Here is a 144,179-nt window from a genome sequence, read left to right as displayed (position 1 = left end):
AAATCTTCTTCTCAAGAACCACAGGGCCAGTAAAGCTGAAACTTATATGGAAGCATCCTGGGGAAGTGTAGATTCTAAATTGTTCAAATCATGACCCCCGGGGGTAGGGCGGGGCCACAATGTGGAATCAATGTTTTACATAGAAATATATAGGAAAAATCTTTAAAAATCTTCTTCTTAAGAACCACTGGGCCAGAAAAGCTGAAACTTATGTGGAAGCATCCTGGGGTAGTGTAGATTTTAAATTGTTCAAATCATGGCCCCCGGGGGTAGGGCGGGGCCACAATAGGGAATCAAAGTTTTACATTGAAATATATAGGCAAAATCTTTGAAAATCTTCTTCTTAAGAACCACTGGGCTAGAAAAGCTGAAACTTATGTGGAAGCATCCTTGGGTAGTGAAGATTCTAAATTGTTCAAATCATAGCCCCTGGGGGTAGGGCGGGGCCACAATAGGGAATCAAAGTTTTACATTGAAATATATAGGCAAAATCTTTGAAAATCTTCTTCTTAAGAACCACTGGGCCAGAAAAGCTGAAACTTATGTGGAAGCTTTGTTGGGTAGTGAAGATTCTAAATTGTTCAAATCATAGCCCCTGGGGGTAGGGTGGGGCCACAATTGGGAATCAAAGTTCTACATTGAAATATATAGGCAAAATCTTTGAAAATCTTCTTCTTAAGAACCACTGGGCCAGAAAAGCTGAAACTTATGTGGAAGCATCCTTGGGTAGTGTGTTCAAATCATGGCCCCTGGGGGCCACAATAGGGAATCAAAGTTTTACATTGAAATATATAGGCAAAATCTTTGAAAATCTTCTTCTTAAGAACCACTGGGCCAGAAAAGCTGAAACTTATGTGGAAGCATCCTTGGGTAGTGAAGATTCTAAATTGTTCAAATCATAGCCCCTGGGGGTAGGGCGGGGCCACAATAGGGAATCAAAGTTTTACATTGAAATATATAGGCAAAATCTTTGAAAATCTTCTTCTTAAGAACCACTGGGCCAGAAAAGCTGAAACTTATGTGGAAGCTTCGTTGGGTAGTGAAGATTCTAAATTGTTCAAATCATAGCCCCTGGGGGTAGGGTGGGGCCACAATAGGGAATCAAAGTTCTACATTGAAATATATAGGCAAAATCTTTGAAAATCTTCTTCTTAAGAACCACTGGGCCAGAAAAGCTGAAACTTATGTGGAAGCATCCTTGGGTAGTGTGTTCAAATCATGGCCCCTGGGGGCCACAATAGGGAATCAAAGTTTTACATTGAAATATATAGGCAAAATCTTTGAAAATCTTCTTTTTAAGAACCACTGGGCCAGAAAAGCTGAAACTTATGTGGAAGCATCCTTGGGTAGTGAAGATTCTAAATTGTTCAAATCATAGCCTTTGGGGGTAGGGCGGGGCCACAATAGGGAATCAAAGTTTTACATTGAAATATATAGGCAAAATCTTTGAAAATCTTCTTCTTAAGAACCACTGGGCCAGAAAAGCTGAAACTTATGTGGAAGCATCCTTGGGTATTGTTGATTCTAAATTGTTCAAATCATAGCCCCCAGGGGTAGGGCGGGGCCGCAATAAATATTACAAAGGGGAGGTCTTGTGAAGAACAGCAGGGCAAAAGTAACTCAGGTGAGCGTTGTGGCCCATGGGCCTCTTGTTTTTCTTCAAAATGTGACAGTAAACACATTTTTTGCCTATTCGCACAAGTCTTCATTAACAAGAATTGAAATCTTCTTACAAATTTTAATGTTCTCTGCATCTGAAAAATTCAACATACATTCGAAGTGTAACCCCCCCCCCCCCCCCCCCAAATCATAACTTAATAATCATGGTTATAAACGTCCATGTATCTTATGCCAATGCATAAAATAATGCAGTGTAGGGAAAAAAGGAATAAGCCATTGAAAAATATACAATTAAATAAATATACAGATATATAATTTTTTGGTCTATAGGAAATTTCTCAGATCTATAGAATTTCAAATTATTGTAGACCAATTGTCTATAGCTTAAAAAGTTAGTTTCGCACACTGCTGACTAGTGATGCAAGGGTCTAGGGCCTGATTCATGGTCCAGCCATAAATGTTCTCCTTTCCTGTAACATTTTGTGCTGTGACCACCCTTGGTCTTGCAACAGAGCTGCCAGCCCTTATGACTCAAGGTTGGAGTGTCTAAAATACACCATATGATTTCTCTATTCTTTTCTCAGTGGAAAGTTGGCCTGTCCACCTTCAGTTTTTCACTATTATAATAAAAAAAGTCATAGTCCTTACAGCATTTGTTTTTATTGACATTGTCTGTTTCAATGCTAACTGGATCTGAATCATTTTAAAGTAAACAAAATGGGAAAAAAAATCCAGCAGCTGAGGGCATAGGTAGCCCCTGGACCTGTCCATACAATTTTGGATTTCATGATGTTGGCAGTCTGCTTACAAGTGAGATCCTGCCAAGGGCAAAAGAATATGGGTTGTGTGTCTTTGAGGGTGAAAACAATGTAAGGAGGATCATGGGATATAGTGGTTTGGGCTCTAATGGAATGTGGATAGCAGCCTGGATAGTTCAGTGGTTAGAGCACCTGACTAGGTAGTTATTATACAGGGGTCTCGGATTCCATTCCTAGTCAGTCCAGTCATAAATTTTCTCCTTTTCTATAAAACACGCTTATAAGGAAGTGCCAGGGACGGATCGTTTTAAACATAATTTGTTATATCCATGAAGTTTTCAATATGTTTTAAAGCCATGGGGAATGAAAACCACTTAGCTGTAAGGGTCAATTCATTATAAGAGTGTCTGCTATAAGCATGTTTTACTGTAATCTCTGATTACTCTTTTTCTTTCAATTTTGATCAGTTTTACTGTTTGTACATGTATAATGATAGTACTTGACTAGAAAAAGGTCCTTATCATGTCAGAGACTTAGTTATATTTTATAGGTGTGTTTGAGTCCTACTGATGGTACAATAATATGTTGACGGTGCAACCGTTAGGGCGAGCACAGATACCTTTCAGTTTTAATTTAGATTGGGCTCAACAAACAGCACGTGACATTTGCTACGTCTAGACTCTGACGTCATATGACGTCGTATGTATGTTGCATTACCAAAATGAAGTCTGAACAGTGCTAATTTTAATCAAGAACGTTTGATCTACTATTTATCTGCTTTATATCCATTATATCAAGGTGATTTTAATTTTTGTCGAGTTTTTGTTGCTACTGCGAGAACGTTGTTTGCTGCGAGATGCAATTCGCTAAGCATTATGGGACCACAGGTAACTGCGGAAAAAAATTCATTTGGATCAATGTGTTAAGTCCAAATTTTCTCTTCGCCCAGGTGTTGCTTTAAGAGCTCGCAGTGATGAGTGGCACTTAGCGAGTGCTCGCTATTACATTAATTAAAATTCATTATAATAGACAAAGGGAGACAAACACTGTAAAGTGTCAGATGGAATAAGAGAGAAATTCTTTATGGGTTCTTGAATACAATCACTGTACTGGTGTTGCATATGACTACATTAATTTTATTTTTAAATATTTTTAAATATATTTTCATTTTCAGATGTCTTTGACAGAGATAAAACTAGCAATAAGGAAATACATTTATGTATTCATAAAGCCATTTGCCCATCACGTGACAGAACTCACTTCTCACTGTGTGTGACTATATACACTGGGTGGGACTTGATGACTTAGATTTCTAATTATTGATAAAAAATAAATATTAAGTTTTATTTTATTGAATCAAGGATCAGGTAAAAATTTAAATATAAGAAATAACTTTTGTTTTTATGATGCTGTTTAAACAGTTTCTCATGTGATAATTTCATGAATAAACACCTCCAGCTTTTCTACTACCGGTAGTTTCTTGCTATGACTGTTAAATCAAACGATAGAATGATGTATTTTAAGTATCTACAAAAAGTAATGTTCACACAATGAGTTTACTGGCAAATTTTGCAGCAGGGAGCAAAGTCTCAATGCAGAGTTATTGCTCTTTGAATGCAAGATTTTATTGCTTAGGAAGTAGTTATCTCTCTTTGTCCTTTATGTCTTCACAAGTGAGAAAAATAATTTTTTTTTCTATTTTCAGGTAAGAAAAATACAACTACATTGATTGATGCTCAATCAGAGTAAGAGAGGTGACTGGAATGAAGCAGTCAGAACTAAAACATCTTACTGAACAATTTGATGTAGGAAATCGGCTTACTGGGTATTCTGGTTTGCATTATATTTATAGCTTTGCATTATGATCGAAATGCAGTACTGGATGGTAGTATGGGTAGAAAGGAAATGAATCAAACCTTAATCTGTGTGCTTGTATATCTCTTGCTTTATTAGCATCAGCTAGGAGAAGGGAATGTCTTCCCTGGCTTTACCATGTGAAAATGATATTAAGTCTGGATATAGGGACCATATTGAATCCTCACTGATATAATTGAACTCTATAATATAAATTTATATTTTAACACTAAAATAAATAATTCAACATTTCTCTGACTGCCCAGTCCTTTCCATCAAGACATACTGATTCAGTTCTTTAAATTTTGGACAAGGTTATTAGCCCTTCGGGCTCAATGAATATTGTACTCCTCAGGTGTCTAAATCATTGTATTGACCTCAAAAACCAGCAATAATTGAATATTATTATATGATTGAATAATTCCCATCTCTCTGGCTGGGATCCAACAATGTTAGAAAAATACTACGTTATATTGACCTGCACATGGCCTTCCACTACCAGGTCAATATAAGGAATTATTTATTCTACATTGAACCAAAAGTAGATAAACATATAATAAAACAGTTATTGCTGTTTTTTGAGGTCAATACAATGATTTACACACCTTCGAAGTACAATATTTTTAACACTAAAATGAATTATTGCTAATAACCTTGTCCAAATTTTGAAGAACTGAATCAGTATGTCTTGATGGAAAGGACTGGGCAGTCAGAGAATAATTTAATGTCATGCAGATTTTACGTAAGAATAATTTTCAATTTCCAGAGACAATTTCACTAAAGAACCATTAAGGACAAATAATACCCTATAACTTTATGTCGTACTCTCTGTTCAAATCTGATAAAAGAAAGTTTTAATGATTTTGAGTTGTGCAAATCAACTAATTGACAGTTTTTACGAGTGTAATTATTGAAGTTGCTTTTTTTGCACTGAGATGGATCATGGAGACATAGAGATACATGAAATAAATGAGACAGTAGTAGAATAAGTGGTACATACAGACTTGAAAGTAAAGTTTGAATGAGAATTTTTCAACTTGTTTCATTAAACACTTAAGGATTTTGTCACTTTTTTATTTTCTTGGGATGTAATAAAACTTCATATATATCTAATACAATACAGTTTAATGTGCATTAATTTTTGTTATCTTATTTTCTTTTCTGTGCTGTTTATAATCAGACATTCTCATCTGCATGAATTAAAAAAAAAAGATGAGAAAATGTACTACATATATATTAAGCTAAAGAGGAATTTATTGGCAAAAGGAGATAACTTGTAGAAATTTGTTCCAATCACAAACACTTTATGGATGGCTTAATATATATCTAATAGCAGAAAGACTCTGACTAAATCTGTAGTCTGAGCTCTAACTTTCTTATATAGCAGTACAAGTATTTTTTTTTAAGTAACTTTGCATTGTAAAAGAAAAGATTTCTTGTCCTTGAATGTCGTCTCTGAGTTTGGTGTAACTTGATGGAAAATGAGACTCGGGGGACCTGATATATCTATCTTCTCTAATTATCAGGAATTCCATACAGTACTTAGCATTATATTCTTCCATTAATTTCTGATTATTCATTTGAAGTATGCTTAATGTATCACAAAGATTCCAAAAATGTGTCATGGACAAATTAATTATTTATTTGTTTTTTTTTTTAAAGAAATATTGATTTTAAGGTTTAGAACTCAAAGGCCATTGAATTCTTTAAGTGTATGCTGTATTTTATCAATAATTTATCTTTTTAGAGGAATATAATGTGGACCAACTAATTAGATAAATTAATTGCAAAGAGAGCACTTTTATAAAAGGGAATCTACAGATTTTTACCCCATAAGCTTAAGAAATTTAGATAATATATTTTTAAAAATAATTGTTATATTGATCAAGTTGAGCTGGTCCAAAGAGTGATGTCTACCATAGGAGATGTTTGATAATTTTTGTTTTGGCATTTTCTATTGTAGACGCGGATACATTGTTACATAATAACCTTGATGTAAAGTGTTTTTTTTTATGTATGCTGTAAAAGTCAAGGAGAACATAATTAATAGTTATTTTTCCAAAAATATACATATTTCCCCTTTCCTGGGTATATATAGAGAATGATATATTACCAGAACACCCCTCTCTGACATGATCATGAAGTAATACTTTAAAAGAAACTCAAATGTCTGGGATTATTCATCCCTAAAATGGCGACATCTGGTTGATTGATGTTGAGTATACATCTGAGATTTCAGTTTTATTCCCCTTGATCTTTTCTGAAATATTTTATAAACTATAAATAGAGTAACATTATATAAAACAGCTTGAAATATTTCAGTCCAGAAAATTTTCAACTTACATTTAATGTTTGTCATTCAGAAACTATTAACTGTTGGGGTTATATATATGTATATAAATATATATTTCTGCCTCAAAGTTGTAGCTTTTGCAAAAATTTGATACCTTTGAACCCTGTCATGGCTGTGACCCTGACCTTGTCCAATTTGTAATTTTTGGGGAGCAAATAAGTTGTTTTAGTTAGGTAGCTAAGATTTAAAATGAATGCATTAAAACTTAATAGGTATAAAAAATTTCATTGGACCACTGAATTTATTCTGATAGATGCATACTTTGCCACATCTGTAAAGGAAATTTATTATACTTTATAACAAGTTGGTTTAAGCTGAATGTATGACAGAAATCTCTCAACTCGTAAAAGGAGATTCAAGCAATGAAGATTAGATGAAGCAGTGCAAAAATGAGAATCATTTCATTGAATGTTCTTCCTTTCTCCTCAATTTATTTCAATAAATGACATTTTCTGGCACAGTCTTAAAGAAAGGAAAAGTTTAATCATAATGCAATCATCACATTTATAATGACAAATTGCCATTTTCTTTCAGTTGTTTTTCAAGTAATTTTACATTTTCTCATCATTTGGTTGAGTAATCTGCGATGTGGTACCTTAATAGCTATAAGTAAATTACAATGCTGCGAACTTTACTGGCAGCAGTTTTCACACAACAATAATGACACCTTACTACACATGCCAAGGAAATAAACCGATGTTTAAATATCAAATTTAATTAAAAACAAAAAAAATTGTACTACACATGTATAGTTGTTTCTGTATACATTTCACACGTGAAGTCGTATCCATTTTTCAATGATCTGGAATTCATAGTCTCAGACTGAAGATTATCAGTCTGTGCATTTTTATGGCCCCCTTCGAAGAAGGGAGGGCATATTGCTTTGTTGCTGTCTGTTGGGTGGTAGGTAGGTAGGTTGGTCGGTCCACCAACAGTTTCCATTCATTTTCTTCGCAGAGGTAGCACATACTGAAATGAAATTTGGTGTACAGAATATCTAGCTCAAGTTTTGTTTTGGGTATGATAAAGCAATTTTTGACAGAGTTATGCCCCTTGGACTTAGAAAAATTCCAATTATTTGCAGTTTGCATTCATTTTCTTTGCAGAGGTTGCACATACTGAAATGAAATTTAGTAGACAGATTTATCATAAGAATATCTAGTTCAAAACATCCTTGGGTAAAGCAGAATTTAAATTGTTAAATTGAAGGGCTAAGCCCCCCTCCAAGGGGAGATAATCAAGAAAAGACAAAAATAGGGTGGGGTCATTAAAAATCATCTTCTTAAGAACCACAGGGCCAGAAAAGCTGAAACTTAGGTATGTGGAATTTTCCTGAGGTAGTGTAGATTTTAAATTGTACAAATCATGGCCCCCGGAGGTAAGTTTGAGCCACAATAGAGAATCAAATGTTTACATTGAAATATATAGGAAATATCTTTTAAAATCTTTTTCTCAAGAACCGCTGACTCAGAAAAGATGAAACATAGGTGAAAATTTCCTAAGGTAGTGTAAATTGCAAATTTATTCATACTTTTTGGTCGTTGAGGGTAGGGTGGGGCCACAATAGGGAATCAAAGTTTGATATAGATTGTATATGAAAAAAATATTTAAAATCATCTCAAGCACAACAAAGCCATGATTAGTCATATTAATATAGAAGCAAGTTAGGTAGTGTAGATTTAAGTTTGTTCAAATCATGACCCCCCCCCCCCCCCCCCTTCCCAGGAATAAGGTGAGGCCACAAAAGCCAATCAAAGTTTAAATAGAATTTTATAATGAAAAAAGTCTTTAAAACTTCTCTTCCAAAGAAAAGTGAAGAAATGTCATGAATCATATATTTAATGTGGAAGCATTTTTAGGTAGTGTATAACAAGTTTGTTGAAATCTTGAACCCCCAGGGACCACAATAAAAGGCCATACTTACTGCTTAGTCCTCTACGTGCTGGTCAGCACATAAGGCCGTCACCAGCGACTTCCATGTTGGTCTATCTTGTGTCCATCTCTGGACCTGCCCCCATGTTCAGTTGTTTTCTTTTATTATGTTCCCCAAACGAAGTTTGGGAACATATTGTTTTTACTCTGTTTCTTATTATTATTATTATTAAGGTCTTCCGTCTTCACGGAAGACCTTATAGTGATTCTACTGTTTCTTATTATTATTATTATTCTTCTTTTTTAGACAAATTTTGTGCACGCAATATCTCGAGAACTATTCAGTGGTTTTTCATCAAACTTTCAGGGATAATGCGCTTTCAAATGCCATTGTTACATTTGAAAGAGTTTTGGAGAAATTCGCTTCCGGTTCCAAGTTATGGACATTTTTCTGATTTTGAAATGAAATTTTATCCCCGCGAGATCTAAAGAACGGTTATAGATATGAACTGGAGACTTGTTGGAGAGCATAGAACATGACTTTTAAATATGCGGGTTTGCCTTTTCGTGCGTCGTGAGTACTTCCGGTCGCTACCGGAAGCGAATTTAAAAAGTCAATTTTTTCAACTTTTTGGTTTTTCAATATTTTTCTTTGATTTTTATAGGGGTAATAGAAACTCTTATTGTCATGCGTAATTTTTAATTTGTTTTTAAAACTGTCCACCAGAAGACATTTTAAAAATAGATTTTTTAGACAAATTTTGTGCACGCAATATCTCGAGAACTATTCAGTGGTATTTCATCAAACTTTCAGGGATAATGCGCTATAAAATGCCATTGTTACATTTGAAAGAATTTCAGAGAAATTCGCTTCCGGTTCCAAGTTATGGACATTTTTCTGATTTTGAAATGAAATTTTATCCCCGCGAGATCTAAAGAACGGCTAAAGTTATGAACTGGAGACTTGTTGGAGAGCATAGAACATGACTTGTAGATATGCGGGTTTGCCTTTTCGTGCGTCGTGAGTACTTCCGGTCGCTACCGGAAGCGAATTTAAAAAGTCAATTTTTTCAACTTTTTGGTTTTTCAATATTTTTCTTTGATTTTAGTAGGGTTATATTCCTTTATAGATGCAAGTTACCAAACATAATAGGTATCAGATTCCTTAAGCGTCATATGGCGAGACGTGTTTTGTTGCAAAACATTCCAGTCTTTTCATTAATGTTTCACTAATTGGAATAATCCACTTTGGGGGTAAAGAGGAATATGAAATGTGTAAGAAAACTTAGCGCTGCCTTTATGTTACTTGCCCGTATACGATATGTTATATGTACAGTGTGATAAATAAACATTCTTAGGCTCGAAAATCAGGCTATAGCAACATATATTTTTTTAATTTCATTGAAGCTATCACGTACACTTATTCAATTAAAGACACATTTCAAAGAAAAGGCGCGAAGATTTACTCGTGAAGTTTGGCGCGAAATAATGTATCGTGACCCGCCTTTCACAAATGGTCTGATGCAGTAGTGTAGAAGTACAGAAAAAGATTACACGGACATGTCTGTATTTGGAATTGCATAGAATAGAAAGTTGAATGCATAAAGAAAAAAGGAAGTAAACACAATAGTTTTTTTTTTTTTTTAGTTTTTATTAGTAACAGATTATTTTCTCTGCTATCAGTTATTGTTAAAACTCAAGTAACAAATCCAATGTAAATCTATTAGCACTTGCACAAAATTTAGCTGGCTAATTTTCATCCTATAATTCCACACTATAAGAAAAAAAATTAACCTGTCTGACACTCGTTACTTCAGGGAAAGAGTGCAAGGTAAACATCGATGATGGCTGGTACATTGCGCTAGTGTAGTGGTTTCAATATTAAAGAACAAGGTTCACTTAGGGCCTTTTTTGGCCCTGTGAACTCAGAAAAACTGAAACTGCTTGGTTTTAGTTGACAATGTATTAAATTTCATTTAGACCTTTGATGACTGCGTATCTATAAAAAATGACGTAATTTTCTGGCTTGCATATGCATTAAGACATCATGAAATGCGTCATTTTCCTCATATCCTGAAAATTTCTACAAAACAGCCAATTTTTAAAGCTATTTTTCGATATTTAATATAGGGCGTAACCTCTGATCTTAAATATGCAACTATTAAATGATAGTACTATTTCTGAGGATTACAAAACCTGTTTTATTTTTCAGATCAGAGGGTGCGCACATATTATTTCTCTTCTGTGAAAGTACTTAAATATACTTGTTTTCCTTAAAATTCAAGAACATTGCAATTCCATGAAGCCTGTTTTCCAAGACCTTGGCTTTAAGGAGAAAACTTTTAATAGGAAACGAAAGCACTAAGTCTCTACTTCATCTTCATGTTTAAAATGGAGCATAAAGTGTTAGTCAATAAATTGGTATATCTACAGGGCTATTTTATGCATAAAGTGAACCTAGCTGTTTTTGGGCAGCCGATCTTGGTTTAATCCCGACTAAATTTGAATTTTTTGCTTAAATTTACGTTTTCATCTTTATCAATGATGTTGAACTTTTTTTTTCTCTTTGTGAACTCTGTGCTCTTTTTTTTCATAAATAAAAAATCTTTTTAAAGACCCATATTAAATTTTATTAGATCTCTTTTGTAGTTTCGAAATATGTTGGTCCCAAGAAACAACGTCAACGTCAACTTCCGGTTATAAGAGAAAAACTACAAAATTTGAGTGTTTTTCTTTCCCATTAATGTCTTTTGTAGATAAAGTATTTGAAATGATTTCTAAATATGTTATTCAGACTGCAAATGTCTAGAGTAATGTCAAATATCTTTGTAAAATTCACTTCCGGTCGTGTGTTTTTCTGTCCTCAAGATAAGAAGTTTTCTGAGCAAGATCTCGAAAACGGTAAGAGATTAAGACACCAAACTTATATGAGCAACAGACCTTAAGATGTACGCAAAACCATTGGGGTTCAGAGCATCAGCCGTCACTTCCGGTCGTTACAGGAAGTGATCAAAAAATTCGAAAATTTCAACTTTTCTTTTTTTTAATTAAAAATTACATCACTTTATTGCATCTTTTTCGCAGATTCGAAAGATGTTGGTCCCACCGGAAACAAAAACGACAACTTCCGGTTATAAGACAAAAACTAAATAATTTGAGTATTTTACTTTCCCATAAATATTATTTATAGATAAAGTATTTGAAATAAATTTTAAATATGTTATTCAGACTGCAAATGTCTAGAGTAACCTTAATTATCTTTCAATGATTTACTTCCGGTCGCGTGTTTTCCTGACTTCAAAATGAGAAATATGAGCGAGATTTCAAAAACAGGTAAAAGATTAAAACACCAATCTTTTATGAATAATAGACTTTGAGGAGAAGACGAAACCATTTGGGTTAAACGCGTTAGTCATCACTTCCGCTTGCTACAGGAAGTGATCAAAGAAATCAAAAATTTCAACTTTTCTTTTTTAAATTAAAACTTGCATCACTTTATTGCATCTCTTTTCTGTTTTGAAATATGTTAAATTCCATCGGAAACAAAAACGTCAATTTCAGGTTTTAGGAGATAAAATGCAATATTTTTATATTATATAAAAATATATAAAAATATACTTTCTCATTAATATTGCTTATCGATAAAGTGCTTGAAATAATTTTATGTATGTTGTAGTTACTGCAAATGTCTAGAGAAAAGTCAGAAATTTTTATAAAATTCACTTCTGATCGCGTGTTTATCTTCCCCAGAATTAGAATTTGTTCTCACAATATTGCTCGGCAACAGTAAACAACTGAAGCCTAAAACTTTCAGGACTGATAGTCAGTCATCAGTTTATTTGAATCGTGAGAAAATCTTGTATCGCCGTTACTTCCGGTCGTGATAGGAAGTGATGCAAAAAAGTGAATGGTTAATGCTTAACACATTGGATTTTCACGCCGACGACCAGTGTTAAATCTCAGAGTGTCTGAATTTCGTTTATCACTTTTTCAGCTTCAATTTTCGTTTTTATTTTCAGAATCGGACGGAAGACCTCTCATTGCTCGCAATGAGTTTCTAGTTAAGGTCTTCCGACTTCAGCGGAAGACCTTACTGTTATTCTTAGGTTTCTTTTCCACTATTTTTATTATTGTTTTTTTTTCCTACCGATTTTGTGCACGCGAGTTCTCTAAAACGGCTCGCTCGATTTTCATGAAACTTTCAGGTCTGATAGAGAATTAAAAAATCTAGATATATATTTTTTTATTTTGATGACGTCACTTCCGGTCAGGAGATTTTCGAGATTTGGTGATTTTCGATGGTTAGTTTGTCCGGGCATTTTCAAGAAAAGCACTTAACACAGGAACGTGAGATTTTCAGTGATGATAGAGCAACATATATAGATTTGTACTTGGATGTTCATTTTTACCCGAAATACCAAACATCAACGTCCGCTACAGCCCAAATTTTTATCTTATTTTCCCTACTTGTTAATTTTGATGCCTCCTATCTCGCTTATTTCTCAACAGATTTTAATCAAAATTTCAGAGTTTATAGACGTTACAAAACTCTAACAGAATAATATAACATTTTTCCAAAATCTACTTCCGCTTTCGAGTTATTTCCCTTTAAGTGAAAATTTAGGTCTTTAATTTCCAGACAAATATTCCGAGACTACAGAAGTTGGAACATAAATACTACTGAATATAAGAAACAGAAGCAATGAAGTTGTGAACATTGGTTTTTGTTTTTTGATTTCTGCGTTCAAACTGCCGCTAGATAGGGAGTAAAAATTAGGACGCATGAAAGAGCAAAAATTGACACATGTTTTCCTTTGTATCTTTTAAATAAGAAATATTTTATTAAGACATGTAGAATAAAAGTTGTGTACAATTTAATTACCTTTTATTTGACACCACTAAAAAGGAGCTGGCCCCTTAAATTAGGGATCTAGGGCCCTTGAAAGTTTTTGCTTTATAACTCAAAAACGAGAAAATATTTCGATATGGCTGTCGATAAAAAGTTGTTCCTTTATACCTTCTTTGTCTCATGAAAATATTATTTTGTTCGAGTCTTGTGTATGGTACGGAAAAAAGCTAGAGCCGTAAACAAGGACCCGTTTTCATTTGGCTAGTGAAGAAGAACTCTTTATGCGTACAACTGAAATAAACTTGCCATAAATAATATATATCTTTCAACGCTGTATCCTAATTTTTTTTTAAATTAGGTTTTAAACGTGCTCTTTGGTTCCTATTCAGAATATTCGGCGACAACTTTCTCTTTTTATTTGGTTTAAATATAAAGAACCTTCCAAGAGAAAAAGAGAGAAAAATTGTACAAAAAAGAACAAGTATCTTTTCTTTGTTTAAATATGAAAGCAAACAATATAAACGCGAAAAAACTTTTAATAGTCAAATAATTCACAATCATTAACTGCGTGATTCTTACATTCACCTGAACCCCAGATTCTATTCTGTTTACCGTTACGTAACCCATCCCTCGATCACGCGCGGCCGAGAAGATCTAAAGCAATCCACCGCGTGTGAACCATTGACCCACAGTCGTAAACAAAATAAAATCGGCGTATTAAGTCTATTTTGTAAACACGACAATTAATGGACAATTATTAATATTGAATATTTGAGATTATGTTGGTTTATCTTTGTTTTAAATTTGATCATGATACATGTAGCCTTAATCCAAAACGTCTAGCCAGGTTTTGTGTTTGTTTACAATTACGCAACCATTCCTTCGATCGCTTGTGGTCAAAGTAGTCCATCGTGTGCATGTAAACCAGTACGCAGTGATCAAACATCGTTGTTCTAAATCTTATTTACAAACACAACGACTTACGGGAAAATATTATTTTCTTTAAGTAAATCAAATCTTTTAAATAAATTATCTTAATATCTTAAATTTGATTTAAGTACAAAACGCTAACTTAAGCATTTAATCAGTCTTAAATTTTAAATGTTCGTTATCTCCATATTTCAATTGTTTTAACGTTTCCAACAATTTATTTCCCAACCGTGTGTAATTTTACTTTTAATTTGGTGATTCATTGCGTACGGACTAGCGATCTGCGGTTACTTTAATTTAACTATTAAATGCACAAGCTTTGCGCTTTCTCTACGTTTTGAAACAGTAAATTAATCCGTTTTCAACACAAATATTTCCAGCCATATTTTTTTCATCACAGGTTTTTATCATGATTATACCAACTTTAAACTTTTAAAGAGAATCTTCCGAATCATAAGGGTGACCAGTCTTACTTCAAAAATGATTGCTATTTTATTGAAAAGTAAACAATGAAATGGATTCACATTGATAGGTAACTCCGTCGCGTGGCCAAGGTCTGAACTTCATAAGCGACTTCTGTGTTGCACTATGCCTATTTATATTACAGGGTTGATAGTAAAGTTTTAATAAAATACATCAGGATTTTAAAGCAATGAATTTTGTTTTTATAATTAATTCAAAACCCGTGAATGATATTTTTTAAGTATAGTATGCTAACATCATAATTTTGTTGTTGGATTAAATATCGGTAGCGGGTTATACATGTAGATAACAATAAACCTATATCGTATGTCCAGAACTGTAAATTTCAGAATGCATATAACATATCTTTTTTAAATATCAGTTGGAACAGAAAAGGTACACACTGGGAAAATTTTAGAATCATTTGAATATCTAACTGCAGAACTGTACATGTAGCTTTCCGAGAAAAAAAAATAATTTATTGACGGACCGGAGTCTCTGGTCATCCATCCCATTTTTTTTCAGATCAGTGAACTTCAGTGCAGCTACTGAATATCACAAATTTATCATTCTTAATCAATACACTTTGACAACTTTATTTCAATTATTAAAATCATAATCGGCAGCCTTTGTATCATAAACTATTAAACTATTTGTATCGTTTAACGTATAGAATTGAGTATTTTCTTTCAAATAATTGACTTGTAACTTACGTACATTACTTTTCTGGGTTAGTTTTAAAAAATACGATCTAGAGAGAGAGAGAGAGAGAGAGAGAGAGAGAGAGAGATTTGCTCATGCACATATATATCAGATAGTTCCTGTATCAAATATTGTTCAATTTTCTTAATTTTATTTACAATATCAATCATAATCTCTCTATTCTGTAAATCTATTTGTTGATTATTTTCAACTTCAATCACAATATGTAGTACTAAAATGAAGTCTATGCACGGGTGCTTTTGTACACCTGGAAATATTTTTTATTTAATCCTTCGTCCATGCTTTCCTCCTTCACGGAAAAAAGATTAATTAATAAATTAACCGAACGAGGTTGAAAAAATGCCAGACTATTTTTTTTCTCAAATTAACTGGATTGAATATACTTTTTTCATTTCACTGTACACTTGTCCTGAATAAAACTGCGTGATTTGGGTTTGTCAAAGTGTTTTTAGACCAAGATAAGTCAGTCGCAACTTCTCGGGCCTTTCCAACCAACGGAAAAAAACTTTGAATGTATTATGTAGACTCCCCCCCCCCCCCCCTTCCCAAACTTTGAAATAAATGACTATTGAGTTTAACTTTATTGAATGTAAAGATATTACCTAAAATATACTAATTAGCTAGAAGGGACTTTCAACTCCGTCTATCCTTTATAAATAGGAAGCGACTCCATCTTGTAAAATTTCAACATCGGGGTTGTTTTTCCGACCTCTGACGGAAACGCCCGAGACGATGCGATTGCGGAATTAGGATTTTTAAACATCTTCATTGGCCAGTTTCGCTTATTTTGCACTCCGGGGTTTTTGAAAAAAATGTGTTGATCGACATCCGAATAAAATGGTAATTAAATAGAGTGCCAAATATATCATGAGCGAAAATTTGCTTTATAAAAAGTGGTTCTTACAAATAGATCTATACATGTAGATAACCCTAAATAGCTACAAATTTATTTGTTTTGTCTATAACAGATGTTAATTTAGTTCTTAGCTGACATTAACTTACGTGTATAAATAAATATAAAAGCCATGTAATTGTAACCAAATATTCTGAAGCAATAATTCATATTTATAGGACTGATAGTTGATTAAATTTCCTCTCATCAGTAAACATGTACGTATCCCCCCCCAAATAGATAAAATGCTTCCCTTCAGAGGCGAAGTTTTCAATCAGTTGTTTTTTTTGGGGGGGGGGGGGTGGGGTCAAAACGTCGATCTTAAAAAAAAATATATTGAATATATAAAAATAATTTCAATTTTTAATCAGTACCCCATCTCTCATGCCAAAGTCTAAGTTAGATTTTCTGCTCTTCATTTGTTTGTTCTCCGACTTCGATGTTGGCTTTCTCGGTGTGAGCATAATCGACGTTGTCGCTGTAAACCTGGTACTTGTAATTTTTTTCTCATTCTTATCTTTTCAAGAATCACTGGGTCATTACCAACCAAACGTTGTTGATCAAATGAATGACCACATTCTCTTCCAACATAAGATAATTAAGAAATACAAGTATTAAAAATTGGAAAGGGTCATTTTAAAAAAATTATACTCTAGAAAACTGTGGGCCAGATTGAGAAAACATACTTATAATACCTCCCTGAAATGTAAAGATTTTTTTTTTTCAAATCAGAATGGGTGTTCAAAATTTAACATAGGAATTAATATCCCCTGCAAACGAAGAGTCCAGGCTGGGGGGAGGGGGGATTAGGAATCATATTGTCCGTCGGTCTATCCGTTTGTCTAGCTGCCCGTTTGTCCCTCCAAGTTTGCCCAGGCTATGATTTTTTTGATTAAATGGAAGCTCATACTTGTTACAAAGATTGCCAATGATCCTAGGGTGTGTCGTGGTCTTGATCCAAGGTCATTCCGGCAAATTCGAGGTCACTGGAGAAAGAATAAATGTTTTGTCCGAGCCATTTATTTGTAATTGAGAATCACTGGAAGCTCATTCTTGATACAGAGATTGCTTGTGACAAAAAGGTTTGCTTCGACTTTGACAAAGAAAATTGTATGATTACGATCTAGGCTGTAATTTTTTAAGTTCGTACTTGGTACAAAGATTGCTTATGGTCCGCTGCCTTTAGGTGACTTAAAATAAGGTTATTTCAGCAAATTCAGGGTCACTGGCAAAAAAAGTTGTAAAATGCCTGTCTGGGATATGAATTTCTAAGGGGGAATCACTAGAACCGCTTTCTTAAAACAGAGATTGTTTGAGATTGATTGTATGTATTGACACCGATCCAAGTTATTCCGTCAAGTTCAAGGATACTGACAGAAAAAAACAATTTCTATTTCATGCTATGATTTAGTAATAGAAAATCACTGGAAGCTCTTACTTGAAACAGAGATAGCTTATGAACGGAGGCTGTGTCATGACCTTGATCAAAGGTCTTTCTGGCAAGTTCAAGGTCACTTGCAGAGAAATAAAAAAAAACATGTCCAGGCATAATTTTATTATTGTTTTTTTTCCCTACCGATTTTGTGCACGCGAGTTCTCGGAAACGGGTTGTTTGATTTTCAGGAAACTTTCAGGTCTGGTAGAAAATAAAAAAAAATCTAGATATAAATGTTTTTATTTTGATGACGTCACTTCCGGTCCGGAGATTTCTGCGATTAAGTGATTTTTAGAGGGTCACTTTGTTCGCTCTAAAAAAGCACTTAAAATAGGAACTTGATATTTTCAGCAATGATAGAGCAATGTTCATAAATATGTACTAGGTAGTTCAATTTTTCCAGAAGTACCGCACTTTGACGCTCGCTATGCTCCAAAAATATTCTTATTGGGAATTTTTAGCATTTTTTCAAGAGTATCTCTTTACTTGTAAATAGTTTGTTAAAACATATAGAACAAAAGTTGTGCAGAATGGCAAGCCCTTTCATTCGATATCAACAATTAGGGACTGACCCCTAAAATAAGGGATCTACAGGGGCTGAAAGTGTTTTCTCAAAATCTCAAAAACTATTGAGAATTTGTGATACATCAAAAAAGCAAATTTGTTCAAAATGACAAGTAGAAGTGAATAAGATTGTCGAAAGTAGTCAAATGATGTCACTTCTGACCAAAACGGAAGTAGTCAGAAAATGCATATTTTTGCAGTTTTGACATGTTATTGGTTAATTTATGTAACCAAAAGCGTCCAACCAAATTTATCATCCCTCAACATCACTTCCGGTCAAACCGGAAGTAGCCAGAAATAGCTTATTTTGCTGGTTTTGATGCAAAATTGTAATTTTAAAGTCACTGGAGACGTCGAAACTCCTTCCCTTCTCTTGTTGACGTCACTTCCGGTCAAAACAGGACGGAAGACCTACTCGTTGCTTTGCAACGAGCTTTGCTCTAGTTAAGGTCTTCCGTATCCACGGAAGACCTTATAGTGATTCTATTGTTTCTTATTATTATTATTATTATTCTTTTTTTTTTAGACAAAATTTTGTGCACGCGATTTCTCGAAAACTATTCAATGAATTTCCTTGAAATTTTCAGGGATAAAAGGTCTTTATATGAATTTTATATAAAATTCCGTTTTTTGGTAAATTCGGTTCCAGTGCCAAGTTATGGACAATTTTCTGATTTTAAAATGCAATTTTGTCCTTGAGTGTTCTCAAGAATGGCTTAAGATATTAACTGGAGACTTGTTAGAGATGATAGAACATGATTTCTAGATTGGAGAGGGCACCTTTTCGTTCGTCGTCGGCACTTCCGGTCGCTTACGGAAGTGATCAAAGAAATCGTTAAATTTCAACTTTCTTTTTTTAAATCAATTCTTACATCACAATATTGCACCTCTTTTGTAGTTTTGAAATATATTGGTCCCACCGGAAACAAAAACGTCAACTTCCGGCTATAAGAGAAAAACTACATAATTTGAGTATTTTTCTTTCCCATTAATATCTTTTGTAGATAAAGTATCTGGAATGAATTTTAAATATGTTATTCAGACAGCAAATGTCTAGAGTAACCTCAAATATCTTTCAAAAATTCACTTCCGGTCGCGTGTTTTTCTGTCCTAAAAATGAGAAGTTGTCTAAGCAAGATTTCGGAAATGATAAGAGATTAAGACACCAGACTTATATGAGCAACAGACCTTAAGATGTAGCCAAAACCACGGGTTCAGAGCGTCAGTCGTCACTTCCGGTCGTCACAGGAAGTGATCAAAGAAATTGAAAATTTCAACTTTTCTTTTTTTCATTAAAATATGCATCACTTTATTGCATCTTTTTCGCAGATTCGAAAGATGTTGGTCCCACCGGAAACGAAAACGACAACTTCCGGTTATAAGAGAAAAACTACAAAATTTGAGTATTTTACTTTGCTATAAATATTCTTCATAGATAATGTATTTAAAATGAATTTTAAATATGTTATTCAGACTGCAAAGGTCTAGAGTAACTTCAAATATCTTTCAAAAATTCACTTCCGGTCACGTGTTTTTCTGTCCTCAAAATGAAAAATTGTCTGAGCGAGATCTCCAAAACAGGTAAAAGATTAAAACACCAAATTTTTATGAGTAGCAGACCTTGAGGAGTACGCAAAACCATTTTGGTGAAATGCGTCCGTCGTAACTTCCGGTCGTCACAGGAAGTGATCAAAGAAACCAAAAAATTTAACTTTTCTTTTTTAAATTAAAGAGTGCATCACTTTATTGCATCTCTTTCGCTGTTTTGAAATATGTTAGATTCCACCGGAAACAAAAACGGCAACTTCCGGTTTTAGGTGATAAACTACGTTTTTTCGATATTTAACTTTCTCATAAATTTTGCTTATCGATAAAGTACTTGAAATGTTTTTATGCATTTTGTAGATACTGCAAATGTATAGAGAAACGTCAGAGATTTTTTTTTTTTTTTTTATAAAATTCACTTCCAGTCACGTGTTTACCTGTCCTCAGAATTAGAATTTGTTCTCACAATATTGCTCTGCAACAGTAAATGACTGAAGTCTAAAACTTTCAGAATTGATGGTCAGACATCAGTTTATTTGAATCGCGAAGAAATCTTGTATCGCCGTTACTTCCGGTCGTGACAGGAAGTGATGCAAAAAAGTGAATGGTTAATGGTTAGCACGTTGGATTTTCACGCTGACAACCAGGGTTAAATTTCCAGAGTGTCTGAATTTCTTTTATCACCTTTTCAGCTTGAATTTACGTTTTTATTTTCAAAATTGGACGGAAGACCTCTCATTGCTCGCAATGAGTTTCTAGTTATTATTATTATTCTTTTTTTCTACTTTCTTCTCCGGTACTTTTTTGTCCGGGAGTGTTCTCATAGAACCACTCATCCGATTGACATGAAACCTTTTTAGGGTTAATAGGCATGTTGTGTAGGTGTTCGGAACGAAGGTCATTTTGCGCGCACATGCATGCACGTGCGCGCGCATGCAATGAGTGAAATGACTAATATACTTATTGAAGCCGTAACTTTTATATTTCTTGATGAATTGCTTTGAAACTCAAAATATAAAGATATATTAGTAGTCTAGACAAGATAACATGGTCAAATTAGCGTGAACTCACGCGCATGCACATGTGCTCTTCTCTGATTGGTTGATACAAAAATCTCAATAATTTCCTTGTTTTTTTTGACGAAATTCTTTGAAATTTAGAATATAAGTATATATTATAAGGTGCTACAGCATGTTATACAGGAAATTTCTTGAAAACATGCGCATGCAGGTGTGCTGCAATCTGATTGGTTAAAACTTTAAATGTCTATAACTCCCTTGGTTTTCAACAAAACAGGATGAAATTTACGACATGGATAGGCACATGGAGCTCCTACATTATGATACTTTCAAAATTGAATGCAAGGCCATGCATGCGCGTACGCTGAATTCTGATTGGCTAATACTTAAAGGGTTACATCTCTCTTATTTTTCAATGAGATTTTTTAATATTTAACACAAATGTATGTATTGTGAGACACTATAAGAAAATTAATGTGAAAAATGTAGAAAAAATGTGCAAGCACATGCACTGAAATTTGATTGGCTAATATCCATATGGCTATATCGGAGTAGTTTTCCAATGAAATTCCCTTAAAAATAAAGTGTCCATCTATATTACAAAATTATTGTCTAATTTATTGAAGTTTGTAGGGAATTAATGGGGCATCATAAGGGATTGGGGATCCGTTTGGGGAACATCTGTAACGGTTCCCGTTACAATTAGCACTAGTTTCTTTCTCCACTGATCTTCTCCAGGTCTCTTTTGGTCTTCCTCTCTTTCTCTTACCGGTTGGTGTCCATCTCAATGCAACCCTTGGGATGGAAGTTGGGTGCATTCGACATATGTGTCCTATCCACAACCATTTTCTTTTCTTTATAATTTGGGATAGAGGAGTGGTGTTAATCCTTTTATACAGCTCTTCATTTGAGATGGTTTTTGGCCAGAAAATGCGTAATATTCTGCAAAGGCAACGGGTCTGAAAGGCATCTAGCGTGTTTGAAATGGCTTTTGTAACTTTCCATGATTCAGCACCATACAGGAGGACCCCAAGCACATTACTCTTGAAAATCCTAATTTTGGTATTAATGCTGATCTTTGCTGACCTCCAGATGTTTCGCAGTGCAACATACACTCCTGTGGCTTTTGAAATCAGAGCTAGTACATCTACTTCTGAGTTCCCATCTGTGGTGATCTTGCTTCCTAGACAGACAAAGTCTGTGACCTCTTCTATTTCTATATTATTTAAGGTGATGGGTTCTTCTAATTTAGTGTTGACCTTCATGATCTTAGTCTTGGTGTTGTTAATTTTCAGACCAATCTTTCCTGCTGTTTTTGCTAGCTGGTTTGTTTTTTCTTGCATATCACGATGTCAGTGAGCTAGCAATGCTATATCATCTGCAAAATCTAGGTCTTCAAGCATTTCTGACATAGCCCAACTGATTCCCGTCTGCTTATTCATAGTTTAATGTATTAGGAATTTATAGGAAAAGATTTTAAAAACCTTCTCTGAAGAACAGCAAAGCTATAAGTCTTATTTATATTGAAGCATCCTCTGCTAATGTAGATTCAATTTTATTCATATCATGGCCCGTCTAATCAATATAGGATGAAAGGGTGAAACAAAATTTTACCTAAGAAAACACTTGTATATATAGGGGACAAATCTGATGCAGAACAACAGGGCCAATGACTAGGTGAGCATTGTGGCCCATGGGCCTCTTGTTAAGTTAACATATAATTTGATATAGTCTTCCATTTCTAGTCAATTTATTTCATTTTGAATTTTTTGGTAAAGATAGTTCAATATTTTTTGTTAAAGGTCAATTTGTTTTTGGTATAAAAATATTGTTTAATACTTCTTTATAGTCTTGGGAAGTGTTAATTTGTCTGGCTTAAATAAACGTAATCTACATTGATGACTTTTCCTGGAATAATAAAACGTCTTTGGGTAGACATGATTGGCAATTGTTGTTGATTCTCTTGTCTTGGTCGAACAGAGAGTAAGAAGGGTGAAGAAAAAAAAGATCAATGACAATTAAATTACTGACAAGACTGATGAATGAAAAAACAGCACGAGCTTGACAGTTCTTAGATAAGTTGTACCTGTAATTCATTTAAAGCTTTGTCTTAAAGGTGTGACATCTCCCATTAGGTGCAGAACTTTGGTATTTAGAAGGGGAAAAAAAAGATTATCATGCATGCATTCACTCTTACAGACTAAAAAAAACCAATGTACCAGAAATGGACACTTTTTTATTAAGTACAAATCCTGCAAGGGTGTTCACCATAAAGAATATTGTATATACCACAAAATAATAATATCTATATATATTGTGCATAATTATCTTGAAAAAAAGTTAAAAAAAAAAATTCTTTGAAGAAAATGCTATTGCAATAAAAATATTGATTAAAAAAAAATTTTGCAGCTTTCATTTTCACTTGTACTGGTCTAGTGGTAGAGCACTTGCTTCATGATCGGAAGCTACCGGGTTCAATTCTCATTCCCAGCACTGTGTCAAACCTAAGACATAATTAAACATAAGTTATGGTAATGACTGTTCCTTCGCCATTAGCGCCCAGCACTACAAGTGAAAATAGAGATCTTTCAGATGAGACCTTAAAATTTGTGGTCCCTTGTCACAATAGGTGTTGGCACGATAAAGAACCCTGACTATATGATCCTGAGTGCTGAGTAAAGGTCTAAATTTGAAGCCTTTCACCAATATATTGTTCGTTGTTTAATACAAGACAATTTCAAACACTGTAGTCATCTTGATTTTCCAACAGGTAAAAAAAACAAAGCAAATAGTTTTATTAGTCCCCTACCGGTGAAACCGGAGGGGACTATAGGTTTCCTCTGAGTCTGTCCGTCCGTCTGTCCGTCCGTCTGTCTGTCTGTCTGTCTGTCCCTCTGTCTGTCTGTCAGTCTGTCCCACTTGGTTTTCCACACTTTTTTCCTAAACGCTTGCAGATATTGAGCTGATTTTTGGTATGTGAGTGTATTTTGATGAGTTACAGATCAAGTTTGAATTTCGTTCCGCTTCATTGATTTTTGATGGAATTACGGCCTTTTCAATTTTTACGGGTTTTCCGCAATTTTCTTCTAAACGCTTGTAGATATTGAGCTGATTTTTGGTATTTGGCTTTACCTTGATTAGTTATAGATCAAGTTCGCATTTCGTCCCGCTTCATTAATTTTTGACAGAATTATGGCATTTTCAATTCTTAACGGGAACCAGATTACATGCACTTGCCGGTAGGGGACTAGTATTGCTAATGCAATACTCTCAGAATGCTTGTTGTAATTTGTTTCAAACTTCTACAATTCTGTAAGAATGGTTATGGAATTGAGGTCAGATTACACGTTATTCAGTTATATAAAATTTTTTCCCAAGATTCTGTCAACTTAAACAAGTTTCCTTACAAAAAATAAAGAAATCTACCAGGCATTTGTGCAAGATACTAGAGAAATATGCTATTTACTATATAATCCTATTGGAAATCACTAACATTGGAAATATCAAATAATAATTTGTTTGGTGTCTTTATCTACTTAGACATTTTGAAAACAGTTTAAAAATACAAGACAATGATAATTATGATTAATATGTTGTAAATTATGAAGAGATTTGAGCAACGTGTCATCAGACCTAAGTTTAAATGGGTAAATGTGATTGCAGAACCTGGCACCGTATAAGCAGAATTTTTAGTGAGGATTCAATTTTGGCATCATTAGCGATAGTTCTCAGATCGCTAAAATTGAATATCGCCAACAATTTATTCCATATTGGTTGTTATAGTTACCTCTCTTGACATTATAAAATTGCTAAGATTACATGTACTTCTTGCTAAAAATATATACCAATCTTGGGGGATAAATTGCTAAATTTGCATCTCGATTGCTAATATTTCCACTTATAGAGTATTAGTGCAAAATGTGATAGAAATAGTCAATCTATTTATACTGTCATCAACTTGTATAGTTTAAATGTAATTTTATATAATTTAGAAGTGAAAATTTGTTAAAAGCATCAATTCTCATCATTTCTAGCCGTGTTTCAAGTTTCTAAGTTACATGTTTCTATTGCTGATCTGTCCATCAGGTGTATAATTACAGAACTGGATACCTCCATAGTCAAAAAGTTCAGAATGTAGGAAAATGCAGATAAAGGATTACATGCTGTATTGAGTTGTTGGTCTATTTTAGGATCAGTAATGCTTTTCCCGCTTGCTGTAGCATGTTTTTCCAGAAGTCATTCACTTCTCTGCCATAATAGAGTAGTTTTTCAAATCTGATAAACTTTGAAATGATCAGGGGGGACTTTAGGTTCATTGTATGTTTGATTTAGATAGAGGCAGAGGAGTTTATAGCAATAAAAGTTATTTCAATACACTTATCAAATATAAAGAGGAAAATAGACTCACATGGGACTCTAATCGCTGTCCAATATTCTAGTGTTTACAGATATTGTACTTTCAGACAGAAACGACCCCCCCAAGTAATGTGATTTCCAAAAACTGTGTGGGAAACAGAATTTGGTCATCGGATAATAGAGAGAGCATGCTCACCACAGTTTTAGTCTGTGTTACACCAGAGCGTTGAACTTGTGATAAATATAACAATTTAATTTTTTTTTTATGTCTGTTGCTGATAAATAGATTATTTGAAGGGAAATATAATGTAATAATGATCGAAGTTATGTCAATTATGTACCATTAGAGATTGGTTTTGTCCCTTGGCTAGGTCTGTGGTATTATTTGGACTATAATACGGTGTCAGTTCAGAATATTTTGGTTCAATCCAAGACAAAAAAAGAAAACTGCGTAGTTGTGGTAGTTTCTTTTTATAAATTTTCCCCAGTTGAACTTTCTTATTGATCCTTTTCATTGGATTAAGATGAGTTTTTAGATAGATATCTATAATAGTGATAGATAAATGCAAAGAAGCAATTATAGACCACAAAAGCCTCAAGTTTAAATTTACGTCCTAATCACAGGACAAAAATTAAGATGTATTCTGTTTTGACATTATAAGAAACTAATTGGCAATATATTTTTTAACCAAGGTCAATATGATCTGATGATGTTTGAATATCATTATATCAGTAAATGTTGCAAAAATAAAAATATGCTTTATTTTAAACATTTAAGCATATTTTTAGCATTTAATAGTTTCTAAAATATATTTCAGAGATACATGATTATATCTTGATTAAATGGTGGGACAAATAATGGGTGATTGTTTGGATAAGCTACTTTAACATATCTAAGACTAAACAATGATGGCTGCATGTAGAGATTTACTGCTCTTGCATTAGCAAGCAAGGTTTTTCAGTTTGAAAGGATCACAGTTTTATATTTTCCTTGCCGTACTGATCTGTTGACTTGCACATCTTTGATGCTAGGCTTCACAACTTACTGTAAACTAATTTTATTATTCAATAAAACTTGATAAAAAGAATTTTTCCATGCAGCTATGCCAAGTTGCATTGAAATGAAAAGCAAAGTTATTGAACTAGCTAATTCTAAGAAGAAAATTGTAAACAGAACTTTTAATAGAATTGCATGGGTTACAGTTTTTTGTGTGTGTGTGTGTGTTTTTTTAAATATTTACTATTTTTTTATAATCAATACCTCTGATTTGAGGCCCATCATTGGCTATGGATTGTTGCCACATTTGAAGTCAAAACTTTTCTGAATGTACATATATAGTAAAATATGCTTATAATGAAGTGCCAGGGACAGATGATTTTGCTTCATTATAAATGTAATTCTTTATATCCATATTATGTTTTAAAGGCACAAGGAGTGAAAATCACTTTGCTGTATGTGTCAGTTCATTATAAGCATGTTTAACTGTATATATATAGGTAAATTATCAGGAATAATGACACAACTGACAGTCAAAGCTTAGCCATGAAATCCAGTTTATTGTTGATCCAGTGTAAGATTCATAATTTCAGTTGAGCATTGCGGCCAATAGGCTTGTATGTACAGTTGAGCTTAGTTAATCTGGAGTAAGCTTCTGTTCCCAAGAAAACCGTCTAGATTAATGAAACAGCAGATTACCGAGACATACTTTTTATTGTTTGTACATTACATTGAAATTTGTGAGGAACAGAATTTACTTTAATTTATATGTAACATATAAAAGTAAATTTTGTTCCTCACAAATTTTGTCCGAAAGCTAGGTGAAGCATCTGAAATATTGGAATCTTGATTAATATATATTATATGATTAAAATATATAAATGGTGTCTTCTTTCAGCCAGGAGTCCATTAAATTTTGTACATAACTGGTTAACCAGAAGTCAGGCATATCAAAGTTCTGAAAGAGAAATAAATTCCATTCCCAATACATGTACAAAGATACTGAAATTCCCAGAGCACAGGATTAATGCAATAATTTTAGTAATTGATCCCTATGCTATCATTTCAATTCATTATTTTAAATTAGGAGGAAAAAACCTGTTGTTTGTCACACTTTGTTTCTCAAATGACTGGTTGTCTAAATTTTTCCTCTAATGTTTTGTTGTTAAATTAACACATAATTGATTGCCTGTTTTGTCAAAAATTCATTTTAGGATTTTTCAACTTTATCATGTGACACAATTTGCCAAATAGCAAGGCATAATATATTGTTTAGGGAATTATTGTTGTATAAAAACCTGTGAGAAAAGGCGGGATGCTTTGACAGCTCATGGATCATTAAGAGCAAGCATCATCTGGTGTAATAATGTTTGGGGGAATTGTATCAAATCTCAAGCTACAAGTCTTTTTCCGTGATTCAGCCATTAATCAGAGCTCTAATGTAGCCTTGTCATGCTCACAGCTGAAACTCTCTGTTTTGTATTGTCACTCCTTCTACCACAACTCTCCTTCTACAGAAAGTGTCATCCATATATGGTTTCCCACCTGCATGACCCTAAAATTAGTCACTGAAGTTAATGAAAAGAGATAATGCAGTGCCTTATGGGACACATGGAGCAATTTCAATTTAATCAAGCATTAAATGAGCTCACTGTTCCTAGTTCATGGATGAATCTATAAAAAAAAAAAAGAAATGCAATCATGAAGATGAAGAGTATCAGGTTTTAATAACATAGGAACAATGAACTTTTTGATTAGCTTGTGATTTTATATAAATTTAAGACCTGGAAGACTGGAATGCTTAGATGCAAGTCTTCTAGTAAATTTCTTTCTCTCAAGATATATGCAAGATACAAACACATCATGTTTATAAAGGGTCTTCAAAAAAGACTGAGGTATTGTTCTTTTGCGAGTCAGTCTTAATGCTTAAGAGATCATAATAAATCTTTACTATTAAGCATTCTTTGTAGAAGAATTGGTGCTGGCCGATGTTTCAAGTAAGGCTAACTAAAGGTCAGATTTTAAGTTATTCCCCTTGGATTGTATTTATGTTGGCTTTACCTCCCTTCAGAGAATTGGAAGCCACCAATGGCTTTTGAAATGCTGGAAATTTAGACCTTTACACAGCAATTATGCCAATGAGCAGTGAAGGATCTTTCTCATGCCAGCACCTACTGTGACAAGGGACCTCAGTTTATAAGGTCTCATACTAAAAACTGATCTCCACGTACCAGTTTATAAGGTCTCTGTATGCCATTACTAAAATATAAATGAATAAATGCATTCCATACAGAAATTTCATAGTGCTGCACTACTGTATAATGGGTTATTTTTGTGATTATCTAATTTTCGCTTTCTTTGTCAGCATATTTAGATCACAAAAAAATAAATTTGCACCAAATTGTCAACAATTAAGCAGATTGCATGGATAACTCCAATAGTTTAACTACTTATAGAATTGCAAAATATTAGGACTATGCATAGTAAAAATATTAATGTTTTGGTATATAATAAATTTCACAAAGTTTGTGACACACAGAAAAAAAAACAACAATATATGGTATTTGCATATGAATGACAGATTACATTGGCTTCAAACCTGGGATGTAAAGATCAACTCCTTACTCCAGAACTAAAACCACTGCATCACATGGATGACTATTTGACCTCATTGGAAGTGTGTTTTTTGTCCCCCGCTTTCACTGAAAGTGGGGGATATTAATTTGGGTCTGTCTGTCCGTTCGTCTGTCCGTCCGTCCGTCCGTTTGTATTTCTGTCTGTCTGTAACACTTTCCTTTCCAGGCGATATCTCGAGAACCCTCTGAGCTTTCGCAATGAAATTTTGCATAGCAACTCCCTATGGCCTAAAGAAGAACACTATTGATTTAGAGGCCAAAAGTCAAGGTCATAAATTCATAAATTCTGTCTGTTTTCACACTTTCGTTTCCATGCGATATCTCGAGAATCCTTTGAGCTTTTGCAATGACATTTTACATAACAACTCCCTGTGGCCTAAGGAAGACCCCTTTTAATCTTGAGGTCAAAAGGTCAAAGTTCAAGGTCATAAATTCATACATTTCGTCTGTGTGTAATACTTTCATTTCCAGGCAATATCTCAAGAAGCTTTTGAGCTTTTGCAATGAAATTTTATACCATAACACCCTAGGGCCTCTCTCACCCCTCTCAGAGTGTCCCGCCCCGTTTTTTTTTTATTATTTATTGTATTAAAAGTCGCTTGGCACTATTTTTAGCACAGGGGCATGTGGAAAGTTATTACGTATAATACAGGTTGTCGGCGGACTTTATATTCTTATTATATCTATTAGAACTGTTTAGTAAAGGCTAAATTATACACCATGTATTGTGTAAAATTTTGACAATATCGAACGTGAATATAAACATTATATGTGACCTACTGTTTGCATTTAATTTCCTTCATAATCAAGTGCCTCCGTGGTCTAGGGGTATGACTCTCGCTTAGCATGTGAGAGGTGCCAGGATCGAATCCCGGGCGATCTTCTTCTTTTCTTTTTTTTTTAAATTTTTTTTTTTTTTTTGATTTACTAAATGATAGTATTCAGCTTGTGAAATGAAAAAGTTATGATGTCTGGCTTGTACAAACTTATAAAATCATTATTACAGTGTGATAAATATTCTATATTAAAAAATCTTCTATACACATATTAAAGAATAAGCAATCAAATCTTTATATCCATATTGGCATTTTTTATTTGCTTCAATATACATGTATATATACATGTATACATTTAATAATTCTACAAATCCAGAGGGGCAGTGTGGACCCCCCCCCCCCCCCCCCCCCCCCCGAACTGCGCATGCTCTTCTTTTTTCCCCTAAGTGGGGGACACAAATTGCATTGAATTTCATTGTGGATTTGGAAATATAGTTTTTGGGGAAATGCAAGAATAAGGATGACTTTGAAGAAAAGCTCTGTGACAAGAGTTTAGCAATAATAAAGCCTGTACAAACTCAGCATTTTAGAAAAAAAATTCTGCAACTTTTCGTTTTAATTGAGTATCTTACAACCTAAAATGATCTATAATGAAAGGAGGTGCCCCCTTTTTTTTTTTTTTTTACATAAAGTGAATCCTGCTCTTTTCTGGACTATTAAGTGTGATTACAGAAAGTTGGATCCCCTGTTAACAATAGTAACTATAATACTGGTGATGTTAGACTTTAATTAGAGTGATTACAGAAAGTTGGATCCACTGCTAACAAGAGGGGCTTTATTATAATTAATGATCTTGAAGGTTGAATAAGTTTTTAAGAAAGTAAAAAGAAAATGGCAGAAAATCAAAATAGGAATCATGGTATTTTAGTGACTAAGGGTATTTATCATTGTTTCTCATCTTCTCATTTAAGTTATCATTCAAAGTTTCAAAATAACCATTAGAATGTGCTAAGCAATCATGGTAGCTCAGTCGGTAGAGTGCTCGCTCTGTGATCAGAAAGTCCTGTGTTCAAATCACAGCCATGACTGACCTAAGTCGATAAATAAAAGGTAGCAACTGTTCCTACGACAAGCGTCGGCACTTTGAAATGAAAGTTGTAGGTCCTTGAGATGAGACCTTAAAACCGAGGCCCCATGTCAAGGTAGGGGTTGGCATGATAAAGAACCCTCACTGCTCAATGGCCCTGAGTGCCGAGTAAAGGTCTCAGCACTCAGGGCCATTAAGCAGTGAGGCCCTTCACCAGTATATGGTGACGTCTCTAATTATGAGTGAAAAATTCTCGAACGGGACATAAAACAACATACAATCAATCAATTATTAGAATGTGCTAATTAAATCAGATTGACAGGTTGAAGTCACTGTCTGTGTTACAGTAGTGAGTAGTAGTATACAAATAATTGATATTTAAAGTTTGTTTTTAGTAGGGATGGGTATCGGCAAAAATTTCGTATCGTGATATATCACGATTTTTTCCCAAAAATATCTTTTAAAAACAATTTTTACTACAATTTCAAATGAATTTCCATAATATTTCTTAAAAACATGCCATAAAAACATAACTTTACTTTTTAAATTTTTATTTATTTATTATAAAGCATGTTTGGATGCCATTGTTTACTGTTTTCAACATTTTTTACACTTCCTGTAATTGTCATTCAATAGTTTGAACAAAATAAATGAATAATTTCCGGAGTTTATAGTTATGTACCAAATACCGGTATTTTAGTCTCCGTATCACGATACATATCACACAATAAAAAATCGCGGTATACCGGTATACTGATAAAATTGTGCATCCCTAGTTTTTAGTGCTTTTGAAATCAGTTTGGGAAATTCATATTCTCGAATTCAGGTTTAAGCATAATTGTTTCAATAAATTACTTACTGTGCTTAACAGTTCATTGTGCTGTGAAGATCGAATGTTGCATTGTGGAGGGACCCATTGTTCTGCACTTTCTATTCCTAAAAACAATGGAGCCCTTGGATGTTAGACATCAATAGTAGATTTCAATACATGTACTACTGATAACTTTTGTTTGTAACGCTGTAATTTGCTCCCTTGATATTACTGGTATATTCATTAGAATAAGGGCTTTGTTCATATTTATGTGCAAACTTGAAATTGACTATGAATCCAGTGTTTAATACTTAATAAAGCAGTGTCTGGCACATCCATTTTACAATGTGACAGGTTGGAATATTTGTCTTCTAGTAGATATAACAGATAGTTGTATCAGACTTTTTTTGAAAGCTTAAGATTGAAGTGTCTGATGAAGTCCATGTAGAAATGTCCTCCTGTGGGAGACTAAGTGTTGAGCTATATGTTACCGTGATGGAATAGGGACATCTTTGGATAAAGGCCATAATGGAATCTAATGAAGTCACCAGCAAGAATGTGTCAATGGCAACATTTTTCTGATCAATGTTCATTGGCTGTCTATCACCAGAATTCACTGAGGGTCCATGGTCATGACTAACTACTCGTCAGCATCGTTTTATAACATGGCACCCATTACCAATGTAAATTTTACAGAATAATATATAGTCAAGTCTTAAATTTGCAATCTTGAAACAGTACCTTTCAAACTGTTTCAATATAATGTGATATCTCATTTTGAATCCCCAAAAATTTGTCAAAGACAAGAGATTTAACTGCATGTACATTTAATTTAGGTTTTTTAAATATAACATTGAGACAGCCACATAGTATATTGGGGGGGGGGGGGCAAACATTACTTTTTAAATGTTCATTGAAAGTCAGGCAGTGGTTGCCTCCCCCTCCCCAACTTTTGTGGCAATGTATTATTGAATTTTGGTCGTTGAAAAAAGTTGGTATTCCCCCCCCCCCCCAATAGGATTTTGGAATCTAGACAAATTCCCCCCCCTTTTTTTTCTCAGGTATGTTGTGATTTTTTTCTCGCTGCTCCCCCCCCCCCCCTCCCCCCTTCAAAAAATGATATTACTGTGCTTATGAGATAAAGTATTAATTAAATTCTGTCAAATTTCTTATGTGTGAGTTTACCTTTACTGCAGTAAGTTTGATGGCAATATATATGCACAAACATTGACAGTCATTAAATGTATAAATATATTATTAAATAAACAATGGTTAATTGTGTTTAGCAGATAAAAGGAACATTTTTAGATAAATTGTGGTTATCTAAGGCTTTCAAAATAAGAACAGGATACAAAAGCATAAATGTATATTTATAACCAAGTAAATATTATGTTTAAAAGTTATATTGAAAATAAATATTATATGAAGAGGATATACACTCATTGATTTTTAATGGTTGTCCTAGCACTTGCAGACACTCTCAAAGCATCATGACGCACTTTGGGTTCTGGAAAATAAGGCAACGTATAAAAGTTTGATAGCAGTATGTTTTTTTTTATGTTTATTTTTGTATTATCCAAGGATGACATCACATGACTTCCTGTTTATCTAATGCTTTGCTACGATATGCTGTTTGATGGTAAATTTAGTCTCCTGTTGTTGTCGTAAATTCTTTTTACCTATTATCCAATTAAACTATTTGTCACCACTTGTGATATATTTTAAATTTTTTTTTTATTAATTGTCAATAATTATGTCACCGTCTCCGATACTGAACATCCTGTAACGTTTTAATGACCAGAATGAATATGTTCATAAAAGTATTCAATATGGTCTCATGAATTTATAATTCTTAATTTTGGAATTTTAGATAAACTTAATCAAAAGTTCGTTCGAGTGCGGCAGCAATGCTCAGATGACTAATTAGTAATGTTGACCTTGTTTAAGCCGAGTTCAGACTCACTCTCCTTTATTCAATAGTAATAAAATTATTGATATTAAATTTTATTGATTAGGTTCAATAAGTACATTTAATAAATAGTGCTGGAACAATAATTTCAGTCAGGATAAAATGTTTTCTGAGTGCATTCAAAATTTTTCTGAAGAATTTTTGAGAATGTATAAATATTACTCTCAAGCTCATATGGGTATTGTAAATAGCTCAGTGACCAATACATTTCCAAAGGTAACAATGTGTAATGTTTTCATACATTATACTCCTCCACCCCCCCACCCCCCCCACCCACCCCCCCCCCCCTCCAGATTTTTGTTGAACACTGATCTTCCCCTGAAATGAATTAAAGCTTGTCAACTTCCCTATGGTTAAAATCTTAAGGTGACATATGTAAAATCTGAGATGGCATGTCAGATTTATTTTCTGGCAAAATACACATTTGTAATAGAGTATATATGCATCAAACAATTACATTCAATTCCTTTCAATTGTGAAGATCTCTCAGAAGTAAGATTGGTTTCCAATTAAAAACAGAATTTTCCACTATTATATTATAAATCAATTACTCTAAGTTCTGCAAGTGACTCTCTCTATGATACTGTATATGTACTTATTAAAGCAGAGTTAATATTTTAGCAGCTTTGGAGTGGACAATGATGCGCTAATTCATGAATCCTGCCAAAAAATTCATTAATAAATACATGGCGCAGACGTATGTAGCGCTAATTCATGGTTACGCAAACAACTCCTTACGAACCAATTGCGCTTATTTTAAATATGCCAGTTTATGTACACGTACAGTATACTGCTGCAAGCTCAGGAACTACTGTAAATGACTGTATTTATATGACACTTTAATTATTTTTGCGAGATTATAGCGGTCAGGTATTTACAAGTGAGACAAAATTGTATATAATCCTTAACAATACAGATATACCTGAGAATGAAATTTTTGCCAGCAAACAGTCTTGTGAAATTATGCAATAATAAAGTTCTCTGTGAATAAAAAAAGAGATATATGGTATTTAATTTTAGTGGAATACTCTTTTCCCATATTGATTCTATAAATAGATTAGAAGGTACCCCAAATAAGACATTGTTTATTTCTCAAAGAATCCTATCCACAAAATAGAAAGAAAAAGGAGAAGTTATATGTAAAAATTAAAGGTACAGAAACACTTAAGAATATATCTTATCAATTCAGTGTTCTGTATATGTTAAAACCTATTTATATTTTACGTTTACATGTACATTTTAGATTATTTGAGGAAAGCAGATTTTTCCAACAGTACTCCTGCAACTTATTTACGGAATTAAGTGAAAGAAAGCAATTTTCAATTTATTGAAAACATTTAACTGCCCCACCAATCCTGGGGAAAGTCACTTAACCAATTCAACTAGGAAAATGAAAAAAAAAAAAATTTAAGGAATTAATAGAAATTATATAATGCATTAATGATCCTTTTTCAGGAACTGAAAAATGAACCTGAAACATTTTAAATTACTTTTGCTTTCAGCATGTTCAGTAGGGGCCAGTGTGTTGGAGCCACCATCATCTCACATAAGGAATGTCCCCTTATAGAAATTAAAAACTTTGTATGCTTGGAAAAAAAATGATTTATTTTCATTTATATTCTGAAACAACTAAATACATTGTTTAAATCAAGTTTATTTACTATCTGTACATTTGACTCTTTGGATCAACGTGGCGACATGGATTGCTTAGGAAGAACATTAAAAATCCGTCTTCAAAATTTAAATTACAGTTGAACTTTGGTATCTTGTACCTGGATATCTCGAATACTATGGATATGTCAAAGTAATATGGAAGTCCTAACCATGGATTCCTTAAATATTTTACCCTTGATATCTGGAACCCTCGGATATCTCAAAGTTTTTTTTCGGTCTCATTGAGTTCGAGATAACAAGGTTTGACTGTAGATATTGATTGAGTATATGCAGAAAACAGATACTGAAACTAATATATCAACTGAAAACTGATGTTTTATAATATTTCAAAACTTATAACACATCTTGAGATATAAATGAGAACTATACATCATAGTTTTAATGAGTAATTTGAAGACAGCTTTCTTTTTCTTAATGCTAAGGATAGCAAAAAGAAATTTTGCGCCCAGTGACTCCAAATCCTGTAATCTACTTTAGCTTTCTTTAATTAGACTTTAATTCTGGGTCTCAATTGCATGTTTTTGGGATGAAATTTCTTTTTGTGTGTGTTTGTGTACAATTGCAACAGAGAGAAATCCGTAAATAAAAAGATTGCTGCATGTAAAAACACTCGGTATGATGGGAAACCTCTCAAATACAATTGTAACAAAAACGTAGCTCCAAGTAACACGGAAATATAATGAGAAAATATAATTGCTGAGCTGTAGGAGGAAAGAGAATCAATGTTTTGGTTCTTTGTCGGAGCATGTTGTACCATTAGATTGTTAATGTGGGCGGTGGGAGATCTGAATGACACACAGGCCCATTTTGAAATAAACCAAATGAATCATAAATCTGGAAAGTTTAGGAACATCCTCACAAAGTCAGGGGTCCTGAGTCCACTCATGTTCATGGGACCCCTGACAAACTTCATTTGATTTTAACAGGCCAGCTTCTGTTATTGAGAAGCACTAAAGAAATTCAAGCTCTCGTAAGTTGACATAAAAAGTGTAAACAAAAAGTTAGGAGTTGAAACCTCAATGCTCTTGTTACAGGTTGTTTGTTACAGAAACCCGATTTCATTGCTGCAGTCATCCCATAAAAAATTGAATGAAGTTTGTCAGGGGTCCCCAACCATGAGAAAACAGAACCTCTGATCTTGTGAAGATGAGGAAGACAATGAATTCCAAAAAGGACATCCATGTCCTGTGAAAACTCACTGCCTCCCCTATTTAGGAATTTCTGATTATAAAGTTTGTGTTTTTAAAGAGCAGTGAGATTGTTCCTTTGCCAGTTTGGGAGAGGGGTGGTAGGGGGTGGGGGTATGTAATGAGACCTGGAGTGGACCTGAAGACCTGAAAGTCTGAACCTAATTATAAACACCAACTGTCACAATATCATATAATGATTGCTTTGGTTCAGACTGGAGTCTGTCCTTTATAAGGTAGGAACTGTGGTCATGGATGGGATTGCATCAAGCTCCTCAACCAAAAGAATTATGATTTAACCAAATTTTGTACCAGACATTTATTATCTTTTGCTGAGTGGACTGCATGAAAAAAAATAGTTGTTGATGGTGAAAACTGTTCATTAGTAATTTCCTCAAGTTCAAGTTCAAATACATCATTCATTAGGACTTGTAAACACTTTACAATTTTGATTTGAAATCTGGTTACAGGTGATCTTTCACGAGCTGCACAGAATTTTTTAATCAGAAAAGTAAAATGGACAATTGACAAAAAGATTTATTCAGAGTACTAAAAAAACTATAATGAAAAAAAAGGTGTTGTGAAAAAAATATATTAAAAAATCTTTGTAAGAATAATTAGATATTAGTTATGTGAAGAAGGCTGATATTACCAGAAATTAAGTTTGAGAAATGTCACAGTATGAATAGAAATATTCTGTCATTACTTGTAACTTACGCAGATTAGTCAGAAATAGTTACTGTACAATGAGATAGCAAATAATGGTTAAATGTCTTAGTGCAAGGTTTTGGACTGCCATTTCTTATATATACTTGCACTTTTTTATGTTGTAAGATTGTAGTTTGTTGAACACTACAATATAAAGAGAGAGAGACAGAGAGAGCTGAAAGAGTACTGAAATATGTCACATTTATCACTGACATAAAAGAAATAAATAGGAAGAAAGTGATAAAATGTTACATTTTGAATGTGATTCAATATAGAGACTCTTCATTATGTGTTTAGTGATGTAAGAACCAAGTATAAAACTCATCACACTAGAGGCACTTCTGAATACTAATACCACCCAGTCATAGAAGCTTACTAATAGCATTTAATAAGTATAACCTTCTCATGATGTTAAAAAAAATTCATTCTGTAGGTAGATATTTTCTTTACAAGTAGGTTTCATGCTTCCTAATGATATATTAATTTATCATTTGATAAGTAATTCGATCTTGCTTTGTGTTGTGCATTGTTTTGACATTAGGGTTTCCTAAATATTTTTGAAATTTTCAAAAGCTCTAGAAAAATATTGTATAAAGTGATGCTATAAATTGAAAGCTACAACATCTTAGACCATAGCACCAGATGAGTTAGCACTCCAAACTTCACAAAATAGCATTGCCAGTAAATAACTAAACTATAAGGAGCAGGCTGCACCTTGGAGCAATATAATTCACAGGAAAAGTGAAAAGTTAATTTGACTGCCAAATGTATAGGAACCAGCAAACCCAAACATTTTGTGTGATCTGTGGTTACCTGCAAACTCTCTGTTACTAATGAAGTGTTTAATGAGAGTGCTTATGGATGCTAAAGAAATGTATCAAAGATGTCTGTACTCTGGTTTGGCCATCACCGCTGGAGCGTGGTTGCTCATCTTTCTCTGCTTATCTGTCTGTGATCAAGAAGAGACTTTATGCTCAAACTGCTGAAAGCCTTCATTTATCTGGATTGGTTGATAAATGTGATTATCCCAGGTATATAATGAGATTTGAGGCCTGTTTCCTGAATGACCCTTTACCCATACCATATGACTTGGATTAGTGGTCTAGTAATTAGTAACAGCAGACTAGCCAGTTAACTTTATCATCAAAAAAAAAAAGAATTTTCTTTTTAATTTATAATCATCAGTGAAGGTTCAGATGAATCATGGGTAGAGGTCAGAGCTAAGGTCAACCAAAGATTGGTGTGAACTTTTATAGTATAAAACATCAGTTTTTAGTCAACTTTCCTAAATCTACAATATGTACTTCAATCAGTATTTAATTTCTGTATTTAATATTATACCAATATATATATATATATATATATATATATATATATATATATATATATATATATATATATATATATATATATATCTGTGTGATGTTTCACTTTACTGCATGAGATGGGGGTTGTTAAATTATGCTTTAAGAGAGAGATACAATATGCTGATGGAACTGTACAACACTTAATAAGTACATTCTGCTATTTCTAAAGTGCATTCATCTGCTAATTTCAAGCCTGTAGAGGTCCATCATATATGAATGATCAATAAGGTCATATTATGTGATATTCTTCTTTGCACTTTATATGACAGTAAACAGTATGGAAATTCTATTCAGTTGTTAACTGGAAAACAGAATTATCACATCAGGTTTACTGACCAAATGTTGTTCATGTAATAAGAATATTATACCTGTAGTGATACTTGTGATTTGAGATTGCATTAAACATGAGACAGGGGTTAGATGGAACAATTGATGATGTGGACTGAAATGAAATTCTGGTCATGATTTTCTTGCATTTTAAACTGTACTTGATTTGGATGGCAGTATTTGAATCACTGTTGGACCGTTTTTATAATTCTTGTTATCAGTGTACATCCTACAGTTGTGAACAGTTTGAGGGTTGTCATACCTTCATTAAAGATTAAAAAACTCTAATTAAGACAAATTCAACACTCAATTTTCAGCTGGCCTCAGGTGTTGTAGAATCCCAAGTTCTTCTAATTGTGCAGACAAGTAGATAAGTGTAATGTTATTGCTTCTGTCATTTTTAATGACCAATCAAAATATCCTAGCTGCTGCTTGGATGAGCCTCTGTAAAATACTTATTTTTCCTGCATTTCAGCATGAAATGCCTATATAGTTGTAAAACTGTGTGTATAGTATAGATTTCTTGGAGTACAAACATTCATTCATTAAATGTCAAACAGATTGATTTTTTTTTCTCATCGGCTGCCAGATGCTGTGATTGGCTGTTAGACTCTTTGATCCGTCTGAATTTCCCTCCTCCAGCAAACATTGTATATATTACAATGTGGCTATATAGTTTTCTCTAGAACTTCAATGTGGAAGATGTTTGGGAACTTTCAGTGTTTTATATTTATTTATTTTTAACTTTGAAAAAATTCTTGGCAGTGGACTTTAATGACTTAGCCTTGGAGAAAATGTGACTTTTTATTTAGAGATTTCTAGAGGAGAAAACAGTTTGTTGTTTGTTATTTTTCTGATAATTTTTTTTTTTTAAAAAGATATGTGATGTTACTGTTTAGTTCATCTTTTTTCACTAGTGGAAGGGATTTGGAACTTTTCATGTACATAGACATTTTTCTTCCTAGGATGTGAAAGCTGGAGCATTTTAGTTAAACACACCAGGTGTATGGTACTAATTAATGTAATAGTGCATGAAGGTAAATATTGATTTGTAGAGTTATTGCTTTTAATCACCAGGAAATTCTATTGTCTCTCCAAGTAAGCGGCAGAGGAGCAGGAGATATTCTAGTGTAGGAAAAAATTGTCAATATTCAATCTTGAGAATTGGTCCTCTTCTTGATCTACATTTCATTGCTTAGAAGGTGCCATATTGGTGAAACCCACAAAGAAATGCTTGACATTGTCACAGAACAATAGCTTGTGCAGGTACCCTGCAGACTGTAGGATTGATTTCATTGTTTGTCAGCAAAGCTGTAAATCTGAAGATTTCTTGTTCGTGCTGGTGACATAATTCTTGAGTGCATTCTTGTTATGTGCACTTCATTCATCTTTATGGCAGCATGATAAGGGTTCTATAATTCAGAAAGCAATTAGAAGGCGACGTTTCAAAACCTGTAAAAAAAACAATGCATCTGTTTCGAAAATCTAGAAGTAGATCTCCGACATTTGAAATTCCAAAACTTTGCTTATCAAAGCAGAAAAATGTGTCCATTGAGGAGCCTAGCTCGACCTCCAATGGCCTTGAGGTGCCTTTGGAGCAGAGAGGAAGGTCCACCAGTTTTGACTCTAGTTCCTTGAGCTCAGAGAAGAATGAATTTCTGCAGGTTCCAATCATGACAGGAAGAAGATGTCATTCTTTTGATTCCTGTACCATAGGGTCACGAAGTTGGAGTGCAGAATCCTCGGATGACAATACATCCGAAAGAGAATCCACAAAGAGTTGGAATCATTTACGGATTCCCAGAGGAAAACGACGGACTTCCATGGAAATCCCCAAGCTGTGCATACATTGTGTTCACATGGAGAGATTTGCAGAAAAAGAACAGGGAGAAGTAAATGGGAGACATTTTTACTTGGGAAGTGAGGAACACCTAGCCTCAGGTTCTAGCACCAGCTATACAACTTCATCGGATGAAGGCTCCTTAACATCAGATATAGACTTCTACCTGTCAGATGAATCTTCACAAGGAGATCACTATGACAGAGAAAGTGAGGCTGAGCCGTATTTGAGTGACACAGGTAGAAATAAGAGCTGTTCTCCTGATTGCGGCTATCCAAAGAGTTCAAATTCACATTCCCCTTCTCCAGACAATCGCAAGTCCCCAGATGACCGTCCATACACAAATGCTGTTACCTTGGAAGTTCCTGTTATTCGTCAACACAGATCCACCTCTCTAGATGGAGCTTTATTACAATCTAATTCCAACTCAGATGTAGCAGTTAAACCAGTTAGTCCAAATCGTGGAATGGTACAGAGACAGGACTCTTTTGATGAGGGATTAGTACTAGATGATGGCTCAAAATCTCAAGTACGATCCACATCCGTGGATGTAAATTTACCAACAGAGGAGGAAAAACATTACAAAGCCATTACTGGATCACCGTAAGTTATATATCCCACCCCACCCCCACCCCCATTCCTCACACCGATAAAGGGAAACAAAAGGGAAAAACTTTCAAACTCATGAACAATTTTGTACTAAACTTGAATGTTCATGTAATTTTGTAATTTCCAGTGCTTAAAGCCTTTTTATCTTAAAATTTCCTTCCTCTGTTAAACATAATTTCTTTGGAACTCTTACAAGAGGAGAAAAAAAGTGCAGATGCACTATATCAATTAGTATTGCAAGGTTATCTTCATGCTTTGTTATGTAGAAAGATGTGCATTCCATGCATAATGGAATTAAAGAACCTGCAAGTTTTCTGGTGCAGTGTATGAAGCAACTTGTCAGATCCAGTAAAATTATAAGTTTGAATACTGTAAATTCCATTTTTATGTGTACTGAATATCAGGAAATGACTTAAGTAGACATCAGATTACAAGAACATGAATTCGCAAATGGTCTGTTTATGAAGAGGTTTTACATGTGTTTTAGGATTAAAAAATTAAAAGTGGGTAATTTTATTTTTGGAGTGGTGCTTCTCACAAAATTACGTGTTAATAAATTCCTTGCACATATTAAGGGAATCTACAGTAGTTATTATGGCATTATCCAATCATTTTAGACCGTTATTAAAGACATGTGTGAAGTTTTTTGATTTTTGTTCAATACCTAGAGTATCAACAAGACAATTAATTCATAAGGCAAAAACAAAATTTATTCTCAATATTACAAATTGAATTTTATAAACCTATCTTTTCCTTTTCCTAAATACTATGATAACCTAGATAAAAGTTGCAAATATAGGAACATCTTGACGAATAAAAATAGCTTTTATCAGAATAAAAATCCTGAAGATTGCTGTGCAAACAGTAGAAATCAGGAGTGAAAATAATGATGTAATTCCTAAACAAACACAGGAAGAGTTCAGCCTCCTTTAGTCAGGGGAGAAACAGAAAATCAGATTATAAACAACCCAGAAAAAAGGGGGCACACATATGTCACTAGGAAACTATACTAATCAGTTTGCCTGAACATCATAAGGATAGTTAAAGGGACACTGTTATAAAAAATGTAACTGACAGTGACAACCTATTTTTATATCTGTTTTGCAGATCCGGAAATTTGTTGATCTGTTTGATGACTCTAAGGATTTACATGAATGAATTAAAAGTATTGCAAAAAATATATTTTAATTTTTTCATATTTCCCCCGAAAATTGAGAAATTGGCAATACAGTTTAACTTCGTTATCTCGAAGTTGACGGGACCGTTGATGAACTTCGAGATATCCAGGGGTTCGACATATCGAGGGTTATAATTCAAATGAACTTCAAATAAACTTAGTGCAGTGAACACTTAATATTAAAAACATGTCAAATTCCTTCTTGTTTGAAATTCTGTATACGATTTCTTTAATAAACATGTACATGTATTTAACAATAAAAAGATTTTTACATCCTCTTCATAATTCACAAAATAAAAAAAAAAACTTTGTATAATATGCACAGAAGTATAATCTTTCTACCAACGCGGCATGTCAACCGCTAGCATCGTTTCCCATGTATACATTACCGGATATCGTCTATGCATTGTAAATTTAAAACCGGTTGCTGTCAGAATAACGAAAACGAAATATACATTTTCTTTTATAAGAAAAACATGTTCATATATGTATAATCAGTGAAAAGAAAATTATTTTTACCATAATAAAATCAAATGCAAAAGAAGAATCAAGCACGTTTGTCTAACAACAGAACAACACTGAATCACAGGACACTATAGCACAAGTTTTCACTGCGACACACGCTCACATGTTGGTGTGTACGGACGATTGTAAATTCTGCACGCTCATATAGGAAAAATAAATTCTAATTGCATTAAATTACAGAATTTTGTTTTACCTCGATGTTTATGATTTTCACTTTCATATGCATAATTTATGTATGCGCGCATATTTCACATAGCATTAAATAGCGATTATCAAGATAAACGTACCCAAGCCACAAAACAACGTGTCATACACACGTATGCATTAGACCAATACACACAACCTTGGCTTGCATAATTAAAATCAAGGTAAGCCATACATACACTTCGTTTAATTATCGCGCTATTATTTGTTGATCACAGGAACACAGGTAACCCGTGCGAGACAGACAGGTGGGTGTTATCAATAGAGCGTCCAGTTTACCTTACGGACTTGATCATCAGTGCAGAAAATTATCCTGACTTCGAGATAACGCATGTGATTTTAATGAATGGGTACAAAATTTTACTTCGAGATAACCGGGGTATTCGACATTTCCGTGTTCGACGTAGAGGGGTTTATTTTAATCATTTATTAAGCAAATTTCGTCGGGACCACGGCCTTACTTCGACATATCCAGGGTATTCGAGATATCCGTGTTCGAGATTTCGAAGTTTAGCTGTATATACATTTGTATATTGTACATTTAATCCACTTGTTCCCAAAACAAGAGAAAGAATTTCTGTGTTTTATTTTTTGAGACAATTTTGTCTTTCAAATGCTGCATTCAATATTGTTTCTTTTTATTTAATATTTTTGTCAAAGGCTCAATGAAAACAAGGGTTAACGTACATATTTTTCTGTTATAAGTTAAATTTAATGTAAAAGAACCGTAAACTTTAAGGTTTAAAACATGACAGAAATAAGCCCATGATAAAAAAAATTCCTAGATTCTCATCTAATTTTTTTTTAAATCGAGGCAGGTGGGCTGATTTTATTTTATATTTTTTATTTCTTCTATTCTACAGATATTTTGTTGACTGATCAATCAGTCTGAGTGCAGATTTATCCATTATCCCCAAGTTAAAAGTCATAGTAGAGGTCCATTTATATATACATAGCCGTAATTTACTACACATTCTCACCAATCTTTCACAACCAATGATCTTTGTTTAATACATAATACAGCAATAACCATCTTGTCAGCGGCAAAATTCACCCCAACATTTGCAGGATTTTAAATGAAAGTTGAATTGTAAGTTGAAAATAGTGATCCCGATCAGAATCAAGACAAAGAAAAATATGCAGAAATAAGGAAAATCGAGACAGGGGTAAAAGAAATTGGGGTGGGTAGGGATAACATTCTAGGAATTTTTTTATTATGCCTAACCAATAATTTATACAAGGAGAGACATCAAAAAAAAAAAAAAAAAAAAAAAAAAATCAAAAATTGAATTTCATGCTTCAGCTGATAAAACTGGTGAATTCTGAGTGATTTGATTCACACTTTTGGTTCAGAACTTTTCTCTGTGAACTTGGAGTAGCAGCTTTTAATCTCAAAATGTGATTATAAACCCATGTTTCTTTTCATTATCTAAGTCCATTGGTTACATTTTATCACAATCCTGTTGAGAGGCTAGTTTTTATCATAAGTTGAGCTTGTTATGGGAAATGATAATGAACTTTTGAAGCTGAAATTTTCAACACAATATTTTGAAAAGTATTGAATATAAGTTTGATATACAGGATTTGTGTTGCTGGGGAAGAGTTGTGTTATTAGAATTAAACTGAAAAAGCCTTTCTTTGCATACTGTGCTATTGGACCTTTATGTTTATAAAGGTGTAAAATTTTAAGAAATTGATACTTTATTGTTTGGAATATGAAGAGAAGGGTATCCAAATGGATGAATTGTGATTTTGGATCTTGCTATGTTGGTTGTCTTCACAGCAACATTAACGAGCGACTACGGTAAATTGTCTTTTTGATATAAAATTAATAACTGGCTTCCTGTTTATATGGAGGTAATCACCTTCGGCAGTTTCTGGCACTAAATCATGTATTGTTTATACGACACTGTTTTCAGGGGGTCTGATCTTGCATTTCTGCAATTAACAGCTTAAATATTTTTTACAAGTTGCTATAAGTGAGGCAATGATTTAATGTCCTTGAACCATTGGAAGCATAGGTTCTTAGTTTAAGTTTGATGGTTGATTGTAAGGTAACTGGGTTAGTTAATTGTTTATAGCTTATAGACACATGCAGTTTGCCAGACAAGGTCTTAAATTATATATTAACAAGACTGAAAGGCAGACACAGCAGGAGAAATGGGGTGTAGTTGTTATAGCCCTAGTCTACTAACCTTCACCTTTAAGATCACATAAAATACTGTACTGGTACATACAGTATTATTAAATGACATTTTTCTTTAAGCATTATTCTGTATGCAAGCTAGTTTTGAAATTGTAAATATGCAAAATTAAGGCAGATGCTTTTTGTATAACCAGCAAGATTGCCAGCTAGTCCAGAGTAGAAGACAGCTGGCAATTAAGAAAGAGCTGTACATTATAGCATCTTAAAATGATAATTTATTATTGAACTCTCCTCCTACGTACCTTATACCAGTCCTCTGGTGTTTCCAAGGGTCTCACCGTCTGTGTTTCGCCCTGAACACTTTTGTATTGTTTAGAGGATTTGGGTGATTGACCACTGTTTTAAAAGTATTTCAAATTTCAGTTATTAAGTTATACTGAAACGCAAAAGAAACGCAACAAGCAGTAATCTACAAATATTTGAATTTTTTATCTATTGATTTTCAAAAATGAATACACTAGGGTAAAACTTGATTTAAAAACATCAGAGATTTGATAAAAATGTTCAATGATTATCTTTTAACTTTAGAAAGTAACACATGACTTTAAAACACCCCCCACCCCGGCCATTCAATTACAGCGTGCAAGTCTGCCATGCACAACAGTTGCAGCTTGATTTCTACAATGCAATAGGTTCATCAATCTCGAGATCTGAGCGAAAGAAATATTCGTTGCCATTTTTAAATGCCTGTTTTTCAGATAATGAGGTCGAATTTTCTCTAGCCAAGCGCAGTGTAGGAACCCTTGGACTTCCGGTCCAAGGAATGTCATTCATGCAATTGATATGCAAGAGCCTGTTGAGGCGTGATGTGGGTCATATTTGCATCTGTAACTCTCCATCACCTTTATTTTGAGATTTTCCAGCTAGAGCAATGGAAATGCGTACTTAAGTCATTTTCAGAAAGCCTTGGCATCGCTTACGGAAAAGAAAGGGGAATTTATTTTTCGGAACATTGCTGCATTATTTATGATGAACAGATACAAATCCTTAAAACCCAATATTATTGACAAATGTTTTGTTAAACATGCAATTTTTGATTTCTGTTAAGCAGACTCAAACCTAACTTCCGGTAATGGTATGAAAATCATTCAACCGTTAAATTACCGATAATTACAAAGTTGAAGATGTCCTTACTTTTTAGATACACAATTATATCCTGTATGTAATATTTCCCCCTAAAATATGATGTTGCGTTTCTTTTGCGTTTCAGTATATATTACGTTGAAAATTCAAGCACATGGTATCATATATTGCTATATAAGCAATATGATATATTGATGTTCTATTTATACCCCTTGCAGTGAGGTTGTTGAGGGGTTATACTGGAATCTCAGTGCCCTCCCCTCCATCTGTCTGTCTGTCTGTCCTGCTGTGGATATACTTTTTGTTTATATGGATTTATGAGATTGACCACTGTGCGTTAACATTTAAGATGAGTTGCATGTGATGATTATTAGATGATTACTAGTGTCCTTGCTTAGGGCATTAATAGTCCTAGATCTGTTACATTTTAGGCTAAAACTATGTAAACAAATTAAAACTGAATAATATTACACTTTAACAATTATGTTTGTAAGTAGCAGTTCCCTGGTAGTGAGTTACATTGCAGCCAGCTTCCTGGTTTTTGATGTGAGAGGGTTGCAGTATCTCCCTGTGATGTAGGGCAGACTTCAGAACATCTGTTCTTTCTGTATAATCTCTAACATGTAAACATGGAAGACTGAACTGCAGTATTATGCTGTATGTCAATCAACAACAAGACATTTATTACGCTGAGTAACTCTTACAAAATTACAGAGGAATTCTGTAACATAGAGCAGTTCTTCTGTGCAGAATCTGAAATTTCAGTATCATGAAAATGGATATTGATACATGAATTATAAGTCTTAAAATTCTTAATGCAGATTAAAGCTCACAATAAATGTGAAGGAAATTTTATCTCAAATATTTAAAAATTTTATATAGTAAATGAAAAGGACACTGTAAATCATTTTTTATTTTCACATAATTACACGAGACTGTCTGCATGAGAAAGTTTCATTCTTACGTATATTTATATCATTTAAGATTATAAAAAGCAATGACCGAAATCAGGAAAATTTAAATTTTTTTATTGCTTATAAATAGCAAATTTTATAACTGAATCTCGCGAAAATAAGGTGTTGCAAAAATTAAGTGATCTATAGTACATGTAGTTTAGTTAGAAATATTGGTTAAAAGTTTTATTTAGTTTTAATCATTTTGTGGTTGATATAATAAATATTATTTTATTAATTATTGTTTATCTGTTACTTAGGAATTTACTTATCTTAATGGAGAAAAACCCAGATAAAATTAGGATATTTTAAAATAGATAAAATTTTCATTAGTAATTAAAAAATACAACTTCATGAATTAAATCTCTAATATTGATTCTCATATCCCGCTAGTCTTTCATATTTGACATACCTTTGCTGGTGACAAAAAGAGGACTGGAATTAAGTAACAGTTTGTTCATACCCTGATGAATATAAAATTTCAATGCAATATAACACATCTTGTATTGTTTTTTTAAAAAAAAAAATGGAACTATGAAGCTCCAATTACCTACATACAGTTACATCTGCATTGAGAGACGCCTAGTATTTCACTTCAAAGTATTAATGTACTTAACAGTGATGCTGATAAAATTCAGGGAATGTGCCATTGGATTGATTATTTTACAGAATATTAATTGTAACAGATACACAGCTTTTATTATTTATTTGAGCATACTTAAGTATCTGTCAAAGGGGGGTAATCTGCAGATTTAACTGAATTTACAGGAGGGATAAGAATTTAGATTGGAATTTTAAGCAAACTGTTAGTAAAGGATTTTTTCCTTTTTAGGTATCAAATGAAAGCTTTATGCATTTCACATTGTCATAAATAACAAATAAAATCTATATGTACTTGATCTTGTGATTTATGACGCAATGTACAGTAAAAAAAAAAAATACATTTACTGTAACATTCTTTAGAATGCATTCTTTTATCATTTGATATATAAAAGCTATTTTCACTCTCATATTTAATCTGTTTTGACACCTAGATTATTATTGTGCCTTAATTCACAGTCTATAAATTGTGATATAAAGCTGAAGTTTTTAATTAAGTTTTGCATAAGGTTTTATCTATGTATGAAAAAAGCCTGTGTAATGTAAACAGGGTAAATATAGTAACTGTACAGAATAACCGATTAAATTGATATGATTATAACAAAAGTTGATGATATGATGCATTGTTGGAAATAATTATTTTGATTTTTTTAGGAAGGCTATTTCTAAGAGCACATTCAGCAATACAAACTACCTACATCCGAGTCATGCGGAATCCGGATTCCGGAGGAGGGAACTCCGGTCGACGGTGGACTGGGCAGTAAGTAATCATTTTAACTGGAATGTATACAAAAAGATGTCAATTTTATTGGTCATTAATATACTTCCAGTATGTCTCTAAACATCATATTTTAAGATGTTTCTATTTTCAAACAGTATATTGAATGCAATGCTATATAATACAGCATATTAGGCACTGAACTGGATTAATTAATGCACAAGTGTCTATTGACTATGACAACTTCATGAGGCATCTTTAAATTGCCTTTGGAAATTAAAAATCATTTTCAGTTGTGTTAAATAGGGGTGTATTTAGGGATGTAATATAAAGGCTGGTGATTTTGAAAGCCAGGGGAGGGTGAAAAGGCTCCGGGGGCCAAAAAACTTAGATGAGCTCGGTTTTGATCTCATGCAGTCTCAATTTCCATATGAATTCCTTATGTAAAAGTGTGATGGAGGTCCAAGTTTTATGACTAGGGAGTAAGTTGTTAACTCTCTGTCTGCCCATTTCTGTGCTGTTCCTAAAATGAAAGAAGGGCATTTGTCATCTTGAAAATTCATCTCCAGTTTTAATATGTCTTTCACTTGCTAGCCAAGTCTTTTTCATTGAGAAATTTCAATAACATGTACTTCATTTTGTTTAACATTCCCTAGATTGGTATTAGAACCCCTGCTCCTTATCCACAGAAACTTTAACCTTGCATGGCTGTAACTTTTGAATGGTTAGAGCTTGGGCTTTCACATTTCACTCATATTCCTTGAGACAAGACCTTTCTTTAGATACCAACATTTTGACCTCTTGATCTTGTGACATGACCTTTCTTTGGGTACCAACATTTTGACCTCTTGACCTTGGAGTTTAATCTACTATTGAAGAACTTTACCAAACTTTAACCTTGGCCATATCTTTTGAGTGTTTTGCTAGGGCTTTCATATTTCACATGTGTATTCCTTGTGATAAGACCTTTCATTTTTGACATCTTGACCTTTAAACTTGGTAATGAACTGCCTTTTGAGGAGCATCAGTGTTTCACAATCACGTCTTTGCTCATGACACCATTTGCCATGATGTTTGGTTTGGGGTAGAATTGTTCAAGGTTTCTAAAATATCCAACACAGTGTTTTCTCATATAAACAGTTCTTTTTGAGAAAGTGTGGATGTTAGCACTTTTAAATTTTGTTGCAAAGTATTCTCCAAGTCTGCTGAAAATTTTCTTAACTTAGAAGAAGAATGAACGATAGCCAAGATGATTTTCATCCCTCCATTTCTAAGTATATTTTCCTTACTTCCATGATGTTCATATCTCTTTCAAAAACAAAATGAGTTTGTGAAACATTGATGCCTTGTATGGCAATTCATGGCCAAGGTTAAATTTTTTCAAATGTAGGTCAGACTCCAAGGTCAAAAGGTCAAAAATGAAAGGTCTTAATTGTCACAAGAATATAATATGAAAGCCCTTGCACAAACCATTCAAAATTTTTGGCCAGGGTTAAAGTTTGGTTAAAGCTTTTCAAAAGTAGGTCAACCTCCAAGGTCATGAGATTAATTTGTTGGTACCCAAATAAGGGTATTATCACAAGGAATAAAATATGAGATATGAAAGCTCTAGTGCCAACCGTTGAAAAGTTATGGACAAGGTTAAAATTTTCCAAATGTAGGCCAAACTCCTAAGTCATAAGGTCAGAAATGTTGGTACCCAAATAAGGGTCTTATAACAACAAAAAATTGTGAAATATGAAAGCTTTAGCAGCAACCATTCAAAAGTAGATCTAATGCCAAGGTCAAGAGGTCAAAAATATTGAGCTATAAAAATGTCTTGTCACAAGGAATTCACATGTGAAATATGAAAGCCCAGTTCAAAAGTTATCGCCTAGGTTAAAGTTTGATAAAATTTCTTCAAAAGTAGGTTAAATCCAATGTCAAGAGATCAGAATGTTGGTACCAAAAGATGAAAAAGTCTTGTCAGAAGGAATATAATTGTGTGAAATAAGAAAGCCCTAGCACTGACCATTTAGGGACAAGGTTAAAGTTTTCACAGACAAACAGATAGACAGACCAAATACTATTTATCCCTGAATCTTTGATTTTGTGGGCATAAAAAGATAGTGATGGTATAGATCTTTCTAAGTCTTTGGAATTTTGCTCTTTTTTTCCAGCTCTGAACAAGCATATATCCATTTCTTTATCTACATGTTGGATTTATTGCTGATTTTTAGCTCACCTCAACAGAGTTGGGGAGCTTATGTAATACCCTCAGCGTCAGCATCCGAGGTTAAGGTTTTTGGAGCAGTTTTCTTTTCAAGTACATCTATGGCCTATATTAGTCAGAGATGCATGGAGGATGCTTGTAGTGTGTTTCATTGTATCAGTCAAGGTTTGAGATGCTGCAATTTCAGCTAAAGAATGACCAGGTTAATGTTTTTGGAGCAGGTTAAAGTTTTGGAGCAGGTTAAAATTTTTGGAGCAGGTCTCATTTCCAAGTAACTATAAGCCCTATATTGACCAAACTTGCATGGATGATACATCTAAGGATGCACACTACTGAACTTGCTTCGGATGCTGGATCTGACCTACATTTTCTGGATGAGTGACTAGGTTAAAGTTTTTGGAGTAGATCTCATTTCCAAGTAACTATAAGCCCTATATTGACCAAACTTGCATGGATGATACATCTAAGGATGCACACTACAGGACTTGCTTCGGATGCAAGATCTGACTTAAATTTTCCGGATGAGTGACCTGGTTAAAGTTTCTGGAGCAGATCTCATTTCCAAGTATGTATAAACCCTATATTGATCAATCTTGCATGGATGATACATCTAAGGATTCACACTACTGGACTTGCTTCGGATGCTGAATCTGACCTATATTTTCTGAATGAGTGACCAGGTTAAAGTTTTTGGAGCAAATGTCATTTCCAAGTATGTATAAACCCTATATTGATCAAACTTGCATGGATGATACATCTAAGGATTCACACTACTGGACTTGCTTCAGATGCTGGATCTGACCTACATTTTCAGGATGAGTAGCCAGGTTAAAGTTTCAAGAGCAGATCTCATTTCTAAGTAACTATAAGCCCTACATTGACTTAACTTGCATGGATGATACATCTAAGGATTCACACTGCTGGACTTGCTTTGGATGCTGGATCTGACCTACATTTTCCAGATGAGTGACTAGGTTAAAGTTTTTGGAGCAGATGTCATTTCCAAGTAACTATAAACCCTATATTGATCAAACTTGCATGGATGATACATCTAAGGATGCACACTACTGGACTTGCTTCAAATGCTGGATCTGACCTACATTTTCCGAATGAGTGACTAGGTTAAAGTTTTTGGAGCAGATCTCATTTCCAAGTAATATAAACCCTATATTGACCAAACTTGCATGGATGATACGTCTAAGGATTCACACTACTGGACTTGCTTCAGGATCTGACCTACATTTTCCGGATGAGTAACCAGGTTAAAGTTTATGGAGCAGATCTCATTTCCAAGTAACTATAAGGCCTATCTGAACCAAACTTGCATGGATGATGCATCAAGGGACGAACAATCTCAAACTTGCTTCGGATGCTGGATTTGACTTATGTTTTCTGGATGAGTGACTAGTTTTAAGTTTTCAGATAAGTCTATTCCCAGGTAACTGCAAGACCTATCAGACCAAAATTGCATAAATGTTGCATCTAGGGATGCACACTCCAAGGTTATTAGTTTAGTGTTGGACTTTGCCTTACTTAAAGAAACATTTGTTGAGGTGAGCTCTGTAATCTCTGATTACCTATGTTTCTGTATTTGTCCTTACTCTGCTCCAGTGGTAGAAATAAATACCAAGCAACTTTTCATACCAATTGGAAAAGGGGATGGGGTGGGGTTTACTGTAAAGTTGAATTCATGATGAATGTTCAATTATTTCCTGACATAACAAGTTATAGGAAATATGACATTATACTTCACTGCACAAGAATAGAAATGTGAAAGACATGTGGCATGCCACTCTCTATTAATTATTGGTTCCAGGCACAATTAATATCTGCTAAAACTAATGGGAGGTCAATCATTGGTTATCAAGGCATATTTTGGCAACAAAAACAATTTTTTTCCCCTTATTTTATCGAGAAATTTTTGGTTTCCACGAAATGAGCATTTATCTCCATTATTAGATAATTGTCTACTTGCACTTATAGAAAAACAAATGTCATCCAGTACCCTGTCTCTACAGAATCTTTCTGTGATGTCCTTGAAAGTCTGTATGCAATTTTTCAAAATAGATTAGAGAACTGTTTTCATGCTGTATTGTTTTTTCCATTTTGATTTTCATGGAGTTTTTCATTAAAATTTCATTGAAAGTCATGTGAAATTATCCTCAGATAGTGTAGATTCAAGTTTGTTCAAATCATGACCCCTGGGGGTAGGGTGGGGCCATAATGGACAGTAAAAGTTATAGGAAAAATCTTCAGAATCTTCCTTCTCAAAAACAGCAAAACCATGATTGGTCATATTTATATGGAAGCATTCACAGGTAGTGTAGATTCAAGTTTAGGGGTAGAATGGAGCCACAATGGAAGATCAAAATTTACATAGGAGTATATATGAAAAATATTCTTCTCAAGAACAGCAAATGATTGGTAATTATCTGTTTGGAAGTATCCTCAGGTACTGTAAATTCAAGTTTGTTCAAATCATGACCCCAGAGTAGGGTGGGGCCACAATGGACAAGCAAAATTATACATAAGAATACATAGGAAATTTAAAATTTTCTTCTCTAGAACATTAAAGCCATGATTGGTCATATTTATATGAAAACATCATCAGGTATTGTAGATTCAAGTTTGTTCAAATCATGATCCCCAGGGATAGGGTGGGGCAACAGTGGGTGATCAAAGTTTTACATAGGAATACAAAGGAAAACTCTTTAAAAATCTTCTTCTCAAGAACAGCAAAGCCATGATTGGTAATATTTATATGGAAGCATCCTCAGGTAGTGTAGATTCAGATTTATTCAAATCATGATCCCCGGGGGTAGGTTGGGACCACAATGAAAATACAAACTTATAGAAAAAAAGCCACAGTTAGTCAAAGAAATATGTAAGCATTCTTAATTAGTGTAGATTCAAGTTTGTTCAAATCATACCCCCCTCCCTTTAGGGTATGCTAGGACCACTTATATATTTACCGGTAAGCTTTTCATTACTGATTTTTGCTTTTTTCCTAGCCACAGCTCTCAGGTGAGCGATGTGGCCCGTGGGCCTCTTGTTTATGGATGTACTCAAGTGTTTTAAAGATATGGAAACACTAGTATTGTTTTTAAACTTAAATAATTCTTTCTCTTGTATTCTAGCTGAAATAAGTCAAATCTCATTATCTCTAACTATCCAGTATATGGGATCGAAAAAAAAAAAAAATTGAGGTATCCAAGGGTGTGAGATACTGAGGTTAAAAATTTTAAAGAAAAAAGTGGTTGGAACTTCCAACTCACTTTGACACTAGCTATTTATCGACATTCAAGAGTTCAGCTGTACATGTTTATTTTTTATCTATTTTAGGATCAGGCGGTTAACAGTGACCACCTCTGGGTGGACACTAATGCCTCCGGGGATTACTGCTATGCCATGGAACCAGATTGTCTGGTATGTAGACTGTTGTGAGATTCTTACAATACTTATAATGAAGAAAGCTTAATCTCTCTACTGATTGGGAGGCAATGAATTGGGTAAAACTAGGAGTTTAACAGTTGGATGTTGAGCTTGTATTATTGTTTAGTAGACTGTTCTCTTCAATACAACGTATTTCAACAGTGCACAAGTGAACACTCACAGAAAGTGATCCCCGCAATAAAAAAATAAAGAGTCTATAGAACCAATTCTTACTTTGCAGCCATGTTAGGAAATTATCTTATTGATTTATTGTGTCTGATTGGCCAGTATGTCCCAAATGAATTAATATAATGATTATCATTTTCTGCTTGTGGAAGTCAGTGATGGCTTTTGTCTTTTCAAAGTTAAAAAAAAGACAATTAAAAAGATAGTTCTTTTTCATTGTATTTAGGGCTTGTACTTTTGTGGCAAAGGAATGGAAGTTTGTAACCAGCAATTTTCATTTATATAAGCCTTGGAAATGGTTTGAAGTTAAATTACTATGAGAAAAATGACAGTGCTGTGAAATTTAGCCATATCCATGATAACAAAGCTCCAGGGACATAGATTATGAACTCCTTATAAAATTAATTCCTAATGAATGTATCCGATTTGATTTTTATTGCATTATGCAATCTCGAGAATCATTATTTTCAGCTTAACAATCATTCCTAGAAATGAGTTTTCATGTTTTTGTAATTTTTGGTCATGACTAAGAACAATTTATATGACGAAAACATGTACATACCGATCCATATTTGGTGAAGATTTGTTCCTCTTGCTAAGTGTACAATGTAGTGCAAATAATAGTACTGATAGAGTGCAGGGTTGATCAGGTATTGTGGTTTAATTTGCAGAAATTGAAGGATGGTAGTTGTACTTTCTGGAGAGGAAAGAGGAATTTTTTCAGAATGTTCAAAAGGAAAATTAAACCACAAAGAAGGAAAGCTTAAAAAAACTATATAACTCGAGATTTATTTTTTAGAGAAGCCGTAATGGAGAAATATTGACATATCATGTAGATAATTTATTGTGTGCCTTTGATTTCTATTAAGGTTAATTAAACATTAAGGGTGCAACGATAAACCGTTTGACGGTATATCGCGGTATATTTTTCCACGGTTCAATTCACGATACGCTAAACTGATATCGCGGTTCGGTTCAATCGGTCCAGAATTATCCGTTTTGTCCGTTTTATTTCCTTCTTTACTATTTCAAAATGGCTTCCGCGCAAAACATGAGGTCGCCAATAACGTTTACGGCAGTTAAACTCATCTCCAGCATCTTACAGACCTCAGATTTAACACGGAGAGGGACTTAATGTGATTATAAGTTATAGATGTTTAGACAAATGATTAACCCTTTAGATCTAAACGTTTTCTTTGGTAATACATGATATTCCATCACATGTGTATTTCGATGAAAATTGGCTGTCTTGTTGACTAAAATGTATTTATGACAACTGGTTTTCAACGTAAATAAAAGGAATGAAAAAATGAATGTCTTCCTTTTTCATTCCAATTTAAAAGGAAGATTATTAGGAAAGGTCCCCGTAGTTCCCTGTAAATGTTCATCATTGGTTTAGAATGTTGGCACAACTCATAGATCTACCTAACAATCCAATTCAAGTTAACAAAATTTTATTTTAATTATTATTAAAAAAAATATGAACATTTTGTATAACCCTGTCAAGTTTTAAAAAAATATGATGACAAACTTGAAAGACTTTTTAACCTTGTTATGTCTCGTGATACGTATCGTATTGTGAACTGAATACCGTGATACGTATCGTATCGTGAGGTTAGTGTATCGTTGCACCTCTGTTAAACATCTATAACTATCATTGTGAACTGGAAGCTGTTGTTACAGTTATAATACCTGTATCCTTTTGTTTGTCTCTGGAGGGGGCCATTTTAAAACAGATTCCAATTTTTTGGATCAAGTTTGTAAAGAAAGATTCCATATGTAGTGCAGATTCAAATTTTGATTAAAATTACCATTGCTTAAATGACAAGAACCTATAGGAATAAAGTGCTATAAGAATTAGAACCTAGGAAAAGAGTGATCTAAAAGCTTATTCCTTCAGCCTTCAGCTTTAAAATGTATATCATGTTTGAAATCTGTAATGTGATTGGTCGTACATGCCTGATGCAAAACATATACAATTTTGATTGAAGTTGGTCATGTGATCATTTTGGAATGGAGCTTTTTAAGAAAGTTCATCTGAAAATTACTAAAGTCAAGCTTCAAAGCATCATTGCTGATATGCATCTCCAGAGGTTTGACAAGTTTGGTCAATATTGGATTTTTAGTGACTTAATTCAAAATTTGAATGTTCCAATTAATGCAGCCTCCAAGACATGATACTTGTCTTGGACAAGCATCAAGCACTATGCTACCTACCAAAATAAAGGATATAGGTCCTTTGTTATATCATTGATATCTATGCAAAGTTGGTTACGGTATATTACTCATATTTAGATTTATTATTTATGTGTCCATGCCTTCTAGGCCCCTGGGGACTCCTGGGACCAAAATCAAATTTTTAAAGCTTTGCTGCTCATCTACAGGACAGGCCAATCAAATAAAGCCTTGCTGCTCATCTACAGGACAAGCCAATCAAATAAAACCTTGCAGCTTATCTACAGGACAGACCAATCAAATAAAGCCCTACATGCTGCTCATCTGCATGACAGACCAATCAAGTAAAGCCTTCCTGCTCATCTACTGGACAGGCCAATCAAATAAAGCCTTGCTGCTCATCTGCATGACAGGCCAATCAAATAAAGCCTTGCTGCTTATCTAAAGGGACAGACCAATCAAATAAAGCCTTAGATGCTGCTCATCTGCATGACAGACCAATCAAATAAAGACTTCTTGCTCATCTACTGAACAGGCCAATCAAATGCAAAAACATTTTTGTTCTACCTAAGAATGTTATGGTCATGATTTGGATGAGTGACTAGGTTAAAGATTTTGATGCTGATCCTTTCCTTTTTTGAATAAAGAATCTAATAAATCCTACTTTGAGCAAACATGTAGGAATGATGTATGTAAGAATGCTTATGCATCTGACAATTGTTTTACAAATGATTAACTCATCTGATTTATATATATTCTTTTATATTAAGATTTAGCATTATGTTTAAAGTAGCTATATATGTAGCGACTATCGATTTTAATGCTATGCTATCGATTGTCAGCATCGCAAACCTTCCAATGACGATTTGACTTCTGACTAACCTCTTACTGTTTAAACTAGGAAAAAATACACAAAATGTGAGTGAATCGAAATGGTGTTCCTGATTCAATTCGATAATCGAATAGTATTTTTTGTCCAATTCTGAAACACTAAGATGCACAGGAAGCTGACCTCCAGTTATACTTCCAATGCTGTCTCTGTGATATTTGCCAGATGATTGTACAGAGTTAAGTATTTGTAAGCATGCACTTTCAGGACTAAAGGTGATGCATGTAGGAATGCACAATACTGGAGTTTAGCTTCAATAAAAACTTTAATTATGAAAACAGCTACAACATATTGCATATTATTAAACATGTATTTGATAAGAGACTAATCTTCGTAATATATTGGATATGTTGAGATGAACTTTGTAATCTTTGTTTACCTAGATTTGATTTCTAGTAGACTTTGCAGGGAATAGTTTAGATTATGCAATAAGAAAAGTAAATTGGTATCTTTTTAGCAGCTGCCTTAAATAATACTGGAGGTTCTTCATCTAAGGATGGAAAGATTGAAGCTCCATCTGTCTCCATTTTAAATTGCAGCAATGTTTCTGCAATATTGGCTATCAGTATGAGAGTCAATTCTTTCATTAAAAACGGAAATTGATGGATTAGAAGAGAGTATTTCCACTGAATTCTGAGATTTAGTTGCGACTTGAGGCGAATTTTTCTTTATTAGGCTGATTATTTTCCTCCAATGTTACCAACCAAATTGATTATTGGAATTGAAATTAGTGAAGAAATTTGTTTATGTGTAGCAAGGGAACAGTGTTTTTGACTTGTGTGATCTGCGCTTGCACTTGGGTTCGCAAAGTGTTAATCAGGATAACGAATTTAAGGATATATTTTCAGAATGCGATAAAACGCAAGAGAGAAAATAGTGTGACTGATTCCTGCCTGTTTTATCTACCCAATTTTATGCGGTAATAAGTTTAGCATTTGTAGCTCAGCTGATTTAGCTTTTGAGTGAAGTCTTCTGGGAAAATTTTTATAATGGGAATGGTATAGGTTTAGTGTTGAATGCTATCGAGGCATCTGACCTGGACTGATATAATGACAGACAAGTGGAGAAAAATTGATGAAATAAGTACGAAACTCGATCTTAATATAAGTAGTTTAGTATTAGGTGATCACGTTTTTATTGGGTAATGGAAAATTGTATGTTTCCGTGGAAAACCTCAGGGGAATTGAGGCACAATTGTATGGGATAGGTGGCATTTAAAACAATTAGGTTGAAACCATGAAACTGAAATAAATAACATAAAATTGTTAACTAAATCAAATTTTTGGTATTAACATGGGACACCGTGGATGAAGATCAGTGGTAGATTTTACATTTCATTAATACCAAAATGTTTTATGACAAAAAAGGCTACATATGAATTATTACTAACACTATCACTTTCAGATGTGGGAAATATGGAAACAATCAAGCGAAATAAATGGATTATGCAATTTGTTTTCTAATATGGTAATTTGTCTTTACAGCATTTTATTCCACAGACTTGGTAACCTATAAAGATTTTTTTTTTTCTATTGCAGAAAACAGGACCAAGGAAAAAATGTATTGCTTGCAAGATTGTGGCTCATACGATGTGTATTCCTGTCCTAGAAAAGGTACATACGTGAAAAAATTATTTATCTAGCTGAAGTTATACAATGTAGTAAGACAAACATTTCAAGGAGACTTTAACTGTATAGGCACAAAGAAAATTTTCTTAGAACATTTTAAGTAATTTTAAAAATACAACTTTATTATAAAACAAATGCATATCTAGCAATATCAGAATCTGAGGATTTGCTTAGGGACATGGATGACTATTGTTAATTTTTTTTTATTTCTGTCATGCTCTCATAAAACCCATTATTTCACTCTCTTCATCAAAAGGGCAGGGGGATAATAGGTTTACTCATGTCAGAAAAGCTTCTCATTATCCATCTTACCTTGGTTCGACACCTCAAATTTAGATTGGTTTGGATGTGAGGAATTCTGATTTCTATCACAAGTTGGTCAGATGGAAAGCGTGGCTTGAATAGTTTTAAGGATTGTGGGGGTTCACAAGACATGGCTCCTATTGCATAAAATAGAGAGTTTTATAATTATTTGTACCGTATTGGTTGGAAGATGGAAACCAGATTCCTCTATGAGTCAGGAGTCAAAAGACATGGTTACTTTGCTAAAATTGATTAGATTTAGATAGCATTGGTAATTTACTCAAGAAAGTCTTGGGCTGGAAAGTGGCATGAAGAGGATGGAGTATTGCACTTAGCACTTTTTAATATCTAGTTCTCATATATGTTATATGGTCCTCTTTATAGTGAACTACCATAAAATTTACATTATGCAATAGTACAAGGTTATTTCAATTTTTTGTTCAATTCCCTTACTAAGTACACTCATTGGCAAATTTCAAACATGAAAGATAACATGAAAACAGAGAAAGAAAGTGGAAGATTTTTAATTTTAATGAGATGGATCAAAAAAATAGTTGCAGATATTTAGAAAAAAATTCTGTTTCCAAGAAATAAATGTTTGAACACCTTTCCATTGCTAAGGATTGATGTGAATGCATTCTTAGGGGGCAAAGGCACATTTTTTTTAGGAATGAAAATATATTTTAATAACGCATATTTTATAAATTCTTATCCATTCTCAACAGTTGATAGTAAAGTTGAATGGTAGGCGAAAATTTTATGTATGAAGCATGTAAACATATGGATAAATGAAAATCATTGTTTAGCTTTAAATTAACGTCTATTTCACTAGTAATTTTCTTTTGTACTCAACAACCAACAGAGAAGACATAATTTATTTCTATTCTCCCTTTGGGGAATTGAAGCATGTTGCCATTATTCATTTCTTTGTTCAATGAGAGACTGAAAATTTCCACTTTTCAATATCTAGTTCCTCAAAGCTTTAATCTCATCTCATTAAGGATACACAAGTTAAGCTGATGCTTAGTAATGAAGATGTCAAAATGTTCATTGTGTTTCAAAGAGATTAAGAGTTTTTGAGATTTCAAAGGTTTTAATTGAAACAAAGGCTTTTAATTTTGAATTGGTTCCAATATAACAGCAAGAAGTTGAGTTTGTTATTCCACGGCACAAGATCAAATCAGGATTCATTTTTAGATCACCTGAGCTGAAGGCTCAAGTGAGCTTTTCTGATCACAATGGGTGATCAAAGTTTTGCTTTGGAATTTATAAGATTTTCAAAAAAAAAAAAAAAAAAACCTTCTCTAGAACAGCCCTGATAAGTCATATTTACATGGAAACATGCTTGGGTAGTGTAGATTCATGTTTGTTTTAAACATGACCACTGGGTCACTGGTTGCTAAAATGGGCAATCAAAGTTTTACATAGGAATATATAGGAAAAGTCTTTCAAAATCTTCTCAAGAACAGCAAAGCCACGATTAGTCATATTAATATGGAAGCATCCTCAGGTAGTGTAGATTCATGTTTGTTCAAATCATGACCCCCTGGGCATAGGAAGGGGCTACAAAATGTGATCTAAGTTTTACATAGGAATATTTTGGGAAAAATTTTTATGAAGATCGGCAGAACCACAGTGACTATGGTAAGCATTATGGCCCATGGGCCTCTTGTTATGGTCAGCTTGACAGACCAGTGATTTCATAACCTTGACAGATCAGTAAACTAAAAGTCAGCTATAAGTACTAAGTATAAATCAGGGAAGACAAGGCTAAGATTTTCCTCAGCTGTCAGTAAGAAAAATGTAAAAAGACTGGATACAGTACACATGACATGCAAGACTTCTATATTAAGCTGAAAGGAAACCAGAGCATCGTTTATGGGAGAATAATCGGATATAGCCTTTAATAGGAAAGAGATTTGTTGCGACATCATTGAGTAAGCTGGAAATCTTTAGTGTAGAGTGATATATCTTCTTCAATGGATAATGACACAAATTTATTTAGAGACTAAACTATAGTCGTGATTTATTAAAACAACAAGAATTAAAACTTTATAATATATATATATTAAATAAAAGTGTCATGTTCATTCTATGTAATGTCAATGACTGATGCCCCCCCCCCCCCCCCTCTCTTCCCTTTCAAAAAAAAAGTCAAGTACATAAGATCACATCTCAAATCAGACAGGTATATATGAGTAACTTTGCTATTTTTAAAGTTCTGCTTGTCTCAGACGACATATGAAAGAGAAAAATGTCACATGATGACGAGAAAGAAAGAACCACACTAATACTGGAGATACGATGTCTGTGTGACTTCTGCGGATTTGTGTAATATTGTCTCTAAATACTCCTGCAGAGTATTAGCAAATATAGCACAAGTCATCAGCAAAAAGAAAGATATATTCATAGAGTAAAAGAAGAAGGATAATTTAGGAATATCTTTGATCTTGAATGTATTCTTGACCAGAAAGAGATCTATCAGTTTCAGACGGGAAATGTTCAAGATGCTTCTTCAGTTAATTTCCTCTAACCTTTTACTGGAATATGTTAAATATAGGCATATCAACTATCCCCCAGATCAGTGTGGCATAAGGCAGATTAAATGTTCTTTATTTTCTTTTTTTTTTAGCACATGTCTTAAATTCATATTATTTATATATGATCAATATATTGGGAAACTCAGGAGTTGAACTTGCTGAGCAAAAAAAAAGTCAAGAAGAGAAATTGGTTAGGTTAGAAATGGCATTGTCACTTGTCATGGTTACACTTTACAGAGAGTTTGAGCTAATTACCTACCCCTAAGGATCACTGCTGTTGTCCTTTGCTGCCTTGAAGGAAGTTAACAGTATCTGTCACTGAAAATGTATTAACGAACAAAATAAATAAAAGTTTGTTAAATAGGAAAAGTTCTAAGGCTCAAGGGCTACCTAGCATAGTTTAAGATTCAATATTTCCTATGGAATTCAGATTCCTTTATGTTTTTTTTTTTTTTTTTTTTTTCATTTCAGAAAAACCTGAGATGTAAACCAACATTCCGAGAGGCTGGTGTACGAAATTATCGAGAGGTAAGTATCCCCACTCCCCAAATCACATGCTATTTATTGTGGCATCAAAATAGTGCATGAACTTGCTAAAAATAGATGATAATTTTCTGTAATCGTGCACCGTATTTTACTAAATAGCTTGTGCTACATAATTGCACCCCATGTTTGATATTGTAATGTTGGCTGTATAAATCTGTTACGTATATGTGTTGCTGTCTTACAGGAAAGTGACTCTGAACCTTCGGTACGTTTCTGTTTTTTACAAGCAGATTGTGTGATCCTATTTTTGTGCGTGTGCTTGTGCGCGTGAACGGCACACTCTCCTTTTTAACATAGCTTTATTACTAAAAAATACAGTCTAATGGAACAATCCAATCTTTAATTCCATTCCATTTTGCACTGAACAGCAGCCTCTGATCTTAATTATGTTGCAACTGCTAACTAGGTGACACTTTGCTCTGTATGTTAATCACCCTATATACTGAATAACAACATTTTTATGATTTCAAATAGGCTCACTAGATGACTCTCTAACAGGATTTTTTTTCAGTTGAAACTGTAAAGCATTTTTGACTAAGTCAGAAGACAATAATTACAATAATAAGTATTGCTATCATTACCTCAGCCAGCAATGTAAAAAGGAGGCCGTGTTTTCACCTTGTCTGTCTTAGTGCCCTTCTGTCTATCCACTGGATAATTTTTAATTAATTTTGCAATTTATTTTTTTTTTGGGGGGGGGGGGGGGAACAAGAAGCAATTGTTAAAAAATGCAAATGCAGAATTTTTTAGCTCCATAAAATCTCTGAAGATATATCCTTTAAAAGGTTAAAAGATTTTCAATAAAGTTTTAGAAAGGATTGTTCCCTTGGGTAAGGAAATGAAGACAGATTGTTCTAAGATGCAAAAGAAGGGTTTTTTTTAATTCTTTAAAGTCTGTATCAGAATTTACTATGCCATAACACTGACCACATGGTGTTTCTTTTATGATTAAATTAAATTTAATTATAATTATTCAAATAAAAAGTTGACAGATGTGTTCATTTTCTGAGTGCCAATAGTTCTAAATTGAATCTGTGGTGGAAATATAAATATAATTTCACCTGCTTTGTATTAATTAAGGAATAAATTCATTAATGTTTTAATGCTTATATATTATTGTCAAGATTTAATATCTGTCAATATGAAATGTTTATGACTTTCACATATGTTGAGTTTAATCTTGTTTCCAGTAACAAACACAATAAAACTTATTTATTGAAATTTAAATACATGGAACTTTTTTTCTGTTATTTGATGTGATTTGAATTCCCATTGTTATTTCTTTTAATTGAAATAGAAAGTACTGTAGGTAAATAAGTAACTGTTATTAAAAATCCCTGGCTTCATACATTTTATAAATCCTCAATATAGTCTAAATTCTTCATTTCATCAGCATCTTTTTAGGAGATCTTCTTTTAAAAGGAACAAGTGCCAGTGTATTTTATTTTTCCACGTTTTTTTTTCTTTTCCTGTAGAACTTTCTTAGAGACCTTATTTAATCTATGGCAAACATATTATCAGAGTAATGGAATGAAAATATAAAAACATTTTTATGCTTTTACACCTTCTTAAACATAGAGAAATTCTTTCTGTATATAAATATGAGGAATGTACCGAAGCCGGTATTTGCCAGGTGAGAAAAATATGTTATCTGCTGCTATCAAATAAGTTTCTGGCAGACACCACAAAAATACAAGTTGGTAGCCAAATAATTTTTTTTTCTAGAGGCCACCACAAAAAAATCTGGTAGACTCCAAAAAAAGTTTTATCTTTTATTGCCAAATATGTTTCTGGCAGCTGGCATACAAGCTTCTAGGGGCCATGGCCACCAAAATATTTAACAGCTGTTGAGTAAATATCCGGCAGACACAGGATAATTATGTGGCCACCACCAGAAACCTATGTGATAAAGCTGCCAGATAAGGTAATTTTCTCACCTGGATCGTGCTCGTAAGAGTTCTATAGGAAATTGTTTTGGTGCCTCTAACCAGGATCCTCTGTTTTTAAACAACTAAGATTTGAATTTATGAATGAAAATAGTCAATCAGTGGATTATTTTTTCTTCAAATAAAGAAATTTGCTGAATGTTTTTGCTTTCAGGGGATTAAATGCACATTACTTTATCAACACTTGCATAGTAATAAAACATTTTTTGTTCCAATTGAATATAAGATAGCACCTTTAAGCTTATTTTGAAGTTTTTTAGCTCACCTGAGCCGAAGGCTCAAGTGAGCTTTTCTGATCACATTTTGTCTGTAGTCCGTCTGTCCGTCTGTCCGTCTGTCCGTCCGTCTGTCTGTAAACTTTTCACATTTTCGACTTCTTCTCAAGAACCACTGGGCCAATTTCAACCAAACTTGCCACAAAGTATCCTTGGGTGAAGGGGATTCAAGTTTGTTCAAATGAAGGGCCACGCCCTCTTTCAAGGGGAGATAATAAAGAATTAGTGAAAAATTAATAGCATCTTTTAAAAATCTTCTTCTCAAGAACCACAAAGCCAGGGAAGATGAAACTCATGTGGAAGCATCCTCAGGTAGTGTAGATTCAAGTTTGTTCAAATCATGACCCCCGGGGGTAGGGCGGGGCCACAATGGAGGATCAAAGTTTTACATAGAAATATATGGGGAAAAACCTTTAAAAATCTTCTTCTCAAGAACAGCAAAGCCATGATGAGTCATATTTATATGGAAGCATCCTCAGGTAGTGTAGATTCAAGTTTGTTCAAATCATGACCCCCGGGGGTAGGGCGGGGCCACAATGGAGGATCAAAGTTTTACATAGAAATATATGGGAAAAATCTTTAAAAATCTTCTCCTCAAGAACAGCAAACCCATGATGAGTCATATTTATATGGAAGCATCCTCAGGTAGTGTAGATTCAAGTTTGTTCAAATCATGACCCCTGGGGGTAGGGTGGGGCCCCAAAGGAGGATCAAAGTTTTAGATAGAAATATATGGGAAAAACCTTTAAAAATCTTCTTCTCAAGAACAGCAAAGCCATGATGAGTCATATTTATATGGAAGCATCCTCAGGTAGTGTAGATTCAAGTTTGTTCAAATCATGACCCCCGGGGGTAGGACGGGGCCACAATGGAGGATCAACGTTTTACATAGAAATATATGGGAAAAACCTTTAAAAATCTTCTCCTCAAGAACAGCAAAGCCATGATGAGTCATATTTATATGGAAGCATCCTCAGGTAGTGTAGATTCAAGTTTGTTCAAATCATGACCCCCGGGGGTAGGGCGGGGCCACAATGGAGGATCAAAGTTTTACATAGAAATATATGGGAAAAACCTTTAAAAATCTTCTTCTCAAGAACAGCAAAGCCATGATGAGTCATATTTAAATGGAATCATCCTCAGGTAGTGTAAATTCAAGTTTGTTCAAATCATGACCCCCGGGGGTAGGGCGGGGCCACAATGGAGGATCAACGTTTTACATAGAAATATATGGGAAAAACCTTTAAAAATCTTCTCCTCAAGAACAGCAAACCCATGATGAGTCATATTTATATGGAAGCATCCTCAGGTAGTGTAAATTCAAGTTTGTTCAAATCATGACCCCCGGGGGTAGGGCGGGGCTACAATGGAGGATCAAAGTTTTACATAGAAATATATGGGAAAAATCTTTAAAAATCTTCTCCTCAAGAACAGCAAAGCCATGATGAGTCATATTTATATGGAAGCATCCTCAGGTAGTGTAGATTCAAGTTTGTTCAAATCATGACCCCTGGGGGTAGGGCGGGGCCCCAAAGGAGGATCAAAGTTTTACATAGAAATATATGGGAAAAACCTTTAAAAATCTTCTTCTCAAGAACAGCAAAGCCATGATTGGTCATATTTATATGGAAGCATCCTCAGGTAGTGTAGATTCAAGTTTGTTCAAATCATGACCCCCGGGGGTAGGACGGGGCCACAATGGAGGATCAAAGTTTTACATAGAAATATATAGGAAAAATCTTTAAAAATCTTCTTCTTAATAACAGCAAAGCCCTAATTGATCATATTGATATGGAAGCATCCTAAGGTAGTATAGATTTAAGTATGTCCAAATCATGACCCCCGGGGGTAGGGTGGGGCCCCAAAGGAGGATAAAAGTTTTACATAGAGATATATAGGAAAAATCTTTAAAAATCTTCTTCTCAAGAACAGCAAAGCCCTGATTGATCATATTTATGTGGAAGTATACTCAGGTAGTGTAGATTCAAGTTTGTTCAAATGTTGCCCCCCTGGGGTTGGGTGGGGCCACAATGGAGGATCAAAGTCTGAAATAGAAATAGAAATATATAGGAAGATTTCTTCTGATGAAGAACTGCAAAGCCATGATTAGTCATTTTGATATGGAAGCATCATCAGGTAGTGTAAATTCAATTTTGTTCAAATGATGACCCCCGAGGGTAGGGTGGGGCCCAATAGGGGGATAGAAAATTTTACATAAGAACACATAGAAAAAATATTTCTTCTCAAGAACAGAAAAGCTATGTTTAGTCACATTGATATGGAAGCATCTTCAGGTAGTGTAGATTCAAGTTTGTTCAAATGATGACCCCCGAGAGTAGGACGGGGCCACAATGGAGGATCGAATGTAACATAAGAACATATAGAAAAAATATTTCTTCTCAAGAACAGAAAAGCTATGTTTAGTCATATTGATATGGAAGCATCCTCAGGTAGTGTAGATTCCAGTTTGTTCAAATGATGACCCCTGGGATAGGGAGGAGCCACAAGGGGGGATCAAATTTTTACAAAGGAATATATCAGAAATTTTTTTTAAAATCTTCTCAAGTACAACAAAGCCATTTGTTATTTTGACATGGAAGCATCATCAGGTAGTTTAAAATTCAAGCCCCCCCCCACCCCCCCCCCCCCCCTGGAAACTTTTCAATACTGAACTGATTTGTGCTTTTGCCTATCCACTGTGCTCAGGTGAGCGATGTGGCCCATGGGCCTCTTGTTTGCAGTATGATTGTTAATGGATTGTGTTTGGAATAGTATTAGGGTGCTTTTGATTTGGAATTAGTCTCTTGGTTGTAATGAAGTAGCCTGCAGTGTATTGTTTGAAGAAACCCCTGGACATTCTCTGTCAATAGACAGTCTTCCCTGACAAATAACAGTGAATACTTCATAGTGACAGCTATGTTAAAGTATTGTAACAAATCACTGGTATTGATCTTTTCTCATAAAATCAGAATGAAATGTGCAGATAATGAATTAAAAAGCTCCCAAATTGTAGCTTTTGGCATAATTCTGTTTGTGTGATAAAATCTATTCTAATGGCACTCATCTTTGATGTATCAACCAATTGGATTCTTAATTATGGTATCAGTTCAAAACTAATAAATTGTAACTTTTCATACTTTACACAAGATTGTTTTTAAATGATATTTTCAAACTCTTATATTGCAACTGTAAAAGTCTAAATCAGCTGAACTCATCAAAATTAAAGTTTTTTTTATATACAAATAATTCTCATTTCACATGTTCATAAATATTTGTCATTTGTCCTCAAAAGCTTAGCCATGCAGCCTTACCAATCTGTGAGCAAATTATTGCTGTAAACTTGTTTGGTATCGCACCTGTGACCTGAAGACTATTGGATGTTCTGTCACATGTGATTGCATGGGACATTCACTTGGAGAGGCTAATATCTGCCCCCACAGTGTATTGATTTCATAGCAGTGCCCCGAGGTTTTAATATATACCGTCATTCTCCATGCTGGGTTCTTTCTCCCCATCTTCCCATCATGGTGACTTGACCTTAAATTGAACCTTTTATTTCTTGGTAGGATAATAATTATATTTCCTTAAACCATTTTGATCCTTTAACTATTCTGGTACATGAATGTTTATTAAAACTTCATGAAAAATACTACAATTTAATCTTAAATTAAACCAATGATGAAATTATTTTGTTCTGATGACTGAAATGGTTTTGTGTGTTTGTATGTGTTTGTGGTAGCTAGCATACAATACATGCTGGAAATTTAGAAAGCAATATGAAACTGCTTCAATCAAATAATGTCATAAAGAATAGCATCAAAATAAAAACTTGCTCACTATTCATCAGTTAATAGTGTAGCTGAGCTTTAATTAATTAACAACTAGCTTATTAATTAGTTTCGTATCGCTAGGTTTGCAACTGGGAAATCTTTTGTGAGATGTTAATATTTTCATCAACAAGAAGTAGCCATTGTTTTGATGTCAAACTTTTTTCCAGATATAATAAATGGTTTATTATATATAGATGAAAAACAATGATGTATTGAACTAATGGAGGTATACTCAGATCTTAATTAGCATCTAATTTTCCTGAAAGCTAAATATATATACATGTATTTTTTAATTAAAAAAAACTATTATAATTAATGTTATTAATCTTATAATTTCTAAATGTCTGAAAAATATATATATACCAAAAATTATGATAACAACTGCTGAGTTGAATTCAAGTGAGTTCCAATAGACGATTATATAGGAAAGGTCATTCCTCTTGAATCGTGCACAAATGCCTGGTAATGAACCTCAATTCTTCTGTATGGAAGCTTTTTAAAGTAGAAATACTTAATTCAATAACAAATTATTGGAAAAATTGTATATAATTTAGGAATGTTTTGACAGAACTTTATTGTAACAAAGCCGAAATAATTGATAAATCATCTTAGTTTTCAAATCACTAAAAATAGATAGTTCTACCATAATTTATAATATTTAAGTACTGCAAAGTCTGAGAAGTTATTTTGTAATTTTTTTATAATGGAAAGTTCTTGTACATTTTGTCTCAGAGTTGGATTGCCTGGTGCACTTGATGTTACTTGTTTATAGGTAAAGGTTAAGGCACTTGTTGTTACTTGTTTATAGGTAAAGGTTAAGGCACTTGTTGTTACTTGTTTATAGGTAAAGGTTAAGGCACTTGTTACTTGTTTATAGGTAAAGGTTAAGGCACTTGTTACTTGTTTATAGGTAAAGGTTAAGGCACTTGTTGTCACTTGTTTATAGGTAAAGGTTAAGGCACTTGATGTTACTTGTTTATAAGTAAAGGTTAAGACACTTGTTGTTACTTGTTTATAAGTAAAGGTTAAGGCACTTGTTGTTACTGGTTTATAGGTAAAGGTTAAGGCACTTGTTGTTACTTGTTTATAGGTAAAGGTTAAGGCACTTGTTGTTACTTGTTTATAGGTAAAGGTTAAGGCACTTGTTGTTACTTGTTTATAGGTAAAGGTTAAGGCACTTGTTGTTACTTGTTTATAGGTAAAGGTTAAGGCACTTGATGTTACTTGTTTATAGGTAAAGGTTAAGGCACTTGTTGTTACTTGTTTATAGGTAAAGGTTAAGGCACTTGTTGTTACTTGTTTATAAGTAAAGGTTAAGGTTTGCCTTCTAGTGGTATGTAATCAATACATATATATACAGACTGAACAGAACAAAGATAAATGCAAGTTAGTTGACCGTATATTGAAAATGCAGCATATCTGTTTTAAAAATCTCCTTTACTATAGAGCATCTAAGAGACAAGCTTTATACAGTGTGATTTATGAACATAAGAGTCCTGACACCAAATTGTAAACTTCATATCACAAGGGTCAAGAGTTCCAGTTTCTGAGGTGGGGTTAAGTTACTCACTGTATGAGGACTGAAACTTGTGATAATCAGGTGATAGGGATAACCAGGTGATAGTCAAGGATAACCAGGTGATAGTCAAGGATAACCAGGTGATAGTCAAGGATAATTAGCTGATAGTCAAGGATAATTAGCTGATAGTCAAGGATAACCAGGTGATAGTCAAGTCTAATAAGCTGATAGTCAAAGATAATTAGCTGATAGTCAAGGATAACCAGGTGATAGTCAAGGATAATCAGCTGATAGTCAAGGATAATCAGGTGATAGTCAAGGATGACCAGGTAATAGTCAAGTCTAATTAGCTGATAGGCAAGGATAACCAGATGATAGGCAAGGATTATAACCAGGTGATAGTCAGGGATTAATCAGGTGATAGTCAGGGATTAATCAGGTGATAGTCAAGTATAGGGCTTCTAGTTGTCTCAAATGTTTTAGGCATCCAAAGTACACTCAGTATTCATTTCATGTGCTGTCATTTCCAATCCAAAGATATTGGTGAATACTCAGTTTTCATAATGTAATAAAGATGGCATAAAACATTTCTAGTTGACTAATGTTGTTCAAGAACAAAGAACGCAAATTTTGATTTGATTTAATCTTCAGCACAAAACATCTTACACTCTCAAAGCAGCTCATCAGAACTTTAAATGAACTACAAAAGAAATTTTAAAAAAAATAATCAAATTAAAGACTTCTTTAGTTGCTTAGTAGAATGCTGTAAGAGAATTGCAGTGGGAGCTAGTTGATTAGTTTTTTTTTTTCTAAAAACGTTATTATACTGATAAATTTACAGAACTATTTCACATTGACAAAGAGCTCTGTGCTATACATTTATTTTCCTGTTCTAATGTATGTTGTAGTAATACAGTTATATTTACTTGCTGTAAAAGCTTTTCTTTATTGCAGCAAACCTTTATGAGACATCATTGGGTCCACAGAAGGAGACAGGAGGGCAAGTGTAAGCAGTGTGGAAAGGTAATTGTCCATGGATCAATTTGTTAAATGAACTAAACCTCTAGGAGAATGTACTATAGTACCATTATACAGAGAGAATAGAAGCATATTCTGTGCTTTCATTTCAGAATTATTTATGAAATGATATACAAGTATATACTTTCTGTTCACTCAGTACTTGCTTATTTGTGCCCTCTGCTTGCTCAACATTCACTTAATGCTCACTGGTTTGTGGTCTTAGTTAACTCAACATTTACTTGTTTGTGCTCTCAATTTGATCATTTTTCCCCTCTTTTTTATGATAATTACTTTTACAAGTAGATAAAACACCTGTACAACTATAATTCTACAGGGGTAATCAGAATTTTGTTGTATTTTCCACCATGTTTGCAAAATCTGAGCAAAAGAGAGCACAAATAAAAGAATGCTAAGCATATGAGAGCACAAAAAAGTGAATGCCTAGCAAATGGATAGCACAAATCTATGAATGCTGCTGAGTAAACAGAGAGCACAGACCTGTGAATGCTGATGAACAGAGAGCACAACTAAGTGAGTGCTGAGCAAACAGCACAAATAAGTGAATTCTAAGTGAACTACAAACTATGAATACTCTGTAAAAGCAGTAACCACTGAGCAAACACTGAAAATAGTAATATAATATTATCACTAAAAAATATTTACAATTAATGGATTAAGATATATTAGGGGAAAACTAAGTAGAATTGTTTACCAATATAAATCCTATTTTAATTAATGGGGGAAAAAAAGAATCGAAAGTCATTTCCATTTAGTTTAATCAGAAATATTGGTGAAGGCTATAAGAGATGAAATTATGTACTCATACATTGAACCTTGGTGAGGCTGTCATAGTTCCTGTGATTTTTAATAATGTCCATAATCTGATTAGCAAATGATGCCCTGAAATTCTGAGACCTTGATAAGAATTTTTCAATTTAATATGGGATATTGCTAGTACCCAATATTTTACAAATTAGGTCCCAGAAATGCCAGTCCTGACTTTTATATCTCTATATTTGTGCGAGTTAAACTAAAGCTATCAAATCATAGTGGTTGGTTCGGATAGAATTAAACGTGATAAAAAAAAAGAGGAAAATTTCTTGTTTGTTTGAAGGACACATTACAAAAGATTGAAAACTATACACTCTAGAGTAGACTGTACACAAAGCAATAAAGGAATTTTATTGCAAGATTATACAATATTGGGTCAAACACAATTTCAAGCTGCCCCAGTAATCATCCTTTTGTGATGTTGGTTCTAGTACGTTGACACATATTCTACTGTTATAAAATACGAACACTTCAAAAAGGAAATACCTAATAACTCCGCAGAGATCAATAGTCAAGCCAGAAATCCAGTCACGAGTTAAACAATTAAAACAATGGATCGTCATAGATTTAAGGTGTGCTTAGGGTTACAGCCCTAATTAATAGGTGCAATTATGTTGCAGGTAAACAGATTTTTACATAAATCGTAAACTACTTCACAATTCGGAACATTTAAAAACCTGGCGGTACTTAAAGAATGCATATTGTTTTTCTAACACCTACGTGATTGGAAAGTTTCATAATTTGAATTGATTTATATTTGCTAGGATAGTCTCCTCTGAAAAATTTGTGTTTATCTCATACTGTATCAAATATTGTAGGTGACTTAATAAACTTCCTGGTATCGACAAAGTTAAATAATAATTTAATAACAGTTGGAAATTGGTTCAAGAGCCATCGTCATATTTGTTTATGTATTGGCTGCTGTGGTTGTTAAACTGCCTACGGGTTTTTTCACTAGCATGACTAGTGACAAAAACTCACCCAATGCCATGTTATCTGTAGTAGAAAATGCACCAGTATTAATATTAAAAGAATTTTTTTTTTAAATCTTCCGTAAATGATGTTCAATATTGAATTTCTCCTGTCACAAGATTTAAACATGCTCATTGATTTTAATTTTTGTTTTACAGTCGTTCCAGCAGAGATTTGCATTCCAAAGCAAGGTATCATTTAGAATTTTTCTCATTAATCTCGCACAACATCAGAATCATTTCCATCACGTCTTTGATTGAAATGAAATTTTTTTTTATCCTGCATGTCTTCAGGTACATGTGACAATATCTAAGTTAACAAGTTCATGAATAGGGCAATATAAAATGAGACATGACTGAAATTCATACATAGATACACGTATCATCAGTGCTCAATATCTATTATTGCAAGAAAATGCATTTCCGCAAAAATGTCCTCTTTTTCATTTGCTGAAAGAACTGCCTCTCATTAAGAAGTTATGAATGAAATTCTTCCTTGGTTTTTCTGAGGGCGTTTGGTTGGTTAAAAAAAGATATATTCATTTTGATACAAAAAATGGTATAATTATTGAAAAATCTCTGTATCTTGAGAAGTCATTTGGAATTATCCACAGGTAAAGCAATGCACATCAAATTTGTTCAAATAATGGCCCCTGGGGGTAGGATGGGGCCAGAATAGGGGATCAAATTTAAACATGGGAATATATAGGAAAAATATTTAAAAATCTTCTATTTAAGAAACATGATTAGTATATATTAATATGCAAGCATTCTCAAGTAGTGCAGATCAAAGTTTGTTCAAATCATGGCCCCTAGGGGTAGGATCGAGCAACAGATAGGGGATCAAAGTTAAACATTGCATAATTTCACAAAAAGCAACACTTGTGATAAAGGATACTCACTTTTATTCTTATTGCTGATTACAGAAATACATTTAAAAGCTGGTCTTGATGAAAGAACATTTGAGAATTCATATTCTCTTGATTAGTTGTCTACAAGTCATTTCATGCTATCAAGTACTAGTAAGATAAGGAATCTACTTTATCCATTTCGCAAAAATGATGTCCTCAAAAATTTTGACAGATATTTTAAGATATATTTCAGCATTTCAAATATTGTACTACTTTTTCTGAGTATAGATTTGTGAAACTGATATTGATAAAATAATAGAAATGTTTCATTTTTGTGATCGAGATGTGTGTAGAATTCAGACAGATTACTTCCCTATTGAATGCTATTAAGTACACAAATGACAAGAATATGCACATGTCTTCAATACATAGACAATTTAATATAGTAATGAACAGTTTTGTATGTTATGAAGGCATGAATTTCCTAGTTTTTATGTTGAAATTTCACATAGGCCGGTTGAAAGTTGATTCAGTGGTATATTGATAGGACCATTTTGTGCATAAGAATTAGAACCTGTCTTATTAGATACATTTTTATTTTAGCAACATAATATGCCACATTGTTTTCCCCCAGAGATGTGTACGCACCAGTGTGTGTGTTTGACAGACTCAATTATTTGTTTCTTCTTTTTGTTATTAAGAATCTGATACTCAGTGAAAGTATGGTTTTCTGAAGTAGTTCGATAATTCAGCATTATTATTTTTTAACCAGGTCAGATGTACTACATCCTTTAACCATTTTGTATGATTTTTTTTTCCGACATAGATATAATATAGGCCACACCTTTATAATTACCTCCTGGAGAAATGACTTAACATTGAAATGAAAGTAATAAAGATATAAGTTTAATATTGCAGGGATGATCAAGATAATGCTACCACAAATTTATGAGTTTCATTTTGCCTTCTGTAATACCAATACAGAGTGTCCTTATCCTCATTACTTGGTACAGGAATACTTAAAGTGCAAGGGAAAGGTTGTTAAGGAACTTATTTATTTCAGGATACAAGATTCAAGGTCAAATCAGAAAATGCAAAAAGTTCTATGTTGTATTTGTAAGATGCATATTTCCAGTTTTAAGTCCCCTATGGTGAAACTAAATGGGATTGTCTCTGTATCTCTACATCTGTCTGCATTTCTTTTGTCCTTTTGTCTGTTAGTCTATCTGTTTCAATTGGATTTCTAGATTCTTTTCTAGACACTTGTATATATTAAATTGATTTTTGGTATACATAGGTCTAATTCGATGAGTTATTAGATCAAATTCATATTTCATTCATGTAAGGGGGTCCATATAGGGGATGCAGTATTGACAATTATGCAGTTCTTTCAGAATACTTGTTCTTATCTTTTATGTAATGTTCTGTTGAATCATAGATACTTGTATTAAAATTCTTAAGTATTTTATTTTGTTTTTTGCAGGAAATAATTGCCATCAGCTGTTCATGGTGTAAGGCAGCCTATCACAACAAGGTGTCATGCTTCATGATGCAGCACATAGAGGAGCAGTGTACACTGGGTGCCCATCAGAGCATCATTGTTCCACCATCATGGATCATAAAACTTCCAAAAAAAGTATGCAGCATTTCTCCAATCTTGTGTTCATGTGCTGTTCCCTAGAACTGTCATTGATAGATTCGATACTGATGTATTGTGGATTTAAATTCTTTTCATACAATATTGATATTTTGTTTTTAGTATCAATACATTTCTCATTGTTTTTTTTTTCTTTTTCAGTGGTAAAGAGCTTATTGTTTATAGGTTTTGGGCTTTTGTTTCTTTTTTTTTTGGGGGGGGGGGGGGGGGGTTATTGTTTCAACATTTTATAAAAAGAGATGCAAATTTAAAACAGAATTGGGAAATAAAAATTCTTTAAGATTATTTTTTGGTTCTGATTATTTTTCTGCATATTGTCTTCACAAATCTTAGCCTTATTTTTTGCCTTATTTTTTGAAGTGTGAAGGACCGATTTATTGTATTTGAACAAGAAAATTATAAAATCATTTTTTTTACGCAAGTTCGAATGACCTCATCTATTAGTTTACTGTCAGATGACGCTTCAAACAGAAACCTTTATTGAATCTATGCTAAGGAAAAGAGTGCAAAAACTGATATATGGTCAAAAGACACAAACTTTAAATTAAAAAAAAAAAAAATGAAAGTAGTATGACAATTTTTCTACAAATATAAAAAGTAATTGTAACGCATTTTGAAAATTGTGATCTTTTCATAATCATTGCATACATACACACTATTGGGATGCATAAGGTTTTCATAACTGATTCAGTGTTAAACTTGGCTTCTGGATTTGTCAGTTTAATTTGGACCTGTTTTATTCAAATTATGGTATGGCTCTTAATTCGCTCTTGAGTACATCTGGGAGGACAAATAAAGAATTCTGTAGACATGTTTTTTTTGTTAGATTTCTTTATGTGTATTTCAAGTTTTGACTCTAAATAGGACAAAAAAATGTTTGAATAGATAATCAAGTCAAAAATAAATATTTTATTAATGTTTGAAATATGTGTCACGTAACACATGACAGACATATAACGTAACATGACAGACGTATGATAAAACGTGACATGATTAAATTACATTTCTGATGCTTAGCAATACAAATGATCTGTAAAAAATAAAATTAAACAATTCTTTAAACAATGCAAAAATTGTTTTCACTCTTACGTAGAAGAAAAAAGATTTTTAAGCTACTTTTGATGCACAAACTGATGATCGTAACACTGACAGACTCCTTTACTTACCCAGCCAAATAAACCATAAACTTTCATTGTTTTATCAAAAAGATAATGTTGCCGTAAGAAATGGACATTATTCAAATTTTGATTCCTTATAGATTTTAAATTTGATTTTTCAAAAAATAAATCTCTGCTATACACTTTGTAACATACAAAATTTCCACCATGTCTGTCATTTTACGATATCTCTTGAGCAATACCTGTTTGAAACGAGCCAATAAAATTTATCATTCAAAGCTTATCTTTTATTCTTGGAAACTATAATACACAAGACATTATTATTTATGAAATAACTAATGAAATTCAAAAAAATTAATTATTTCATATAGATCAAACCTATATCGTAACATGTACGGATGCATATAACCCTGACAGACTCGTTTTAAAAACTGCAAGAAAACAACTACAAAATGGTATTGTTTAAGTTATAAAGACAAATTTTGCCTTATGATACACTAATATTCTTAAATAAAAATACTTTTTGGTTTAATTCACTGAACGTATAAATCTGAATGCACCCGTTTGATTCACGTAGCATGAACAGACATTCGTTTTGTCCGTCACCGTTACGATAGTATTCAGGCAATGTCTGTCAATCTGTACGTTATGTAAGAAATGTCAAATTTTAAGTGTTTATATAGTGATGAAGAGCTTGCAAGTTCATTTTTTTTTTTTTTTTAAATCCAAAATACACCTACTAGCTGACAATATTTGATGATATGTGTTTAAAATTTAGGATAAAGACAACTTATATTTTCATGAACGTAACATACTTTGTGTAATGTAACACTTGACAGACAAACGTTCGTGGCTTCTCCGGCTCTCTCTGTAGCTCTTCTTATCGAAATGTAAACACATTTGCATAGAACACTGGAGAAAATTTAAATATTCATAACCTTTAAGTCAAATGTATAAGAAGAAGCATCTCCGAGCTCCATTCTTGAAATAGAACGTAACTCCCACTTGCCCTGACAGACACAGGAAGCATCCCACAGATTTGTTAATTTCTAAGCACACATGCTTTTCTGTTGAATCTGCGATCACTTAATTGATAAACAGGTGAATTTTCTATCGGTAGACAAGAAAGATAAAATAGTATGCATAAACAATGGCCCATTTTATAACAATGTACCCGGTGTATTGAGTCTGACAGACGTTACGTTCAAAATATGAGAAGAAATAAATTCCAATTTTTCTTTTATTTTAGACATAATGTGCATTAAAATACTTTTGTATGGTAATTTTATCCTTCCTAAACAGTAGTGAATGAAGATATTCTGTGTACAAGGTATTATCGCCGTATATTTGACTTTTATTTTGACATGGTTGAAAATGTCCCCCTACACACGCATAATTCTAGTGGAATTATCAAATTCATTTCAAGAAAAAAAGTAAGTTGATGAAAAAATCTGCTTATTTTATCTTTTTTATATATTTGCAATATACTTTTCAGTAAAAAACATTTCTTATTTCAATTTTTTAAATAATTTATTTTATATTCCTCTTGTTAAAATCATAGGTCAAGATGTACTCAAGAGCGAATTTAGAGCCGTATAAGGTCTCCAGCACAATGAAAATGGCAACAATGGGGAAGTTTCTAAATTCAAGAAATTCATAAATTTGACCCCCATCTTTCAGTACTATATCAGTAGTTTGATCTTTACATGTTGTATATTTTATACTGATATATATTTTTTTTGCAGGGGTCTTTCAAATCATCATTGCGAAAAAAGAGGCGAGCCTCTATAAAACGGAAGAAAGGCAAGGAAGAAAATCGTCCATTCATAATCAAGCCCATTCCCTCCCCCCTTCTTAAGCCACTTCTAGTTTTCATTAATCCCAAAAGTGGTGGAAACCAAGGGGCCAAACTCATGCACAAGTTTTGTTGGTGGTTGAACCCTCGACAGGTGTTTGACTTGTCACACGGAGGACCACGACCAGGGTATGATATGGAAATGTTTGTGTGATAATATACTGTGAACCAACTACTTTTTTCTGTGTGGTATTAACTTACACTATGTATGTGGTCACAAATTTTTTGCGTCCCAACGTACTTAATTAAGAATATTGAAGCCATATAGAGGCAATTAATCTAAGAAATCCATGTAATTTTCTACCCACGGATTAAACAGAAATTTGATTCTGCAGAATTTTGACCCAATGGTAAAAAGTATGTTTACAGTTTTATTTCCAACTTATATTCATGATGAGTAATTTGAAATCAATATTTGACTTTTAATTTGTGCAGCTGCCGAAATATTCTTCATAAATACACAACTAAATAATTGATTCTTGGCAAGAAATATTAAGGATTCGAATAATGTTGCTGATATTTCTTGCAACCAACTCGCTGATATTTTTCATGGCCAAACTCACCGGTATTTCTCATACAGGAATAAAATTTGGTTAACGATACTGAGAGTTAAGCTGCCTACTTTTCATTTGCTCTGATAGCAAAGTCGAAGTAACAGAAAATTTATCTTTGCACTCTGCTGCAAGCTTCTCATATCTAGAGAAACAAAATACATACACAGCTATGAAGGCTTAATATGCATTAGATATATACTATTTTATTTTGAGCTATGTTTTGATTTCAATTTTTAATCTATGTACACATACACAGTCAAGTTTTAAAGAGAGTTGAATAAGGTATTACATGTATTAAAAAACATTTTTGTGATGTCACATGACTGTGTTGATCATATGACTGACACTTATAAATTTTCTTAAATGTGGCACAAAAATCGCATCGGCACAAGTGAAAAACAATATTATTGTGAACGGCTTGTTACATAAATCAATTAAAGGTATTCTTGGGTATATATAAAGTGCTGGGGGCAAGTCTAAATTTTACTTCTTAAGAAAATATTTCACAAGAAATTCAACATACCCGCTTACAAGGGGTCATTTTCCACTCTTCATCGCAATTTTTTACAAAATGGGATATATTACATTCAATCCCCCAGCATAATTCAGTTAGAGGACATATTTCTCTAGTAGATTCACACAGAATATCTTCAATTAATCCTTATTATTCACTTGTGCCAGTCTAATATATATAAGATTTATAAATCCTAACTCTGTCTACGGACGTGTAAGGGGGAGCATTTCACTTTCTTTTTTTGTAATTGTCTGAATACGTGCATGTTAGACAAGAAAAAGAAATGACGATATTACACTGCAAATATTCACCATCATAAGAGCCTTAAAACAACAATCAAGACGCAAGAATTTAGCATCAAAATAAACAAAATTCTACATGTGATGTGAAAGGAAATCAATGTAAAAGTTATGACACTTTCCCCGTCATGTCAGCTCAAGTATGCAGTGACTTGACGTCATATGCCATTATGACGTCATATCTAGGTAGTTTGGAGAAGTTAACTACGGCTGATACACTGTGTCATTCTTCGGACAGCCTTATCCTAGCCGCGTATTGCAGATACACATGTGTATGATAAGACTTCATATCCTTAATAAATATGTTTATTTTATCTCATTGTTAAGCAAAAAAGTTATAAATGTACTCTGAATGGAATAACTTCCCATTTTGGAAATTTGAGCCCATTTAATTTCTATTAAGTAAAAGGTGAAATCAGACCAAATACACAAAAGAGAATACAAAGAGACCCTCATGAATACAAAAGCTATTTAATGTGTGGACTACCCGTACATAAACGATGAGTCGTATTTGCTAGATGTTCTGGACCGTAAGCCACACAGTATCACCCTGCTAAATCTTTTGAAGTTAAAAGTCAATAAACAGATGATGAGCTGAAATTCTCCTTATCTCTGTCTTTCTCTTCCATTAATGGATTTTTACAAAGAACAAAGATTAAAAAAAAAACTTCCAAGGAAAATGGAAAATTCTGTAATGCAGTGCTAGCAATTTTAATGAAAAGTGATCTATCAGTAAACCCTCTTCATCTTTGTGTCAGCTAAGACTGTTTATGGATATAATGACTGTCTTTTGTTTTGTTTGACTTTCAGTTTTATTATTTATGAGCTTTTACATTACCGTATTTTTAATAACAAAGGAAAAGGTATTAAAAATTGAAGACTCCTGATAATAAAACTCACTTCAAATTAGGAGAGGAAAGATGAAACTAAAGGAGTGATACTGACCCTGTTATTAAAAGTACTTAGTTGGGTTCATTATATCTAGGGAATAAAATGTCTACAGGCAGCACTAAACAATCCTAATGGAAGTGCATTTCGTACAAACCTAGTTGTGCAATAGGTTTAAATTTATTATATACATAAACTAGTCTTTTCATTGAAAATTAATTGTAGTCATAACTAAGGCATACAACCAATTTTATATTCGTTGGGAAAAAAAGTATTTGAATATCAGTTATTTAGGTTACAATAAAATATTATTACAGTTTTATCTGTTTAATATAATGAAGTAAGAAAAGTACCAGTGTACTGTGTACAGTTCAACTTACGTATCTCAAACATTGATGTCTCAAATAATATTGCTTTGTCTAAACGAGTTTGAAGTCCCAACCAATTTTGTTTGTTTTAACCTCGGTATCTCAAATCCTGAGATGTCTTTCTCGGTCCCAAAGACTTCAATAGTAATGAGATGTGACTGTGGTACATCCTTCAATGAAAAAACCGAGTCCTTTAATTTAAATTGTTTCTCCATTACAGACTTGAGCTGTACAAGAAAGTGCCTAACTTGCGTATCCTGGCTTGTGGAGGAGATGGCACAGTGGGCTGGATCCTGTCCGAAATCGACAGTCTGGGCATTAAACCTCCACCTCCTGTTGCCATCATGCCACTGGGCACGGGGAATGATCTCTCTCGAACCCTCAACTGGGGAGGGGTAAGTCTAGGTGTTTTGAGTGATGGTGCAAATTTAGAGTTTGATACCGGATCAAAAACAAGTTTTAAAAAATTTAAGAACATTTTGTGAAACACCAGTGACACAGAGTTGAAGGTTTCTTTAAGATTGTCTCACTTTTAGATTGTGTTGAAATTATAATAATAGTTAATGGTGAACTTGGCTGGAATTCATCTTGGGTTAGAAGGTGTGGCTTCTGCAAATACCAAAAGCTTTACAATGATTTGGGTGGTTTTCATGTAACCACCATGGGCTCTTCAAATAATGAGCTTATAGCTGAAGCCCCTTGATTTCTTTTGGGTCATGAGTTTGAAGGACATATGGCCTCTGTTTTTAAATATGGTTATTTTATGCCATGCAATTACTTCAGATGTTTTGAATACAATGCTCACATTACCCATCTTCCATGTGCTGTAACAGCAGTTGAAAGTAACTTGTAATTTTGTACAGGGGACACAAATTTATGGGATTTTCTTGTTCTCTAGTGATTGTTTAAATTTTTATCTTAGGAAATTTATGAGAAAAACCCAATGAAAAATTCTGGGACATCCTTGAGATGTTTATTTTATTTCCTCTTGCATCTCACTAAGGGCATTCAGAGACTATGAATAATGGCAGGAATCATTGACAAGAAAGCATTCTCATGTTATCTTGGAATACATCAGGTTGTGACATTGGTGAATTCATTTTCTCAAGGTTTGAGAACAAATAAACCCCAAATATTTTTTAAAACATTATAAACCTTTCAGAGGAGGTCTTTAAACTGAATCAGGAATTTGATTTAGAAATTAATCTTGCATAGGGAAATGATGTTTGTCCTAAAGAAAATTGCCGTTTTTGATTTTGTTTAATTTTATCTTTAGGGATATGCAGATGAACCAATTACCAAAATCCTTAGTTATGTAGAAGAGGGCCAAGTTGTTCAGCTTGACAGGTTAGTTATTGCAGTGAAATCACAGTATCATAGTTTATATATACAATGGCGCCGCGTTTATCCGGACGCCATTTATCCGGACGCTTCACCATCCGGACGATATTTTTTGGGAACCGATTTTTTCCACGTTATTTTGTCTCATTAATCCGGAAATTCGCGTTCCGTATCCGGACGGTCAATTTCTACTACAAAACATAATAGTTCATTGAAAAGTGACCCGTTTATCCGGACGGTAATTTTTCAAGAAACGACATTTTCACACTTATCTTGCATTCGTGTTAACTGTTGTAAAAACATTGGCCATGCAGTCAGTTTGAAGGCGGTTACCTGTGACCTACAAACAATAGCGTCTATAATTAGCGTGTGTTTACCCCAATTCAATCACACGTTTATCTTTATTATGAAGCTCAAAGAATTTAGCTGACAATGTGCATTAATTAAATAACAATCCGTTCAAAATTATATTGCTAACCGTATATACATCGGTAAATTCAGGAGAATTTTGGAGAGATGTAAATAAAATGAACAATAAATAGCGAGCGATTTCGTAATGCTCTTTATCATGTCGATTGCGTTAGTTTAAAATACGATGTTCCATTTCTAAAAAACGTAAACAAGACAGCATAGAAAGGTACATAATTGAAGAAATATCTCTATTTAATGTACTACCGTTTACAAACGCCCCGGCATTACATATAAAACTGGCGTTACGATCAGAAGTTGATTACGTTTTTCCAAGGTATTTTTTAACAATCGAAATTCAAACTTAGCGTCTGTAGAAAAAAAAAAATAATATTGATAATCATGAAGATGGCTTGCGTTTACGAATGTTTTTAATACTTTGTTTGAGTTAGTTTGCAGTGTTCAGTTAATTTTATAGTAACTCTGTTAATGAATATACGGGGAATATACAGGGTAAGTTTATATTTGAACATTTTCAATGATGATGCTGAACAGTTGTGTCATATCATATGAGCTTCAATAATTATAATATATGGCAAAATAAAACAGTAGATCAAAATTTGCTCAACCCATGAAGTCACATGCCAAAGAGAAAGCGAATTAAAAAAGGGGGTATCGGCATAAAATTGCCCATCCATCTTTTTTTATTGTGTAAATTACATTTTAATATATTTTTTCATTAATCAATTACTGCTTTTAAAACAATTAACCAAATTATAATTTAAAAGTTTTTTTTTTCTTTGCTGTCACATTTGAAACAAGAATGTGCATATATACATGCTTAGAGAATGCTTTTTGAGATGTGATTCAATTATCCGGATGATTCATTTATCCGGACGATTTCGTTGGGGACAGAGGCGTCCGGATAAACGAGGCGCCACTGTACAGTGTATATATAATACAGTTGAACTTCAGTATCTAGAACACCGATATCTCAAATGTCATGGATATGTCGAAGTGCTTTGGAAGACCCAACCGCTTATTCTTTAAGTTTTTAACCCTCTTCAGATATCTCAAAATTTTTCATTGGTCCCATCAAGTTTGAGATAATAAGGTTTTACTGTATTTCATCATTTCATGTAATGGAGGGAAACGGTTGAAAAATATGTGTAGTACATGTATTAAATGTCAAGAAAACTTTGGCATTCTCTAGGGGCTTAGGATATTTGAGGGGCACCAGGAATTACATGTTACTGGAATAATTGGAATGTTTCATATGCACAAATGATACTGCTCTTAAAATTAAGGTGATCCTTATATGCACAAATTTTGTCCACTTGACAATTTTTGAAATGTTTTTCAAATGTTGTCACCCTCTGCAGTATAATATCACCTGTGAAGGAACAAATCATTTATATGAGATATGCTGCAGAATGTTTTTTCACTCATTGCTTTTTCATTATTTTACATGAAAATAAAACATAACTGAAGTTCAAGGTAATATATGCAAGATTTGGAAATTTAACGTAAGAGTTAGCAGTGTATGTAACTGTAGTTTCAACAATCATTCCCTTGCCCATATATTCATCAGATTCTTCCAACTGAAGCGTGAATCATTACAGAAGATGCTGACCTTGCATACATATGCTTTGATTTGATTGGACACCAATTTGTCCCAGATGGACAGTTGGCTAGTATAATTGTTGTATAGTCTTAGAGTCTTAGTCTCTGAGGCCTGGAATTCCTGCTGAATGATCCGTTCTTGTAGCATTTGTCCACAGTGAAATACTTTAAGCATCATTGTCTAGACAGGGAAAAATCATTTCTGTTCACAAGTCTGACCTAAAGGGCATCTTTAGGTTCCCTTCTCGATGGATCAACCAATTTTCCTTGATCAATCAACCTTGGCTTGTTAAGCCAAACAAATTTACTCTGCCATATTATTTCAATGGGAGGGGGCAAAAAATTTTGATACAATACGATATTTTATAAAGCGATATGCAGTATATTGGATTCTTTAACAAGTCTATCATAAAAGTCTTGTAAATCATTTAATGCATAGATTTTATAAAAACTGAGTGTTTTATAACCCATTTCCAAGTTCTTGTCTAAATGTCATTACAAAATACACTTCAAATTCAAACTTTTTAACAACTGTAAAACCAACATGTTTAAAGTACAGTTGTGCGTGTATTTTGTAATATTTACATTTGCTGACTAAGCCAACTGTGAAATTGATTTGAAAGTCATTTTTGTGTATACTCGCGCGTAGAAATATACACGGTGAAACTCGAGCAAAAGTGACGTCACAATGAGGCCACAGAGATGTTAATAAAAATGTAACGATATAGGGCAACAAGAAATTCAAATATTGAGTATATTATTGGTGCTTTTAAGGCAGGTCGCTGGTTTAAAAATTCGCGCCTTCTGCGCATGATGACGCACATAAGTCGTAAAACAAAAGCTAAGTTGAAAATAATTCTTAAGCAGTCTTAAATGGTCACTCGTATTAAAATAATAAAAAAGCAATACTTCTAGGAGTTTTCAGTGAATTAGATTCATTAAAATACAATCAGAAATATAAATGTATGCACTTCCGGTTTTTCAGTAAACACCTTCATTTTCACCGTGTTCAATCAGAAACCCGGGGTCTCAACAATAGTTCAGGGTGTTTCGCTTTTAATTAATGAAATGTCAGAGATGATGAACAAAATAATAAGAATATGGGTATCATTTCTATGTACATTTTAGCGATTCATTCACGTTCAACAACTTCTGTAATGTGCTGCATTTTTAGTGTTTACAAAATGAATGACAAGGTAAGCACAACAATCTTGTGTGTTAACGATTACTGTAGGTATATTCAGGGACTTAGCTTGACTTAAAATTCTATAGTGAGGCAAAACTATTGCAGCCGGGATGTGGGGAGCACCTTAGCCCACAGCAGGTCTAGGGAGGAGCTATGAAGGGGGGTTCAGGGGGCGAAGCCACCCGAAGAAAAATGCATTGTTCTTTTATAGGGTTTTAGGCATAGAATGAAAAAATCATACTTGTCTTGGACAGAAATTTCGTAAGGTTTACAAGTTTCAATATTTAAACCTCAGTTTGCATTTAATCATAAGATGCTGCATTTTTTTTTTTTTAAAAAGGTTTAATATATTAAATAAAAAATGTTTTTTCAACATTTTCAAACTTCTAACACATTTAAGAAATAAAATATCATTTTTAGAGTTTCATTGGGATATGACATGAAGTCGGTCAGGTGATCAAATTCTATAATGCCCAAAGGATGTTTTAGTAGATTTGATCACACCCCAACTTCATGTCATATCCCGATGAAACTCAAAAAATGATATTTTATTTCTTATACCTACATTTTACTTTTTATTCTTGTTACAAAGAAATATAGGCACTATTTAGACTTTGCTATGGAAATGCAACATAACATAGCAACAATAGATATTTTATTAATTTTATATGAAAATACAACATTTTATAGATTTGTTTAAATGTTAAATATATATAGAATCTCCCATGATATATGGTTGAATATGATTTTTATTCAACAAGTTGTGTATTTTTTTTATTCCTGAGCCTTGGCGAGGGGATAAAAGCACACAAGTTGGATAAAAATCATATCCAACCACAAATCTCGGGACATTCCTTTTATCAAATATCAAAAAAAAAATATCCAATGAGTGATATCCACGGGATAAAGGGGTAAACATGGGATAAAAACCATTAGTTTTAAAACAAATATTTTCTGCAATGTATTCAGGGATGTTGCTGAAAAATCTAATGAGGCAGTTGCCACAATTGTAGCTACTCCCCTGATATTATTATTTTTATCATCTGTAAAATGCATTCAATAAGGAGCAGATCAGAAAAATTTACAATGAAAAGGATTCTGTATGTCCAGTGCACAGATTGTGGCTCCATGAACAAAGTGTATTAACATTGATTAAGGAAAGATGCTTTACCCAACAGACAATGTCAAAGGTTGGGGAGTATTTGATATTAATGTCAAGGTTGCTACAGGTTATTGAATATAATTTATAAGGATATATTTTTTTGTCATTATAGGACTAGAATGCATCATATGAAATGAAATTTTAGTTAATTATCAATAACGAAATATTTTAGAAAGGGGCATACCACTGAGTCACTGAATTTTGTACATGAATGCTTGCCTAGAAAAAGAATTACATGTACATATATATATTTCTGCTTGCAGATTTGGATTTGTTTACTATAGCCTACCTCTTCTTTCAAAATTATAAAGTCAATTGATTATAAGAACCTTTAGGTTGAAAACCTTTATTCCTTTTCTTTTAATTGCTCTAATAAATTTTTCTCAATTAGAATACATGAAATTTTTGAGTGAAGTAACTTTTTTATCCCTGATTTCTGTACAATATGATGACACAAACCTGGCACTAAGCAAGATAAGCGTACCGGTACTTATGATGTGTTAATTATAAATGTGCGTTATTGTTTACATGTAGAGTACACTGTATATATTATATATACATGCAGTATGCATTTCAATAATAAAATGAAATATTTGGAGATTATATTTCAAAAGTATGGTGCATGCTGGAACGTGAGAAACACATTTCAATAATCTATTCCCCACCATGAATATATATACACTGTAGTCCTCATAAAACTGAAAAATCATAGATGTTGCATATTCATAAGTTTTATGCTTCCTTTGTTTTCATCCTTTATATGTATGTTATTGATAATGATTCAATTCAAGCAGCCTATATCTAGCTCTAAATCTGGTATATATCTTAATTGACATGACTCAGTCTGTAATACACATGTACTAGTTGAATATAATTAATATTTTATATATTGACTAGTCTTAAAAAATATTCTTATGAAATTAAGTTGATTGAAATACTTATTTATATGCAACTTAGGAATTATTTGTAAAGTATGCAGTGTGTTAAGGGGAATAAATTTTGCTTTAAAGCAGTCTGATTATTAGTCCCCTACAAGTTTAACCAGAGGGGACTATAGGTTTCCTCTTCGTCTGTCTGCCCATCTATCTGTCTGTCTGTTTAGTTGTCTAGCTGTCTCTTTGTCTGTCGGTCTGTCCCACTTGGTTTTCCGTACTTTTTTCTAAACGCTTGGAGATATTGAGCTCATTTTTGGTATGTGAATGTATCCTGATGAGTTATAGATCAAGTTTGCATTCGGTTTTGCTTCATTGATTTTTGACAGAATTATGACCTTTTAAATTTTTAATGGTTTCCACATTTTTTTTAAAAGCTTGAACATATTGAGCTAATTTTTTTAAATGAGACTTTAAATTAATTGATAGATCAAGTTTGAATTTCATTCCGCTTCATTGATTTTTGACTGAATGAGGACATTTTCAATTTTTCATGGGAACCAGATTTCACTTGCCAATAGGGGACTAGTATTGCTATGGCAATACTCACAGAATGCTTATTTACCATCGTTCTATTATTTCTATATTTTTTTATACCTGTTGTAATTTTGTCATTATACATGATATTCAAAAGATGCATACATGCATTTTAATTTGATTCTATTCCTACATCAGTATGATCAGTGTTGCTGTATTTTCTACACAGTCTCATAACATATAACATATACATGTATATTCTAGACATTCAAGATGTAAAGCCACTGTTTTATTAAAGTTTTTATTCCAACTTTCCTACAATTGGCCTTGACCTGTGGTCTTAAAATTTGGAAAGTTTATTGAAAAAATGTTTGCAAGCATGCACATTTCTCGAGATATATGATCATGCATTCTCTCTTGCAATATATATAAAACATATGCAAGAATACCATCCGGTCATGTACTATAAATGCATATTATATTAATTATTATTATAATATACCCCCCACAAAGTTTGGGTTTATATAGGAATCACCTTGTCCATCTGTCCGTTTGTCTAGCTGTCTGTGCATACATGTCTGGTCCATATCTTTCTTACGGAGGAGCATTAGAATCTTCTACTTCACACAAAGATTGCTCATGACCTAAGGGTGTGTCAAGTCCTTAACCGAAGGACATGACCTGAGGGTGTGTCATGTCCTTAACCCAAGGTCATTTGGGCAAGTTCAAAGTCACTGAAAGAAAAAGTTCATAATTCGTGTCCGGTCCATATCTTTCTTTTGCAAAAACTTGAATCTGGGTCATTTGGGAAAGTTCAAGGTCAGTGAAAGAAAAAGTTCATAATTCGTGTCTGGTCCATATCTTTCTTATGCAAAAACTTGAATCCAGGTCATTTGTGCAAGTTCAAGGTCACTGAAAGAAAAAGTTCATAATTCATGCCGGTTCCGTATTTTTCTTATGGATAAACTTGGTGAGTTACCATTTTACACAAAGATTGCTTATGACCTAAGGGTGTGTCAGGACTTTGATCCAAGGTCATTTGTGCAAGTTCAAGGTCACTGAAAGGAAGAGTTCATAATTCCTGTTCGGTCCATATAATCAGTATTGATGTTCAATTAGGCTACGCCTTAGTTTCAGTTATTAAAAATTTATAATGATCAATTACCAGTTAATGTTTAAACAAATTCTGAACACCAATCATAGTATTAGTGACTTGGCACCTTCTCTGAAAAACCTAGCTGGGGGTATAAGTCCACTTTGGACAGTTCTAGTTAATTTTATTTCATAACCTTGACCTTATAATTATGACCTTGAACATTAAATGATCTATTGTGAAGACATAGGTGATTAAAACTAAAACACAATTAAATGTAAGAAATTGATGGGTACACATTCTGCATTTATTATGAATTCATTCAAAACTTGCATTTCCTGATAAATCAATATAACAGATAAACCAGTAAAAGTTTTTGAACTTTTGTCAATGATAAGAAAATTTAGTCCATAACACCCAATTTTTTTTTTTATTTTTCAGAAGGTGAATATTTGAGGATGATTTGGTATAAATTTCAAATAAATCCTATGTTTGTGTCTTTTTTAATAGTAAAATGTAGAAGGTATTGTCGGTTTTCCCTATATAATCCTATGTAAAATTACACTTAGGACCAATAAAAATGACCATATTTTGAGCGCTGTTACCTGACAAACTAGTCGGAGAATATTTTTCTTTCTTGGCACAGAGTTTACTTATGAACTGACAATTCACCATACAAAATTTTTCAAAAATCGTATGTTTGGAACTTACACCCACGAGACTCCTTAAACTTGTAAAATGTAAATATAAGGAATGTTTTTAAGTTTAATGTGAATTATTGGTGTGTAAATCACACAGACTTGCACGTAGGCATATTTTCGTGAAGCACTAGCGCACTTCATGAAATATGCCTACGTGACAAGTCTGTGTGATTTACACACCAATAACTCACACAGAACTTAAAAACATTCCTTAAATATTTATTTATTATGTGCTATCTCCTTCATGTTTATATCATTATTGATCAGTTTTAATTAAAAACAGTTAAATATATAATCTTTGGTGATTGAAATTCCCAACTTTTACACAGAATTATAAGAAAAACTGCCTGCCTAGCTGATACATATTGGAAGTTATTTTCTCGATACAATACATTCTTGAATATAGATATGTATCGATATATTGATACAGCCCTATTACTTTTTAGAATCAGTGTGGTTTTGAAATCCCAGAAATACTTTTAAGGCATTTTAAGGTAGTTTTAGTTCGTAGTGCCAGGATTTTTAATTTCTTTTTCATTTGATTATAAAGAGGGTAATACTTCAAGTCAAAAGACAGGATACATGATTACTATAATATTTTTTGGTCTGGTCTGTTTGCAATCTATTTGCACATCAAAGCCATTGAATATTGGATTGTAAATAAGTCCACAAGGAATACATGGATATGATTATATTTGTTGGTCTATATCAGTAAGACTTGTATGCAGCCGTCAGAACGTTAATTATTTATCAGCATATAAGGAAGTTATTACCGCCATTACTGGTGGGAGGTCAACGGAAACAAGGCCCGAGGGGAAAATCATTCCTCAATATTCCTATCCCCAACATCCATAAATTAGACGTGAACAATAACATTGTCCAAATTTACATATAGAGAACTTAATTGTGAGCAGCATCAGAATTGCTTTGACTAATAAACTATATACCGGTACAATGTCAGCAGTATTTCCAATTAGAATTCGGTTGCTTGTATATCTGTAGGGAAATCAAAAGGGTAGTTCAATTGTGTTTTTCTATATGTCAGTACTTAGCTTGTTTGATAAGATTTCAGTATACCTGTATGATATGTACTGGGTATAAAAAAAAAGATTAATATTTTTTGTTTAAATTTAGTGTAAATGGCAGAAGACAGGAGAAAATTTTACTTCTGATCCTAAAAAAAAAAAAACATAACCTATGAAAGAATGAAATGATGTTTTAACATTCATGGAACTTTATAGAAATCTTGAACAAGGCACATGAAAAACTGTAGAATTCTCATCTAAATGTAGATTTGTATTGTTATTTTCCCTGGTGACTAACGTGATTAGTTTATTTGGTAGATGGAACATAGAAGTTTCTCCCAATGCTGTGGCCGAGAACGACGTCTGTGATGAACCGTTAGTAACCGACCAACTACCCTTAGATGTGTTCAACAATTACTTCAGTCTCGGAGCTGATGCCCATGTGGCTCTAGAATTCCATGAAAGCAGAGGTAGAAGAAGAACTACTGAACACAAGTTTATTTTAAAATGATTGATAAACATATATCTGTATTAAGAAAAGGATTCTTAAACATTGTAAAAGTATAAAACATAGGGGAGAAAATCCCACAAGTTGTACATAAGTTGAACAATTTCTGTACAGTTGTAATATGTAGGTTAATTTTAAGGCCAGTTATAAGTTAACTGAACGATAAATTAAAATTTCTTGAGAGATATGTCTATTAAAACTAACTGTCATAAAAAAGAAGTTAAGTTGATATGCATAATTTTTATGCCCCCCTTCAAAGAAGGGAGGGGATATTGCTTTGCTGCTGTCTGTAGGTTGGTCGATCTGTCTGTCGGTCCACCAACAGTTTCTGTTCATTTTCTTCGCAGAGGTTGCACATACTGAAATGAAATTTGGTATACAGATTTATCATAAGAATATCTAGAGCAAGTTCTGTTTTGAGTTTGATCGAGCAATTTTTGACAGAGTTATGCCCCTTGGACTTGTAAAAATTCCAATTATTTACAGTTTCCATTCATTTTCTTTGCAGAAGTTGCACATACTGAAATGAAATTTAGTATACAGATTTATCATAAGAATACAGACCTGTTTACTCTTACTATTATGCCTTACTTTGTATGGATTTTGAGTCTTAAATACGTCTCACGTTTTACTTATTGAAAATACGGAAATCCGAAATCCATTCGTTTGGATTTTAGCAGATAGTTTTCGTTATGATATGTCTCAGTTTGACGCTTTTTAATCACTAAAAAAGAAAGATTTCGAACACTTAAGTATGTCGGGTTGCCAAAACGCGGTGGTTTACCTAGTAATATATGTAAAATCAATGGAAAGTAAAATCTTACGGATAAATGCCAAATCTCACTGACAAATCTAATAAAAAATACTGAGAGACAACAATATGGGTAAATAGGTCTGAGAATATCTAGGTCAAGTTCTGTTTTTGGTACGATCAAGCAATTTTTGACAGAGTTATGCCCCTTGGACTTGTAAAAATTCCAATTATTTACAGTTTCCATTCATTTTCTTTGCAGAGGTTGCACATACTGAATTGAAATTTAGTATACAGATTTATCATGAAAATATCTAGGGCAAGTTCTGTTTTGGATACCATCGAGCAATATGCCCCATGGACTTGGAAAAATTCTAATTATTTGGAGGGAGGCATAAGTGTTTTACAAACATCTCTTGTTTTATTTAGTTTTCAATGATTGATTTAAATCATGTACCATCCAAAAATTATATTGCAGAGGCCAATCCAGAAAAGTTTAACAGCAGGTTTTGGAACAAAATGTTCTATGCAGGTGTAAGTATCAAGGATAATTTAGCAATTTTTAACACTTGAGTATACCTGACCAATTAAAAAATATTGTTCAAAATCAATATGTATACATTTAAAAAGACAGCTTGGAATTGAAATTCAAATATGTTTTAAATATTCTTTACTTATTATTCTTTGATATTAGGCAGGTGGGCGTGACATGCTCAGGAGAAGTTGGAAGGGCCTGGCTGACCATATCCAACTTATCGTAAGTCTTTGATAATGCATTATTTAAAGTCCAGAATGGTTCTTGCAAACTGCACCATTTTATGAACCTTTTTAGATAATTACCAGTAGGCTATTTTTGAAGGCTGGAATCACCTCTGTCAGCATTCACTTTGCCCAGTGATGTACAAATTAAAACTAGATTGAAACAAATAAAGGCATAGAAGGTCTGCTGTAGTAAATACATGCTTGATTCACCCTCACAATAGAAAAATTACTTGCATATGAATTTTTAATTTAAAAAAAAAACATTAAAGATTACCTTTGAAATCAGCATGTATTTTCTAGATTGGCTTTCTTTTTTTATTCCAGATAGTTTGTGATGTGATTATGAGATACTCAGATCTGAGGGCAAAACTTAAAGCAAGGGTGTCCTCCCCATCTATATTTTTGTCTCTCTGTTAGTCAGTTTATTCAGCAGATTTTCTGGACTTTTTTCCTAGACACTTGGATTTATTGAACTTATTTTAAGTATAAGTTACAGATCAAGTGGGCATTTTTTCTGCTTTGAGGATTTTTGACAAAATTATGGCCCCATAATAGAAGTGAATTGTATTACTATGAAATTCTCTCTGAATTCTTGTTTTTTCTAAGTAATGGGTAATAATTAGCAAAAACATTGGCTTTATGTTATTCTCTGGAGAAAAAAGAACGATACTGAAACATCTGAATTAATATGCATATTAAAGACATTGTAGTTTATATATTGGTGCATGAAAAGAAAGAAAAAAAAATTAAATGTCAACGAGAGGCTCCATGGAAAGAGAGATAACTTTGTAATTGTTTTCTATTAAAGCTAGCTGTTAAATTTTTATCTTGAACAAATACATGTATTTGTTTCATGCCCTGTATGATGTACTGATTTTTAATTCCATCTTCCAGTTCAAAAAAATATTGTCAAAATTAAAGAAAAAATTCTACCTAAATGTTCTTGACCTTTTAGTACTAAATGTTGCTGGTTCTTTGTTGCAGTGTGATGGTCAAGACTTGACCACTAAAGTCCAAGAAATGAAACTTCACTGTTTATTATTCCTTAACATTCCAAGGTATGTTAGATGTTGAATAGTTAAAGGTTATATGAAATATAAAAAAAAAAATTGGTCTTTGCTCAAGCTTAAAATTATTGTGCACATCTGCATATACATACATATAAGAATTTTTATGATCCATTGTCAGTGTCTTAGGATTTAATCAGTATTTTAATTATTTTCTAAACAGTGCAGATCGGTTTCCAACTTACAAAATATATCCCGTCCAGACATGACCTCACTGTTTTTTTTTTTTTTTTTCATTTCAATTTTTATTACATCAATGTTATACAGGTATGCAAGTGGGACGTTACCCTGGGGAAATCCTAACACACCAGGATTTGAACCACAACGCCATGACGACGGTTACCTAGAGGTCATAGGTTTCACGTACTCCTCCTTGGTGAGACCATTTATAATTTTAGAAACGCTGAAATGAGCAAGTCTTAATTATTTTTTCCACACTTTTAGACGAAGATCCTTTTTACAGATGGAAAAATCATAAAACAGTTTTTCTTTGAAATTTCCTAATATATTGTTACTTTGTCAGAGAAGTACATGTTTAATGTGTCAACTTTTCAGTTTAACAGTCTATACATTTTAACGTACAGAAGATTGTATTTTCTAACAGAGAATAAAAATCAATTTTCTATTATATAGCATCACATAATTCACATGCTTCTGTAATCTTATGTTGTATAATATATTAAGGAAAGAACTTTTACTTTCTCTTTTAGGCCACCTTGTATATGGGAGGTCATGGAGAGAGGCTAATACAATGCAGGGAAATAAAGCTAAAGACTCTGAAGGCCATTCCAATGCAGGTGGATGGGGAGCCGTGCCGGTTACGGCCCTCAACCATCGTCATCCAAGCACGGAATCAGGCCAATATGATTGCCAAACCAAAGAGGAGGGGCTCAGTACCTATAGCCAATGAGTAAGTGTTTAAAAAGAGGCAGGGCTCAGTACCTATAGCCAATTAAAAATTGCAGATTAAAAGCAATTTTTTAGGGTTTTTCATGAAAATTTGAAAAATAAATTTCATAAATGTAAGAATATAGAACCTTTAAAAAACTAATAATTTGGAATTAAGTATTCATTTAAAGAACACTTGTTGAATTATAGGCATAGAATTTAGAAAGTGAACACAACTTTTGAGAATTTTTCTATTTAAAGTCTGGCTCTGTTGAAGACCGAGTTGAGGTACATATTTCCAACACCAATATATAGTTATCTGTTGTAGACTTTCTTTCTAGTCTTCGTCATTTCCTTTTTTTTAACGTATTTTCATTTTATTATCATAGAGTTATCAACGTGTTTAGTGTCATTTTGTAAATCTCCAGAAAGATAGTATGAAGGCAATATTTTATGCCATGGGGATGACAAAATGGATACATTTTGAACAAATGATAGCTGTTTTTGTATACCAATTGGTAAAGCTGAGATTTTGTTGTCGCTTTTAAATAACTATGTTTTAACGGTACAGTCAGTTTATTCATGAAGTAATAAAAAAGTTATTTCTGTACTATCGAGGACCAAAAACATGACTTAAATGTACTTATAAAACAATTGTGTTACCTTTTTGTATGTTCAAAGAGATACACAAAGTTACTTGCAATATAAGATCTCTTTTCTTACTCTTTCTATCTGTCAGATAGCTTACATCAGAATACCATATTATTCACTCCCATGAATTTTTACATATAGTACCAAAAAGATATAAATGATAATCAGTTGAATTATAGCTATATAGTCACCTTTGTTATAGATATTTCAAGTATTTATAGTCTATAGAATAAATAAGCTGCAATGTAAATGTGATAAACTGAATATATCTGCAATTCATATTTCATCTAAAAGATTGATGTACAGTCATTTCTGAGTCCTTCTTCAGAAAGTCCAAGAATAAATGAAGTAAATATATAGAAGAGTTATGTCCCTTAGCCAGTTGAAATTGAACTTTTTTCATATTTTGTTGACCTTGAGCTTAGTTTTGGAGGATTAAGTGTAGATTCAGTCCATCTATAGTCCCATTCTGGCTTTTTTCAGTCCCCCTTCCATGCCTGAGCGACTTCGAATACAGGTCAGCCGTATCAGTATGGCTGACTATGAGCATCTGAATTACGACAAAGATCGCCTCCGGGGAGCATGTAAGTCAATGTTTGCTGTGGTGGTGGATCACTTCTTTTCAACTATTTCATAGGTGGATGTGGTGATAGCATTATGTACCAAGCATGTATTGATTTGAGCAAAAGCATGTGAATATTTACCTCTCAACCTAACTGTCATCATTTTTCATTCATTTTCAGAAGCATGATTTCATGTCATTTGTATCATAAGTCTTTAAATATGAGGGATTTGGGTTAATGGTTTGAAATAAAGTAATTTGCTTATGAAAACATGTTGCTTGAGAAATAATATCATCAATTTGCATTGACGAGTATTATCATGTAGCATGACATACCAACATAATTCACCCTAGATGAAAAAGAGGGGAAATTTAAAGCATTATTAGCATATGCCTGCTTATAAAAATATGTAATAATAGCATTTAATGGAATATTGTGATCTTGTCTATTTCAGCTGTCCCTTTAGGACTAATTGTAGTAGACAATAATGCAGACCTGGATCAAGTCAGACAGATTATCAACAAACTTCAGCAGGTATGTCATTTGTATGCCACCTTCTTAATCATTTCAGTATTAACCATAATACATCTATGCATTCCTGATATTAAATTTTTTTTTTATTGACAGGGAAACAACGAACTCAACTCTTCATCACAACCTCTGTCTTCAAAATGGTGCTTCTTAGATTGTAAGTACACTGTTGCCCAGATTTCTAAATTAAGGAGTTTTACTTAATTTTAAATTAATAAAATTATATATGCCTAGATGGATAATGAAAAGTTAAATCTAGCACTGCCTTTTATTTTGATATTATGTTTGATATTTATAATGTAATAATTCAGATTCAAGTGAAAAAAAAACCATATCTGCTTCAAATCATTTTTTGCTGAATTTTAAAGACACATGGAAAAGGAATTATTTTACATTGAGTCAATGAAACCGCAGATTTGTTCTATATTTCTAGCTACAACGGCTGAACGCTTTTTTCGTATTGACCGAGCCCAGGAACAGTTACACTACATAACAGATATCTCCTCCGAGGACCTCTATATACTAGACCCGGACATGTCCAGCACTCAACATTCCACTGGAAATGGGGAGGTGACTAAACCCCAGGAAGACAAAGGCCTGGTCTTCACCTTCTCAATGCCAGTCACCCCACCAAAGTCCCCAGGGTAAGAGTTACAATCACACATGTGACCCCACCCAAATGTCCAGGGTAAGACTTAAAATACAATCATACCAGTCACCCCACCAAAGTCCCCAGGGTAGACGTTACAATACAGTCACACTTCCCTCTTGAAGCTGTATTTTATATTATTTGTTATGATTTCCAGACTTTGTTTTGAGCTAGTTTTTGGTCTGTCTTTCTGTAATTTCTAAGAAGCACTGTAATAGGGCTCTACATCAAGATGCAAGTGCCCTCTAGTATTTGATATCTGTCTAGCTCCCCATCCTTTAGAATTATTTTGTGAAACATTATTTGGAGACTAAACACGACATACATCTGACTTAGTAAGGTGGATGACAACTCTTGTTTCAGGGGTCACTTAGGCAAAGGTCAAGTTCAAAAGTCAAAAATAATTGGTGTATCCCTTAACATTGATGTGATATACTAGCTTAAATATTTTTGATTGAAGTAAATGGTTAGAGGATGATAAGAAGAAGATATATAGTGATTTTGGGTCACTTGGTTATAGGTCAAGGTCAGAAGTCAAGGTTATTGATATGACCATTGTATCACCTTAACTGGGATGTATATTGCAGACTTTAGATTTACTTTACATGGAGAATACATTGGGAAAGATACCAGTAGATTTAGGCATCACTTTGTCAAGATTAAATTTTATCTGTAGTAAGTAACTGAGGTGTTTTTTTTTTTTACTTTAATTTATGATTACATATGGTTGCGATGATTGATGAACACCTGCAAATTTGAAGGACTATTCAGTCAATGTCAAAATTGTTTACTTTCCTGAACACACTTTTATGTGGCACAAAAATTCAGCATTCAATGTTGGCTAAGGTTCACTTCACAATTAAAAAACCTATAGTCCCCTCCGGTTTCACCGGTAGGGGACTAATAAGAGACCTATATATAGAGTTTGAGTTCACTTCTCAATAGGTCAAGGTCAATTTTCAAGATCTTTTATATAAACATGAGATCCATGTGTGACACTGTCAGTTTTCTAGTTTCCATTTCAATAAAATAGACAGATTTTGTGTAGTATGTTTTTAATCTGTTCAGATAATATAAATATTTAAATGCAATTTTATTATCAAAAATAAAAGCTACACTTTGCAATTTGTAAGGAAAATCTTTTAATGCAAATGTCTACTTTTCATATTGTTTGATATTTTTACTGTTTTTAGGGCATTTAAATAAGAGAGCATAATTAAAACACTTGTTCTTGTTTACAGCATTTCTGACACTCGACATAATAATAATGATGAAAAGCATTCTCTACCTGTGCCAAAATCTCCTGGAGAGAACAGGTCAGATATTTATATTAATTATATACATGTACTATTTGATGCATGTTAATTAGATCTGCATTTTATAAGAATTACATAGAAATATGTCTTTTTTTTTTCAAATTTCTTATGATACTTAAACAAGTGCTATGAGAATGGTCTGACTTGATATTGTATCTTAATTATGCATTTAAAATTATTATGTAAAAGCAACACCACATTATTTTACCTAATATACATATAAGATATTTAATATATGTTATATTTTCATTTTAATAGCCTCATACTTTTCTTTTAAGAGATGTGCTTAATTTGTTTTTCTTTTTAAAAAAAAAACCTTTAGAACTACAGTATCTGAATGTTGTAATAACACCATTTTGGTTGAAACAAACATCAATATTGTTGTTATATATAAACACTTTTTTATATTTTTGTTTTTGTGTGGTTTCTTTTAACACAGGACCACACTTCCTCGTCCTGAGAGTAAGGAAAATTTACTCACCCCACCCTCCCCCGGCTCAGACAACAGGTGCATACTGCATGTGGGGTGTTGCATCCCCCTTTTTTTTTGGTTTATTTTTTAATTTGCACCTGTGTAATTAAAAATCCTATTGTGTGGATTTCTCCGACTTGTACTTCCTGTTTCAGTTTTTAAAGTTTTTCCTTCAAATACATGAAACATGATTAATGGCTTAATGCCCAGCTACATTAAAACATCTTATGAAAGCATGTAGACGAAAATACCTTAGAGAATATTCTGAAGCCAAAACCACAATTCTTTAATTTTTTTTTTTTAAATCAGTATCTTAAAACTCTATAATACAGTATCTAAAGATAACGTGGAAAACCAACTTGGATGACTTGCTTTTGTTCATTTTAGACTTCTTTTAAACTGTTACTATATCAATTTCTTACAAATTCTCATTTTTTTAAGGAGCCACACAATAGAATACATAAAGCATGGGCATATTGACTGCTTGTTTATGTAACCGACTAAAAACCCTTGCTTGCATGACAATAACCATTTAATAAATTATATGGAATGCAACATGTTTTCTTATTTAGATTGCATGATGTTGCATGTTGAAAATATTTACCTGTATATAAAAATGGATGGTGACTATTTTTTAGTTGAATTTTATCCAGTCCAACTGCATTAGTTTTCCGTTTTATTTATCACCGATAATTGATTTGCTTACTGGGTAGCATCATTATAGTAAATGTAAATTAAATCCCTGAAATTGCAGCTTTGAATATATAGGTGGACATTTATTAATGTAGGCAAGAATAGAAATGAATTATTTGCTTTGAGTCTTAAATATCAGTACCCTTATTAACTCGCAGCCCTTAACTAACTTTTCTTACATTATTTTTTTTCATTGCAATTTGCATAGAAAAATATTCTAGAAAGTCAATGATTTTTTTTTTTAAATAAATGACTTTTATAATTTTGATGGTTAGAGCATGCTCATTTTCAATATATTTTGTACAACCTATTTATTGATAGGCTCTATGCCCATTTTTCACCTGCAGTATTCATGCATACATTTGCAAATGCATATTTTGGAGAATGTCATTTGTAAATTGTTTACCTTTTACCTTCATATTTATATACTTGCCTTTCAGCTTTTTACAGTATATGCCATAATAGGTTTTTTTCCCACTACAGATGTTTCCACACTCCATGTACATCAATCACTTTATCAATATGATCACTGTTGTATTTTTATTATTCCAGTCATATGCCCCTCCGCAGAGCAAGCCCACATAAGGGCACATGGGTCTGTGTTCGAGTCGCAGACCGCAGCTTTCTACGTCACTCACTGGGGTAAAATTTCATCGCTATGTATTGCTACATTGTAATGCCTAGCATGTCTATAGTACACATGCATTTTCCATATCTGTCCAATTTTTTGTCAGAAGTTTCTAAAACCAATCTGTTAAATCTTCAGTTTATATATAGGGAGCGTAGTAGTAAAACCATTGAGCTTTATAGTACAAATGTATCATATAAATTCTGAAAGCTGTGTGAAAATTATGAATAAATAAAGCAGTTAATCAAGATATCTAGTATCAATATTGCCTTGAATTGATTTATGTATCTAACTTTATTAACTCATGTCCTTGGGTTTTTTATTTTAGCTTATAAAATTAATGTTTCATTTTTTTTTTCCTGTGAATGCTAGTTAATGTGAATTATCTTAGGATTCATTGGTTTCAGCCATTCTTAAATTTTGGAAGTCTGTTTGTCATTAAAGGAAAACACTATTGGAAAGATATTTATTCTGTTTACAATAAGTAGTAGAAATTGAAACTGAGCAGTATATATCAATACATTTTTAAAACCTGAAATAAAAAATTATTAGGATAACTTGCAAATCCAAGTGAAGTCCTACTTTTAAACTGCACCATGCTGCCTCTAAGGTGATCTATCAGCTCTGTATATTTAAATCATTTTTGTCTTTTATTCCATATTTCTATAGTCAGACTTTTTAACAAGCTACACATACTAGCATGTGAAATTCAGAAATCATTTGATCACTTACTTTGATCATTTATGCACATCTCATGGTTAACAATAGACACATTTTTCATGAATCATGTCTAATTTCTCCTCACTGATGAAGCACACTGCTATTTTTTTAAATATCTACCTTATAGGAAAGTTAAGATAGAACTTTATAGACTTATTAGGCTTATAATATAGCAATGAAGATTAAAGCATTCTTAGAAATGGTGTTTGGTAATACATGTTCTCCATGCTTTCAAAACCCCTTCTCTCCAAATTCCAATTCCCCTAAGTCACACCCCCTCCCAACTCACATGCACATTTATATGCTTCATATTAAGACTTCCTAAGTGATTAAGTAGCATCACATATTTCACTTTTATATGAAGATAATGATGTAGTTCCTTAGGAAAGGCTTTCTGAGAGCTATGAAAACTAGAACATCTATTAAATCGTTAAAAAAAATAAAAGGTACTATTCATCAATTGAAATAATGTAAATTATTTAAAGTTTATGAATTTATTTTTGTTGTTAGTGTTGAAAAGATGTAGTTAATAGATATACAAAGTAATGTTTAATGTACTAAGATAGTAGATTCTGCATGTGCCCCCTATATTATGTTGACACATTTGCTTTATTGCATTTAGATATTAGAGAAATATCTCTTAGCTATATGTAGTGTGTTTAACAAAATGTAACAATGTAAAAATTTATTCTACTATATATTATGTGTTGAATGTAATATGTGTTGTTAGGTTTTATAAAATTTCTGCTGTATTTCACATACTGTCAATTTATCTTTATTGGTAAAGCTAAACTGTTCTCTGTGGATAAATATTTTAAATAAACTACCCTTTAATCCCATCCTATAAATGTTTTTAAGGCATGTGTAATAAATGTGTATGGTAGCTAGACTAATTAACATTTTCCATCAGTTGAAAAATTTATTTTCTTTGAATCATGTGTGATCTCAGGATTGAGTTAAAGGATACATTAGACCACAAGACATAGTCAGTGGCATTCAGGGCATACACTGGAGAACCACAGTACAATGTTTTTTAAAGGATTCTAATGATTATCTATTTGGTAGCAAAATAACAGAAAAATAAGCATCAATAAATGTTAATTTATATAATTTTAAAAGTCTTGCTTGATCCACAACTGCCACCAGCCCATTTGTTAATCTCTAAAATATTGAACGGATCATGTTAATTAAGATACAGTTTAATTTCAGTATCTCAAATATGTATATGTTAAAATGATTAAGAAGTCATAAAGAATTTTTCTTTACCTATTTTACCCTTGATATCTCAAATTCTCAGATATCTTGAAGTTTCTTCTTGGTCCCATTGAGTTTGACATAATAAGGATGGGAGTGGCAAAATTTAGAAATGATTTAAAACAAAATAAAGGGATGTTGTGTATGTGTTGTTTTAGCTCTGAGCCAGGCTCGCCAAATTCTCCAAATGAATGTGGTTCCAAGCAGTATCAGTTTATGTCAGTGGCCAATGCAACGGCAGCTGGAAAAGCAAAGAAACTCACAGTAGCTGACAAAGGTATCTACATATCATTCTAAAACTCACAGTAGCTGACAAAAGTATCTACACAGATATCATTCTAAAACTCACAGTAGCTGACAGAGGCATCTAGTACACAGATATCATTCTAAAACTCACAGTAGCTGACAGAGGCATCTTATACACAGATATCATTCTAAAACTCACTTTAGCTGATGGGCATCTACACAGATATCATTCTAAAACTCACAGTAGCTGACAGAGGTATCTACATAGATATCATTCTAAAACTCACATTAGCTGACAAGGGCATATACACAGATATCATTCTAAATCTCATAGTAGCTGACAAATGTATCTTCACAAATATCATTTAAAACTCACTGACTAAAGCGCACATCTGCAAGAAAAGGTAATGCCACAATTTAGTCACAATTTTCGTACCAGCTGATGAAGGTTAGTTTACCTATGCAGAAATATCTGTTGATGAAAATAATTACAGAAATGTACATGAAATTGTTGAACTTTACACATACAATGTCAAACTCAGCTGAAACTCACTTAAACAAACCCATATGCACTGAACACACAAATTCTCACTGGTGAAAGTAACTATTTTAGAAATATTAATTAAACTTGATGATTAATTACAACGACATTCCTTTAACGTCATGAATGCTAATTTTATAACAAACATTCTGCAGAATTTTATTTCTCCAGAAGAGCCAATTTCAGGTGTTTATTTGAGTGTTTACTTTTTATGCATTTATTACATAAGGACTCTTTAAGGGTGCTATAAAAGGAGATGCATTTCACTTAATGACTAGTTATAGAAACTTCCTTTTAACAAACTTCTCTTTACGTTATAGGCTTGATAGATGCATCAAAGAGAGGCGATTTGACAAAGGTTAGTCAATTTTCTTATAACACCCCCTTCCCCCTTTATTAATCAAAATAATCAGGTAGTTTAATTATTATTGTAATTTAATGTTTGAAATCATTGTTAGCAATTTGGCATTAACTGTGTAAGCAAAGGGTTAAATTCTCTTTTCTGAGGAAACACACTGTTAACTAATTTACAGTTTAGTCACGGTTGACCAGTTTGTATTGTATGTCACAGTTGATTGATTCATTGTTTATTTTTGTCATAGTTCACTGATTTGTATTGATTCTTTACAGTTGGTTGACTTGTTTTGTCAACACGATGCAGACCTCCTAGCGACTGATCAATATGGCATGACCTCACTGCACCATGCTGCACGGTTTGGACATAAGGGCATTGTCAAATATCTCATCGATAATGGTAAGAACTGAAATATTATAGAAAATATCCATTGATAATAGTTAGAAGCAGAAAATATCTCATCGATTATGGTAACAAACAGAAAATATCTTGTGTATAATGTTAAGAAGCAAAACATATTATAGATTTTCTGAAATCTCATTGATAATAATAAGAATTGGAAAATATCTCAATGATAATAATAAGAAATGGAAAATATCTCAATGATAATAATAAGAAATGGAACATATCTCATTGGTAATAATAAGAAATGGGACATATCTTATTGGTAATAATAGGAAATGGGACATATGTCATTGGTAATAATAGGAAATGGGACATATGTCATTGGTAATAATAGAAAATGGGACATATGTCATTGGTAATAATAGGAAATGGGACATAATTATGTCATTGGTAATAATAGGAAATGGGACATATGTCATTGGTAATAATAGGAAATGGGACATATGTCATTGGTAATAATAGAAAATGGGACATATGTCATTGGTAATAATAAGAAATGGGACATATCTTATTGGTAATAATAGGAAATGGGACATATGTCATTGGTAATAATAGAAAATGGGACATATGTCATTGGTGAATAATAGGAAATGGGACATATGTCATTGGTGAATAATAGAAAATGGGACATATCTTATTGGTAATAATAGGAAATGGAGCATATCTCATTGATTATAATAAGAAATGGAACATATCTCATTGATTATAATAAGAAATGGAACATACCTCATTGGTAATAATAAGAATGGAACATATCGCATTAGTAATAATAAGAACTGAATCATTACAGGACAACATTTATACATGTATAATTGCTTAAAGATTCCTTATCAGAAATAACTTATCTTTTACAGCTCCCCCTGTCATTCTGGATATGGTGGATTATGAAAAGTAAGTGTCTGTAGATGTCTTTAAGACTGTATTTTTCACTTGTTATTGCAGTTTTTATCCATAATAAAAATAATGGCACATTCTGTTTGAATCTGATATGATGGCTCAATCCGGTTACGTGCCCCAAAAATTAAAAGTTTCTTGTGATTTTAGAGATGGGGTAGGTTTCACTTAAATGTATAATGAAGATGTATTCAGTAAACTCTAAAAAGAAAGGTTCAGGTTGCTTTCATTCAGGAAATCTCAGAACTTTGTTCTTACTGAAGCCACTATGATAATAATTTGTATGATATAGAATGTTTAGAAAATTTGAATTCTCTATAGATCTTCTTAACTCAGATAAATATGGATCTTATACCTGAACTTTTGTATAGTTCTTGTAAAGAATAGGCTTGCTTAATGGGAAGAACAACCAAATCACTCCTAATGAGTGATTTTATGCATTAATGTGCTGTACCTTGAAATCCTTTGTTAGCTTTGTCATTTCTGAATTTCAGAGGGCAAACAGCATTGCACAAGGCAGCGTGGTACCAGAGGAGAACGATTTGTTACATGTTGGTAGAGGCTGGGGCCTCGCTGACGCGTACTGACTATCAGGGTAACACGCCTCGGTTACAGGCCCTGAAAGCTGACGACAAAGAACTGGCTGCTTATCTAGAAAGTAAGATACCTCTTATTTAAGGGAGTTTTATTGAGTTTGTTATGGAAAATCTTGATTATGTATAAACTCATCCACCATCTGATTTAGAATATTATTCAAAAATGGTAGAACAGGAAGGAATGATACCTGTAGGTTAGATATTTTTCTACTGTTTTATTAACGATTCGTTATCTGTTGGCAGAAAAAAGCATGACTTAGTAGGTAAAGTTCACAGCTCCCACATTTTAACTACTGCAGGCTATTGTAGAATTATAATTATACTGAACACTACACTGCTTGTACACATGTAGAAAACTGTCCCCAAAATGTAGTGCTAGATATAGATTAGACTAAATGTTAAATCAATTTTCCTCTGCTACCATGGTGGAGAATTGCAATTAAGCAGAAAAACAGATAATAAACTTTAATTCTGTCCAGACAATTTATCTTACCATTAATTTTTCATATGTATATGATGATGATAACTTAGTATTGTCCTGTTAAAGAATATGGATAGAAAATGTGTAAATTAAGTGTTATACAATCTTTTAATTTATTCAGATTAAAATGAAGAAATGAAAATAAATAAAATTCCTTCTAATTATTTTGCAGGTCAGGAGCATTTTCAACTGGTTGTGTCGGAGGATCAGGAAACAGCAGTTTGACTGGTCCCCCGAGATCCGTTAAAGGCCAATAATGTGATAAAAAAAAACCCTAAATTTGGCCCTACATTGTGATATTTCTGACAACTTTCCACTTTTCATGTTTTCTCCCAGTTTTGTGATGCAGTGAATGGTGTGAAGTGATGAGTGAGTTCTTTATAAACGAGTGTGAGATATTTTTTCTACTTTTCTTCTGATATCTTTGTCTAGGATTACTTATCTTTGGTTTGATTGGTTCTCACAATTGTCTGTGATATATAGGCTGTTTCAAATTTATTCACAGTTTGTGTATTCACAATAGGATATTTGATTTCAAATTTGCAAATTATTGCATGAATTTGAAGTAATATTACATGGTTTTCTTAGATGATATTTGAATATACCCGTTATTTAATTATCAAGTAAAGACTTTCTGGACATTTTTTTTTGTTTGGATGATCATTAAGTGTGTTTATTATAAATCATTTGTACTTGTACTTATGTACAGATGTTATAATTTTCAGATGTATTCTCACTGAGAAAATTATTGTGTAATATAATTATTTCTTTTGCTACACATATCTTTTACATTAAGCATAGATTAATTGATTTCATGTGTACTAAAGACCAAATTTGTTTGCAGTGAAGCAATTGGTTTATTAAATTACAATTTGTCAGCAAGCTGGGTTTCCTTGCTAATCAAGCAGTGCTTGAATATGTTTTTTTTTTTTTGTGATCATTTTAATTAACCATATCATGAATGTGTGTATAGATATATTTTACTACCTACATTTGGGAAAAAAATTATGTCCAAATATCTTGTTATGTTTGTTGTTATAACACAAGTTGTTATTGCTTAATCCGAAAACCACACAGAAATTCTTCCATTTTTTTCCACTTGAAATAAAAATTTTTTGCTTACTCTCGCACATTTTTGCATAGCAATGCATAATTTATAAAAGATATTGTAAACATTTGTATTTATTTGTAGTAGTCTCATAAATTGTTTTATTGTAGTGAAGAGAAATTGAAAAGGATTTGTTATAAATTTCTATAGCTATTGTCTTTTTGGTGTATTCTATACTTATTGTAGCAACAAGTTTTGTAGTTAATTTTTTTTATTTGTATTATTTTCTATTATTTATGCAAATAGTTTCTTTTGGAGAAGGTCCCATTCCAAAATAAACTATGGCAATATCACAGCATTATTTATTATGTTAATTATGTTAATTAGATTTCTTTAACATTCCCTATGCAAAAGTTGAGCTTATTGGATTAATAACCCGTGTTTAACTATTCTTCAATACTCTTACTGGTATTTATTTTATATATGGTAATGTAGCTATTATTTGTTTATTTACTTTCAAAAAAGTTGCATCAAAGAAACATTTTTAGCTCATTGTTTGCAAGACTTGCAGAAAAAAAGGAACTCAAGGCTTTTTTTCATTAAAAAAAAAGTTTAAGACATTTTGTAAATAAATAAACACGTCATTAAGATCTAAACTTTCATCTATAGTGCTGATGTTAATTATGTGTAAAAAGTAGAATTTCAAAAAAAGGAGAAAAATCTTATTTTATTGGGCTAGGGTTTTTTTATGTACATGTATCATCCATTTCCTGTTTGGAAAGGAAGAAAAAGAGATTTGAAAAGGTTAACATGTTGAGATAAACTTTGCAGAGAATATTGGAAGTTCTCTCATTCTTTAGTTTTGTATTTTTTCTCTCTCTCTTTTTTTTTTTTTGAGAAGTTGTAGAAATACACATTTTTTTACTTTACATTAAGTCTGCAAATAAATACTGTAAAAAAAAAATAAAATTGTTTTTGTTTTTAGGTCACTTGCCCACGTGACTTATTGCTGTCTTTTTTGGTCGTAAGCTTTTGAACAATTTCAGCTTCTTCTCATAAAGTGTTGAACTTAATAATTTTATAAATTTTAGTTTATGGCATTTATGGGTAAAGGGGAACATAAATTATGAATTTTGTGGTCACTGCCTCACTGGAGTGGGTCTAAAACATTCAAAATGTAATCTTCAAAACAGAAATGTTCTTCACTCCTGGACTTCAAGCAGTTAAACTGTTGGCATGATTATAATAAACATGGAGCCTTCTAATAAAATTTTGAAATTTGTGACACCAGGGTTAGGGGTTCTGAGGTAAAAGTGGAGCTCTTTTGGTCATATAGTGAAAATGTGTAATGTTTATAAAAATATTGTTCTCTTCTCCTGTTACTGAGTGCATAGTTATGATGCAATGGTGCCTCATTCAAAATTGGGAAATTCATTGCCCCTGCGTCAGGGATTCTGGTGTTAGGGCAGGGCTCTATTAATCATATAGTGAAAGTGCACGAATTCTTTAAAAATCATCTTTGCTCTTGGGCATCTAGCAGACTGCAAAGGTGCTTCTTCCAAATTTGAAATTCATGGTCTTTTAAGTCTGGTTCAGGAGATTCTGGTGTTATGATGGGGCTCTATTGAATATATAGTTAAATGTATCAATGCTTTGAAAACCTTTTTCCGTTGCATCTATCAGGCAAACCAACTATATAGTTGAAATGAGCAAGGGTGCCTCTGCCTTAATTTTGAAATTTATGCCCCCCCCCCCCCCCCCGGGTCAGGGGTCTTGTGTTATGTTGGGACTCTGTTCAGCATATGATGAAAATGTATTAATTCTGAGCAAATATTATCTGCTCCTTGGCATTAAGCAGACAACTAAGTACATTGTTATAGTGAGCAAGGGGTGCCTATATCTAAAGTGTGAAATTCATGGCATTTGAGTCAGAGATTCTGGTGTAAGGGCAGGGCTTTATTGATCATACAGTGAAATGCATCAATTCTTTGACAGTGGTTTTCTCTGCTCTTGGGAATCTAGTAAGCAGAACAAGTACATAGTTATAATGAGCAAGGGTGTAGGGCACGAATTGTCAGTAGCCTGTCTCGGTTTGGTAATTCTTTGTACATAGAAAGTGCTTTTGCATATCCACCAACTAAGAGACATCAACACCATATGCAGGTGATAATGGTAAATTGCTAAATAATGACATAAAAGTTGAAGTCAGCACGTTTTGTTAGTTTGCCATCAGTATCTTTTTCTAGTAAAGCATCAAAATGTGAAACTAAACAGATGTGTCAGAATCTGTGATGTCTTTTATTTCGAATTTGGTAGGAGATATCAAATCAATCATAAAATTTAGTTGTTAGTTTGCCATCAATGTCTTTCTGTAGTACAGCATCCCAATTTGAAACAGATGTGTTAGACTGTATATCTAAATGTCGAATTGTAGTCAACAGCAAGATACTTCTTTTCATGTAGATGTTTTTAGATACTGTAAACATGATAAATTCTGCTTCAAAAGAATATAAAAATAATACTGCTATATAAATGGGAACAAATAGTTCCATTTAGTATCAACTTCAGAGTACTTGTGTGTACAATCATAATTTTTAAAGAAGTAATTAAGTTTGTAGATGACCAATCACAAGAAACAAAAATTCTGAGTATGTAAGATTAAGCATTTATATGCACATTATACTTAAAGATAAGAGACATTTTTAATCTAAGAACTTTTTGGATACCTTCTTAAGCTGGGTGTATCGATCAAAGTAGAAGATACAGCTTTATTTGCCAAAATTTAAGATTTTAGTATGATATCTAAGGGATATAACTCATGGGTTAAAATTTTCACATCTACACTACGTATTCAGATGTCTGGGAATGTCATTTATAAAAAAAAAATTGAATATTTGAATTGGAGAAAAAATTCAATTGATTGCGGACCTTGGAAGTATCCGACGATCAAGATATGTACTATCTACTACCATTCAATGACAGGGTAGTAAAATGTAAATAAAGGAATAACAAGTAATACCCATGAAGTAACAATTCTTATTACCTGTAAGACCCTATTCTGATAGTTACAACGAAAAACTTCAGCAAACCAAAGAATATTTGAGCAACCGTAGTCAAGAAGTGAATACTGAAATTGAAACCTAGCGTATACATTTACAATGTACTTGAATTTTAAGTAACACGATTCTATATAATAACTGCATCATTGAAAATTTAAAAACTCTTGAGAAAAGTATTCAATGTATTCCTTTAATTTAATTCTGAGGTGTTAAGCTCAATTTAAGGAAGTGTGCATGTTAAAATTGTTTTCTTGGATGAAACAATTACTGTGTATAACATGCATTTCATGTTACAGTAGTATACATAAAATGTAGATGTATAAATCCCGGATGTTCTGACTTTATCTGTACAATTGTATATAAAATGTTCTTTTGCTTAAAACGTTGCCTTTATAATTGAATTGTCCAGTTTTCTCAAAATTTTAACAAGCATATTTTAAGATAAATATTAAAAATGAAATATAAACATGCATATAAACAAAGCACTTTGGATAACATAACTTTAACTAAAGGTTATGATACGCTTATCAGTTCCTTTTCTTATTGTGGTTAAAGTCACCTTGATATTTAACACATTTGAGGTGAGCGCTTTTAACAAAGGACTGGACCTGCAATGGAGACGGGATTATTTCTTTTAATATTGATCCAATTTCACTGTCTTCCTGTGCATGGTCATGATACGGAAACACTTGGTACCAATACAGACTTAAAAGCAGTATTGGGGAAATTAGAGGATCTTCAAACGACGGTACATGTCCAAAGTGATCGAATTTCTCAGTTAGAGAAACAGAATCAAATCCTGGAAAAACTTATTTCCACCGATCTCGACAACAGTGAAAACAAGCAAAATGAACGTATTTCCATTTTAGAGAAGCAATACCTGCGTTTAGAAGAAAACTTGGTAACACAATCCAAGGACGTTTTAGCTGAGAAAAAACTTAGGAGGACCAATATGGAAAAGATTTCCAGGTTACTGAGTAGACAGAATGTCCAAGAAAAACGGTACAGAGATCTAAAAAATCAATTGCAAAATTTGATGCACTTCCAGGAAGCAAAGTCTTCTTTCCCTAAAGCTTTCACGCAACGCAAAGAAAGTTCGATAAGAAAAGGTAAGATCTGTCAATATGCTGCCAACGTGATATCATGTTCATATTACAGTATTTTATTGCAATTTTCCACACTGCATATATCTTTATGATATTTGTTCTTTACTGTATTCATTTATTTTCTTTTTCAGAACGATTGCTTGCTCCTGTGACAACTACTGTGTCACTCGGCAACATTGTTGCTTTTTATGCTTATTTATCAAAGGATGTTCCATCTCCAAGCGCGCACCATATCCTAACATTTGATACTGTAATCATGAATGCTGGAAATGCCTACCACCCCCACTCTGGAACATTCATAGCGCCCCGATCTGGTCTCTACTTGTTTACATGGACTATAAGAATGTACGGACATTCATAACAATATCGCCGGGTCGACATATCTTTATCCAGGTAATGTTATTGATGGCAGTGTTACAGGTACTGTCGTGGTACATGTTGACCAGGGAGATGATGTTCTAATTAGAACGGCTGAAACACTAAACTCGGATAATATAATCAGTAGACCTGAAGGAAGATCGTCCTTTGCAGGATGGGCTTTAGCTTAAAATTACCAAATAAATAAGTCGTTCCTCATCTATATTTTAACTTTGAAAAAAAAATACCCTCATTAACATTAACATGCATTAGTACATGTACATCTGGGATAGTTCGGTATGCAGAGCAACGTTTTGCCTTTATATATTTCTCTTTAAGGTCTGAGGACACGTTGCTCGAATATCTGTTTTTATCTCTCCGTTAAATACAACAAATTATCATTGACGTGATTTTTAAACTGTTTTCAAAATGTCTAGTAAGTAAATAAGGACACCAGAAAATGAGACTATATAATTTTTGATTAAAGTGAATTTTGTTCAAAGTATTTGCATCCTTAAGGAACCATAGTGGGAAAGGTGTAATCGAGATGTATTTGGGTTTGTTCAAACTGTTCAAATCTATAGCTATTGAAACTTTTGTCTGATAGTCACAGAGATCTCATTCACCAATAAGAGACTGCATAGTCCTAATTCTACAGTGCCTAGATATTGACCATCTAAACCATAGCCCTCGTTGGTGTTCTGTCTGCATCTTCTTTCAACTTTAGTTCTGCTGGACACATCATTACTGGTGATATGAATAAAGTTAAATTATTTTTATTGCGTAAAACCACAGTCCATAATAGCTATAAGAAAAACTTTAAAAATAAAATTTTATTGATTCGAAAAAATGCATGTGGTCTTTCCCGTGTTTGAATGAAAACGATGCCTAAAGATACCTATGCAGAAAATACTTTTGCTAAAGTCTGTAGTTCTCCTGAAACGATCTAAAAACACTCTACTCGTTCATATTTGAGCGATAATCATATTTTCATAGCTTTTTCTTTACGTTAATGATTGAAATAATACAGGCGCTTTTGGAAACTAAAGTGCGTTAAGGAAGCTCTTAACACTGAACACTAAAGAGTTCTACTTATAGGGTAGTTTTATGCAGTTAGAGTGATCTGCCCTTAGAAGTAAGATAGAAAAAAATTATTATTTACAGTTAAAAACACAATTTGTAATAGATTAAAATATTCTTAGCGTTATATTAGACCAAGAATAAGTAACTGAATTCATTATTTCTATTAATTTTCCCAATGTCAGTAAACAACAGTGATTTCTGCTCACGAATAATCCATTGTCTTTGAACATTTTTACTGTAGAAATAAGGCAGGTACCCTATGTTGAAAATGAACTAAATAGACTCAATATGCACGCCTTCATTTGATATATTTTTCTCCCAGTCCAAAAAGCACTTTTTGATAGTGTTTAGAGCTTCCTTAATTAAGAATTGCGCTAGTTAAAGGAGGTGAAAGATTCGCTAATACACGTACATGGTAACAGGATATGCCAGCATATCACTTCAACATAAAATTGTTCATTAGTTATGAAAGATACTGTAGCTTTAGCTTACAGTGCATTTTAGTAAAGATTGCATGCTTCTGAGACAAGGTGTCGTGCCAACATTGTTGGTTTTATTCATACTTATGCTTCAAGCATTGTTCCATTTCCAAGTGGGTCATATCCGTACGTTTGATACCGTGATCTAAATGTTGGAAATGTCTACCATCCCTACTCTGGTCCGTTCATAGCGCCCCGATCTGGTCTTTACGTTTACGTGAAGTACTAGACGTCAGTATAAGAATGTTTGAAGCATCATATATATATATAACACAACAGAACTGTTGATTAATTATTATATCTACATGTACATGTACAGTAGTGATAATGGAAATGTAGCGGTACTGCCTATGTGTATGTTGACCAGGGAGACTATGTCTTATGCAGTTCAAATTTATCAGAAAACAAGGTATATATTAGTTACTGCCATTTAGTGATCGGGTTATAAAATAAAAAATATTAAAAAAAAAAAAAAAACAAAAACAAAACAAAGAAGTAGTATCCATGAACTTAGAAATCTAACTACCTAAGACCAAATTAATATGGATGGATTTTATTTAGAAAATAGGTGTCTCTTAGTACAAGGATCAGTGGATTGTTGCAGACAAGTGAACATGGAAACTGGTTCTGATACTGATGATTCATACTCATATAGGGGGCATTTCATATAGGCAAGGCCGTAAAGGAACCTTTTTATCAGCGTTTTGGTAATTACTATAAGGCGGCGTTATAAAAGTCTAATTTACCATAGGACTGGCGGTAAATTTAAATTTTGCTTTGATGTTGCTGTGGTGTATTTGCCAGAAGAACCACAGTTTTTTAAGTCATGCCCACTTTTTGGCATCAAGCCATACGGTGACAAGACCTTGACTGATGAATGAATGATGTTAATTTCCAGACCTTGGCAATGGCTGATGAATCTATGAATGAAGTCAACATTTTTAATTTGAAAAATACTAACATTAACTTGCCAAAATTCGCCTCGTAATTTTTTCCGTATTTTTTCTATGCGTTTCCTTATTCAGTAAATGATACGTTCTATCTCGAATTCTCGTCATTCTCTTTTCTTTCTCCAAGTACATGTAGCAATTTAACATCAGAAGTCCCTGCGTTTTTTTCCCTTCAAATAGCATTTCAAACTTTTATTAAAATGTTATTAAAATGTCAGAAATCATTTCAAAGTGTCTATCAGGGACCTATATATACTAGATAGTATATATGTCACTGTTTCTATACGTAGATTGTCATATATAACAACGGCGATGTTTTCCATTAAGTCAACACCCCACCCCACCCCACCCCCCTTTTTTTTTTAAATAACGATCTCGAAAGATGAATTTTCTTTCACTGTTGACGGCGTCAGTATAAAACATGTAGTTTACAATCCTTACCCCTATACCTGACCAAAAAATCATGTCCTCTGTGTCTTCAACATTTCTAGAGTACGCATCACATGCAATGGAGACAGCTATTTATAATACAGACTCCGGACCGTGGCTTGACACCATGGAGTAGGCGGTGTTAATTATCAACTTGCTTTTCTCTCATTGGTCCTCTGGTACAAGTAACTTACACAATAGAATATTAATTGGCTATCGGTAAATACACTCACAGTTTTTATTCACTCGGGGCTCCGCCCCTCGTGAATGAAAAACTGTGAGTGTATTTACCGATAGCCAATTAATATCTATAATGTAACTATAACTTGTAGGGGAAGCTTATACAATAAATGTACGAGGGTATCCCTCAACAGAATTTTGAGGACATAATTTCGAAACGACGTGACATGTGCATGCCGAGATAGGTTTTTAGATAAGACATTTCCCTGAGTTCAAACACGTACATTTTGTGCCGAAATAATATGAAGGAAGCAGAATGACTTCTTATATACATATATATGTATATATAAATGGGTTTTTTTTTGTTTTGTTTAATAAACTCTGCCTTTAAAACAGTTTTCCAGTATTTTTTCTCGATATACAAGCTGAGGACTTATAGTTACATTTTCTGAATGAACACCGATATTGTTCTGCCTGATTCTTTCTGTCTTTCTTTTCTGTAATTGATAAATATACCATAATATTGAGGTCCTGGAAGAGACTGTAGTATGTTCAGCTTGTGCAGAACTTAAGGTGTTCTGTCGGGAAATTATCTTGTTTCTTACTTTTTTTTAATTACTACTGTAAGGAAAAAAGTGTATAAACTGTATAAAGGTGTATGTTATATTGCTAATATCAATAGAAGACAATCACTATGATTGATTGATTGATTGTATGTTGTTTAACGTCCCTCTCGAGAATTTTTCACTCATATGGAGACGCCACCATTGCCGGTGGAGAGCTGCAAATTTTGTCCTATACTCGGCACTTACGGCCATTGAGCAGTGAGGGATCTTTTTCGTGCCAGCACCTACTGCGACACGGGACCTCGGTTTATACGGTCTCATCCGAAGGACCGGCCTCCACGTCCCACAGTGGGATTCGAACCCGCGACGTAAGGATCAACTCCTTACTTCGCGACTAGCAGACGCTCTAACCACTGCGCCACGCGGGCGACCAATCACTATGAGGGAATTAAATCACCTTTCGAGGCAACGCATCAATTTATTTAAGCACGGAATTGTAAATATTTGACCTTCATGGTGCCATAACACGGATTAGCACGTTATTCAATTTATCAGCATCAGTATTTTTAATACTATGATTTTTCCTCATTTTACAAATTGTTGTTCCATATGGAGCAATCCAAGAAATGCTGAAAATGTGAAAAAGCTTTTAATATTACAAAAACGTGTTGCAAGGGTCATTTTGAACATAAGAATTTTTCAAACACCATCTTCTGTCATGTTTGCACAACTTAACTGGATGCCTCTATCAGATTATTTTATCTATAGAAATGTCATTTTAGTGTATAAAGTATTACATGGATTAATGCCAGATTACTTAAATGTTTTTGAATATGTATCAGAATTAAATTAGCCAGAGGCAAACAAGAAATTCAAATTCAAATTTATTGTATGTACCCAGGACAAAGACTGAGTATTATAAGAGATCTTTCAGCGTTTCAGGTAGCAATATGTGGAATACCGTGTGTGAAAACATCAGAAATTCAACAAGTGTATGTTTTAAGAGAAACTATCTTACAGAATACCGCCATACATTTTAATTTTGTTTGGTATTTATTTATTTTATATTTCACATTTATTATTTATCTTATATGTACTCTATTTCTTTTAAATTGTGTTTTACTAATACCTGTCTGTATGTATGTTATATTTGCAGGACCATATTGAAACTAGCATTGTTGCTAAACTATGTCATCCTGGATAAATAAAGGCTTTATTATTATTATTTATATAGCACAACCGACCGTAATATGACAAAACAAATTAAATGTCAACATGCTTTGATTTCATAGTCAATTGAAAAAAAATTGTTTCTTTTGATGCATCTTTGGACACTGCTCAAAAAACCCGTTTGTTCCTTAAACTTCAATTTGCAAACAAAGGAATCGACGCAGTTAATATTAGTAGTATTCTTAATCACAAAAAGGTCCAGTCTTGTATTCCACCATATTTCAAGTTGAAGTCCACACCTTGTATTTCTTATAAATATACATCGACGATTGCTTCCAAACTTTTTAATTACAAAACACTCTACAATGCCTAGATATTGAACATCTGATACATAATCCTCCTACGTGTTCATGTTCTTCTTCACCCTACAACTATAGTCCTGCCGGACACGTCATTACTGGTGATGTCAACATAGTTAATAATGAGGACCTTAAATCCCTTATTTTAAAAGGGCCAAAATTTATGGAACCCCGTTCTTTCAACTGGCGTCATAATTGTATAAATATTATGAATTCAGTGGAAGATTACGTCAGGCGATGGGCCGAACACGAAAAAGAAGACATTGACACTTTGTCAGAATGGATTAAGAGCATCAGATGGGTGTTGAAATCTCTCATTAAGAGATTGAGGGGCTGTATGAAAACTATTTATCCTTGTCTTTAATAATTCAGAAGTGAAAAAAAAATTACATAGATTACGATCAGTATATACTGGTCCCAGCTGAAAAAGCTGGTAACAACATACTCTTTGTTTGTAAGGCTCATTATTTGAATTGTAATTTAGAGGAATCAGAATTTAATTCTACGAGTGAAAATCCAACTTACACCCATACCTCCGTTTCTAAGGAGGGCATTCTTCAAAATCATATGTCCGTTTTAGATAATTTTAATATTCCCAGCAATCAAAATGAATTTGAATTACCATACCTTTACAGGATTCCTAAACTTCATAAAATCCTTACAAACAAAGATACAATGTACATAGCGGGTTCCAGTAAATGTTCTACCAAGCCCCTTTCTTTACTCCTCACTAAAATATTTACTGTAATGAAGGAGAAACTTCAGGAGTACTGTTCAAGAGTATCTTTGAGAAGTGGTGTAAATCAGATGTGGATACTCAAAAACGCCAAAGAACTTTTGAAAAATTTGAAATAACAAAAGTTTACTAAAATCAATAGCATCAAAACGTACGACTTTTCAACACTTTATACAACCATTCCCCACGATAAATAATAAGTCCAGGCTTTTTGACATCATAGACAGCTGCTTTTTCAATAAAACTGGAACTCGTAAATATACTTACCTCGTCACTGGTCATTTACAAAATTATTTTGTTAAAAAGCACTCTGATTGTATACACAAGTACTCTGAAGTTGATATTAAAAAGATGCTTGAGTTTCTGATTGAAAATATCTATGTAGTTTTTGGAGATCAGGTCTTCCAACAATTTGTTGGAATTCCCAAGGGTACCAATTGCGCCCCCTTATTAGCAGACCTATTTTTGTATTCATATGAAGCAGAATTTATTCAAAAACTTCTTCATGAGAAGAAAAAAAAAAACACTTGCTGTGGCCTTCAACTCGACATTTCGTTATATCGACGACGTATTATCAATTAACAATAGTTAGTTTCATTCATATGTCGACTCGATATATTCCAGTGAACTTGGAATAAAAAGATACCACAGAGTCTGACACATCTGTTTCATATTTAGATATTTTACTAGAAAAAGACGTTAATGGTAACCTAACAACAAAGCTTTATGATAAACGTGATGACTTCAACTTTTCAATCGTCAACTTCCCTTACTTATATAGCAAAATACCCTTGTCACCTGCATTCGTTATCTTCATATTTCATGAATCATGCTTGTTTTTAGATTTACATAAAACGTAAATATTCTAGGACTAATAAGAGATACTTTATCATTTATTAAGGTACGTGTAAAAAATTTCTACAGATTGCTGTCCATTTTTTATAAAAATTAACAAGTTTTTGTAATTTGTTTGTTTGTTTGTTTAACGTTCCTTCGATTTGAGACGCCACCACTTGCCGGTGGAGGGCTGCAAATTATGACCTGTACAAGGCACTAATGGCCTTTGAGCAGTGAAGGATCTTTTCGTGCCAGTGCCTACTGCACAACGAGTCCTCGATTTATACTGTCTCATCCGAAGGACCGGTCTCCACGTCCCACAGTGGGATTCGAACCCGCGACGTAAGGATCAACTCCTTCTCCGCGACTTTAGAGCAAGCGCTCTAACCACTGCGCCACGCAGGCGACTGTTTAAATTTGAAAAAAGAATAAAGTAAATAGTATTACAAAGAATGCACAAAAACAGACGAATCTAGACATCTTTTCTGTGATCTAAAGAAATCATTGGCTTGCATTCCTCTTATTACTAATTATTTAACTAATAAATATTTGTCCAAACATCTTTTATTCGGTATTAAAGATTTAAAAGTCTTGAAAATATAATTCTAGTAATAATGAAAAGGGTAAAGATAACGAACAGTGATCTGTCTTATATATCTCATAACTTTGATTAAAGTCACCTTGATAACGAGGACTTTGGAGGTGAACAGTGTCTTCAAAGGTCTAAATGGAGACAAAATTATTTCTTACTATATTAGTGCAATTCCAATGTTTTCTTGTTAATGGCCATGGTATGAAGAAAACACTCGAGACCGATATAGACTTGAAGGCAGTTATGAAGAAATTAGAGGAACTCCATATGACCATTCACATCCAAAGCGATCACATTTCTCAGTTAGAGAAACAGAATCAAAACTTACAAAACACGATTGCCACTGATGTCTTCAACAGTGAGAAAAAGCAAGATGAGCGTACTTCCAATTTAGAAAAGCAACATTTGCGTTTAGAAGAAAGTGTGATAACTCAGTCTAATGACATTTTAACTCAGGAAAAAAATGAGAAGAAGGAATATGATAAACATTTCTAGCCTACTGAGAAGAAGACAGAATATACAAGAAAAACGATACAGAGATATAAAAAATCGACTTCGATATTTGAGGCACTTCCAGGAAAAAATGTCTCATTCCCCCAAGGCCTTCAAACAGCTCAAAGGAAGTTCGATAAGAAAAGGTGAATTATGTCAATACGCTGCCTGCTTAGATATGTCAATATATTACCGACATAGATATGTTGATATACTGAAAGCATTACATCATTTTCAAGTTACATTATAACAATTATTATTATTGTAATTATAATTATTGTGCCTTCTACATGACATTTACTCTGGACAATATCATCAATATCCTTTTTTCAGAACGATTCCTGGCTCCTGAGACACCTTCCATATCACCTGACAACATTGCCGCTTTCTATGCTTTTTTTTTAGCAAAGGATATCCCTTCTCCAAGCGCGCACCGCATCCTTACATTTGATAAGGTGATCACAAATGCTGGAAATGACTACCATCCCAATACTGGTACATTCATAGCGCCCCGATCTGGTCTTTACGTGTTTACATGGACTATAAGAATGTATGGAGTTTCATATCACACAACAGAACTGTTGGTCAATAACAATTTCGTTGGGTCCACACATCTTAGTACTAACATTCACATGGATGACAGTGTTACGGGTACTGTCGTGGTCCATGTTGACGAGGGAAATGGTGTACTATTAAGAACTGCTGACATACCTAACGGTGGTGATATAATAAGTAGACCTGAAGGAAGATCGTCCTTTGTAGGATGGTCATTAGCTTAACGTTACCAAATAAAGTGTTCAAGATGCTTTTTTGCAAATATCAAATTCCTTGCTTAACATGCATTAGTACATCTAACTTTTTTGTATTGTATACATTGTATCCTCTTACATTTAATAATTTTTCCATTAGATAATTACAATTAAAGCAAGAAAAAGGATAACAAAGGTACGGTGACTTCTACTCCTTGTCAAGATGACGGACAATGACGAAGTTAAAAATTTGAAAAATTCTATTTATCTAGATCAGGGCAAACACGGACCTTTGCAAACAACAGATGTGGGACCAAGTGCAATGGAGAAGTAAGCATCCCTTGACAACCAGTCACTACCGCCGTGAACCGTTTATATGGATCAGGTAGACGAAGTAATTCGTAGACAAATCAGTGGGTAAACAGAGAGCTCGTGGTTTGTTTAAACGATTTCAGCTTTTCAATCGTTGTCTCCTAATATACAGTATAAGTCCAGTATCATCTGTATATGGTGTTTATGCTTCCCAGTTGATTGGATGCGCAAGAGCATATCCTGAGTTTCATCAATGTTTTACCGAGGCAGGTTGTTGTAAGTTGATATTACAGGGCTTTGGACAATCTTGATATAATAACTTTGTCTACAATTACAACATATCTGGGTCATATTTTGACTGCCATTTCATACCAATTGTTAGGCCATTGTTACTACTTAGTATACTAATTCTAACTCAGATCATTCTGTTTACTTGGTCAGAGCAAATCGTTCAGTCGAATTTGTCTATAAAAAATGTAACTCGACAGTCGTTCTAAGAACATTTCCTATTTTCATTTCACTTTGTAGTACTACTATGTCGGTATAATACAGTAATATCAGTTGAAAATGTAACCAAAGAATAAATAGTTTGTACACTTTATACAGATCCTAGAAATTTTTAGTGAAAGACTGATTAACCATACAGATCGCAGAGATCCTAAAAGACTGAGAAATTTCACATATTTACACCAAGGACTCAACAGTGAACTATTGATTTGTGTAATCCTCTGTTTACTCCACTGGCCTGTGATATTTTTCAACAAAAAAATAAGTTATTTTAGAGAAAATATCTGAAGACCAAACGAAAAAAAGGTTTCAGAAACTCATAACAAGGACAAAAGCAGTTGAAGACTGGCGCCTAGAATTGAAGCAAAAACGAGAAGTTAATCAAATGAAAACTAAAACGTGTCATTAATGACTAAACTACAAAAGAAAAAAAGTTTCTATGCAAATTAACAAGTTAAAATGCATAATGGTTTTACTATTATAAAGAGAAAGTTGAACTTATTGATTATTACTTACTTTGTACCTACGACATAATATATCCACTACTATGGCGTCATTGTGCTTTAATACACATGATTATAAAGAACATCAACGAACAAGATACAGCACTAAGGCATTATACCACAATTTATTTAACAGGAAAAAGGTATAATAAGAGGAGGGATACTCCAAGGATTGATGGTATTGCTGCACAAATATCAACAATTCATTGTTTAGTTATTATTTGTAAAGTTTTAAGTTGAAAGATGCGTAAAAATGCAGTCTGGTACAAGTTTCCTCAAATTTTGACCAAATGAGAGAGTACATAGGATTTGTGCAACAATTTTATTAATCTATAGAATTTTTTTTCTTCGCAATTTACAATTTTTAGTAAAAATATTTACAATTGTAAATGTTGTCATTATATAACACTATTTAAAAGGGCGTTTTACACCTGTGTATAAACAGGTTCGTCATGTGATCATTAATTAAATGTTTAGTCATAAACAATCTACGTTATTTCATCGTGACACCAAAAGTGATTGACGTGTTCAACACGGTTGACGTTTGAAAATTGATAATAAATCATTTTTGGATTTAAAACTAAAGTACCAAACTATTTGTAATAAATTAGTCACAAATGTAAATATAAGTAATAAGGTATCACTTGATCACATCTATCATAAAGCCCTTCGGGCTTTATGGGATTTGATCGCATGACCAAGCCGCATTTAGAACGCGATAAAAGTTTATAAATGATGCCTTATTTCTTAATTAAATACGATATGCTCTTGCACCGAAGCTGTTTTTTTTATGTATTATTACTTCTAGTAGTTAAGAACAAAATCATAATATGACGTCATAATGAGTACTGGCTATAACATGTCGAAGGTACTAAGTATGTATAAGAAAATGAATTAAAACTTTCTACTTGAAATAGATTTACCTCTTATGATTTTTTATTAGCTCATTCGCATAGAAACACCTATAATTAGCCTTAACTCATATGCGTAAATTAATGACTCCCCGGGGTCAGCCCCAATCCGAGAATTAGAAATGAAAATCATTCTGTCCCGCCCCATATTCTCAATTTTTTTTGTCAAGTAAAAGTAATGGTGTATGTGTACATATAAATGAACAACCTGGGAAAATGTCAGAGGAGTTCAGGGAACCAGTTTTGTTTTGTTTTTTTTTTTTTTTTTTTTTTTTTTTTGTATTAAGATGGTCTTTTTACCCCCATTTGGTCCCCAGTCTGAATATTACAATTCCGAAACCTTATTGCACTTCTACATTACCCCACAAGTATGATTTGGCTACTGCAAAATCTTCGAGAGGAATTTTCAGGGAACTGCTTTGTAGAAAAACGTCATATTTTTAGCCCCCAAATGCCTCCAGGTTTAAAATCAAGATTCCGAAACATTGAACATCCACAGGGCACTCTCAATTTCAAAAATATGAGCTATTGTGAAAAATGTAAGATGAGTTCATGGAACCAGGAATTTATATTTAAAAAAAAACCTAATTTTTTAATCCTCTTTAGCACCCCCCCCCCCCCCGAATTAAAATCGAAATTCCGTAACCTTATTGCACATCTACAGGACACCACCGATCACATTCATTTGGCTACTGTAAAAAATGTAGGAGGAGTTCAGGGAAACCAGGCAAACGTCGGGGTTTTTTTTTACTCCCCAATCGCAACCAGAATGAAAATCTAAATTGCGAAACCTTATTGCACATCTACAGGACACTCGCAATAATTTTCCAAAATATGATTCGGGTACTACGAAAAATGTAAGAGGAGTTCAGAGAATCAGGTTTATGTAGAAAATCATCATTCTTGACCCCCAAATGGACGTAGGGTGAAATGAATATTTCAAAATTTTTATGAATGTGCAAGGACACCACCAATCATATTTTTAAAAAATGTTGGCCGCTGCTTAAATCATGTAGGAGAAGTTTGAGAAAGAAGATAGAGTGACAGACAGCCGAACAGACAAGGATAACAACAATATACATTGTTTAGGAAAGGCGGGTATAGCAATCCCATCCTACTAATTAAAAGGCTTTCAAAGCAGAAAACCTCTTTACCTACTTTGCTTACCATTTTACACACAGTTGGAGTCATATGTTAGTTATTGACAAGTTGATGAAACAAGAATATCAACAGTCTCGTTTGAAGTCATCATTTCGTAAGTTCTATGGTCGATACAATGACCTTGTCAGCAAATACAATCTATCATTAAGTCATATGCTGACTGACGTTTTTCATACTAATTGTTAAGCCATTATTTACACACTGGATTTTCGACGGATTTTTCCGTTATTTCCCAAACATGACAAGGAGCACACTGCGGGTGTGACGGGTTGGCAGGGAATGCTCACTCCTCCATGGCATCTGATCCCACCTATGATGTTTTGGGAGGTCCGTGTTTGCTCTCCACCCAATTTGTATTGTTTAAATGGATTTTGAGCTTGAATACTGTTCGTTATCTCCATAATTTATCCTTAAAGGGTTTCTAGAAGGATGGACAGTTTTCACTATATATTGCTATAGGACTTTTGCGAGAAGCGCTGACTTTTTCAATCGACGGCTTACTTTTACACTGGCACAATATACATGTACGGAAGCTCTTTTGTGATATAAATATTAAGCTTAACAGTTAATGAAACGATAATAATGGGCCATTTCAAAGAACATATTAAGGACATACGCAACGTAGTTTGAACTTTATTGTATTTTTCCCTGGAGTTGAAGAGTTCCAATACTTAAAGGAACTGTGTGCTACATTTTAATGTCTATATATGCTGTTGTACACTTCTTCTGAAACAAGTTTGGATAAACAAAACATCTAGAATATATGTTTAGTAATTTTTGTATATTTTTCTTTGAATTATACAAGAATTTTCATCAATTGATATCTTTTCAAAACCCCTGGTAATGCAGGCTGATTTTTTGTCTACGAACATCTGATGACAGTATTATCTTAAATTAAGAATATCTTGAAAAATTATCAGTAGGTAAGGTACGTTGCGTATGTCCTTAAGTTGTTTAGGAAGAGAAAGGCAACCACTCTACCCTCAACCCCCTCCCTTCCCACATTGACCAACCCTTGCTAAGTTTTCCTTCCGGAATGTTTTTTCTTCCTTATTTGGTTCCTTCAGCAAATGAGATTGAAAGGAGATTTACCCCTCATGAATTAGTTAATTTAAGTTATGTAAATCTGCCTCTCATCATCTCTTGCGTTGATTTGCATACCTGTAAATCATTTTAGTGCCCCTAACACCCTACTTATAACCACTATTGTTTTCTTGTCTATTATCAATTCCGTACATAAGGCAGGTTTAAATATGAAAGTAGGTCGTCGACTGTAAAAGTCAGTACTTCTCGCAAACGTCCATTAGTCAATCACACTTTTTGTTTCAGCTCTCTATATTGATCTGGTAAAAGGAGTCATCCGTAGTCAAATTGGTATATACCAATGCAAACAACGCATTATTATAACAACGCTTGGTGTGCAAATTTCTATAGGACGTCATTCTTCTTCATTTCAAGAAATGTCATTATCTGCGCAGTTATGGGACAGGTAAACATACGAAAAAGATAAGAAATCTAAGGTGAAAGAGTCTCAAAGAAATCTCACTGAAATGGCACAACTGCATTTTGTAGTTATTGCACTGTTGATGCATGTTGTTTTGTTTTGTTGTGTCAACGGAAAGAATTATGATTCAGATTGGAGGTCAGTCGTTAATATATTAAACGAACTACAAAACACGGTAAACATTCAAAAGGAACGCATATCCCTGTTAGAAAAGCAAAAGGACATGCCAAGAATGGAATCATTTCAAGAACTACAGAGGACAGTCATTATTCAAAATAAACGCATTTCTTATTTGGAGAGTCGAGTCCATGACTTAGAAGAGACCATCATCAGCCAATCCAAAGAATCTATATCTCTAGGAAAGATCACAACTCATAAGCAATCTAAAATGCCTGTATACCAACGAAAACATCATCAACGTCCTGGAATCAGTTTTAATTTTCTTAGATCTCCGCACGTTTTCCAAGGGAAAGAGGAAACATCTTCAAAAACATTTGCATCAAGTTTTACAAAAGAAACTAAGAAGTGTGAAAAATTAATAAGGAGAGGTATCAATTGTTGGTCTTATTCTTGTTAGGAAACATCACCAGTATATGAAATACTGATAAATTTTGCATGAGCAAAAACAAAGCTCTTTCTGATTAACATATAGAATTGATTGCCTTTTTTAAAATGTTGTTAGATTTTTAAAAAAAAAGTCTGGTTCCTCAATATTCAAAGTACGTAATTACACCGTAGGCTTTGTTATTGTTTTAGGAAGACTTCTTGCTCCGTTAACAACACCTTCAACATCTCCAAACAATACCGTGGCATTCTATGCGTACTTGTCTAAAACAATCCCTGCTTTCGTCAGTCACCATATCATTACTTTTGATATAATGATAACAAATGCTGGCAACGGATATCATCCTCATACAGGCATATTTATTGCACCCCAGTCAGGAATTTACGTTTTTGCATGGACAATAAGAATGTATGGGTTTTCTTTTCACACAACGGAGTTGGTAGTCAACAGCAATGTTGTTGGAGCCATATATCTAAATCCTTCCTCAAATATTGATGGCAGTGTTTCCAATGTTGTTGTTGTATATGTTAACAAAGGAGATGATGTTTATATAAGAACAGGGGAAGACCGGAACTCAGGAGACATAGTAAGTCATCCCTGGGGCCTATCGTCCTTTGCTGGTTGGATGTTGCCATAGTTCAGCCAATTTAATTCTGATTTTGAGTTGTCCTATTACAAGTCCTGATATTTTTCATTCAATTAAGTGCAATTTCTTAATCCTTATCAAAAGTATTTAATTATAAATTAATAATTTATGCAATTTTATTGTGGTATTAAAAGGTTCAAGATTTAGTTCATTAGTTTTATTAAAGAATAGAATTGCAAAAAAAAAATTGTTTCCCTTTTTATTCTTTCAATACCACAATTTGATTTCCTTTTGACTGTCGTCCTGTACATGCCACTTTCTAAAACATAATGGTTAAGACATATGAAATGTAAATGAACTGTTTGAGCCATTCTGACGCCACTAATTCAAAACCATCATGCAGCTTTCCAACATTATACATTGCAGATAACGCTTTGGGCTTTTCGTTGCATAAAGTGAGATTTTAAATAAATAGTTTAAGGGTCAGTTTCTTGTCATGTGACACTTGAGTTTAAAATGTCACTGTATATCTGTGATCCTGGTTCAATCTGAGCACCACAGGTAGGGCATGAGGGACCTGCAACGGTAAAAAAAATCATATCAAGTTGTGGGGAATAAGGCAAGGGTTTTTGAAAAGGTGCAAAAATGTGCATTTTGAGCATGCTTTCGGAACAATTTATAATGCACTTATTATAAAGTCAAATACCCATAATTTTTTAACATAAACAAATGTGCTTAAAAAAATGGTTTAATTATTGAAAAACTCAAAACAAAAACTATATAAAACTTCAAAGAAATTAACTTGAGGGAAACAATTCCATGAATCAAGCATTCTTTCAAACAAGCCAGAACTACAGACATACCTGTTGTTTTGACAGAGATTAAGCTGGCCTTTGACGTAGATTTGGGTAAAAGTTTGGGCTGATCATCTGTAAAGGATTCCAGTAATTCGTTGCGTATCAGTTTGGGTTTGTTTGGTGTCAGGTTGTTTTTCTTCATATATTGAATGATCTGTGTAGATAGAGCTGCCATTGCTTCTTTTGCCTAAAGATGATCAAAATGTATTATTTAAATATAGTTATGTAGATTTATATCATCATACCTCTTACCATTATGACAAGTCATAATTACAATTAAGGCTCATCATTCCGCTGTTCACTTGTATAAAATTTTGTTTTAATGCTTATGATTTTTCAAAAGGAAATCTCATTCATGATTTAACAATACAAACTTTCAGCATACTTTGTTGGACAAAATTTGACCAAAATGGCCTTTTACTTTGGAAATTTTATAAAGGAATAATAGAGAGAGAGAGAGAGAGAGAGTTATCTCTCTTATCAGTTGGTCAATGAACCTTAACAGACATTGCAAGTGGATAGCAATATATTGGTTCCTACCAGCACTGCATTGCCTCCAGTGCTGATATTTTCTTTGTGAAAAGCTATAAAATATGTGTTAGTCCGTACTGCGACTTCCCCTGTCTTCCTGTTCTGCAGAGGCGTGTCTCTATCAACATGGAATTGTTCCTGCAGTGAAAAAATACGTGACGGTCTTTGTAGATTTGGATTAAAAAAAAAACGTTTCCTTTACAAGTATATGGTATAATTGTTGATGTATGAAGTAATTCAATATCAAAAGTATGCAATCCAGTATAATACTAGTACAACTGATAAATTGGCACATACCATAAGGCTAAAATCTGCTGGTCCAACACCAATAAAAATTACAGAAAGGGGGAGATGACTGATGGCAATCAACTTTCGGAGGGTCCGTTTGATATCATTGATTACGCCATCCTGTTATGAATAAAGAATAGCAATTTGAATTAAATGTGAAGAAAGTGATAATGCTCAAACGTCCATTAAAACAATATTAATGGTATGCAATTACTAAAAACAGAGGTGGGATCAGGTGCCATGGAGGAGTAAGCATCCCTTTGTGACAGATTTCTATACTTACAGTGGTCACCATTGACACAGTTTACATCTGTTTGTTTTGCGAGAGATTTCCTACACTTACAGTGATGACCATTAACACAGTGTAGATCTGTTTATTTTGTCACAGATTTCCCTATACTTACAGTGATGACCATTAACACAGTGTAGATTTGTTTGTTTTGTGACATATTTTGAGATTCTGCTAAAGATGCTGCCTTTTCTAACATTGGAGCCAGCTGAGTTGGACCAGAAAAATGTAGCAACGGCAAAGCTCCCTCATATTGACTGATGGCATTCTGTTTAAAAAAAAGATTTTGTCACAAAAAATCCGAATTTGTAAGTGGACGAGTTTTTATTTAACTTATAGGCTTGTACCCATCCCTATAAAATTATTTTTCCATATATTTTGGAATCTCTGTAGCAATAACAATGATTGAGTTGCACATGAAATAATCAGGTACATGTAATTTATTCGAAAATATATATTTGCTGAATGCAACATTCTGAAAGATTTGATGTTTTTTTCCGATGTTTTGAATAGTTTTATTGCTTAGTATAAAGCTTGGTACATACAGAGCCTGACATATGTTAAAAAAATTATGAATTTGCCTGAAAAGAGAGCAGAGATGGGTAAATTCCTATTATCAAGTATTAACAATTGACTTTAATTATGCATTAACTATATTCAATCAATGGTGCTTTTAAATAACAAATTCAAGCTAGTGTAGGCACCATCTATAAATGCTGTAAATCAATGAATACCTTTATTCCTTTGACAAATACATCTTCACAAAGGGGGAAGCAGTGAGAGACTTCCTGCTTATTTTTCCAGTTTGCACCGAATCCAAAAAGGGCAATTTGTTGCTCTATATTGTACTGACATATCATTGCACCTAGTGTATCCATAGCATCCATATATTGATTTTCCTGAATCCAAATACAAAGCCAGTTTAGATATGGTATTGCAATGTTGGCACATAGATGATATATGATATATGTAATGAATCAATTTTGATATACACATATATATAAAATATGGATATAAACATAATATATATTTAACAACAAAAAGAGAACAATATGTCGTATACTCGGTCACCATTAAGCTTTTATTGTCATTTGTTCAGCCAAAAACAAAAGAATTTACCCTTGCATTGCTGAGACTGTGAAGGGATAAATCGTCTTCTATTGCACCATTTGAAGCCTGAAATATATTGAAATAATTCTAGATTCTATGTACGGTATATCATCAAAATATTAATTAATAAAATGTAAAAGATTCAATGATAAATGTTTCTAAATTATTAAATTAATGACAGAGAAGAAAAACTCACGGTAAAATCTATTGCAACTACAGGTTGTATTTGGAGTCCTCCTCTTATGAAGTCAAACAGTGAGTATTGCATATCTATTCTAAAGATACAAACGAGATAGCATTAAAAACAAACATATCATCTTCAAGGGGGATAGTACAATCACTTTGGTACCAGAAAAGGACATTATGTTCATTGGTTAATGCTCTTGTTACTTGGTTAAGTTATTGATCTTAACGACCTTGTATAAGTAGTTGTAAGGTTAACTTAAATGTTATGGACTGAAAGTAATGATGGGAAGCTCAGTTCAATCGAAATAACTAGATAAGTATACTTAAATATAACATTATAAGACAGTAATATTCACACGTAAGTAAAGCACGCTTATAACAAAGTGCGGGAGGCGGAAGATTTTGTTTCGTTATAAGTGTAATTTTTTATATCCGTTAAGTTCACAATACATGTATATTGTCAAACCATAGGGAATAAAAATCGCTTCGCTGTAAGAATCAATTCCTTATCAGCGTGTTCGCTATAAGCATGGCTGGATACTAGTAACTAGCAAATGTATCTACATGAATCAGACTGAGTTAAAAATGTTCAGGTGAGCATGTGCCCCATGGGCCTCTCATGTTAGTATTTCATATAATAAATTCATCATCAATCTGAAATTAAAGACTTTATTGATGCATTTCAGAAAGAGAGTTTTTGTGCATTTCAGGTCTCCATTTGACCTCCTAGATAAAAATAAACATTTCCAAACCTTATTGCACATAAACAGGACACCACCAATCATGTGGCTACTGATTATTTTAAATATACAGGCCCGTAGGAAGCAATTTCAGTTTGGGGGGACACAACCATACATTTTTAAGTTGACAGTTGAGGGGGCACTACCAAAAATTTCCTGACAAGAAAAAAAAAGGTCATCAGACGTTTTTATTGAGGGGGCACAAGCAAATAGTATCTATGTTTACTATAGTAATCTATATATCGGCAAAATTATTGGAAGACGGGTGGTACGCCTTTCTTTTAAAAGTATGGGTATAGTTACGTTAAATTTTGACAAAAACTACAATAAACCTAAGAAGACAAAGAAGGAATGAGATTAAGAAGGCTTAAGGAATCATGTAAATCTTGGATATGAACTAATTTAAGATAAAATCTTACTTGAACCGGAAGAAGCGTAAGGTCCCTGCTAGAGTGTTCTTCTTGTTCTTTGTTTCTTTTTTGGGACTTGATAAATAAACTTCGATAAAACTTCCATTCCTGTACATTGAAACTCAAAATGATTTATTTAGAAAAGGGTAAGATGGATGTGCATCAATGATATCTTCAAGATGATTTTGAAGGTAAAGTCTTAGTTCTTTTTTCTGTTCCTCAATATTTTTTCTTTCATCGGAGATTTTACAAATTTGTTTATTTCTTCTTTGATATTTGATTATTATGATTTATTAAAGCAAAAATAAAATGACATGAGAATAGGCATACATACCCGTCCTTCTGGCTCATTTCTCGGAGTGTTGTGTTGTTGCGTCCAACCAAGTGATAATCATTGCCACTGCCACACCAAAAAAAATTCATTTAATTTATCATACAGTAATTTAATTTATCATACAGTAATTATATTTCGAAAAATCTTAAACTTTTTCCCTTATATAACTTGTACTAATAGATGGAACCATTTATTAATGAAATTTTTTTCCCTAGTTTTGAAACTTAAAGAGTTCCAATTCAACTGCCAAGAAAGAGATCCCTATGGCATCGTAATTAGCTCTGGAATAATTGACAAATTTAAAAATATAAGAACATTATTATTATTACTGTATACAGGGAAATTTTCACTCCCCGTTTTATTTTCGCCCCTTTCACCCTCGTTGCATATGGGCGAACATCTCAGCGTCTGGGCGAATTCAAAACGGGGCAAAATTGTTTGAAAGTGTTAAAGGTCGAAAATAACCCTGTATAGAGTATTTCAAAAAATGAATCTTTGTTGATTTTTTTAAACATAGATTAAAAACGCTTGTTCTTTGTTGAAATGTTGAAATATTTCTTCTTCGGTGCTGTTTTTTCCCAGTTGAATGGATATAGGTATTATTTCCAATGGGTACGGAAGAAAACCCTTGATACAAACCAGTAATTACCATAAGTACCCCTCAAATACGTATTTGATATGACAAATTAAAAAAAAATATATGTAGTAATTTTTTATTACGTAAAACGAACATATAATAGTAAGATCAAAGACTCTATAGTACATTATGTTATAGAGAAGAAGTATTTCTCTTACCTGAAATGCCAAACAGAGAACTGAATTCCTCTATCCAAGTCACTATTGCACAAAGGTTGAAGATTAATCTCAAATGGTCGCCATCTGGACAAGTAATTACAGGGATTTAAACAAAATTGTATACTGATTGAAATATCAAGTATTACGAATTACCAAGTATTCTGTTTCAACCAGATATTTTATGTAGGTATGTTGTAAAATTGTAAATCATAAGAAAATACAGCACTAGAAAGAACTTGCTGGCAAAAATGAGTGCAAAAAATACCAAGGAACGTGCTCAAAGGATACAAACAATACAATTGACTATACATGTATATCCTCTACCTTGGTCTGGTTGACTTGTAGACGATTTCTGTCCGATACACCGGGTGGTAAGTTGAGCCTGTGGTACCATCGATACATCGCGATATTTGGAAATATGTGTCCGGCTGAAAGGAAAATATGCAGAGATTCAGTGATATGTCATGTGAGTACAAAGTCACAAAAATTTGGGAAAATGTGATTCTATTTAACCTTATTCAAATGTATAGTTTCGCTCAAAAGACTGCACTTCACTTAATTGTCTTTGAAAAATACATACGTACATATGTACAAGTTAAGATAGTTTGAAAATATAGTCAAGTAATGGTGAATTAATATTAGGAATATGGGAATATTTCCTTACCTTATTTAATGACAGAACACCTTTCTTGTCCAGTTTGTGACCTCCGACATGGATGGACACTTTATTCCGTGATTCCTTGATGACCTCTGTGGTTATACTGATCAACCCCCGACTTTTGGCATGCCCTGTAAAGATAACATAACTTACTTACATGTATATATATATATATATATATATATATATATATATATATATATATATATATATATATATATATATATATATATATATATATATATATATATATATATAACGCAGCGCATTGGTTGACAATTTTACCTTTATCAATCATATTTCTTTGAATATTTGTTAGTCTATTTTATTATTAAATGACTACTTCGATAATAAATGCAAGGTCAAAGTACTGACGGAATCTTTTAAAAAAATAAATTAAAAGGAATTTTATAGTTATAGTGCATTTATTCATAGACCAAGATCTTAATTGAATTGATATATATCTTCATACCTGCCATTGCAGTGTACCACAAACAGAAAAATGTATAAGGTTATTTATCTCTTAAATCTTTTTGGCTCTATTTAACTTTAAAAAAAAACAAATCACCTTTAAACCATTTTTTCAGCCTACCTTACATATACGTGTAATTGAAGATGTTGATCAAGTATATTGAATTTGTCACAGACGATAAATTTGGTTGTTAGTGGTTTAGTTATCAATTCTCTAAGTTCAATAAACTTCTGTAATTAATATTTTTCAACTTAAAACCAGATGTATGTAACAATTTGTCAAGATTTTCAAGGAAAATAACTTGGAAATTATGAGATAAGCATTTCTATGGTACGTACCGGGAATTCTGAGGTTTTTGTTGGTGGTTTTCATCAGCTTATTATCATCTATCAGATTATGAAGATTATCCTCCACAGATCCCACGTAGTCGTGATGCTTAAGATCCTGGGATCTGTAACAAAATATTACTTGATCGATTATAATTGTTATTGAGCATCACTTCAAAATTATTTCTGGCTTTATAAAATTCGACGTGTGTTCAATGTCGGTAAAGAAAATGAAGAAAGAATATCATGTTGCTTTACCTGCTATCAATGTCATACACTGAAAACATTAACTGTTGTGTCAAGCCAGGCTCAAACTCCAAAATGAAGCTTTTGACGAACTAAAACGCAAAGAATTATCAGGTCAGCTCAAAACTATCATCAAAATACATATAAATTATAGTTTATTATTAATATTTCATCTTACATGCTTAAATGATAATGTTAAAGATGCAACCTGCGTCTTGTATTATATATATTTCTCTAGTAAACTCGAAAGTCTTCATGACGTCATACATGTCTACCTGCGGATTGAGAGAGTTCCTGATAGCTTCCGTCCTGTCGTACTCTTTCCACTGTCCAAACTGTCGGACAAACAAAACACACATCGGATCAGATTTCGTGAAATCGTCTAGATCCGCCAAGTTGGTGCAGCTGATCATAATCTCTATCTTACTTCCGGCCAAGAGACCGAGTCCTGTGTTCAGCACCGTTGACATTTTTGATTTTACGAGTATATAAGTCCTGTCTCACATTGCTAGCATTTCATATTAATTCATTTTCTGCAAAGAGTGATGTTAGCTGTTAATATAACATAATAATTATGTATATGGTACATGTGAAATGACCTTTCAAATTTAAAAAGTTCAGATTTAAAAATATACTGTTTATCATGGGAAATTTAAAGACATAACTATAATGTGTAAATCTGATGCGAATGAGAATCCGGGGTTTCATTTATACTTGCTGAATAGAGGGAGTAACTATATAGAATAGAATAGAATAGAATTTATTACCAAATCAGGGCCCAATGGGCATAAACAATTAACATAAGATAACAGACAGAATACAACATATAATGAAGAGCAATTCTTCCATTTAGTACATTGGTGGTATTTTGAGTTATATAAAAGTAGTCTCGCCAAGACAGATATCGGTATTCCAGATACCCGTAGCCAATCGGACCTTTGTGCTTTTATATACACACAACCTGATAAATCCTGTGGCACCTTTAACTTCTTTCAAATAATCTTTTTTTTTTCTTTGTAAGAATTGATATCCCCAGGGTTCGTCAAAATATACTTTACTGCTAGAGAAAAATTTTAAATGTCCTTCATTCGATATATTTCCCAATAGATAATATTTGTGTGTCTAATTGAAAGTTCGATGTAATTACTTCAGAAGAGATCAATAAAATACGTATATACCGGTATCTCTATCCCATTTGGAAGCGGGGGACAATTTAATTAAAAACTGAAAGAAAGATTTTAATTTGTAATTATGGTCTTTAGAATGGTTTAATTGAAATAGGGACAAAGTGATTTGATGGATGGATACCTGTTTTGAATTTCGTGACAATTATATATTTCAGTCTATAATGTCCTAGGCTATTTCAGGACAAAAACTGGATGAATAAAATATGAAATGATAGTTCACGTTGATATATTAAAGGTTAACGAGTTAACTGATACCGTAATCACAGACGGGTCTATAGGAGTGAAAAAATCTGGAACGGAACGTAAAACAAAATACAATCAATCAATCAGTCAGACGGATGTTATCTTACTTGCGTGGAAAGGGCATATTATATAAACGCGTACGTTATCAATATCTTTAAATTCAATATGTGCATTATGAGAACGACTGTAAACATGGTAAATGCATGTCATTTATAATTTAAACACTGGGGAGTTGATAACGGTCATAGAGGTAATTTATATGGGATCAGTCCGACAAATCTCACGTTATTAAATCCAAAACTTAAATAAATATTAACGGTCTTCAACAAATAGAGTATAGTCTGTTGCATTTTTATGGCTTTCAATTTGAAATGTGATCTGATGATATATCGTGAGTCTTCTTTTTTTTAAATGTTAAGGATAAATTGTCAATCAGAGCTACTGATAGGCTATGCTTATATGTTGCGTCCATTTTATTCTCAATTAATATATATCAAAGAAACATACACAGATTATTATGTAAACTTATATGTGTAGTTTATGGTTGTTTAGAATCGGGTCAATACAGGAATTATCATGTTTAAAATATATTTTTGAACAGGTGTGAAAGAAAATCTCAGTAAATCTTCTAAAGATCATAAAACTTCATACATGTAGTTTACAACTTTAAAAATAGAATTTTTTTAACTTACCGGTGAGAAGGGCACATTTCAATCCAAACGGAATGTGAAAATCATGTGAATCAGATGGCATTAAAACATATATCCCGAAATGTGCGTTTGTTTGTTTATGTTTTGTATCGCCAGGACCATTTAAATACCGGTCGCTTACACCTGTCTCGCTGAGATTCTTTTTTATGTCAGAACGTAATCACTGGGTCATTGAACAGGTCTACATGTGTCGTCCTCGATCGATCTTCAGATTGATCGATTTTTGGAGGGTACATGCGACAGTTTTTTTCAATCACTATTTAGACAATTTACTGTAACTTTTAAATCGAAACAAACCACGTTGCAACTCGATACTGACTATGGGATTATAAGTATGTATGTGAAATTGTGTAGTTTAAAGTGTCGGGCTAATAAAGTTAATAGGATTTAGAGTTAAGCTAGTCTTCGTGTTCGCAATGCATGGGTGGACTCTGTGTATATTTCGCAAATATAATTGATGATAATTTTAAGGAGGAATGTTACACCAAAATTTTATTTGATAAATCTTAAGTCATCTCAGATGAAATGTGGTTTGAACTGTCAACACTGAAAGACCAATATTAGCTCTAAATTATTTTATTTGATTTTTTTTCAGAGAAAATGTAAAAATAGTTTTATTTGCAATAGAGTTTATACGTCATTAATAAGACCACAACTTGAATATGCTTCTGTGGTGTGGGGCTGCTGTCAAAACAATGATAACGATAAACTAGAAAAATTGCAACTTTATGCTGCACGAATTGTCACAAGTTTAACAACTATAGCCTCTAAAGATTCACTTCACTTCGGAACGGGATGGGAACCACTTAGTTGTAGAAGACAGGCAACAAGATTTAAGACATTTTTTTTTAAAAATGCATAATAATTTAGTACCAGATTATCTAATGGACATACTTCCAAATATGCGATGCAATACATCTAGCTATTCTACTAGAAATTCTGAAAATTATGATATTCCAAAATGTAGATTACAGACTTATAAGTCATCGTTTATTCCTACTGTAGTTAATGAATGGATCTCATTACCACTTGAAAATAGAAACTTACAATTGTTGTCAAATTTTAAATCTAAAATAAGTATTAAAAAATCTACCCCACCATCATACTTTGAATATGGTAACAGGCGACTGAATGTTCTCCAGACCAGACTTCGACATAATTGTGCATTAAATATTGACCTCTACAGAAGTAATTTAATCTCAAGTCCTTTATGCTCATGTGGCAAAAAAGAAGATTCGTATCATTATTTTTCTATATGTCCAAAGTATAAAGAAGCCAGAAAGGAATTTCTTGATAAATTTTTATTATTTGATAAAATTCACATTTTAGGTACACATGTTTTATTATGGGGGATAGATTCATCGAGTGCTGTGGAGAATGAACGTCTTTTCTGTATTGTTCAAACATTTATTAAACATTCTGGCAGATTCACATGTTAGTATTAGTATTATTATAAATATATTTATTTATATATACACGTATATACAAAATTATATGTATGATTTTTTAAAATGCATTGATTTGTAAATTTTACTAATATTGAATATTGTGAATGTACATATTTAACTGTGACCTAATTTAATTTAATTTAATTTTTGTAATTTACATGTAGGGAGAGGGCGTAATAAGTTTTTAGAACTTGTGCTCAATCCCTTTGTAATTAGAAACTACAATAAAATATGTTCAAACCAAACCAGAGTTTAAAATTTGCCGTTAATAAATGCATAATTTAAATAGTTCAATAAAAGTTACATAGGCATTTTAATTTTTTTAAAATAAAAAAAAATATTTAAGATGATAAAAAAATTATTTGGTAATATTTCTTTAATCCATGGACATTTTTTTTAAAGAGACGAGTCACATCTAAGAAAGATATGTAAGACAATCATATTTTGAAGAAAGAGATGAAATTGTTAAATTTTAAAAAAAAAATGCTAATTTTCAAATTTCAATTAATTGCAATTAAGATAAAGATAAACCCAATCAAAATCAATTATACAATATTAAAAATCATGCATTTGCCGCTATAGCTGAGAAATCCTGTTGATTGCATGTTCATTTAATTAACTGCCATTGTTTTGCACCGTCGAACGCTATTTCAAATCAATGGAATTAATACAGGGTCATAATCCGGCAAAAGACCATTTAATTGAGGTGGGGGGGGGGTGTCCAAAGCTTTTTATTTTTATTTAGTTTCATTCGTATTGTTTACAATGGAAACTGAATGTCAATGTAGACAAAACAAAAATTATGATTTTTTCGAAAGGTCCATCTGTAAAAAATGTATTCTACTACAATAATTCTGTTATTGAAATTGTGAATGAATTTAAATACCTAGGTATACTATTTTCCCGATCCGGTTCATTTTGTAAGGCTAAAAAACATTTATGTGAGCAAGCTCAAAAAGCCATGTATGGTGCTATACGAAAAATTAGACAATTTAATTTACCAGTAGATTGCCAGCTTGATTTGTTCGATAAAGTTGTCACACCAGTACTTTTGTATGGATGTGAGATTTGGGGTTTTGAGAACATTGAAATAATTGAACGCGTCCATCTCAAGTTTTTGAAATATATTTTTAATCTGAAAAGTAGTACTCCTAGTTATATGGTTTATGGCGAAACGGGTCGATTCCCTTTGTATATAACGGTGTACATGTATATAAGAATGATATCACATTGGGCAAAATTACTGGTAAGCCCTGAAAATAAGATTGTTTATGTTACATATAAGAATTTATTTGAACAGTTTTGTTCAGGAAGTCATAAGAACCCTTGGATTTTATGTATTAAGAATATACTTGATACTTGTGGCTTCTCAAATATATGGAATGAACAGGCCTTTTTAAATATAAAATGGCTAAAAATTATAGTTGAACAACGTCTTAAAGATCAGTACATACAGAAATGGCAAAGTGATATGCGCGATTCGTCTAAAGGTCATATGTATAGTATCTTCAAAACAGAATTTGGATTTGAAAAATATTTAGACTTTCTACCTAAAAAATTTAGAGCAATTTTAATTAAATTAAGAACAGCAAATCATCATCTCCCAGTTGAGAATGGGAGATGGTTTGGAATTCCCAAAAATGATAGACTCTGTAATATCTGTAATAATGGACAAATAGCTGATGAGTATCACTATATTTTAGAATGTCAATTTTTCTCAGAATGCAGAAAAAAGTATCTACCTGGTAAATATTGTAATAGACCAAATTTCTACAAATTCTCAGAATTGTTGTCAACTGCTGACTCCAAGGTATTAATCAAACTATGCAGCTACATAGATAGGGTATATGAACAAGTCTGTCCTCCATAATTATTATTATTATTATTTTTTTTTTTTTGGTTACTTTATAATTTGAATGTATTTCCGCCATTTCACGTGTATCTTGTATATTGTTTTTGTATATATTGTACATAGAACCTCATGTACCATTAATTGGTTTGAGTGAATAAATTGAACTTGAACTTGCACCGTCGAACGCTATTTCAAATCAATGGAATTAATACAGGGTCATAATCCGGCAAAAGACCATTTAATTGAGGTGGGGGGGGGTGTCCAAAGTTTTTTATTTCCATTTTTTATTTGCTAATTCAATTCAGTTTATTCTCACATTGTATAAAACAACATAGAGAAAATAGAACAACGATATCAAACAAAATACATGATGCAAGAGTGTACAGTTTACATTAACCTGGAAGGGTAACTCTCTTATTAATTATATTGATAAATTTACAAAGGTTATTGATGACAGATACCTTTTTACATGAAAATAAATTTAAAAACTTAAAAGCGCTTGGTCGACTTATATATGTTGAAGGTAAATACAATTTTCCACAGTCATTAAAAGCAGCACGTGACATAATATAATGGTATTCGTCTCCAGTATCATTATTACATAAAGTACAAAATCTTTGATTTGAAGGTATATTGCTCCATCGGCCTGTCTCGATTGGTAATTTATGATTACTAGTTCTAAATCTTGCTAATGTAGTTATAATATTCATTGACACATTCATGTTTAAATAGTTTCTAGTTTTAAAAATACTATTAGTGAACAAATTGTAAATTTTGCCTTTACCAGATGTATTACAATCTGAATTCCAGTTTTGTTTGAATTGATCAATCAGCGTTTGCTTAATTACAATCAACAAGAACACCACATTACAGATGCAAGTAAAAATAATTCGAAACTGTACTGGAAATTATTGAGAGATATATTTAAAGTTAAATCAACTACAGACATCCCCCCCTCTACAGTATACTTCTATTAATGGTGATGCATCTATTGCTTTTTCAAATGAAGAGAAAATAGATGTTCTAAATGATTATTTTGCTTCTATTACTTGTATTGATGATAGCGACGCTGTGTTACCGGATTTTTTTTCTGCTTGCAATAGCACATTTGATAACATCTGTATTTGTGAACAAGAAATCATAGATATTATTTCAATTCTACCTGTAAATAAAGCAATAGGCCCAGACAATATTAGTCACAAGATGTTGAAATCCACAATGTATACTATTGTAAAACCGTTATGTTTATTGTTTAACAGGTCATTAGTTGATTGTATTTTTCCTTGTAAATGGAAAGTTGCTAATGTTCTCCCTTTATTTAAGAAAGACGATCCTTCTATTATGTCTAATTATAGACCTGTGTCATTGCTAAGTTGTATTGGTAAAGTAATGGAACGAATCATATTTAAACACTTGTATAATCACTTTCATGATAACAAACTTTTTTATAAATACCAAGCTGGATTTCTACCAGGTCACTCCACTGTATATCAATTAATTGAAACATATGATACTATTGTTAAAGCTATTGACAACGGTGAACATTGTTGCATGATATTTTGTGATCTTTCTAAAGCTTTTGATCGTGTATGGCATAAGGGTCTCTTGTTTAAACTCAGAACTTATGGTATAGAAGGAAATTTGTTTCAATGGTTAAAGAGTTACATAGAGGGTAGATCACAACGAGTTTTATACAGAAACTTATTATCTGACAAAAAACCTTTATATGCGGGTGTCCCTCAAGGCTCAGTGTTAGGACCTCTATTACTTCTTATATATGTAAATGATGTTGCTGAAGAAATGACAAGTTTTTGTAGACTATTTGCAGATGATAACTCCCTTCAGCAGTCATCTAAAAATGTCAATACTATCGAAAACAAACTGAATTATGATCTTAACAAGCTAGAAATTTGGTCGAAAAAATGGCTTCTTAAATTTAACTCTTCTAAAACTAAAGCAATATTTTTCAACTTGAGAGGAAGTGTTAATTATCCTAAACTCTTCTTCCAGCAAAATCAGCTAGAATTTGTCTCTTCGCATAAACATTTAGGGATTTTTTTCTCACATGATCTTAGTTGGTCTACACATATTGATACTATTCTAACTAATGCGTATAAAAAAAAATGGGCTTATTAAAAAAACTTAAATTTGTAGTAAATCGGAAAACTCTTTCACTCATGTACACAACCTTTATTAGGCCACAATTAGAATATGCTTCACTGGTGTGGGGTGGGTGTAATGTAGGTGATAGCGAAAAATTAGAAAAATTACAATTATGTGCTGCTAGAATTGTCACAGGCTTAACTCTGTTAGCTTCTAAAGATGCACTTTACTTTGAAACTGGATGGGAACCATTACATGAAAGAAGGAAAAATACTAGATTAACTACAATGTACAAAATTTATAATAATCAAGTTCCTGAGTATCTGACTGATATAATCCCAAATTTGCGTTGTAATTCATCAAGTTACAGTACGAGAAATTCACATAACTATAACATACCCAAATGCAGATTACAAACCTACAAGTCAACTTTCATTCCCCTTGTTATTGATGAATGGAACTCATTACCTCTTGTTGTAAGAAATTCTTCCTCATTATCTATTTTTAAAAAGTCTATTTCTTATAATAAAACTATGCCACCCTCTTACTTCAGTTACGGAAATCGACGCTTAAATATATTACATACAAGGCTTCGACACAACTGTGTACTTAAAAGCGATCTTTTTCGATGTAATATAATCTCGAGTCCCTTATGTTCCTGTGGAAGAGTAGAGGACACCTATCATTATTTCTTCTCGTGCAAAAAATATACAGAAGCCAGAAAAGAATTTTTCGATAAATTTCTGCGAATGGGAAAATTACATACTGTCGATACTCATACATTACTCTGGGGAGATGAAAAGTTAAACAATGTTGAAAATGAATACTTATTTTCTATTGTACAAACATTTATTAAAAAGTCAGGTCGTTTTGGTTGATGCAATAATTACTTCTTGCAAATTCTATACAGCTTGTATATTGTATAATGTTTCTCTGATTATTATGCTTTCCTGTGTTTTATTCATTTTAAGCTGAAACCCATATATGTAAATATGTTTTGGTATAATTCATATGTAGGGAGAGGGCGTATTAAGTTTTAAGAACTTTGCCCAATCCCAGTTGTAAAGTTTATAGACAATAAAATATGTTCAAACCAAACCACTGTTCTAATGGTGACGGAGTTTGGGTAGTAGGGGATAAAATATATATATATATATATATATATATATATATATATATATATATATATATATATATATATATATATATATTATAAACACAGCTTTTCCTGGACTTCGGTTGTGTCCACCGAACCATTCTCCAAATTTATTTTTTCGGATCGGCAAACCTCGGCTAATACTATTGCGTACCATTTTGTGTGGTCGGATAAATTTCTCAAACATCTGTTGATTGGCTGATTTTATTTCGTTTATCCAATGGTATAGGATCTTACATTGTCACGAAAGTGAAAGTAAAAAAATTATCAATAATTTACACGTAAACTTCCTGCAAAGTTTTATTTGAGAAGATTGAACAAAAAATGCAGGGCATGTACAGTACAAGAAGTCCAGGTAATTTTCCTTAACGAAAGCTTCTGTTTTTCTCATTTTTGTGCTGAAATGAAGAGCTGTCACTAAGCTTAATCTCGGCGAACATAAAATGGTTGGACTGACGCCGAATCTCTGCCAAGATTATCACTTGGCTATACTCAATATTTGAACACTTTAAAATTTTACTGAGATGCTGCTGATAGCAAAAGACTAGAAATTTATTATGAGACACATATAATATGTTGACGGTGCGACCGTTAGGGCGAGCGCAGATACCTTTTTCAGTTTTATTTTAGTTCGGGCTCTTCAAATCGCACGTGATATTTGGTACGCCTAGACTCTGACGTCACATGACGTCGTATGTAATATTGAATTATCGAAACAAAATCTGAACAGTGCTAATTTTACTAAAGAATATTAAAATTGAATTACATCTACTATTAATCTGCTATATATCGATTAAATCAAGGTGAGTTTATTTCTTTTTGGAACTTCTGGGTACCGCGAGAACATAGTTTGCGGCAAAATGCAATTCGCAAAGCATTATGGGACCATAGGTAACTGTGGAAAAAAAAATGTTTGGATCAATATGCAAAGTCCGAATTTTCTCTTCGCCCAGGCGTTGCTTTAAGAGGTCGCAGTGACGAGCTGCCCTTTGCGCCGCTCGCTGCTCTCGCTATAATGATTTTGTTCTATTGAAAAAAAAAAAAACACTTGTATCTTTATGAGTACAAAGTAGAGTTAATCATGAAATGCTTTATTTCTTGCAGCTGTAAAGAGGCTGATGAAAGAGGCCCAGGAGCTGAGTGAAGCAACAGAGCAATACTATGCACAGCCATTGGAGGTAAACATTGAGAAAATGTCACAGTGATGATTTTTTACAGTGTATGTATTAATTTTAGGGCAAAAGCTTTAAAAATGTTTGTCATGAGTAATCTGGTAGTTAATTTTAGTGCATATCCTTTTGTATTTTCCAAAATTGTCCAGAGCAGATATATTCCAGTTTGGTACATTGCAACTATATGGGACGTATTCTAGCTGTGACTGTGATGAGGGCTTGTCCCAATTAGATACTTAGATTATTCTAACTTATCAAGCGTGTAGCCAAAAAATAAGAAGTGGGAATTAGAGCCTTTCTGTATTTAACCATGACTGTTCCCCAAGTGTTCTAGCATGTGATTTGTTATTAGTATTCCAAGAAAATTTACACTCAATTCATTTGAATAAAAATGCAAAGCTCATAAAACGCGAGATACATGTAAGCTCCACAATTCATTTGTTTGTTTGTTTTTAAATTGTTATTGGTCTGGTGATTTCATTGCAGGATAATTTGTTTGAGTGGCACTTTACAATAAGAGGACCCTCGGACACAGATTTTGGTGGTGGTATTTATCATGGCAGAATAGTCCTCCCCCCAGATTACCCCATGAAGCCACCTAGTATCATACTACTAACAGTAAGTACTTGTGCCAAGTTACAATTTTTTCTGTGTCAGTGGCAGATTCCTTCAATTGTAAGCAATCGTTAAATAGTCCATCGACCAACCTTAGATCATCGCCTGACAATCAGCAGACAGTTTTTTAAGTCGGTTGACGGTCGGTCAACATTTAAGAATTGGGGTTTCGTAATCATCGGAGGACGGTGAAAAACA

General features: G+C 33.1%; 4 protein-coding genes and 1 pseudogene across 5 annotated transcripts in view; 4 read left to right on the top strand and 1 right to left on the bottom strand.

The window, feature by feature from the left end:
- The first annotated feature begins 39,771 nt into the window (after window positions 1-39,771).
- Window positions 39,772-106,247, top strand: LOC133185426 (diacylglycerol kinase zeta-like). 2 transcript variants are annotated; one of them, XM_061320621.1, is made up of 31 exons: window positions 39,772-41,214; window positions 48,623-48,728; window positions 54,241-54,324; window positions 59,119-59,193; window positions 62,523-62,579; window positions 62,782-62,802; window positions 71,122-71,190; window positions 73,149-73,181; window positions 75,324-75,476; window positions 78,361-78,599; window positions 81,314-81,488; window positions 82,370-82,440; window positions 91,360-91,511; window positions 92,779-92,834; window positions 92,995-93,057; window positions 94,047-94,120; window positions 94,397-94,505; window positions 94,840-95,039; window positions 96,152-96,252; window positions 96,686-96,765; window positions 96,859-96,919; window positions 97,196-97,406; window positions 98,653-98,727; window positions 99,167-99,235; window positions 100,445-100,534; window positions 102,653-102,771; window positions 103,602-103,639; window positions 103,912-104,035; window positions 104,896-104,932; window positions 105,430-105,593; window positions 106,185-106,247. In XM_061320621.1, exons 1-31 carry the CDS (start codon window positions 40,238-40,240, stop codon window positions 106,235-106,237), a joined length of 3,936 nt encoding a protein of 1,311 aa, XP_061176605.1. In that variant the 5' UTR covers window positions 39,772-40,237; the 3' UTR covers window positions 106,238-106,247. The 2 variants fall into 2 exon arrangements, with proteins under 2 accessions (XP_061176605.1, XP_061176607.1); XM_061320623.1 differs by lacking the exon at window positions 62,782-62,802 and having other exon boundaries at window positions 39,773-41,214.
- Window positions 106,248-110,732: 4,485 nt separating this feature from the next.
- Window positions 110,733-111,773, top strand: LOC133185074 (uncharacterized; annotated as a pseudogene).
- Window positions 111,774-119,164: 7,391 nt separating this feature from the next.
- Window positions 119,165-120,234, top strand: LOC133185073 (heavy metal-binding protein HIP-like). Its single transcript, XM_061320133.1, has 2 exons — window positions 119,165-119,342; window positions 119,789-120,234. The coding sequence occupies exons 1-2, from the start codon at window positions 119,165-119,167 to the stop codon at window positions 120,232-120,234; spliced, it is 624 nt and encodes a 207-aa protein (XP_061176117.1).
- Window positions 120,235-126,499: 6,265 nt separating this feature from the next.
- Window positions 126,500-134,009, bottom strand: LOC133186027 (copine-3-like). The gene is made up of 16 exons (XM_061321306.1): window positions 133,771-134,009; window positions 133,508-133,587; window positions 133,262-133,374; window positions 132,458-132,582; window positions 132,118-132,221; window positions 131,794-131,877; window positions 130,999-131,064; window positions 130,674-130,772; window positions 129,525-129,603; window positions 129,338-129,394; window positions 128,953-129,117; window positions 128,334-128,486; window positions 127,939-128,049; window positions 127,651-127,779; window positions 127,117-127,297; window positions 126,500-126,830 (listed from the first exon to the last, which is right to left on the bottom strand). The coding sequence occupies exons 1-16, from the start codon at window positions 133,963-133,965 to the stop codon at window positions 126,748-126,750; spliced, it is 1,824 nt and encodes a 607-aa protein (XP_061177290.1). The 5' UTR covers window positions 133,966-134,009; the 3' UTR covers window positions 126,500-126,747.
- Window positions 134,010-142,452: 8,443 nt separating this feature from the next.
- The window catches only part of LOC133186026 (uncharacterized), a 4,516-nt gene continuing 2,789 nt past the window's right edge, over window positions 142,453-144,179 (top strand). The window contains exons 1-3 of the mRNA XM_061321305.1: window positions 142,453-142,549; window positions 143,299-143,372; window positions 143,853-143,984. Of these exons, the coding sequence (XP_061177289.1) occupies window positions 142,519-142,549; window positions 143,299-143,372; window positions 143,853-143,984 (237 nt within the window). The 5' untranslated portion in view covers window positions 142,453-142,518. The remainder of the gene's footprint in view (window positions 142,550-143,298; window positions 143,373-143,852; window positions 143,985-144,179) is intronic.

The sequence above is a fragment of the Saccostrea echinata genome, unplaced genomic scaffold (genome assembly GCF_033153115.1).
Source record: "Saccostrea echinata isolate AGI-Se365-2 ecotype Australia unplaced genomic scaffold, CSIRO_AGI_Sech_v1 ptg000012l, whole genome shotgun sequence".
In the NCBI taxonomy this organism is placed as follows: domain Eukaryota; kingdom Metazoa; phylum Mollusca; class Bivalvia; order Ostreida; family Ostreidae; genus Saccostrea; species Saccostrea echinata.
The sequence above is the reverse complement of the archived record's forward strand: the minus strand, read 5'-3'. Positions and strand labels throughout refer to the sequence as shown.

Excerpts from the sequence above, each read along its gene's own strand:
- LOC133185426 (XM_061320621.1), top strand. The coding sequence starts at position 40,238 with ATGCATCTGTTTCGAAAATCTAGAAGTAGATCTCCGACATTTGAAATT. Across the intron at positions 73,182-75,323 it reads GATTTGCATTCCAAAGCAAG|GAAATAATTGCCATCAGCTG; the intron begins GTATCATTTAGA and ends TGTTTTTTGCAG. Across the intron at positions 97,407-98,652 it reads ACCCCACCAAAGTCCCCAGG|CATTTCTGACACTCGACATA; the intron begins GTAAGAGTTACA and ends TCTTGTTTACAG.
- LOC133185073 (XM_061320133.1), top strand. The coding sequence starts at position 119,165 with ATGAAGAAAACACTCGAGACCGATATAGACTTGAAGGCAGTTATGAAG. Across the intron at positions 119,343-119,788 it reads TGAGAAAAAGCAAGATGAGC|AACGATTCCTGGCTCCTGAG; the intron begins GTACTTCCAATT and ends TCCTTTTTTCAG.
- LOC133186027 (XM_061321306.1), bottom strand. The coding sequence starts at position 133,965 with ATGTCAACGGTGCTGAACACAGGACTCGGTCTCTTGGCCGGAAGTAAG. Across the intron at positions 132,583-133,261 it reads CAAAAACCTCAGAATTCCCG|GGCATGCCAAAAGTCGGGGG; the intron begins GTACGTACCATA and ends TTATCTTTACAG. Across the intron at positions 128,487-128,952 it reads TATTTGTCAAAGGAATAAAG|AATGCCATCAGTCAATATGA; the intron begins GTATTCATTGAT and ends TTTTTTAAACAG.